The sequence below is a fragment of the Tiliqua scincoides genome, chromosome 4, assembly GCF_035046505.1.
Source record: "Tiliqua scincoides isolate rTilSci1 chromosome 4, rTilSci1.hap2, whole genome shotgun sequence".
Classification (NCBI taxonomy): domain Eukaryota; kingdom Metazoa; phylum Chordata; class Lepidosauria; order Squamata; family Scincidae; genus Tiliqua; species Tiliqua scincoides.
The window spans coordinates 38,038,150-38,182,328 of NC_089824.1; the positions used below are offsets into that span (position 1 = coordinate 38,038,150).

At 41.6% G+C, this 144,179-nt stretch overlaps 1 protein-coding gene across 7 annotated transcripts; it reads left to right on the forward strand.

Moving 5' to 3' along the window:
• The first annotated feature begins 7,352 nt into the window (after positions 1-7,352).
• Positions 7,353-121,006, forward strand: EYA1 (EYA transcriptional coactivator and phosphatase 1). 7 transcript variants are annotated; one of them, XM_066622868.1, is made up of 17 exons: positions 7,357-7,480; positions 9,519-9,581; positions 31,492-31,593; positions 33,024-33,093; positions 33,422-33,564; positions 37,253-37,414; positions 51,581-51,663; positions 52,115-52,301; positions 59,470-59,612; positions 61,688-61,771; positions 72,014-72,103; positions 103,931-103,989; positions 104,203-104,363; positions 104,542-104,656; positions 105,861-105,982; positions 108,458-108,558; positions 120,813-121,006. In XM_066622868.1, exons 1-17 carry the CDS (start codon positions 7,357-7,359, stop codon positions 120,891-120,893), a joined length of 1,890 nt encoding a protein of 629 aa, XP_066478965.1. In that variant the 3' UTR covers positions 120,894-121,006. The 7 variants fall into 7 exon arrangements, with proteins under 7 accessions (XP_066478969.1, XP_066478970.1, XP_066478971.1 ...); XM_066622872.1 differs by lacking the exon at positions 9,519-9,581 and having other exon boundaries at positions 7,353-7,480; positions 31,516-31,593; positions 33,419-33,564; positions 37,277-37,414; positions 59,473-59,612; XM_066622870.1 differs by lacking the exon at positions 9,519-9,581 and having other exon boundaries at positions 31,516-31,593; positions 33,419-33,564; positions 37,292-37,414; positions 59,473-59,612.
• Positions 121,007-144,179: the final 23,173 nt, after the last annotated feature.

Genomic DNA, 144,179 nt, shown 5'->3' on the forward strand with positions numbered 1-144,179 from the left:
ACAGCCGCCCCCCACTCTCACTCTCTCTCTCTCTCTCTCACACACACAGCCCGGGGCTGTAGTAGCAGAGCAGCAGCAACCGCCACTCACTGCTCACTCAGGCAGCAGCAGCAGTCACTGACATTCAGGCAGAGCAATAGTAACTCACTCAGGCAGCAGCAATAGTAGGCACTCACTACTTACTCACTCACTCAGGCGGCAGCAGCAGGCACTCACTACTTACACAGGCGGCAGCAGCAGCAGGCACTCACTCAGTAGTAGGCACTCACTACGCACAGGCAGCAGCAGTAGTAGGCATTCACTCACTACTTATTCAGGCAGCAGCAGCAGCAGCAATAGTCTCTCACTCTTACTACTCTCAGGTAGCAGCTGCAATAGTAGTCACTCACTACTCACTCATCAGCAATAGTAGTCACTCATTCAAGCAGCAGTAGTAGTGATAGTATTCATTCAGGCTTTCCTCTAAACTCGGATTTGCCCTCCAGAGTGAGCTGCTGCTGTTGGAGTGGGACGGGAGTTTCGGGGGGGGGGGGGAGAAGAAAGAAATCAGGGCAGGTTATAGGCTTTTCACCCAGGAATAAAAAACGATGAAGTGAGCATTGCAACGGTGGTTGGTTAAAAGGCAGAGGACGCGTGGAAGGGAGTACCTAACCCTGGACTGTGGAAAGCAAGCAGAGCCGTGCACTCACTGTAAGTACAAACCCGGCTGTTTTTTTTAAAAAAAAAACTGCATGGATTTGACAACAGCTGCCCCATGTTGCAATTGCAAGAGAGAGAGAGAGCGAGCACTTCTTTCCCTCCCTCCCCCTTTTGGCCTAATTGAAGGGGGGGAGCAAAAACAGTCTTTGCAAAATGAGTTTTGTACTTTTCCATGGTTCTGAGTAATCTTGCACAATGGGAAGATCCCCTGCACGTTTCTTTCTTCATTTTTTTTGACCCCTATTAATTCCCTAATATTTACGTCACCACTTTTTTTTTTGCAGTTAATTTTGGCTGTGTTTCACAGCTCCCTACGTAGTCTTCCCACGAATCAGATATTACCTACCTCTGCACACTGTTTATTGTCTTCAACTTGCATTTTGGTGACTTGTGTTTGGTTTTTCTGAAGTGTTCGGGGATCACTGAAAATAAATAGCACAGTGATGAGTGATTAAAAAAAAAAACACCCTACACAACCATTGCATTTTTACAGAGATGGGTAAATACATAGTAATGTGAAAAGAAAAAAAATAAAGACATTTAGAGGAAGGACATATGACAGAAATTTTGACAGCTCTTTCTGAAGCAGAAAATCCTGCTTAAAATGTTTAAATACTTGCAAAAGTCTGCTGAATCTTTAAGGAGAGCTGTATAAAAATGACAAACTACATGACAATATGTGAGGGGTTTTACTGTTATCTCAGTGTTTAGAACTAGGAAATGATACCTTTTAAAAAACTTATTTTACATAATGTTTAGGAATCTTCTCATTCATGAGATCTATGAAATTTGTTTCTTAAGATAACTTTTGTCCTTTATAAAGCTTTCTTTTACCCTCCAAGCCATCAAAACATGTTAAGTTATTCTCAAATTCAAATTTGAGATGCAGTTTAGAAAACCTATGAAGTCAAATTTTGAATATTTTTGCAACCAATAACATTAAAATTTATATTATAATAAAAGTTCAGATGACAGAAATTAGTTCAGATGACTAATTTTAGCTTTTGGTTTTCAGGTGGTCAAGATTTATTTATTTTTGCTTCAAACAAGTTTACTAGAATCTCCATTTTAATTGTCTGGTGACTTTTTTAGTCTGTTTAAAGCAAAATATAAGCTCATGGAAAGTTGGAATTACCTGGGCTTCTGTATTATCCTTTAATGAACCATCTTTAAGAAGCTGGAAACCTTGTACTGTAACAATACAAGCCATTATTTTATTATTTTTGGTGTCTATAGCAGGGGTGTACAAAGGTCCAAATGGAAGACAATACATTTGTGGAATTTTGCTAGATATTTTATCATTCTTGGTTATTAAAAATGCATAACATTATGGCGTGCTAGGTTTTTTTAGCTTCAGAATATCACAGAGTGGCACTTGTCTGTTATTTTATAATTGTCACATCAAAAAATTTAAGAGTTCAAATAGACAAATGATCATATGGAGAAGGAAAGTGTTAATTAAATTGAACTTTTATCAGGGATAGATACAATTTTACAATATTTTAAATACTTTTTATATTGGTGATAGCATTTATTGAAGATTGGCACTTAAATAGTAAGCTGAAGTTAAGAATTGGGATTTTTGCCCTTATTTCAAAATCTGTGAATATCATATAGCAGGATTTTAAGTTAGGCCATAACATTAAAAAATTGTATGATTAGAAAGTTACCATTGTCCTCAAGATTTATGGTTTAAATCACAACTGTGGTTGAAAATGAGGTTTACTAACTCACATATAAGCTGTATTTCTTTGAATAAGCATAATATTTTTACTTTAAAAATTCCCTTTTAGCTGGAAGTAATGTTTTAAATTATATCAATTTCATAAGAATTGCTTCTAGTAAGTGAAAAACAAAATCTGGACAATCCATAACTTAGACAAGTTCCTATATTTTATTTGCTCTGTGCTGCTGCGATTTAGAATCCCTTCCATTTACAGTTTACTTTTCACAGAACATTATTAACTTTTTGGCTTCATACATGAGTTTCTGTCAGATGCTTTTGATTTGTAATTTAGCAAAGTATAATAAACAGTGAAAAAGTCATGAATTTTCTCCTGCATCCTCAGCTCTGTGGTAGGGAAAATGTGATAAAATGTGTACCTTAAGTCTTGTTTGATGATCTCTCAAAGCAAGTTTGCCTTCTGGAAATAATTTCTGGGGTTGAAGAGCATGGTATTAACAGATTTAATGTGGCTATTCAGTGGATTGGTGGAGTACTATGTGAGGTTTAACAAAATGAGAGAGACAAATTGAACATCAACAAAACCTACATCTGTGAAGAATTATAAACTTAATTAGAAAAAAGGGCAAACTGAAAACTATCTCATTAACTAATCAGAATTAGATGTTACTGGTTTAAGATATTTAATGTCATTTTGACATTCTTGGCTTAAGGTGCAAGTAGCTGTGCTATGGTTATTTTTTCTTTTTAACGTTATAAATACTAAGAGTTGTAGTACCTGTGGTACACATTAAAGCTCAGCATCTAATTAGCTTACAGTCACTTCCTAAGTAGCTATTATGTAGTGATTACTTGTAAGGGAAGGAACTACAACACTTGCCCTTTAAAATATTGTTGATCAAATTCCACTCTGCACTATGGTGTCTGCATATTGTTACAGTCCCTCCCCCCAATTTTAAACTCTTGCATTCTTGAGTACATTCTAATTATTGTTGTAATCTTCCCCCTTATGTATTAATGAGCCTCTAGAGGTGTTTGAAAATGGTGTTATTTTACTCAGAAGAAAGCCCACTGTGTTCAGTAAGACTTAGGCCTTAATCCTATATTGCTCACCGGAAACAAACACCACTAGCCATAAAACTATGTATATTTTTGAACACTGCATATACATTATGAGGAAGGTTGTCTTAGAATACAATAGATACTGAAGGATCATCCATATCGGTGTTTTTCTCTATAAACCTAGCAACTAAATGCAGTTCCTTACTACACTGTAATTTTGCATCCTGCCTTAAAAAAAACTGAAGGTATGTGAAGTGTAGCATTTGTAAATTGTAACTAATTTCACCAACATCTGTGTCTAATTGTTGTCTGCATTTGCATTCTTGAGAGTAGATTTATTTTTCCTGTCCCACTATGTGGATTCAGTTGACCAATCTAAGTAAGGATTAGTAGTTTTAAAGTTATTTTGATTAAAGAATCATTTTTAAATACCATAACGCACAACACATGGTTCAAATAATCCTTACTAGGCATAGGACTGTAACTGAAGTATGTCTAATGAAAATGAAGATCTAGGATATGAACTCTCACAGCTTATTGAATATTAAAAAGACATGCAAATATTTGCATCATATCAGATATCATACATGCAAATATGTGATATTTCCACATGGAATTGGTAGATGGAGATGATGGGGTAGTATTTATTTTTAAGACTATTTTTTGGTTATTGATTGATTTGGAATTAATAAATTATATTATTTACATTGTTATAACCTCATAATATGCATAACTACATATAACAAGTAGTGGATTTTAAATGGCCCTCCACATTGTTACCATGAGAGAACTCTTAAGTATGTTGAGTTCCCACCTATAATTTATTCAAGGTGTATAGAAGTAGCAGGAGACAACATATCCTGAAGGCATTCTACTGCAGTGTCTGGGGTTAAGAGCAAAAAGTTTCCATCTTATACTTGGGTCTTTTTTCTTTTCCTTTTAAAAAATATGGCTTCAGTGTTACAAATACACATTTGATACTTCAGTTTGATTTGGCTTGCTATGGTCTATTAAAAAGCACACTATGCAGCACTTTAAATACAGCTAAGGAAAAAAGTTGCAGTTTTTCTATCTGTGTTTCTGCATGCTTTTTGCCTTTGTGTGTAACACTATATGTTGCCTGACTGCTTATAGGAGTAGGGGACTCTTGCTAAAGTAGTAATTCTGTCTGTGATTAAAAATAACAAAACCTACAAACGCATAAGTGAGATTTGCCTGGATGACTTTTATGGTACTTAAAATGCCTCATCTCTCTTGTCTTTGTTCTGTGATCATCTAAGAGATGTCAGTTCAGGTTGGGTGGAATTCTGAATTTAGACATTTAGACAATGTATGTCCTAGTTGGAGAACTTTTGTTTATGCTTTCAAGCTGGCAGCCAGTCTTCACCTGGGCTTTATCACCTGCTGGCAGTTGTTAGTGGCTTTGGAGGGAATCAAAGGGTATTCATTAAATACAAGCCAATAGAACACATATTCTAATAACACAGAACACTGTACAAGCTTGCCAGTTCTTGTTAAAAGAAGTTGTATCTGGAGAGTGTAGAAGTTTATGATCACACAGTTTTTAGTGATAAGAGCAATATTTTGTGCAGAGTTATATTTTGAAATTTTTATGTGAAGCTGAATTTCCATATACATTCTGAAGTTTATACTTTTTTTTTGTTTAATTTGCATTGTGGATGGGTGACTCTGACCTCAGTCAGTTTACTGACTATATAACATACATAGCTTATATCCTACAGCATTGCTTTGCAGTCTTTCAAAATTGACTGGAAGCTGGATGTGTAAACGTAAATGACAGAGAGAGTGTGGGAATAAGATGAAAACCAACATGATGAAGATAAGAGACTGTCAAGAGTTAAGAAGTGGGAGGAGATGTATTTCAGCCAGTGATAACAAAAGCTGAAAGATCTTCAGAGGATGGCTGGGATAATGCAATAGCTTTTTCTCTTCAATATGCTTACACTGTTAATAGCTACCTTTCCCAAGCACTTCTTCCTAAACCACCTTAGCAAGAAGACTGCTTTGCATGTTGATTGGGGGAGGGGTAATCCAGTGTGCAGCTGTCATAGGCAAGTGATGAATCACTATCCCATCATTTGGCTGCCTTCCCTATGACATGGGCAGGAGGGGGATAGACCTGCTGGAGGAAACAACAGTTGAGGCTTCAATTTAAAGACAATATGTCTTTCACTGCAGTGGTACCCCCCTCCTTTTCTTTCGGTTAAAAGACAGCATTACTATCCCTAGCAAGATTTCTTTGTTTGGTTAGATTAAGACTTGACATGAAAATAGAATAACAGAGGCTTCTATTTGTGTCCCTGGTTTGCAGGTGCAAAAATCCCAAACCAGTTCAGATGTTACTGCTTCCTCCATTTGCAGGTAAGTGTAAGTTCAAGCTGACCTTTCTGTAGAAAGAACTGTTTTTTGCTTCATGTGACAGACGTATTGAATGCAATTTGCTTGTTGTCAATTTTGTCTGGAGAATAGTCTTTCACTGCCTCAAAAGTAATTCAAATATAAACTGTACAATGGAAATTTAGTTTGTTGATACACCATTCAGTATTAAAACTATTTGTTCTTATGTATATTTTGAAGTTACTGTACTAAGTTTTATCATGGAACACTAACACTTGGAATCTTATATTTAAACTACTACTCTATGTGGAATTTAAGAAGTGGGTACCATTGGCCAAAATGTTTGTAGCATGAAAACAATACCACTGTGGAAAATTTAATATGTAGACATGTTAGAATATGAACAAAGCAATCCTATCCATGTTTACTTGGTAGTAAATCCCTCTTGAGTTCAGTGGTATTTATAAGTGTGTATATATTTGTAGCCATAGATAAACATCAAGTATAACTTTCTGGATAATATGACTCTTAACAAACAAAGATTAAGAAAACAAAATCTAATGGCATTTTGGAAACTCTGGGCTTAATACAAACTGAAGAATGAATCAAGTATTCTACAACTGTTTATGCAGAAGTCCCATTACTGTATTCTAGAATATGTGATTTGAGTATTGCCTCTTGCCTAATGTATATATTCTATTTAACAGAATGCAAACGGAAGTTGAGTATTATAAAATTATTATCATGATCAGGAAACTCGGTATTTAATTTAAGCACAATTGAAATTGTCCAAGAGAGGCAATATATGCAATAAAATATTGACAATTTTTGAATGATCCTCAATTATTCTTGTTTTATTTTGTTTAAGTGACAGGTCAAGTACTGCAAAGTGCTAAGGCACACTAATATCTGTATGGCTTCACTGTACATTGTCGTTATCCCTTTTCAATTGGGTATGCTTTATGTAATCCACAAAGCAAACAAGAGAGCAGGCATAATAATGTTTTAATGCTGCATTTGTTTCATCGGAAACAGAGGAACAATTAAGTAGTTTGCCAGAGTAAACATATACATCAGGAATATCTCATTCCTGTCAGTAGACTGTAGGTTCAACAATTGCTTCAAGTGTTTTATTTGGTTTGGAGGCCCATTAAATTTCTATTGGGTGGTAAATTATATGCAAGCAAACAGTGTTTTATTTTAATGTCTTCTTATTTTAGTCCTTCATAGATATGTTATAAAAATGTAATATGGAATGTATTGACTAAGTATACACAAATTTTTAGTTTTGTAAGAATTGCATACATAGACATTGATGATGAGTTGGGTACATGGAATGACAAATTAAACCTGCAATCTTAAAGACATTTACTAGAGTACAAACTTCACTGAAGTCAGTGAGACTTCTGAGTGGCTTCAGGTTGCATGTAAGATAAACTATTGTGTGGAACTAATCATGTATATTAAATAGTAAAATTAATTGTATCAATGATATATTGAAGAGCAGGGGTCATATTTGATAGTCAAATTTGCTACTACATCTTTTTAGGTCTATGGAAATGCAGGATCTAGCCAGCCCGCATAGCCGTCTAAGTGGTAGTAGCGAATCACCTAATGGTCCAAAACTTGATAACTCTCACATAAATAATAATTCCATGACACCCAATGGCACAGAAGGTGAGTTCTTGTTTGTATTCATATACGTTTAATACATTGTATTATCTTAGGCCTAGTTCTCACTGAGATGGCAAACTTGTGTCTGGATTGTACCACTTCAGACTGTAGGAAGAGGCTTACATGGTTGAATTTTGTCCGATTCCAAACCAGTTTTCTGCACATAGAAAAACAGCATATCATGATAAAAGCTAGGCTAAACTGCTCTCTTCCTGACACCTAGTTTTCTGTGTGTAAGAATTCTTTTTTTGAAATGGAGGAGCCACCCTCTGTATCCTAAAAACCAGACATAGGTTTACCATGCAATGGGGAATTGGACCGTAGTTTTGTATTCGATATGAGATAATGTTTAAGTAGATCAAATTCTGCCATTCTGAGTTTCTAGTGCATTTTATGTATTAACTTCTAGTGCATTTTTGTGTGTAAGACCAATTGTTATGTTTCACAAGTTGAGCATGGGCAAAATTTACAGTGATAAGGAACTTTGACTATAGTAATGACTTGGCCTCAGAATTGTAGTCTGTTTTATCCCTTTCTTCCAATTGTTAAACGACTAATATACTGTATTTAAAAAAATTGTGAAGTTGGCAAATGAAGTAGTGTGAACCGCTGTGCTGCTGTTTTCAAATGTGCTGTTTGTAGCTTCTAAAAAGCTGGCTCAGGGATAGAAAGTCCAAGAAGTTCAGCTAATTAGTGCAGGACAGATGCAGTATGACAGGAGTTGCAAATATAAAAGACATGCTAACAGTTCTACAGGTATACAGTGAACACGTAAGGTGATCTTGACATATTGATTGACAGGGCAATCCAGCTCATAGTTTACTGAGGAATGTTGAAATGTTCATATAATTGCTGGTAATATGTTTGCTATTCTGAATTGAACAGCCCAATATTTTGCTGGACTCATTTCTGAGTAAACTTGCAATCTTCAATGGGACTTGCTCTTTAGTAAGTGTATTTAGAATTACAACCTTAGTAAATGAAAATATGCAGAATAAATTAACAAAGTTTTCTTTAAATATTTTATAAAGTGCAATTTCAGAATGTCTTTATGGCTAGAAAATGTAGTAAAAAACAAAAGCTCTAAGCCTAAGCATACTTAGTAGAGAGTAGGTTCCATTGAACTAAATGGAGCTTATGTCTAAGTGCATATTCTTGCTTTAGATTTGACTGAAAGAGATATGAAGATTACTTAAAAATTTGTTGTTGGACATGAATTGCACTCTTCAGAACATCTGTGAAACAAACATATTATTTATTCACCAAACGCTTGCAATTTAATCAATGTTTCTTTTCTTAACTCTGATTAAAGACTATTTGGGATTGCATCTGATATATTAGAATACATCTCATTTGTGCTTTTAACTATAATTTCCACTGAATATAATGGAGCACCATTTGTACCCTCAGAGTGCTTTTAATTTCAATTTCTATAAACAAGCAATTGAATCAATATTAATTTATATCTATCCTTTAGGCAAGCTTATTGACCAACAACACAATCTTGTGCATTACTTACTTAAAAGTAAGTCCCGTTTGAGTTATGGGGCTTACTTCTCAGCAAGTGTGTATAGAATTGCAACCTTATTCACTATTTTTTACGCCAAGTGGAGGTAGTTCTCATTATCTGTCAGTATACAAAATTTTGAGATAAGCATAATGATGAGCTTGGTCCTGTAGTTTACTTTTAACCTAAGCATACATAAAGTGCAATCCTATGCCTATGTGCTCTATTGTAAGTACCATTGTATTCAATGCAGCTTACTCCCAGGAAAGTATGAATAGGACTGAAACCTTAATCATCATAATGAAATTCGCAGATCTTGCCCTGATCCTAAACAAGACTTACTTGGAAGTTAAGTTTCATGGATTTAAATTGAACTTATTTCAAAGTAAATGTGCTTGTTCTATAGTCTAAAATACTGTATGTTAATATCATTTTAAAAATAGCAAGTTTCTGGAAGACATGTTTTGTACATATGCTTTTAGGACATCTATGGAAAAGTACTTGCATTTTATTTTCTTTGCAATTTTCCTTTAGGTGACATGACTCTGTTCAGCACTGCAGACTGGTTGTTAAATACTAATACACAGACCCCTGCAGGTTTGTGTAGCCATGGTGAATGTGCAATTGTTAGCATGCATTTTAAAATTTTGCAAAATATCAGAAGGCCCTTGACTGATTGAAAACTGTAAATGTTATGAGTTGCTCTTACTGATAAGCAGTTAAGGAGGCAATTCTGTGTGTTCTTGTTAGGAATAATCTCTGTTGAATACAATAGGACTTACTTCCAAGTAGGGATTCCTAGGAGCTGGTTGGAAACAAGATTGTCAAGAGAAATAACATTAGTACATAATCCAGTTTTAAGTTCCATAGACAGTGGCAGGGAGGAGGGCACACTTGCTTCACACGTGGATGTGCAAAAGCCATTGAACATAGTGGGATCATAGATTTTATGTCATAGTAGGAGCTGCTTTATCTCCCTAAAATGAATTTCATCTTTTGTTCATTAGAGATATTACTTACCTTATCCCATTTTGTTTTATTTTTGTGCACTGTAGGCTTTGCAGATGAGTGGGTAGCAGTAATCAAGGAAAAAGTGTTATAAAGAAGACAATAATAGAATTTATGGAAATGCTGACTTTGGTTTCCATTTGTTTACCTTGAAATTACAGAGCACAAGGAATATGTGATCTCCTTGCTTGTTGCATGTGAAATAAAAAAGCATTACTGAATAGATGGGTGTCAGTGTCAGATAATGGCCAAGGGTAGAATGAACCAAATTTTTACATGTACGTCATCAATTGGTTATAGCATACGTAAATAAGAACAGGACTTTTGAACATGTATGTTTTTTGCATTTGTTTGCAAAATTGCATTTGATTGCATTTTTGCAAAAAGTTGATTCAGAAGCAAAGTTAAATTTTAGTTTATATTATTGTGCAGAACTGTATACTTGACAAAGAAAGGTGCTTTCACTGAAAAAAAAACATCCATGCCAAAATAAAACAGCCCCACTCCAAGTCTTTATGCTTTAATTCTTTTCAATTGTGCCTTTTATTAATGTACTGCAAGAGGATGTGGCTGATAGATATCTATCTGTTAGTAGCTAATATTTTTCACTTCACACTTTGTGGTTAACCTTTTTATGGCAAAGAATTGGGATTTACGTAGTTGAGTGATAGACTGCTTTGGTATAATCCATACTTAGTGTTTCATCCCTGTAGCAGTAGTGCATGATTGAACGAATTTATTAAATACATCTGAACACCTTATGGTAACTAGACTTACTCTGCACCAAAACATGCGTACTCATAAGGATGTCCCTTTCAGTTGGAAATGACTTATTTCCAAATTAAGCGTGCTTGGGATATTAGTTTGCTTGCTTTAATAGATTTTGGAATAAGTTTATTTGAAGTTTATTCATTTTGCCTCACTCTTACGTTATAATAGGTGTTTATCAGCTTTATTGCCTAAAGTCCTTAGGAAACGATTAAAGGATTGTTGTAGTTTATTATTTATCCATTTTATTTTTCTCATACTATCTAACCTGAATCAGGCAGGAAAACACTAGTTACATATGGTAAGGTAAAGGGAAAGTTAATCTTAATTGATGGTTGACAGAAGTTTTAAGTCCTCTCCCAATAAACAAATTGGTATCAGTACTAGGAAATACAACATGCAAACACAGGATGGGATATAATGGTAGGCAAAAGAGGCTTTGACCATTCCATATTATGCATTTTGGCAAAATCGTTTCACTAGAGAACAGAAGTTGGTAGTGAAGAAAAACTTAAATTGGCAGAGTATCTTGTTCAAACTATCAATTCTGAAGTGAATAAATAAATTGAATATTGAATAGAACTTCTAGTGACATTTTAAGTATTTTACAATGCTTAGCTCCGTTTAAACAAAGGGAAACTTTGCAGTTTTAGATTCTTTATAGCAATCCTAGACATGTATTTATTGTGTTCATTGGAGTTTACTCCCAGGATTGCTGTGCACCCACCCTCACTCCTATGGTATATTTGTGTTTCTTCATATTTAGACAACACATATAGTGAAGATGTCAAATGGTTACAGTACTAAGGAAGGCTTGTTGATATTAGAAACTTCCTTTGGGTTAATATAATAGAAAAAATAATTGTAGATAATGTTGTGAGTTGTCTTTTGGAAGATATTGATAAAGTAATTAAGCAGATTTTGTGTGATTTTATTGTGTTCCTTCTGCAATATTATGATGAGATGTCATCATATTGGGAATGGATACCTTTTACATGGAAGGCACAGTGGACCTCCCATGATTGACCCAGGACAATTGATTCCTGAGGCAATAGGTACAGCTAAACAATGAGGTTAGTTTATTAAACAGGAAAACTTCAAAATTCAGCACCAAATCCTGATCTGAAGTTAACAGACCTTTGAAGCCTTTTTGTGGGGAAGGGTGTGGGTAAAAATGGTGTTTTTAGGTGGACTTTACAGAAGCAGTCATTTTTGATAAGAATAATCAATGTTGTATGGTAGCAGTTGCAGAGCATCTTACATTCAGTACTTCAGTTGAGCTCCAAATGTCTCATGTGAATAGCCATCATTTGAATGCAGCTTCTGAGGCCCCTTTCTTACTGTAGTGCTATTGCTGGAAGTTTAGTATAGTTTGAAGTGTTATACAATGTAGTGTTCAGTTGGGAAAGGAAATTGTGGAAGCCCCACTGTGCAAAGGGACTGCTTGGCCTCTTTTCACACATTGGCAGTTTAATATGGATCCAGCTATTGGATGCAGTCCATAGAAAGTTAGAGACGTTGAAATCTTATTACAGTCAATGAGTATTGTATAATTGTGCTCTTAACTTATTTCAGTTGGATTTAAGTGCACCAAAGGGTTAAGCTACACATGCAGCAGAATGAAGTGGGAATGTGGTAGTAAAGTTCAGAGGTGATAGAGAGAACTGTCTCACTTTATACTGCAGATGATCACATATTAAATGCTCTTTTTCATAAAATAACTTAGAGAACTATCAGAGCAAGGAGTAAGCTGGATAAAATATTTATCCTGGATTTGCTAGGTTTTGTTTGCGGATAGTGTTTTACATGCAGTAGCATTTTGAATAGTACATTCCAACAGCAGCTTGCAGTGGTACAATCCTCCCTACCACCTCAGAATATTATTCTTTCATTCTACTGAATTATAAACTAGTTCTAATTTCCTGTGGCTTACTCTATGGTTTTGACAGAATTCAGTTTCAACTGAATATAATTAGAATTCCAATATTTCAAATTATGTTTGGAGTCTCCATTTATAGGAAAATAAGTTTTCTTCTCCCCCTCCCCCAATAAAACTGTTTAGGATTACTAATTCTTGTAAGTGATTCAATATTGATCAGGATGTGAAGTGATGAGTGTTCTCTTTTGAGCCTTTGTAAAATTTGATAAATTGAGATGCTAAGGTAGAAGTCCTGTAAGAATTTAGGGTGTCGTTTATTGCTTAACGCTGCAATCCTGCACACACTTTCCTAGGAGTAAGGCCCAATGAATGCAATGGGGTTTACTTCTGAGAAGACATCATAGAATTGTGTTATAAGAAGTTTGTGTTTGTTCTCTGGGCACAAGCTCCATTATGTCTGTTCTTTACCTGTCATCTTTAGGAAAGATCTACCAGAATCGCTGAGATGGTGATCATGTTAGTGTTACTGATACATACACATTCTGTGTTGATTTGAATTCTGCCCTAAATTTGTTTAAGCATCTATGTAATCCATGCTAAACTTCTGGTTGGTTTTGCTCTTGATCCTTTTTTTGTTTTTGCTCTAAAGTACTTTGATAACTTCTATTCACCAATGTCATTGTAGAATTCTTGACTAGTTTCTCTCTATGTTGTTGCCTTTTTTTTTTTTTTTTTTTGCTCTTCTATCTATACTGTTTTGTTTACTCTTCTGGGGAGGTAAAATTTAGTAATGTCCGTATTTCAAAAGGTTTCATATCTATTATATGTCATTCAAATATGAGATGAGAATGTGTCAAATAATTAGTGCTTGTCTGGCAGGTGTTTAAAATCTTGGTGAAGAGTGTTAAAATCCTTGGTTAAATAATAATAATATCATTTTTGGCCAAATGGAGGAGTTAGGTTTTTTGTTTTGTTCTCCCCCCCCCCCCAATGTTTTATTGCTTATATTGGAACAGTTGCACCTGGAAGCCATTTTGCTTTCAAGTACTGGCACTATATGTGGAAAAACTGTTGAATGAGGAATTATTTGGACCCACAAGGAACCTGATTTGCCTTTTTAGCATGAGCTATTTTATAAGCAAGACATGTTCCAAGATCCACTGTTGGTTTCTAGACTGAAGGTATAGATGTTAGAATCATTTACGTATCTTTGAGAAAGGGACAGAGTCACTTTTGTTTTTGTTAGGAAAATTAGACATTTTGTAATGGAAGGATTTTTTTAACCATAAACATGCTTTTCAGGCATGTATGCATGATAGAATGCATTTTAGTCTTCTTGTTTCTAATTGTCCACTGCAGCATGACCTTTAATAGTTGTAGGCATTATTTGGTCACAAATACCCATAACTAAAACACATGATAATATTTAGCTCTTTGAAACTCAATTCAGTGGCTCAATTTAAGCCATTTGGTTGCAACAGGGACCAAATGTGTTCAGCTGTGGGCTGGGCATGAGTAGGTTAAATCAAAACATAAATTGTCAATATACGGTTGCATCTATTTTATTTATTTATTTAAATGACCTCTCCTAGCCCAGTAGTGAAGCCCAAGGTGACTTATAATATCAGGACGAAACAAATAAAACAACAAAATAAATAAAATAAAAACAAACAAGGCAACGCAGCAGCATAACAACTAATCAAGAACCAGCAACATGTTCAGAGTAGAAAAACAAATCAAGTAAAGGCTAAGCATTTGTGGAACAAAAAAGGCTTTAACTCTCAATTTTATGGCATCTCTACCTTTCCAGAAAATTTTGTAGAGAAGCTCATGCAAAATGAATATGTATCTCCTGATTAACTACAGTGCTGATAGAGTTTGCAGCAGACTAAATAAGATACAGAACTATCTGTATCTAAATAAATAAGATCTAAATAACTTATAATAATAACAGTTATTTAGTTGTATCTAAATAACTAAATAAGATACAGAACTATCTGATTTCTCTGAATTATTTCCTTGTATAAAATTCAAACAATAAGAAAAATACGCCTTTTTTGTATAGAGGAAAATTGCTGTTTGTGTTGCCTGTGTATAATACACTGAAGTTCCTGAAATTCCTGTTTAAAAATTGGTTAGACAAGTTTTTCAAGAATATCAAGGTGGGGGGGGGGGAAATGTGCAAATGATCTGAAATAATAGTGGAGGTAGGAGGATTTAACATGTAGTCCATGTCATACTTGCTGTTGTAACTGTGTACCCCCTTGTACACTATTTATAGGAAACAAAACACTTCTGCTGAAGGGGGCCATAGAAGGGGCTAAAGCAGCGGTTTTCAAACTCTCTTGGAGAGTTTGCACCGCCGTAAGTCATTGTGGGGGTGGGGAGAAGGCAGCAACGCGATCCCCAAGATCGTGCTGCTCAGGAGGGCTGCAGGGCCTGGGATGCACTCACCAATCCCTGCAGCAGCCTGTCGGGGGTGCAGGGAGCCCAGCATGAGCACCCGCAGGGCTCCCCAGCTCATTAGAAGTGAAAGTGGAGCAATTGCGCTCCATGTCCACAAAACCGGAAGTGGAGCGCGATCGCTCCACTTTCACTTTTGACGAGCTGGGGAGCCCTGCGGGCGCTTGCACAGGATGCCCTGCACCCCGATAGGATGCTGCGAGGGTGATCCCAGGATCGCATCACTGCCTCCCCCCTGCCCTTCGCCACTTAAGGGGAAAGAGGCCAGGGCCTTTAGGCTGAAAACCACTGGGCTAAAGTGTTAAAGTCCCCCTATCCCTGCTGTGGATACCACTTTGTGACCCCTCCCCCCATCATGATATTTATTTTAAAAAGAAGGGCCAAACACATGCTTTTTGGCAAATGTAATTTGGCCCTACATGCTGCTGGACTGATTAAATCATTATGGTAGCTTTTGTCGAACTTTTTGAACTTGCATTCCCATTCTGAATTTATCTCCTGACACTCTCTGCCTTGCACAAAATCTGTTCTGCCCGTAACTTTGCAGATACTGGCTTCTGCTGCAAGCAGAGCTCTGTGAATTGGTTACTCAACACTGTCTCACCACCCAATATCCTCTGAAGCAGCCTTTGTATGTGTGCTGTCTTTGAGGGAGGTTAGGAGGTGGGAGTGGCAACCAGATGCAGGGCCTTTTCTGTGACAGCATTGAAGTCTGAATCCCCTCTCTAGTAATCTATGCGCTGTGTCCTCCCTATGTGTCTTCTGCCAGAGTTGGAAAATGTTCCTTTTGGGTGTTTTGTTATATATGGGTGGGTTTTTTAATTGGGAGAATGCTTTTTATCTGCTACTTTTGTGTAGTTCCATGTATATGTCTATCACATGTATATTTTAAATGAGTTTTTATTCTGCTGTTTCTGATTTTATTGGGGAGTTTATACCGCTGCTCTGGCTATTGCTCTTGATTATTGGTTTTATCTGCCTTGGTTTGTAGTTTTTTGTGCTATTAATATTGTGACTTGTTTTACAGTATACTTATTGTTCATGTAGCTTGTGATTTTATTGTAAGCTTCCTTAGGTGCCCCATTACAGGTGGAGAGGCAGGATAGAAATTGACTAAATAAATATTTCTGAATTACTTTTAAATATATGCACAAGAAAATGTCATAAAAACAGAATTCTTTTTGAACTCTTTTTTTACCAAATCACATCATATTTGGATGATGGAGCAGTAAGGTTGAAATAACTAAAAAAATCCAATGTGAGTCAATGATTGTCTTTTGCCAGAAGGCATTCAGTGCACCTGGGTCCTGACTGGAGGGTGAGGGAGACATACCCTGCTTCTGGATACTGTTTTTCTCTTGATTTGCCCCCTGAGAGAAACCCACTGCATCCAGTTTGAGAACCACTACAATATGGGTCAACTTGAACTTTAGTGTACATTTAGTTATTTGATTTTTCTCTGTAAACCGCTTTGTGAACTTTTAGTTGAAAAGCGGTATATAAATAATAATAATAATAATACTGTGCTTTGTATTTAATGGCTGTTTGTTTCAGTTATCTTACTAGGACTTTTAAAGTGTAGTTAGTCAGTACTTGGATAGATCAAATGAATTAGAAATTAAAAAAATAAACTGGGATATTTCACAGTGGTATTAATTGCTGTTAGTGAATAATATTGCTTTGTATCCAGAATTCCTTCTTTCAATGAAAGGCACTTCTTAAGAGGAAGGGATCTTTTAGATATAAACAAATATGTTCCTTGAATGTGTTTTCTTCAATTTTCACCAATTTTTAATGTTCTGAATATGTGTCTATTGTCTGGTTCAGAATGTTTTTAAATATATAATATATGCCAGTGTGGGGAGTGTGCCAGTGTGCCAGTGTGCCCCCTACCCCTGGGGGCTGGGGGCCAAGAATAGGCCCTCAGTTTGGCTGTACTTGTCGTAAGAGGCGACTAAACAGCCACCGGGTAGATGGGACTCGTCAGCCTAGGAAGGCAGCTCATCTAAGAGAAGGAAACTCTGATCCCAAACCTCCACTGCCTTGTGGCTACATCCAGTTCTGGAAAAGGCTTCAGGAGTCAACCTCGAGGCAAAATCAGGAGCCGGAGTCCCTTAGGCAGTTCATGGCTGAACACAGTCACGTTCTGGCAACTCCTGCGACGCCGCTGGAACCAACCGTATTGGCTTCTGCCTTTCCATTGGACCATTTCAGCGACGTGGAGAGGGGGGATTTGCTGCATGGGTAACAGCCTATCCTCCATACCTTCTTTACCCAGGCTTCGCGCACTGGAGAGGACACTCCAACTTCGCCATACGGCGTCGGCACAACACGGGAAGCAGCAGTTTACCGGTTATAAGTCTTTGCTCGATTGGCGTAGAGCATGACGCCAGGGGCTGCTTCCGACGGTGGGAGAGATCATTGCATCTCATTGGGCAGCTACCGCCCGCCTTAAGTTGGGCAGTCCCCAGCCAGTAAGGTGTTGCCTCGCCACGGTCCGTTAACCTCATGGGGTGCGTGGGGTTTAGGGTGAAAACCGACAAGCGGATCGACAACTCTGCACCATGCAACAGAAAACAGAAAACTACTGCCCTAAAGCTGGGCACCTGGAACGTTAGGACAATGACACCTGGCTTCTCTGATGACCTGCAAGAAATAGACGACGCACGCAAAACAGCTGTCATCGACATGGAGCTGAGCAGACTGCAGATGGACATCGTCGCCCTTCAAGAGACTAGGCTGCCAGATTCCGGATCTGTCAAGGAGAGAAATTTCTCATTTTTCTGGCAGGGAAAACCACCAAACGAAACCAGGGAACATGGCGTTGGCTTTGCGGTCAGAAATACCCTGCTGAAATCCATCATCCCACCTACTGTGGGAAGTGAAAGAATTTTGTCCCTGCAGCTCCAGTCATCAGCAGGACCTATCACTCTCATCAGTGCTTATGCACCGACTCTGTCGTCTCCAGCAGAAGCCAAAGACAAATTCTATGATGACCTGGCCACTACTGTCAAGAAAATCCCTGTAAAAGAGCCATTGTTCATCCTCGGCGATTTCAATGCTAGAGTTGGTGCTGATAACAGTTCATGGCCCACTTGCTTAGGTCAGTTTGGCACTGGGAGGATGAACGAAAATGGCCAACGCCTGCTAGAGTTTTGCTGTCATCACGGTCTCTGTGTCAGCAACACATTCTTCAACACAAAGCCCCAACATAGAGTCTCTTGGAGACATCCAAGATCAAAGCACTGGCACCAGCTCGACCTGATCCTCACCAGACGCTCCAGCCTTCCCAGCATCAAGATCACACGCAGTTATCATGGTGCTGCCTGCGACACTGACCACTCCCTGGTGTGCAGCAGAGTGAAACTGCAAACAAAGCGACTGTATCACACGAAAAAGGAAGGAAGACCTCGCATTGATACCAGCAAGACCCGGGATCAGAGAAAAGTGGAGGAATTTGCACAAGCGCTTGAGGAATCTCTTCCAGGCCCGGCCGACGCAAACGCATCCAGCAGATGGGAACATTTCAAGAATACCGTTTACAACACCGCCTTGTCCATATTCGGCAAGAAGACCAACAAGGCGGCAGACTGGTTTGAAGCCCACTCTGAGGAGTTGACACCAGTCATTGAGGAAAAGAGGAGAGCTCAAGCAGCATACAAGGTCTGTCCCAGTGAGCGCAACCTGCAGGTCCTCCGAACTGCTCGCAGCAAAGTCCAACAGACTGCCAGGAGATGTGCTAACGACTACTGGCTCCAGCTCTGTTCCGAGATACAGATAGCAGCTGACACGGGCAACATCAAGGGGATGTATGATGGTATCAAGCAGGCCCTAGGTCCAACACAGAAGAAAATTGCCCCTCTGAAGTCTGCCACAGGCGAGGTCATCCAGGATCGGGCGCAGCAGATGGAACGCTGGGTGCAGCACTACTCTGAGCTATATTCCAGAGAAAATGTAGTCACCGAAGAAGCACTGAACAACATTGAGTGCCTGCCTGTGCTGGAAGAGCTTGACAGTGAACCAACCCTAGAAGAACTTCACGTGGCCCTGGACTCCCTTGCCTTTGGCAAGGCACCTGGAAAAGACAGCATCCCTGCTGAAGTCCTAAAATGCTGCAAAGAGATCATCGTCACTGAGCTGCATGAAATCCTCTGTCTCTGCTGGAGAGAAGGTGGAGTACCTCAAGACATGAGGGATGCAAACATCATCACGCTGTACAAGAACAAAGGTGACAGGGGTGACTGCAACAACTACTGCGGCATCTCTCTCCTTAGCGTTGTAGGAAAGCTGTTTGCCCGAGTTGTACTAAAGAGGCTCCAGGTACTTGCAGAGAGCGTCTATCCAGAATCGCAGTGTGGATTCCGAGCCAACAGGTCCACCACTGATATGGTATTCTCCCTTAGACAACTGCAGGAGAAATGCAGGGAACAACGACAGCCACTCTTTATAGCCTTCATAGATCTCACAAAGGCTTTCGACCTGGTCAGCAGAGACGGCCTCTTCAAGATTCTCCCCAAGATTGGATGTCCACCCAGGCTCCTCAGCATCATCAGATCCTTCCACAAGGACATGAAGGGCACTGTTGTCTTCGATGGCTCCACATCAGACCCTTTTGACATCCGAAGCGGAGTGAAGCAGGGCTGTGTTCTTGCACCAACCTTGTTTGGGATTTTCTTCGCTGTCCTGCTGAAGCAGGCCTTTGGAACTGCAACAGAAGGCATCTATCTCCGGACCAGATCAGACGGAAAGCTCTTCAACCTCTCCAGACTGAGAGCAAAATCCAAAGTCCAGCTGAAATGTCTGCGTGACTTCCTCTTTGCCGACGATGCAGCTGTCACTACCCACTCTGCCAAAGATCTCCAGCAGCTCATGGATCGTTTTAGCAAGGCCTGCCAAGATTTTGGACTGACAATCAGCCTGAAGAAAACACAGGTCATGGTTCAGGATGTGGACTCACCTCCCTGCATTACAATCTCTGAGCATGAACTGGAGGTTGTCCATGACTTTGTGTACCTTGGCTCAACGATCTCCGACACTCATTCTCTCGATGCCGAGCTAAACAGGCGCATCGGTAAAGCAGCTACCACGTTTTCCAGACTCACAAAGAGAGTCTGGTCCAACAAGAAGCTGACGGAACATACCAAGATCCAGGTCTACAGAGCTTGCGTCCTGAGTACACTTCTGTACTGCAGCGAGTCATGGACTCTTCGCCCACAACAGGAGAGGAAACTGAGCGCTTTCCACATGCGCTGCCTCCGACGCATCCTCGGCATCACCTGGCAGGACAAAGTTCCAAACAACACAGTCCTGGAACGTGCTGGAATCCCTAGCATGTATTCACTGCTGAAACAGAGACGCCTGCGTTGGCTTGGTCATGTCGTGAGAATGGATGATGGCCGGATCCCAAAGGATCTCCTCTATGGAGAACTCGTGCAAGGAAAGCGCCCTACAGGTAGACCACAGCTGCGATACAAGGACATCTGCAAGAGGGATCTGAAGGCCTTAGGGATGGACCTCAACAAGTGGGAAACCCTGGCCTCTGAGCGGCCCGCTTGGAGGCAGGCTGTGCAGCATGGCCTTTCCCAGTTTGAAGAGACACTTTGCCAACAGTCTGAGGCTAAGAGGCAAAGAAGGAAGGCCCATAGCCAGGGAGACAGACCAGGGACAGACTGCACTTGCTCCCGGTGTGGAAGGGATTGTCACTCCCAGATTGGCCTTTTCAGCCACACTAGACGCTGTGCCAGAACCACCTTTCAGAGCGCGATACCATAGTCTTTCGAGACTGAAGGTTGCCAATACAATACATATGCCAGTGTGAAACAAAATGTCAAGCCACATAATACATAGCAGAAGGAAAGTGAAATTCTGAAGTATTCATGAACAGGAAAGTATTTCAGATAAAATTTATGAAGCTTTGTGTAATGGAGAAAGTGACAACCTGTTCAATCTCAGTATGTTAAAGAGCCCATTACAGAGTGCAGGCAGGCCCCTGTATCAGTGGATCTGGTACCTGCAGGTTCAGTTGTCCATGGTTCTAGGGCCCGTGTGTGTGTGTGTGTGTGTGTGTGTGTGTGTGTGTGTGTGTGTGTGTGTGTGTGTGTGCACGCGCCCGTGCGCCCGTGCATGCGTGCCCATTAGCCTTCTTTAGAGACTTACTGGTGAAATGTTTCTTGCTTTAACAGGTTGCTATAAGCATTCAGGTTTATAGTGCAACAGGACAGGCTGCCAGCAGCCTGAATGTTTGAAGAGAATAGATCTCTTAATAGGAAGCGGAAGTTAACTGCTTCCTGTTAACCTTTAATCTATTCATGTCAATCATTCAGGCTGCCAGCAGTTTACCCATGTTGCACTATAAACTTGAATGCTTATAGCAATGTGTTAAAGTAAGAAGGACTTCACCAGTAAGCTTTTAATCAGTGCTAATGGGTACATGAGGGGCATTATTAATACAGGCGTATCTGTGGTTTCCACAGTGTACATTAATTTAGAAATGCAGTAAGATGTACTCACCACAAAAATGGATAATGAATGGTCCAAAACGCCTATGGATTTTGTAGAAAATGTGTTTAACAGATAGTGTATTTGTTTTTGCTCCTAATTTCAGAAAAATCTTCAGTGAGTTGAACACATTTAACAATATTTTTATTTTTAGTAAAAAAAAAAAAAAAGCAATTAAAAATCATGTGGCACATACAGACTCACAGCCGAATCCTGAGCTGCCCGCAGCGCCCAGGCTCGGTGGCTCCGTGGAGGGCTGCTGCCAGATCCTGCACCTCCCGTGCTGCCATGGGAGGCACCTCAGGAGAAGGGGATGTTCGCTCCCTTCCCCCGAGTAAGGGAAGCAGTCCCGCAATGGGGCTACTCTCTTTAGCGCTGACCAAAAGGTCGGTGCTGAAGTAAATACGCTCATGTAGGGCGTGCAGCCCTCCACGAGCACCTTGGATCCTGCGGAGCTTAGCTCTGTGGATCCGTCTCCCCTGACGTGCCTCCCGCCTGCCCCCTGGCATGCCTCCCTCCTCCTGGAATGCCTCCCCCACGCCCCTGACCACACCCCCACCTCCCGTTCCGCAGCCCGGCGGTCCAGGAGACCTCCAAGCCATGGAACCCGGGCAACCGCCATGAGCTAGCCCAGCTCCGGCGGGCACTGGACTAGCTCCAGTAGGAGTCCGGTGGTGAGCCCCGCAAACGTGCCTTATGGCACGTTTGCGACTGTGGTCCGCAGCATGGAGCTGTGCCGTGGGCCACAGGATTGGGCTCTCATTCATTTATTGTGGCATATGCTTTGTGCTCAGTGGCCTCATCAGATGCATGCAATCAATAGGAAAATCACTTTTAAGAAAACTAGACTAGACAATAAATATCGCTCTAACAGCCCAATCCTATCTAAATTCCTGTGCAGTGATGCAGCGGTGCTGGTGCAGACTGTGCTGTTTTCCACACGGGAATTCTGGCTGCTGGAGATTTTGTCAGGGTAAGAGAACATTTGTCTCCTTGCCCCAGGGTAAGCCCCAGTTGCAGCAACGGGTCGCTTCCGACCTGTGCCTGCAATATTGCTGGTATCAGTTTGATCCATGCAAGTGGCTCAGGCCTGGGCAGGGGGTTAGGATATGGCTTATGCCATCACCCCCAGTCCCAGGCCTAATCTGCTCACTACCATTGCCTTCCACCTACTCACTTCCTTCCCCCATATCTCTGCTGGATGTATCTGGTCTGGTGGGTGCCCTGATGGCTACCAGTTCCAGACTTTTCACTGGCACACCAGCACACTTTGCACTGTCACAAAGCACTTTATGGTGGTATTGCAACAGAAAGCACCGATAGAACACTTGTTCCGACCACACAGGTCCTGCTTAGGGTTGGGCTGTAAATCCTGCAGTTGGATTTAGTTTAGCAGTGATCTAGTGAACACAAAGATCTGTCTATAGGAACTGTTCATGAGTGTTGGAGTACAATGTATTTGTATATATGTAACAAATGTGATGTTTCTGGGGCATCTTCTGGTTTAAGTTGTTCAACCAGTAGCCAACTTCCATTAGTTCGAGACTACTGTATATAGGAATCATTCAGCAAGAAACACTAATACTTACATTTGTAGGAAGCATACTGAAATGAATGTGGTCTGCAATAAACGGGCAATGGGAGAGTTGTGCAGGCTATGTTTGTAATCCACAAACTTTTTATGCTAGAGAGTTTCTGTTGTGGTTAAGGATAGTACTCCACAATAGTTTGGGTTTGCTATAGCATTAGAAACCTTAACTCATTTATTTTGAATAGCCTAATCACGTCATCTTAATGAATGAAGCATGCAGCCTCCATCAAACATCAACATGTTCTCACCATCTATTTGTATGGAGCAGGAAGTTAGGCCGTGCAGTTGCATCTTTAAAAAAAAAAAAAAAAGTCCTCAAATCTGTTTTTACTGAGAGACAGGGATGGGAACATCTTATCAGTTGTTCCTAACTTCCAGGATGGATTGATTTAAAACAAGGCAATCTAAATTATAATTTAAATCATCAAGAAGGATTTTATCAACTCCATAAGATATATCAAGGTTCAACATTCTTCCTATTAATAAAAGTAATAACAAGGAAGCCGGTGGGCTGAGGTGAGACTATGATGTCTAGTACGTACATTGCAATGGTGAGTTTCACAATGGCAACTTATTGATTCATAGCTTGGTCACTTAAACTCAGCTATGCCAGCTTACATAACATGTTTTTCTTGGTAATACTGATGGCCATGGATTTGGATGACTCTGAAAAGGATTAAGCAGAAGGTAAAGAAGGCTACAATTGTATACATGATTACCTGGGAGTAAGTTCCATTAAAATAAAGTGTAAGATTGCGCTGGTTTAGTCCAATCCTATGCAGGAGGCTGTTGCACAGAGAGATTTACAACAGCTCAAGACACTTCTGCTGTTATGAAATGGCTGCCCTTGGATGACTTTTGCTGAGCTAAGTGTGCTACAGTGGAGAGGGTAGTGCATGGAGGACAAGGCCAGCCTACCCATGGGACCCACTAAATGATTCAGACAACAGACTGCTGGTGGTGACCACCTACATCATCCCACTCACCTCCACTGGTGGTCCCCCTCATGCTCTCTGAATTGGAAAAGGAACGAGCAGAAGAGGAAACATGGAAGAGGATAGAATGGTGAACTAGACTGTCTCTGATACTCTAGTCCACTCTTGTTTCCTCCACACTTCCACTTTGTTTCTATTTTCCTTTTTCCAGTCCAGGAGGAGCAGAGACTGACACATCCAAAAATAAGGACAGACAGCATTTGGCACACTACCACAGGTTCCAGGTGGACTTAGGTTGGATGTGCTGCAAGATCTCTTATGTTACCTTCATTATTGAAAAAGGTTTTAGTGCCAGGGCCAGCCAGGCCTCCCAGGGGAGGAATTTACAAAGTCTGGGGAGTTGCCACTGAAAAGGCCCTAGTCCATGTCCTCCCCTTAATTAAGGAAGGGATCCAAAGTAGGGCTAGTGATGATGAATGGGTGTGAAAGCTGATTAGTTTGGAAAGGTTCAGCATTATGAGAGCAACCTGCAACAAAATGTTGCATATTCCCAGTTGTAATATTGGGATAATGCCCAGTTGACCCAAGCAGGCCAATTCCCTCAACCTGTTTTTATGTCCAGTATTACCTAGGCACTTCCTCAAAGCACAAATTAGTCCCTTCCTCAGGGCATGAATTTGTAACAAATTTGTTACACCCTTAAATCATAATCTTTCTCTATACCGAGAATTTTAAGGGACATGACTGGGCCTTCAGTTTTATCTCTGGCCAATAGCATACCTAGCTTCCTTGTCAGTGAACCAAGTCTTGCAGTCCTTTCGCAGTGATTTTTCAGGAAGCCTTAAGAAGGCATTCAGGTAGCATTCTGTAGTACCCATGTCCCTCCCAAATTTGAGTATCCATTCAGCATCACTGAATTTCTTGGACTGCCCAAGAAACAGAGCATTCCATCAAGAGTTCCTTGTCCTCATTGTTTTGGCTTTCAAAAGGAGATGCCCAGCAAAGTGATGTAGTCAGGATTAACAGGTAATATCTGAACTCAGTGTTATATTTTGCTGTTAGTGTACATAAGAACATAAGAACAGCCCCACTGGATCAGGCCATAGGCCCATCTAGTCCAGCTTCCTGTATCTCACAGCAGCCCACCAAATGCCCCAGGGAGCACACCAGATAACAAGAGACCTCATCCTGGTGCCCTCCCCTACATCTGGCATTCTGACTTAACCCATTCCTAAAATCAGGAAGTTGCGCATACTCATCATGGCTTGTACCCCACAATGGATTTTTCCTACAGAAACTCGTCCAATCCCCCTTTAAAGGCGTCTAGGCTAGACGCCAGCATCACATCCTGTGGCAAGGAGTTCCACAGACCAATCCACAACATTTCAGGGTTGCCACAGCTTTATCCCAGGAAGTGTAGCAATTTGATCCTAAGTGTGGAGGAATACTGTTGCGACCCAATAATCACTGAGAAAAGAAAATATGATTTTGTTCCCCAGGGCAGCATTTGGCACTACACCTAGAAGGTACACTTAGAGGTTGGCAGAGAGTGTAGACTGAACTGTCCAGCCAGTCGACCAGCTGACATCTCCTTGAATATCTTCTTGTGTATCACTTTCCCCTACGCCTCACTGCAGATTAACCACCCAACCTTGTACCCATGGTGTAACACAGAGAATCCTACTGGCCAAATCCTATACTCCCCCCACTGGTGCATGTGTGTTGAAAAAGTGCATACTGTATTCTGTGGGGGGTGGGAGGAGTGGGAGGCTTTGGAAGGGAAAGGGATTTAAATCTCCTTTCCCCTCTGTAAGCCACCTATCCAGCAGTAGGTGTCCTTAGACCTGCAGGTGCCAGTCTAAGGAAAGAGAGAGGGCAGGGAGACTGTGGATAAGTAGGATAGAATCTGACGCACGCCATTGCCATGAAACCCATCCCTTTCTACAGCCTCACAGCCCTGTTCCTTCCCCTACCTGCCCAGTTACACCCCCAGCTCACCCCCTTCCTCACCCCATCTCACCACTCTTGGCCACTTTTGACCTTGCCACCAAACATGAGGCTTCTGTGGTATTTCTGGCAGCGAGGTAGAAGCATACAGCTCCACATGCTTCCATAACCCATTTAACAATCAAATCAATGCCTGGTTTCATCAAGTTCCCTCCTTTGGTTAAGTTGGCTTGACCAGAGCACAACCATTCTCTCCACATAGTGGTCCTTGAATGGCTTGTTCAGGCAAACATCCAGTGGCTGTAGAACTGATGTGAGGCCGCCTGGAATAACTGCTAATGTAGTGGCCATTCTTTTTCCTTCTTTCTTTATTTCCTCTGTTTTATATGCACAGAACTGATCCCACACCAGTAGTGATGGGCGGAACTGACTCCACGCCCACACCCGGTTGCCTACCCCACACATCACGCAGCTACCATTTAGTGTCCTCTTCATCCATCCAGCCTTTAGGGTGGACACGTACAATTACTCCAGCTGGAATTTTTAAGTTCTTTGGCATTGTTTTCCTTTTGAAAATTATCAGTGGACGCAGCTTTGTGCCATCTGCCAGACAAGACAGACAACAGTGAAGTGGGTTTTTTAATGACCGGTCATTTTCACAAGTACAGTCTTCTCACCAACACTTGTAACAGTTCTTTTACCATGCAGATCAAAAGTCATTGGGGTTTTATCCATATTGCCAATGTTAGCTGCATCAAAGGCATTTTTTTGTCTTTGATTTATAATGAATTGGTGGAACGATGTCACCTTGTCATCCAGTTCTTTAGGCAGCTTCTGTGAGATCTTTGTCCGCTGGCGAAGGCACAGTCCACATGGGTTCATGAACCGGGTGCACCAGCCAGCAGATGCTACAAACTGTGCAATGCCTTTGGTCCCTGAATGTTTTTCATCTTTGACGAACTGAAGTGTCCATATCCAAATGCTGGAGCAAGTCACTATGTAGCCATTTTGCCTGCATTCCATGACCCAGTCATTCAGATCCTTCTCCAAGGCAGGAAAAAGTGAAGGTGCAAAACGCATAGCTTTCTTAGATTGTGGCATTGCTTGCAGTTCAGTCTTTCTTTCTCCAGTCTCGAACAGGTTTTTCAGTTATGCCAAAGTGTCTTGCAGTCCCAGAATTATTGCTTTCCTTAGCATGTTTAATAACTTTTAGTTTGAAAGATGCCCTGTAAGAAGCTCTCCTTTCGATACTAGAACTCATTTTTAGGACTGGAGTGGACAAAGTTGAACTGGTCTGGAGATGTCTAGTCACTAGGGACCTGGTTGCTCTGCTGGTCAGAATAGCTCCTAACTGGCCTCCTGTATCCTCTCTGCACAAGCTGCCAGAAAAATTCACAACCAGCACACTACCTTCGTTTCTCCCACGATGATGTCAGGAGTAAATCACTGCAGTGAGGGGAGAGTGAGAGAAATGCTGCTTGTGAGGAAGAGATGCAGCTTGCCCTTTCATACTAAGAACGAACACATGGAAGTGGGGGGGGGCAGATCTCTATACAGACCAGTGCAAAAACAGGGAGAAAGTGTGGGGGAGGGAAGGTCTCTATATAGACATCACAGCAAGACCAGTGCAAAACCCCTTGCACACTCAAAACCAACAAAAGGAAGTGGGCAGATCTCCATATATACCCCAGTGCAAAAACGGGAAAGGTATGGGGGAGGGAAGATCTCTATATAGACATCACAGCAAGACCAGTGCAAAAGCCCATGGAGCCTAATCCTATGCATGTCTACTCAGAATTAAGTCATAAGAACAGCCCCACTGGATCAGGCCATAGGCCCAGCTAGTCCAGCTTCCTGTATCTCACAGCGGCCCACCAAATGCCCCAGGGAGCACACCAGATAACAAGAGACCTCATCCTGGTGCCCTCCCTTGCATCTGGCATTCTGACATAACCCATTTCTAAAATCAGGAGGTTGCGCATACACATCATGGCTTGTACCCCATAATGGATTTTTCCTCCAGAAACTTGTCCAATCCCCTTTTAAAGGCGTCTAGGCTAGACGCCATCACCACATCCTGTGGCAAGGAGTTCCACAGACCGACCACACGCTGAGTAAAGAAATATTTTCTTTTGTCTGTCCTAACCTGCCCAACACTCAATTTTAGTGGATGTCCCCTGGTTCTGGTATTATGTGAGAGTGTAAAGAGCATCTCCCTATCCACTCTGTCCATCCCCTGCATAATTTTGTATGTCTCAATCACGTCCCCCCTCAGGCGTCTCTTTTCTAGGCTGAAGAGGCCCAAACGCCGTAGCCTTTCCTCATAAGGAAGGTGCCCCAGCCCCGTAATCATCTTAGTCGCTGTCTAAGCGACTAAGCGATTATAGTCAATGGGGCTTACTCCCAGGAAGGTGTGGGTATGTACCTCTTTAAAATGCAGATAGACTTTATCTTTACAGTGCAAATAACCAGAACAAAAGCACAAGGGAGGAACATTGAGTGGAAGGAAAAGGGATTGCCATACCCTACCTTCCAAGCTGAGAGCACAAATTGGAGAGATTTCTAATGCAGCCACTGCTGCTACCATGTGTAGCTCCTCACTTTCTCCTTCGGCAAGCCTGTCCACGTGGCGCTCCCAGTCCCGCCCTCCTGTGCTCCTGCAAAGTCTTGCAAAATAAGGCAATGTGATCCTCAGGATCATGTCGCTAAGGGGGGGTGCAGGGACTTGCATTTACTTACCAGTCCCTGCAATAGCCTTCTGGGTGTGCGGGGAGCCCTACGCAACTTTCTGCAGGGCTCCCCAGGTCTTAAAAAGTGAAAGCAGAGTGATTGCGCTCTGCCTCCGCAAAACCAGAAATGGAGTGCGATCACTCCGCTTTCACTTTTCAAGCTTCAGGGACCCCAGCAGAAGGTTGTGCAGGGCTCCCCACGCCCCCAGGAGGCTGCTGCAGGGACTGGTAAGTAAATGCCAGTCCCTGTGCCCCCCCCCTTAGCAATGCGATCCTGGGGATCTCGTCGCTGTCTCCCCCTGTCCCTTAAGTGGAAAGTGGCTGAGGCTCTCTGGCTGGGACATCGCAACGCCCCAGTTTGAAAAGCACTGCCTTAATGACTTCCATTTCAGCTTTTATACTGCATTTTACTGCAAACTATGTTCCCACAGATGGGACAGGTGTCACTTTTAAATATTCTGTAGCAGGGATGAATTTTGTATCAAAATAGGAAATAAAGGGTATAGGTGTATAGTAGGAGAAATGTGGAAGTGTCTCATACAGAAAAAAGTTTTATCTAGGACAGTTGTATAGAACTGGCACTGTAATTTTAAAATGAGATCAGTTCTGCTATAGTAGTATTTCAGTAATCAATTTTAACATTTATTATAGAGATTGTTTGACTGGCTTATGCATTTTGAAGACTGTATGTGATATTCTTCCAAAAACTGGCCTATTCTAGCAAGCCAACTGCACACGAAAGGCTGAGTGACACAACAGCCTGTGTGAGAAGAATGGTAAGAAACTGGTTGGCCAAGAAAAAGGTAATACTTGTCAGGAAAGTATCTGTGTAGCTATGTTTTTAGAAAAAGAAATAGTTGATAATAGAAGGAAAATGTTATAGTCAAGGTTGGACCAAGTTTATGCAGTGTTTTGGTTGAGTTTCAGCTTACTTGGATATTGGGTTTCCAGAAATGCGGTACAAGTAGTTTCAACACAAAGTCACTGCAATTCAAGGCATTTATATCTAGGGCAGATAATGTCTGCTGGAACCACTTTTATGTTTAGAATAGACAGCTTTGGGGAGGGGGGTGTTGTGAGTTTTAAGCAGGTCCTCTGTGTCTGTTTTTTCTATCTTGCATTATGTTGCACTTTTTTTTTACATTATTATATGGCAAATGCAATATGGCAGTGAAGAACATGTTGCATGTATGTTCACTGAAGAATCTAAGAAGGTAATAGCAGCAGTGCATGCCTTGCTGAGTGCCTTTTGTTTTTCTGTTGGCTTTGAAATTAGGCCTTCCTAAAAGTTAGGAAGGTTTCTCTGATCTCTGAAAAACATAATGGGAAAACAGAAACAAATTGTTTTTCTATAATGTCTATCTGCAATATAGTATTTCAAAATATAGTACTTCAATACTAAATATTGACAAACTCTATAATATTTTGCTGACAATGTATTTGAGCTTTATAACTCAATCCTATCCCCTGCCAGCAGTGCTGATGCAGCCATACCATAAAGATGCGTGTTGCATCCAGCAGTGGGGTGTGTGGTTGAGACCTGAGGGCAAATGGGAGGCAAGCATTAAAAGCAAGCATATATTTACCCTTGTGTAAGCCCTGGGGCCACCTGTGTGTCTTTGCTGGCATAAACCACCTCTTTTGGTGGCATATGTTCAAGGAGAGAAAAAGGGCAGGGAGGTTTGAAATGGAGGGGATAAGATCTGGTGTGCACCATTGCTGCCAGATCCATCCCCTTCTTCCTGGCCCTGGTTCCTCTCCCTGGCCAGTTGTACCCCCATTTTCCCATGCCCCCTCCTCCCTGCCCACAGCCTATGGTGAGCTCTGGTGTTGGACCTATGCTGCTGCCGCCTCTTGTGGCAGCACTTGCAGAATGGCTACCAACCATCAACAGCCATTTTGCAACAGTGACACTTCTGCTGTCATAAACCCCTCCATCCAACAGCCTAGTCCTGCATAGGATTGAGCTGTTAATGTCTTAATTATAGGTTTTACTACTGGACCAATAATTAATCAAATCAATAATTAATCTTTTATTTCCCTGTCCCAGCTGCTCCACTCATAAGCCAAATAAAGCCTGATACTGTTAGAGAGAACAGGGATCTACAAAATCTATAGCACTGGAGATAGCCGCAGAATATATAATCCAGAGGATAGAAATAAATGAGACTGGGATATGTATTTGGAGGAACTCAAGACTGACAACCAAATAACTAGACTAGCGCTAATTGCAGTATCATGAGATGCAGTATCATGAGGGCACCAGGACACAGGTTGTGTCTGTTGTCTTGTGTGCTCCCTTGGGCTTTTGGTGAGCCACTGTGAGATACAGGAAGCTGGACTAGATGGGCCCTTGACCTGATCCAGTGGGTCTCTTATTATGTTCTTATGAGATCTCCTTAGTATTACACATGTTGGTCATAACATTTTAAAATAGTACAATTATAGAACTGATTTGATTCATTTGTCTTCTACAGACCAAGCAAAATCTTTTATTTTGTTACTTTTGTCTAAAACGAGTAAAAGCCATTGTATGTGTTCTATCTTTTTTAATGATTGAAAAATGAAATGTCAAAATAGGTGGTCAAAGTACTGAATTGTGTTTTTATTCAGTTATTAAATACTTGTGTATGCGTGTGTGGGTGTTGCATGTGCATGGGTCTTTGTGCAAAAGTATTAGTGTATATAGAACATACTTTATTTATATTTGTAGTTAAAACAGAACCAATGAGCAGCAGTGAAATCGCTACTACAACAACAGACGGTTCTTTAGACAGTTTCTCAGGATCAGGTAAGGAATAAACGGAAATATTTTCACTATGTCTAAGAATGACATTTATAATTAAATTTATAATGCATACATCAGTAAAATTTTTCTTAATATTTTTTCTGTAGAAAGTCTTTACTACATTATATGAGTTTTCATATGTATGTTATCTTGTCAGTTGTTCCCATGTACCACCAGCTGTCACCTATTTTTAAATTTAAGTTCATTTCCACACAATTTGTCTAGGATTATTTGATATACATTTTGCCATTATTAGGTGAAATATAAGTCTTTGCCAAACTCCTTATAGTTCCAGCTCATGAACAAACCCGCACTGCATTTGCTGTATCGAAAGACAGTTTTGTCTCTAGTATCTAACGTGTAAAGACAGATGTAATTTAATGAGAGCTCACTAGTTTGCCTCAGCTGCACTTTGAGTGTTAATTCTTCCTGACTTCTTAATTGAATACCAGTGAATCATCTTTTTAAATGTAGATTTAGTCATTTATTTGCTCATTTGTTGCCTTATTAATTAAAGAAAAAAGGAAATGTTTTTAAAGATAGAAAACTGCTCAGGTTATTGCAGGAAGAGCTTTCTTGGTAACCACAGGAGTACCCATCTATTCATCTTATTTATAGCCAGCTTCTGCTACAAAATTGCATATGCCATTTTTTTCCTGAGCTTGATCTTGAAGAGAACAGATACATTGGATTGAGAACCATAAAGACTTTTCCAGATCAGCGCTGAAAAAGCTTTATCTCTCCGAATATGCTGTACTGAAATATTGATACTCTGTATTTTCTGAAGATTCTGGATGAAATCCTCTAGCAAACAGTCCTTTTTAAGAGAGGCTCCTTTTAATTCCTTAATGCACTGCATATCTTCCTGTGTCACTAAGTCACACAATCTCATTGAAGAAATAAGTAATAGAATACTGAAGAAAGCAAACACTCACTTCCATGCATGTGTTCCATTTCCCACCACCACATTCCTGTATAGCTGCTATGTGTTGCAGCTGTAGCCCTTGAAAAAAAATGGAAGATTAGAGATAATCAGATTATGTTTGAAATATTGCCCTAATGTTAGAAATGCCTTGTGTACTGATATTTTGTAGTTAAGGAGCATCCATAAAATATGTCATGCATTTGATCTAGGAGGTTAGAAATTATGGCAAAAGAGGAACTGGACTTTAGTGGGTATGCCTGTGTTGGAAAAAAGATCTTAAAGTGTGACATACTTTATGGATGCTCCCTCAGGAGCAATTGAAAAAAGTGTAATTTGTAATAAAGATATTGAGAATAGTTGTGCTAGCATGCTTAAAGTATTACTTGGCACTATTTTAATTTAATTAAACTTTGTTAAATTTCTGAAGTTCCTATAGCAATAATAATATTTGGGTTAAATGCATGTGTCTATTTACACTTCCACACATTTTCTTTTCTCCTCCATGCAGCAATTGGAAGCAGTGGCTTCAGCCCAAGACAAACTCACCAGTTTTCCCCGCCACAGATATACCCTTCCAAGTAAGATGTCTACTTCTTAAAAAAACACACACACACAACAAAAAAGTAGAGTAAAAACCCATTTATAATTATGATTGAATCCATCTGTTAAATCATAATTAAAATCAGTTTACCCATTAGAGACAGGCTGAATTTTTTAAAAAATTAAAAATGTGTATTTAAATGTAGAAATCAATTAATTAGTTTTGCGCAGTAATAATAATAATTAAAGCATCACAGTAGCCAAGGAATTTGGATTCTTTTACATAGTTTAACTGAAATGTTTGCATGCTTCAGTCTAATTCAAATGCTTTTCTGGTTGTTTTTTTCATTTTGCTACAAATAGCAGACCATACCCACATATTCTTCCAACACCCTCTTCACAAACTATGGCTGCATATGGGCAGACGCAGTTTACCACAGGGATGCAGCAAGCCACAGCATATTCAACATATCCACAGCCCGGTCAGCCCTATGGAATTCCGTCTTATGGTGAGTAAAATTGCTGGAGAGAAGGTGTCAGATGATTGTGTATTAAACTGTGAAATATCCTTGCTGATGGTTGAAATACTAACAGTAACATAGGATTTATTTTTAATGTCTGTATCTGAACAATGGAATTTCATAATGTGGCACAAACATGTCAGCTGAGTCCTGAACATTCACAAAGCTCTATTACAGGATTTTGAAACAGTATTCCTGTGTGTTTAGTAGTAGTGTCTCTTCTTTACATTTTAATTTATTCAGTTTTTCAATTCATATTGTGTCTTTCACCAATGACTCCAAAACATCTTACAAGTTAGGATAAAACATAATTAAAATGGCATAATAAACCAACAAACAGATAACTTAAAACTGGAAAAATAAAAAAACAATTTAGGAATAACAATTTGAGAGCAGCATCAGAAACCTCATTCATCATAACCTGATGGAAGAATGAGGTTTTGAGACGTTTTCAAAAAGCTAAAATAGAGGGGGCATTCCAAACGTCCCGTGTAGGGGAGTTTCAGAGCCTAGGGGCAACCTTCCTGTTTTTGTACACTAGCAGGTGGGGGCAGTAATAGCACTCTACACCATCTAGACTAGTGATTTTCAATCTTTTTCATCTCATGGCACACTGACAAGGTACTAAAATTGTCAAGGCACACCATCAGTTTTTGGACAATTGACAAGGCACACCTTGCTGTTGGTAGGGGGCTCATATCCCCAATAGTCCTATTAATAAATGGCCCTCCACCAAACTCCCACGGCACACCTGGAGACCATTCGCGGCACACCAGTGTGCCATGGCACAGTGGTTGAAAATGGCTGATCTAGACCATGTCAAACATAAGGCCCATGGGCCTTATGCGGCCCCCAGAAGCAATTTTTCTGGCCCCTGTTATAACTGAGCTCTTCCAGCTTAATAATTGGGCTCTCTCGTATCTTGAAAATATGAACAATATTTGAACATTTTCCTCTTCTGTCATTTGCAGCTAATGAGTTTCTGTATGAGAACGAAGTGCTTATTTCTGGCTATCATTTGCTTAATGGTATCACTTCCTGCTTAACTGTGTCACTTCTGGCCCTCAGCAGGCACATGAATGCTAATTTAGGCCCTCTGTATGAACAAGTTTGACATCCCTGATCTAGACCTTCTAATCATTTTCTAGGCTAGCAAGTATTCTATATGTTCACTTTCGGAGTGTATCTGGCAGGAAGTGACTGAAAACAATATACAGGTATCCTGTGATTGTCTATTAAACTTTTACAAATGATCCTGGATAACACACTTGTCCACAGCATTGGAGGCAAGGAAAGAGAGGAGAAAAAGCAGAGTGATTGCATCTCCATGGTTGAAAATATAGAGATAATTTGGAAGTTACTTTTGTGTTGGCATCCCCTAGTTTTATTTTTTAAGTTCTTAAGTGTGATTTATGGGGCTTCCTGCAACTGATATTAAATGCTACTGATATAGATCACAGTTGGAGAAACTTAGGACCCAATCCTATCCCATTTTCCCATGCCAGTGCAGCTGTGCCAATGGGGCATTCACTGCATCCTGTAGTGGGGAGGCAGTCTCAGAGGCCTCCTCAACATTTGTTCACTTTCCTCAGGGCTGCATTGTGGCTTCACTGGTGTTGGAATAGGATTGGGCCCTTAGTTGACCCCAAATCCCAGAATGAGTTCTGCTAACTGATATGGCTAACGTGCAGGAAACATTGAGATGTTGATTCCATAGCAATTATAATACTTAGACCAGGTGGTAGATAACTGCCAAACCATTTGAGAGAGCATGTCAACAAAAGACAAAACTGTAAGCCTGTGTTGATGAGGATAAAATAATCAATCAAAATCATTTTGATTTTTCAAAAAGTTGCCCTTCTAATTCTCCTAACCCTGAGAGCCCAGATGTTGGTGAGTGTTTGGGGAGTTGAACTTAGACCTGAAAGATGGGAAATATCTTTTTAAATAAATGCCTCTTTGGGTTTATGTCTGTTGTGAAATTTGTATGTATCCTATGAAAACCAAGTGTGCTTTTTCTCCCCTTCAGAACTCAAATGTAGTATTAATGAAGAAATAAACTAACTCAATCCTATGCATTCCTATTCGGAAGTAAACCCTGTTGAGTTCAGTGGAATTTACTCCTATATAAATGTGTATAGTCTTGCTGTCTAAGAAGCCCCATTGAGGGGTCTTACTCTCTGGTAACTGTGTGTAGGATTGTGGCCTAAATTAATAGAGGCTGCAATCCTATGCACATTTACCTGGGAGTAAGTCCCATTGAACTCAGTGAGGCTTACTTCTGAGTAGACATGTACTGGATTGTGCTCAAGGCCTTTTTAGCTGCATGAAACCTTAAGAAAAAGCACTGTATTTCACATGTGCCCTGAGGATCTGAAGGACGAAAATTAGCAGTTACGAGTCTTGTTTTTTTTATTTGTTTAAATGCTCAAATCTGCCAAAAATCTTGTAACCTGTTCAATGGTTTCTCTTAACAAAACAGCCCTATCAAGATTATAATATTTAGTTCACATTACATTACTTGTGAAAGAAAGCAAAAAGTAAACCTGAGCTAAAAACCTCAGACCTGGAGTTTGTATCCCCAGTGCTGGAAGTGAGAGAAGTTTTTAAAGCTACTTGTCTTCTTCTTTTGGTAATGGGAATTTGTTCTTAATAGAAATAGGATGTTACCATAGGCACCTACCTATAAGCCGATCTCATAGATAAGTCAAGGGCAGGTTTTAAACCAAGCGTAATAGAGTTTTCTGTGACCCTCAGATAAGTGAGGGGGTGTTTAAACTTAGGGAAGTGTGAAATTTTTTGAAAACTACTTAACAGAAATTATTCTGAGGCAGCAGCAAAAAGGAAAAAGAAGAAGCCATTTAACTTTCTTTTCTAAGCAGGGAGGGAGATGAGGATGCTTATGGAAGTTGTAAGCTTTATGAGGAGTACTGTGCTGCACTTCCATAGCAGCAACCCTCACACAGACTACAATTCCCATAAGCTCCTTCACTTTTCTTCCTGTTTGGAGAAGAAGCTAAAATGGCTACCTTTTTGTTGCTGCCTCTGAATACCGTAATTACTAGTAAGTAAAATAACTCATTTTTCCCCATCCCCCTGTGTCCTACTTCTCAGTCCAGTTCCAACCCTGCCTCACTAGGCAGCCACTCTTAGAAGTTTTATTTACTGTATTGACCCATATATGTCAACACGGGATTTCAGGGTTAATTTTGAGGCATAATTTTTTTTGACTTATACACAAGTATGTACACTAAATGAAAAGGTATCTAGAGGTATTTTGGGTTTCAGTTTTTAAAAAAATTTGAATAATTTTAATTTTAGTAATTGTACACATGCAATACAATCTGTCTAAGACATATGCCTTATGTCTACTCTGAAGTAAATCCTATTGAACTCAATGGAACTTACTGCCAAGAAAGTGTTCATAGGATTTCAGAGGGTCAAATCCTATCCAATTTTTCCAGCACTGATGCAGTCATGCCAGCTGTACAGATGCACTGCATCCTGTGGTGGGGAGGCAGTCATAGAGGCCTTTTCAGGGCTGCATTGGTACTGGAAAGTTGAATAGAATTGTGCCCAGCTTAGAAATGACTAGCATGACTTTACATACTAAAAGTGCATAAATACTTGTGTGATTTCTTTTATGTCCTCTCAGTATTTAAATATGAACAAATAGCTTTGCTATCACTAACTGATTTAGGTGCATTGTGGGCAGGCATCAAGACAGAAGGTGGATTGTCACAAACGCAGTCACCTGGACAGACTGGCTTTTTGAGCTATGGGGCAAGCTTTAGTACTCCCCAGCCAGGACAGGCACCATACAGTTACCAGATGCAAGGTCTGTATAAATAAATAGAATACTGTATGTTTGGTTTTACATACCATTGCAGTGTGTGCAAAAAGAAAAAAAAATTGTAGATACCCAACAGATGACAATATATTTTCTTTTGAAGAAGGTTGCAATGTGTTTTATGTGATGAATTGAGTCCATTCTAAATGTACTGTAAAATTTTACTGCTGGGCTAGAATTTTGACACTTTTGGCTCAATGGGTTGTATCCATTGAAGTCAATCATGGATGAGTATCACTGAATCAATGAGACAACTTAGGGCCCAATCCTATCCAATTTTCCAATGCCGGTGCAACTGTGCCAATGGGGTGTGCACTGCATGCTGTGGTGGGGACACATTCATAGAGGCCTCCTTAAGGTATGGGAACATTTGTTCCCTTACTGTGGGGCTGCATTGCGTCTGAACCAGTGCTTGAAAATTGGATAGAATTGGGCCCTTAGTCATGACTCACTTAAGTCCCATTAATTTCAGTGGGATTTAGTCATAACTAATATTCTTTGATTACAGTCCTAAACATTAGAAATTTCCATTCAAGTCTTAGCCTTTCAACCAAATATTTTTATGGTCATAGTCAATATCAACATTTATAGTATTGTGACTACGTAATCACAATATTCAAAATAATTTTTATTTTAAAATTTCATTTCTTACATTGTAGTTTCCTATAGAGATAGAAAACAGACTAATGAGAAAAGTTGTATCAAGATTATAAATATAAATTGACATGAATTCATCCCTTAGGTGTGTTTTCTTTATCTGTAAATTTGAGATGACATTCTGTACAAGTTGATGTGTCAGAATGATTTAGGTTAATGTTTGCTATATTCTTAGAAAATGGTATAAGGGTTAGATGTTATCGGTTGAGAGTTTTTTCCCTAAGCAATTCAAATATTCAGTTGATGTTATCTATTATGCATATACATTATATATTTCTATGTGTCAGCATTTAGAGAATCCAGTTCTCTTTAGGAACAGAAAAAAGAGTCAAAACTGAATTCTAAATATGATTGCTGTTTTTAGATTGAGTTAGTAGGAGCTCTGGATATTGAACCCTTGGAAACCCTAGAACAAATGTTGTGAAGCAGAGCAGCCACAGTGGAGCAGACTTCATTGTTACTGAATGCTTTTCAGATGCATTGATTTAACCCTTAACTCAGTTGTTCCCAAACTTTTTCAATTGGCAGCTCCCTCTACCTATTGAGCCATTGACTGCAGCTCCCCATTAGGGCTACTCTCCTATGTACTGTATAGGGCAGTGGGTTTTTTGTGAGGATTCCGTGGCTCCTTCGGCTGGTGTATGGCTCCCTGGGGCCATAGCTCACAATTTGGGAACCACAGCTTATAAGCAAAGAAAAATGTACCTTTTGAACTAATAGTTTACTATAGAATAGCAGAGGTGGCCATCAGACAAAGAACTTGCATTAACATAGCCTAATCCTAACTAAATCCCCATGTGGCAATGCACCAGCATGGGCTAAGCTGCATCCAATGGGGGATTTTCAGCTGCTGGAGGTCTCCTTGGGGTGAGGGGACATTTGTCCCTTGTCTGAGGGTAAGCCCCACCAGCCACAATGGGTCAATGTGAACCTGCGCCAGCAATATTGCTGGCGCAAGTCTGTACAGGTTGAGACTAATTATTCGCGTAGGTTCCATTCCAAGCACTCACGTGGATTTAAAAAACAAAGTTTCTTTGCTCCAGTGATTGAAAAACAGCCTTGCTGACCTTTTGACTCTAAGATAAGAGTCATTAAGAAGACAATCCATCAGCACTTCACTCAGCCCCTCCCTTCACCAATGCAAAATGATCACGTTTGCTGGGGGAAGGGAGGGGTCCACAGGAGAGAGAAGAATTGATGGATTGTTAGCCTACTGCCCCCCCTCTCTCATTAAGGAGGCTGTTGTTAAAGGACTGTTCAGTTTTTTAAACCGATTTTAAAGGGATGCATTTTTCCCCTTCTCCGGGGATCAGCACATTCTTTCTCATTTGCAGGGGCCATTCGTGTTGAGTCAAATCCGTGTATAAAAATTTCGTGTAAAAAATAGGCTGGACCTGTATTGACCTGTGCAGGTGGATTCGGCCCAGGAAGGAGTTTGGAATTGAGTGTTTGCTGAAGCGCTTGAGAGCACAACCCTTTTATGAGGGGCTTGGATGCCCAATGGAGAGACTAGAGAAGTGGAAAAGAGCATTAATTCCAGCAGTGGTAGTGCTGCATAGGATTGAGCTGTAAGGTGGTGAGGGTGTCTGGAAATCAGATCTCACGAGGAACAATTAAAAGAGTTACATAAGAACATAAGAACAGCCCCACTGGATCAGGCCATAGGCCCAGCTAGTCCAGCTTCCTGTATCTCACAGCGGCCCACCAAATGCCCCAGGGAGCACACCAGATAACAAGAGACCTCATCCTGGTGCCCTCCCTTGCATCTGGCATTCTGATACATAGCCCATTTCTAAAATCAGGAGGTTGCGCATACACATCATGGCTTGTACCCCATAATGGATTTTTCCTCCAGAAACTTGTCCAATCCCCTTTTAAAGGCGTCTAGGCTAGACGCCAGCACCACATCCTGTGGCAAGGAGTTCCACAGACCGACCACACGCTGAGTAAAGAAATATTTTCTTTTGTCTGTCCTAACCCGCCCAACACTCAATTTTAGTGGATGTCCCCTGGTTCTGGTGTTATGTGAGAGTGTAAAGAGCATCTCCCTATCCACTCTGTCCATCCCCTGCATAATTTTGTATGTCTCAATCATGTCCCCCCTCAGGCGTCTCTTTTCTAGGCTGAAGAGGCCCAAACGCCGTAGCCTTTCCTTATAAGTAAGGTGCCCCAGCCCCGTAATCATCTTAGTCGCTCTCTTTTGCACCTTTTCCATTTCCACTATGTCTTTTTTGAGATGCGGCGACCAGAACTGGACACAATACTCCAGGTATGGCCTTACCATAGATTTGTACAATGGCATTATAATACTAGCCGTTTTGTTCTCAATACCCTTCCTAATGATCCCAAGCATAGAATTGGTGTTCTTCACTGCCGCCGCACATTGGGTCGACACTTTCATCGACCTGTCCACCACCACCCCAAGATCTCTCTCCTGATCTGTCACAGACAGCTCAGAACCCATCAGCCTATATCTAAAGTTTTGATTTTTTGCCCCAATGTGCATGACTTTACACTTACTGACATTGAAGCGCATCTGCCATTTTGCTGCCCATTCTGCCAGTCTGGAGAGATCCTTCTGGAGCTCCTTACAATCACTTTTGGTCTTCACCACTCGGAAAAGTTTGGTGTCGTCTGCAAACTTAGCCACTTCACTGCTCAACCCTGTCTCCAGGTCATTTATGAAGAGGTTGAAAAGCACCGGTCCCAGGACAGATCCTTGGGGCACACTGCTTTTCACCTCTCTCCATTGTGAAAGTTGCCCATTGACACCCACTCTCTGCTTCCTGGCCTCCAACCAGTTCTCAATCCATGAGAGGACCTGTCCTCTAATTCCCTGACTGTGGAGTTTTTTCAGTAGCCTTTGGTGAGGGACCGTGTCAAACGCCTTCTGAAAGTCCAGATATATAATGTGCACGGGTTCTCCCGCATCCACATGCCTGTTGACCTTTTCAAAGAATTCTATAAGGTTTGTGAGGCAAGACTTACCTTTACAGAAGCCATGCTGACTCTCCCTCAGCAAGGCTTGTTCGTCTATGTGTTTTGAGATCCTATCTTTGATGAGGCATTCCACCATCTTACCCGGTATGGATGTTAGGCTGACCGGCCTATAGTTTCCTGGGTCCCCCTCTTTCCCTTTTTAAAAATAGGCGTGACATTTGCTATCCTCCAATCTTCTGGCACCATGGCCGTTTTGAGGGACAAGTTGCATACCTTAGTCAAGAGGTCTGCAACTTCATTCTTCAATTCCTTAATAACTCTTGGGTGGATGCCATCAGGGCCCGGTGACTTATTGATCTTTAATTTATCAATGAGGTCTGAAACATCTTCTCTTTTAACCTCTATCTGACTTAACTCCTCGGTCAGGAGGGGCCGTTCGGGCAGCGGTATCTGCCCGAGGTCTTCTGCCGTGAAGACAGATGCAAAGAACTCATTTAATTTCTCTGCCATCTCTAAGTCTTCTTTTATCTCCCCTTTCCCTCCCTCACCATCCAGAGGGCCAACCGCTTCTCTGGCGGGTTTCCTGCTTCTAACATATTTGAAGAAGCTTTTATTATTCCCCTTAGTTGCTGGCCATGCGTTCCTCATAGTCATAGTGTGGTATGTTTAGCCTGGAGAACAGAAGACAAAGGGAAGATATGGTAGCCGTTTACAAGGGCCTGAAGAAAGGGAAGACTTACTGTCTTTGGCTACCAAGTGCAGGACTTACAGTGAAGTAGACTTACAGCCTAATCCTGAGCTGCCCAGGCTCAGCAGCACCAAAGAGGGCTGCCGCCGAATCCAGCGCCTCCCATGCTACCACGGTGCTACATTTGTCCCCTTCTCCAGAGGAAGGTAAACAGCCCTGCAATGGGACTACTCACTTTACCACCGATTGGTCAGCGGTAAGGAAAAGGCACTTGTGTAGGGGGCGTAGCCCTACATGAGTGCCCTGGATCCTGCGGAGCAGAGCTCCGTGGATCCTCCTCCCGCCCGCCCCCGGCATGCCTCCCTCTGCTCTCTCTCCACCCCCCGCTGGCCTCCCCCCTTCCTGAAACACCTCCTCCCCGCCTACCGTTCTGCAGCTCGGCAGTCCAAGAGAGCGCTGAGCCATGGGAGCTGTGCGACTGCCCGGCGCTAACCCAGCAGTGGCCGGTGCTGGGCTAGCACGGGCGGAAGCCTGGCAGTGAGCCCCACGAACGTGCCTTATGGCACGTTTGCGACTCTGCTCGGTGGCACGGAGCCGTGTCACTGAGCTCAGGATTGGGCTCACAGGCTATAGAGATGAGGAAGAATTTCCTGACTGTACAAACTAAATGGCACTGGAACAGTTTGCTTCATGCAGTAGTGAACTCTACTTCAGTAGAGGTTTTAAGCAGAGGCATGATCTCCTATCAATATAGGTGTTCTTAAGCATTTTTATTTTTTCACAATTTCATTTTTTCCCCAAATTAAGCAAGGTGCAGAAAACAGTGTTGTGTTTTTATTCCAAGGGCACATTTTTATAAATTATATAATCACTTTAAAAGTGTACTAGGTAGACAATATATTTGGTGTAATATCAGCAGATGCATCCACATTTCATGCACCCTTCTGTTCCAGCCTGTTATTTTTTAAAATTTTTTTACAAATTTCCCATTTTTTTGCATGCTTTAGGGTTTTTTTTAACAATGAGAAGTGCAGAAAGTGGTGTTATGTGCTTTTATTTTGTTATCACTGAAAAAAAAAATCACACCATTGCCTATCGGGGATGCTGTAGCAGCTGCTTGCACTGACCAGGGTGTGGATTAGATGACTTCCATCTCCAACATTCAATGATTTGATGAAGAGCTATTACAATCTGATGGTGAAAAACAAATCCTGAACTCTGGAATTTGTATTGTTTTTCCTTCCCCCCCCCCCATGGTGAGATGCATAATTCTGTTGATAAAAACAAGTCCCTTATTATGTGCCAACACTGTACATGACCCATTGTAGATGTCCCTGTCCAAGGAATGTACAATTTAAAATAGATGTTGGAAAAACAACAGAGAGAGGAAGGCAGGGCAGCAGTAGAGAAAGAAGAATGTGAACTGATTACACATGTGCTTAAAATGTGTTTAAAAAGTTACATGTGCTTAAAAGTTACATGTGGTTAAACTGTGTTTACAGTCGGATTGAGGATCAAGGGTATAAGGGCCATGCAGAATGCTATGTAAACTGAATTTTAATATTGCAAATAGCAAATGTCTTACTATATGCATGCATTAAATCCTGCTGTAATTATAGATTTTCTGTTTTTTCCTATTAAAAACCCTGTGTGTGTGTGTGTGTGTGTGTGTGTGTGTGTGCATGTTTGTTTTTATCTATATTTAAATTTAATAATGAATTGTAGTGCAGAACATGTGTCTTAGGAATCTGTTCATATAACTGTTGTGTACTACTAAGCCCAGTAAAAAGGACTTAATATGCAGAACTTTTTTGTTTGTTCTTTTCAAAACTAATTACCTCATAAATATTGGAAGCCATTACTATACTGTTTGCAGAGAATATCAGAAATGAGTTCTGAGGTGGTGAGTGTGGGGAGGCAAATGCTGTGGAAAAAATTAAACTGCATCTGCTGTGTATGCATGGGTTGGAGTCTTGTGTTCATGGACCAAGCAGCTGTTGGGGTAGCTAAGGTGAATTTGCCGAGAGCTACTTGAAAACAGCAGGCATGACACAATGCGACCAAAGGTTTATAGAGCCTGGCCCATCCATTATAGGTTTGCCTTCAGATAATATTGCTGCCTTTTGATTCATATATTGGACCAGGATGATAAACATAGCCGAGGACAAGACAGTGAACTTCTATAAGAAATATAGTGAGGACTGCTGAATCCTTCATATTGGTAGTGAATAAAACTTCCGTGCATAAAATCCTGGTCATCTGCTGACTATTTCAGCAGGGCTTTTTCCATTTTTAAGTAAAATATAGTTTTACTTTTTATTGTTGAAAAATTTACAATGTTGTCATAGAGTCAAAATTTCAAGAATTTAGATTGGGTTCTGATGATTTTTGTTACTTGGTCACCCATTTTAGGAGCATTGTGCTTTTGTGCCATTAATATATCTTGTAGAAATGTGGCAACCTAAAGGATTGTGAAAGCATGTCTAACCTAGTGTCCCTGAGTAGCTCACACAGCAATTTTTGAAAACCTGTTTCATGTTTGTTACGGTCTGCAAGACCCCACCTGTTCTCTATAGGAATCAACAGCGGCCAAGATTAAAGAGATGTTTTTTATAATATGCTGACTGAAGTACAGTAACAATTTTCATTGACTGTTGTGAATATTGGGTGACTATGCAAGTGTAAAAAGATCATTAATAGTATATTTTAAATATTAGAACCTTTCTGCATTTCTATAAAACAGACAAAAAAAGAAATTCATGTGTAAGGGTTTTTATATACATGATCAAGGCTGTACAGAAATGCTCCTTACAGCACATGCCTATGAATATTTACTCAGGGGTTAGTCCCATTCTTTTTAATGGTATTTATCCATGAGTAAATGTGCATAGAATTACAGGTGTATTTTCCTTGTTGATAACTTTCATTCCATTTCAACTATGTATTACACTTTTTTCATCATTCCAGACTGGATGAGAGATTGAGCTGCAAGTCAGGTCTTTCCTAGTATAGATTTCATGTGTGCTATGAATTCAGTGGCTGTCCTTTTGGCAAGCCATCCACCTCTTTTACAGAGAGCATTCTGCAGAGTTGTGTGTGGGAGCAAAATTGTTAATATATATATAAATCAAGCTGCAGAGGGGACAAAAAAAGAGGCAGACAGATCCACTCAGAAATTTGAGATGATAATCCAGCACCTAGTTAGGACACCTTTTCTTTCTCCTGCTGAGTGGTGCATCAACAAGGATGTGAATCAAGTGACCATTGAAAAATGATTGAAGAGTAAAAGGGGATGAGATATCTGAATGATTTAACCAGTGGGGCTAAGCCAAATGCAGTTTATTAGTGAAAGCTTGGGAAGGTACCTACATATATATGCTCTCCTTGAAGGGCAATGGCATGGTCCAATCCTTGTGCAATTGGATGGGTTATGGAGGTTTGCCAAAGGTGCTTTAATGTTACAAAATGGGAACTTTGTCCCACACAAGCATAGGGAAACCGTAGGTTCAGAGTGAAGCAAGAATTTAAAATAGGATTCTTGGGTGTGGGCAATTATGATGCAAAGAGGGGGAGGAGTTCTGGTTGACTCTTGTCCTCATTGTTCCCATTGCTTCATAGAATTTTAGGCTCCTCATTCTACCCTTTGGCTAAACCTGTGTATCGAATCTTTGGATAAAAGGTGACAAGGGATATAGATTGGAGAGGCATGTTTAAAGTCTGGAGCATTGTAGGAGAGTTAATTACTTCAGCCACTAGACAAAGACCAGGATGTGACAATACCAGGTCAAAGATTGACTTTTGGCCCAATCTTATCCCCTGTGGCCACAGAGGCCCAGTAGACAAAGGGGGATAGAACCACCTGCCAACTCAGGTGGGTTGGCTGGGGGAGGCAAACAGAGTGGGGGGCATAATGGGATGGAATGGGGGAGGGCTGGGGCATGATGGCGTAGGCAACTTATACCAGATATTACCCCCGTGGAATAAGCTCATATATCCCTTTTGTCTCATTGAACTTGCTAAAGTGCTGGTGCAAGTCTAAGGAGACCATTTGGTGGGTGGGAGGCTTATGGGGGGATAAGGGAAAATATCCGCCCTTTGCCCTTCTAAATCTCCTGATCTCTCCCCCCCCCCAATAGCATATAGCACAACCTGCTTTGGCATCGCTGCATAGGGGAAAGAATAATACTGGGTTGATAGTTACCTATGGGGGAAGTGCCCTCTGTTTGTCCAAGCATATTTATTTAAATTTGATGACAGGATGGTTCAGTGTTCATGCCGTGTCCATTATGTGTAGATAGGGTATCAACTACAGTCCCTTTTAGAAAGTTGTATGCTCTACTTTGCTTTTCATGGGGTGGAGTGGGAAGGAAGAAATAGAAAAAATTACTGTTAACCATGCCTGAGCTTTGTGGTCTTCTGGCATTAATCCTAGTCAAAAGACCCATGTCTAATGCCCCTTAGGAAATAGGGAGTTTTGTAACTACTTTCTAACTGCAATATAGGAATAATAATATTTACCATAATGGTTGCTGTAATGACTCCCTCAAGAAAATACATGTGAAGTTCTTTGCGTACAGAAAAAGTACTATACTGATGTGAAGCTTTTTTTTTTTTATTAACAGCCCAAACCTAACTAAAAACCCTCACCAATGCATCCTGCTGTTGCGTGATAGTGGAGGGAACTTTTGTGACCCTGGGACAAGCCTTGTCTGACCAAATTCGTCTCAGATTGGTGCCAGGCATTTTACTGGTGCAGGTCTGAGGAGAGGAAAGGAGAAAGGGAACAGGTTAGGATCTGTCACAAATTGCTGCCTCTGGACACCAACCCTTCCTCCCTCTCCCCACCCCGCGCTGCCCTCCTGCTCATTGCCCATGTCCTGAGATGGCTTACCTACCTTAGCACAGGTAATCCTCTGCAGCATTTGTCATCTCTTCTGCTGCCTGCAACTTCTCTGTTTTCAGTCTAATTAGCATGAAATGTTTAGGCATTCTGCTACCCCTCTGAAGAATCAGACTTGCTCTAAATCTCAGTTAGGAAAAGGAATTCCCAATTTTAGGAATTAAACTGACACAGCTAACCAATTTCCCTATTCTCTACCCTATAACTTCCACATGACCTATTCTACCTGGATTACTGTGCTAGGTGAAAATGAAAACAACAAATGAAAAGAATAGCAATGAATATGACATTCAGAACTCAAGTCATGACTCTGCCATTCATTCCTTTACTAGTAATGAATGAAATGCATGAGCCCCATTCATTTCCATTCTTCGTTTAGTATGCAACTAATCTGTTTTATCTGTCTTTTCATATCAAAATCTCAAAGTTGCTGGCTGTGTAGATTGTTCCAAAGAAGATGTCTTGTGGGAGCCATAGTAAGTGTCCACAGTGCCTGAATGTATCATTAATATCAATACAAGAGGCAACTTTACTATAGTTACTGCCGCAAGTATTAGATAGAAGACTAGTTGGTGGAGATACACATATATACAGTTGAAGATAATTGGCTGGGAAATACTTTGTCTAACAAAGACAGAAGTTTTGTAGGTTTCTCTAGAATTCATAACTTTTATACTATCCTGAAACATTTCTAATCTTGTTAACTGGGCAAAGAGGCACCTTTCAAAGTGGTACACTCTTATATTTAGCAGAAGGAAAGCAACTGTTCTTCTTCAGCCCAGCATGGCGTCTTTTCCAGTGGTTGTTGCTAGTGTCTTGTGTGCGTGTTTGCTTGTTTTTAAAGATTGTAGCTTTTTGGGGATAGGGAATAATTTATTTTACTATGTAAATCGCTTTGTGAACTACTTCTGTTGAAAAGTGGTATATTAATATTCTTAATAGTAGTCTACTGTATATTTCAGTTTTTTTAAATGAAAAATTTGTTTAAGATCAGCATTATTGTAATTAACTTGTCTGCATGGTTTATCTTATAAAATCATGTTGGGCAATCGATTTGCTCAGTAGGTGCCAGAATCTGAGCCAAAAGAACAAGGAGCCTTACAGCCCTATCCAGAATTGGGCTGATGGGAGGAGAGATTTACAAAATATCTTTACTTACTTCTGTGTAAGTAAGCCTTTTGGCTACCTATGAGTCTCCTTCGACCCATATTAGCTATGTAGCTCGTATAAGCCTGAGAAGAGAAAAGGGGCAGGGTGGGCTGAAAAATGGGGGATAGGCTATGGTATGCATGTTTGCCACTGAGATCCACCCACTGCAGCTTGCTCCCTACTCCTGCCTTCCTGCCAATCTATCAACACCAGTGGGATTTTTGGTGCTGCTGGTGCCCATGCTGTACATCTAGTAATTATGAGAGTCGCCCAGAAGCATGTGATGGTGTCCAGACTGAGCTGCCAGACCGCATGTTACTGCAGTGTAAGGCCCACGTAGTATTGGGCCAGTTATCATATACATAACTGTTTCTACAAGTTGTTTGAGTTTTAAAAATTGGGTACTTCTGGGGTATTAATACATTATCAATAAGTTAGAATTTAATAAAGCCTTTACAAGCATGTAGAAATTTTTCTATCTCAACCATATCCAAGTTTAGGCTTATAATGGGGAAGTGGCTGTTGTCTTCCTGTTCTTTTATGGTAGTGGTTTTTTGCATTTTTAAGAAATTTCAAAGATTATTGTTTCAGTTATGGAGCCAGTGGCATAGCTAATGATCATGTAGCCCGGTGCCAAGCTCAAAATGATGCCCTGGACGTCACAACCAGAAGTGATGTCACACCCATGCTCTTTGAAAAATGGAAATTTTTCAAACCCACCTCCTCCCCCCAGCAGCTCACCACCCACTTACTCTGTCAGTGGCACAGCTAAGGCATCTACCTGCTACCTGGGTTAGCAGGTTTGTTTCAAAGAAGATTTGTAGCCTCTCCCAAGACAAAATCAAATTTAATTGAGTAAGTAAATAAAAAGTGTGTCTCTTATTGGTTTGAGATACTGTGCTGAAGAGGGACGGTTTTTCTTCCCTTGCTAAATATAGGAGAAGCACCACTTGAAAAAGTGCCTTTTTATCCTGTTAGCAGGGGTAACTGTATTATGATACATGGAAATGAGCACTGATTCATACTAACACCTTATTGGTTCCATGCTGTATCATAATATCATGCTATTGCAACATGTCAGTAACATAATAACATGTCATTGCTTCTCAGAACAATCATAAGTTGGTTTTGAGTGAAAGAAATCCACTTTTTGTTCCATAAGGTGGATGTGTTTTCATTTTCTAGTTAATTGGCCATAACTTTTGATAGAATAAAGATATTCCAATGTAGTTTATTTCATTGCATTCTGCATTAAATTACCCTTTTGATGATATATAACATGATGGTATTATTCATACATACCAAGATATACACATTTTTGGTCACTAGTGTCAAGCTCAGCTTGTTGCCCCCCTAAAGCTTGATGCCCGGTGCAACTTCTACCCCCTGCACCCCTTAGCTATGCCACTGTATAGAGTCACAGGGAGACAATCTGTGAGGCAACAGGGAACAGAATCCAGCTAGTCTAAACTGGAAACTTAGGACCATTTATCCTTTCATTATCTCTCTTTTGAATACCTTCTAGTATTGTCATGCATCTCATGAACTGGACTGTAGTCCATGAAAACATGCTGAAATCTGTTAGTCTTTAAGGTGCTACAAGACTTTTTTTTTTTTGCCTCCAGTCTAGTTTACTGTATGATAGTAATGATAAATTAGCAAGGCAAATGACATTTTTTTATTTTTTCAGTGGATCAGTAACTCCTGGCAATCATAGCTTTTTGTATTTCTTACCTCCCCTCCCCATTTTCACTCTAAGTGTCCATATGTTCAGATTTGCTTTTGGGCCTAATAGGAGGTTGCTGCCCTTTTTGAAGTAGAGCTTTGTAGATAAAGGCATTAAAACAAGAGTGACCATCTGTCATAGAGAGCGAAGGTTGAGAGAGTAATTCAGTGTCCAGACACATGTAGGCTATGGACTTTCTATTTGAAATGTCATGTAATAATGCTCTTGGTGGCAGGGGCAACAGCAGCTTTTCAAGGAAAGGGAAAATTGCTGCCTAAGGCTGCAAATGCAGGAACAGAAAAAACTATAATTGTCTGTGAATCATGGTGGCTTTGGAAGAATCTTATTTTATGTTTCTATTAAATGAAGTAAAAAAATATATATACATGTGCAAATATATGCAAGGTTTCATACCCAGAACTGCAAAATGTATCTAGGTGTTCTTGATTGAAGTTCAGAATTCTGTTTCTTCCCAGGATCAAGCCTATTTGGCAGGTTTCTAAAAAGAACCTTAAGATTGAGTTTGATAATCATTATTCTTAGTCTGGTCCACTAAAATCAGGGGAACATTTTACACAAATGTTCTGTATCTTATCTTGCATTGTAAGTACATTCAGATTTGAGAGTTGTTTCATAGTGAGCTACACAGTCAGAAAAACCCCAAACCTTTTCACATGGTCGTACACATGTTCCTTTAATATGTTCCATTAATTAAGGAAGCAAAATTATGGCAGCAAGCCCAGTTCCTACTATGTTATGTTTGCATTGCATCAAGGGAGGGCTCCAGGATGCAGGTCTCTTGTTGCCTTCTGTGCTCCCTAGGGAATTTGGTGGGCCGCTGTGAGATACAGGAAGCTGGACTAGATGGGCCTATGTCCTGATCCAGCAGGGCTGTTCTTATGTTCATTTCTGCAGTGTGCCTCTGTATGTAGCAAAAATATGTAGCCTAGGACACAGAGCTAAGAATCATACTTTTTGCATAGTCCCTAACAAGTCTCCATGTATAGTTTGTATGCACAGAGACACATCTCCCCTGCACGACCATCTGCTTAAGAAGTGAAAGTAGAGCGATTGTGCTCCACTTCTGGTTTTGCTGTTTCACTTTCTGGTTTCCATTTTCACTTCTTAAGCTTCAGGGAACCCTGCAGATGGTCACGCAGGGGAGGCTGCAGGAGGCTCTGTTAAGTCCAACCAGGCCCCTGCAGGCCCCCGAGAGACAAGATCTTGGGGATTGCGTCCCTGCCTCCTCTCTGCCCCCGTCCCTTATTGGTGCAGAGGCTAGGGCCCTCAGGCTGGGGCGTCATGATGCCCCAGTCTGAAAAGCCCTGTCTTACACTGTAAAACTTAAGACAGTAAGTGAGGGTGGGACTGCTTAAATGGAACAGCATATCCTATACCACCTTTCAGAGCGCGATACCATAGTCTTTCGAGACTGAAGGTTGCCAACTACTATATCCTATAAGTACTAAAGTTCTTGGATTCAGCATATTTAGTTAGAACTGGAAAAGACTCCTGTCTGAAACTTTAGAGAGGACTTAGCTAGACAGACCAGATGTTTAATTCAGGATAAGACCGCTTTCTTTGAATGTTCTCTAATAAAAAGCTTTATCTGAATATAGAAAACTAATATACTTGCCGTTTTAAGTGTGGGAAATTTTTCCCCACATGATTTTTGGGAATATTTTTACATGAGAAAGTATTGTAGCATATGAATCCCCCCTGCCTGTAATACAGTCCCAGGCTGAACTCCTCTGTGTGACTCTAATGAGTGTGCATTTTTGCTCCTGTGGGTACCTCAAATAATAGGAGAAAGCCAAGCATTTTGAATTCCCATTCTACTCTTAATGCATTCTGTTTGAAAAACTTTTTTTAACCTTCACATAATGTAATGCAGAGACCTAAAACAATGATTTATCGCTTCATTCGTAGTGTAATCTGTTACAGTACTGATGAAAACCAAAATGCATTAATTATTGCATTGATGTATGGAAAATATTAAAAATCTATCAAGTCACTGTGATACATTGTGACATTCTTTTTAAAGACATTGTATCTGCTATTTGTACAAACTTTCTCTTGATTTGTTTCTTTTAGGGAGCAGTTTCACAACATCATCTGGAATATATGCTGGAAATAATTCACTTACAAATTCTACTGGATTTAATAGTTCACAGCAGGTAAATATATAGCACAGTAAATAGATAAAAATATTAAATGGCAGGATGTCCAAACTCTGTTCTGGGAGAAAAAAAATTGCAAAATGTATCATTCATCCTGAATAAAACCTTGCAAAACTTGGGAATTATTTTAAAGTTCATCTTAGCTATCCACTTTCTATTACATGTACTTTTTAAAAATCTGCCAGTATAATGTTGCAAAATTCTGTATTCTGTATAATTTTTAATTCTGCAGTAGTTTAAAATTTAGTTTCCTGTTTATGCAAAATAAATACCAGAAGCATGTAAAATTTGAATCTACCACTTAAAATTGTTATGACTTTCTGCTGTGTGGTATCCAAGGCACAGAAAGTTGAGGCATATGTTTGCACTTATACTTTGGAATACATACTAAAAAGTCACAGCATATTGATGGGAAAGACTAATGTAGCTTTTCCTCTCTGTTTTGTAGGAATATCCATCTTACCCCAGCTTTGGCCAGGGTCAATATGCACAGTATTATAACAGTTCTCCATATCCTTCACATTATATGACAAGCAGCAGCACCAGTCCAACGACCCCTTCCTCCAATGCGACATACCAGCTTCAAGAACCACCATCTGGCATCACAAGTCAAGCAGTTACAGATCCTACAGCAGGTAATTGCACAAATTTTATTATCCCTATAAGCCAAATTTTTTTACTTGAAAGATATTTTAAAAGAATCCTGTGTTTATGGTAGTACTCGCACAGTATTGAAAAAGTGAGTTAGGTTACAAATAGAGGTTTTCCTATAATTTTCACCTTAAGTAATCTATAAATGACAGTACCAAAAAAAGGAAACAGAAATTACAAAAGACTCAATAGTTTCTGCAGCTTTTTGCATATTTTCAACTTTTTGCATATTGTAATTAGCTGCTTCTTACTAGATTGAATTGAAAATCTCTATAGTTAGATTGTCCTTCTGTTTATATATCAAATGTATTGTACGGATATTAATTAAAATTAAATGGTTGCAGAAATGTTTTCGATTTAATAATTAGCGGCTTCTACTTTTCATTAAAGGAATGCTCTGTCTGGTATTAGGCAGACAGTTTCTTAACCAAAAAGATGTTTCTGAAAATCTTGTCCATACACTTGTAGGGAAAAAAAGTATATAACGGAGTCTGTCCAGTCTACCACAAACACAGTGCACATACACATGAAGGGGTACCTATAGGTTCTCATGTTCCTTGTCTGTGCAGATAGAGGAAGCAGACTGGAATGGAATATGGGAGGCATACATGACCTTCCCCATAATAGCCCAGAGTAGTAGTAGTCCGTGTAAACGTGCCTTAACTTAAAAGGGAAAACAGAAGCTGTTGATATCCGCAGTTAATGGACCTGAGCTGGTCCCAGTATAGCTACCATAGTGCCCTCCAAATGCGGCGCAGTCTCTTTTACAAGAACATAAGAACAGGCCCTCTGGGTCAGGCCCATCATCTTCCTGTATCTCACAGTGGCCCACCAAATGCCTCAGGGAGCACATAAGACAACAAGAGACCTGCATCCTAGTGCCATCCCTTGCATCTGGCATTCTGAGGTAATCCACTTCTAAAATCAGGAGGTTGCACATTAAGAATCATGGCTTGTAATCTGTGATGACCACTCTGGTGCTGTTGTGTTCCCCTTGGCCAGTCCTTCAAAGTGGACTGAGGCATGTTCAGCTACTCATAAGTAAAATGAGTAATGAACATGCACATGCTGCTCAGTTGTGGAGTAAGCTGTGATCACATCGCAGAGGAATAATGTTGCCAATCTTTCTGTTCTTATGCTGTTCAAATTCCTTTGAAAACTGTATGACACACAGGAGTAAAACAGTAATATGTTAGCACTTTCTAGCACTGCATCTCCTTACTTAGTAGTCATCTATTTCATTGCTGTCTGATACACACTTCAGAAAGAACCTCTGCTAGAACAAATTGTGGTCTTACTCAGTTGCTACTAAGTGGTTGGCTAGGGAGGTGATGTTGTGGGCTAGCAGGTAGGGAGATAGGCTCTATTTGTGGTTTTATGATCCAGTGGGGGGGGGGGTGTCAATGCTAAGCCAGCATATAGGCTGAATGACCCACTACCCAGCTCAGTTTGAATTCTGTGTCGCACCCACCTTTTGGCAAGCAGTACGTGATTGCCAGCCACTTTGGGGCTGAATAGGAATTTTTTTTCTCCCTAACCCACATTGGTCTTGGGGTTATCAAGTTGGAGTTTTTGTTACCCTATTCTTTAGTGTTGGTCTAAGAGCAACATAAATAGCAGCAAGTACCCTTTAATTAGGTCTTTCCTCTCCTTATACTCCCTTTGATAACAACTGGCAGGGATAGTGCAGGTAATCGCACCAAACAGAAAATTTGTTGAGCATCCTGAGGTATCAAGTGAAGGGCAGATGGTGTTCTTCAGACCACTTGTCAGGAGTTGCTGCCTGAAGAGGTGGGACATGGCACCCCTTGGGCCATGCTTGATTCATCCACACAGAACTGAATGGAGTGGGGGATTACTCGGGCTTGGCTTTCCTCATTATGTTATTTGGGTGTGAGGCAAGGAACAGCTTCTGGTTTTGAGTTGGGGTTAATTCACTAAGAGAGGGTAGAGGACAAATTGGTTGTTGATTCTGTCATCCTCTACCCAGGATACCTGCACTGTAAGTTATGTTAGGTAGGATGTATGTATTTGTTACAGACGATCCAGTTAAATAGTGAATAAAATTATGACCTATTTTTATGCCAATGCTTTGTCCACAAAATGTCCTCTACTGTGTTTGCAAAAGGGGCAGCCCTGCAGAGGATTGACTGCTGCTGTGTCACAAAAATTGGAGGAAGTATTTCCCTCTGTGTGTTGAATGACTGTCTGATTATCTGAAAAAAGGGACAGCCCAAACCTTTGCCAGCCTCTATTGGCGGAACGAGCACATGCACTGTTGCAAATGTGCCGTAAGGCATGTTGCATCAGCGCAGAGGCCCATCCTGCAGGCAAAAAGTCCTGTGACAGTTTCCCACCACCTGTTAAGAGACCAGCACTCTCCTGAGCTGGTAGGCTTTCTGCAAGATGGCAAGGGGAGGGCAAATCAGGCCTGGAAGAGGACAGGAACTGTGGAGGAGGTTTCTGCCATATCCTGTCCCCCTCCTTAACCTGAAAGCCTGACATGGAACTGTTTGGACCTCCATCAGCAATTTCAATGATCCCAGTAGCTGAATTGACTCAGCCCAGAGTAACTGGGTCTTTGCCGGCATAAGGGGACGAAGGTTGCCTTGCCTCAAAGAAATTTCCAGCAGCCTCTGTACCACAGCATGAGAATTTGGTTAGGATTGAACTCTAAAGCTGCAATCTTATACACAATTACTTAGGAGTAAGTCTCAGGTAATCTTGTATAAGATTGAAGCTTTAGAGCCCAATCCTACCCAAATTCCCGCACTGAGATGTAGATTGTACTATGAGGGATTTAGTTCTTTAAAGCTGCAATCTTATATCCAGTTACCTGGGAGTAAGTTGCAGTGACACATACTCCTAAATAGGTTGGCATAGGATTGTGCGATTAGGAATACAGTATTAACAGTGGGATTAATGAGTAACAAAGGGCACTATGTTCTCTTCCATTGTGTATGCTTCAGCCTAGCTTCCCTGTCTTTCATTGGCAGGCCTGATTTCTATGTGTTCAAGTTTGTTCATCTGCTTAAGGTGATAATGCAGACATAAGTCAAAACTCACCCATCTATTGAAAGGAGTTGTGTTAGATCTTTACCTGCAGTTTGTTTGTTTTTGCTTATCTCATGTCCTGAAAGGAAACTAATCCATGAGTGTTTTGGTTAGCAGTGGCAATGGGTGAAGCTGAGTGTTTGGTGTTCAGCATCCGGGTGGCTGTGTTACTTATTGCTTTCACTGCTGTATGGTAGACGCTTACCTGGGTTTTTGGAATTTGTGAGCCGCAGGGTCTACCCTTGTCTGTATACCTAAACTGTGTCTTGTCTGTAGAAAATATATCCATGTAGATTAGACATAGAACAGTGGTTCTCACACATTTAGCACCAAGACCTACTTTTTAGAATGAGAATCTGTCAGGACCCAATGGAAGTGATGTCATGACCGGAAGTGACATCATCAAGCAGCTAAATTTTTAACAATCCTAGGCTGCAATCCTACCCACTATTACCCAGGAGTAAGTCCCATTGCCTATCATTGTTAAAAGAATATACATAGCAATTTGTTTAAAGTACAGGTCTTTAAAGTACAGGTCATGGTATGCAGTCACATACCATGGTAGCATCAAGTCTATTAAAAATAAAATATTGAAATGAATGAAGAGCCACTTGAAATTGGCTCGCAACCCACCTAGTGGGTCCTGACCCACAGTTTGAGAAACACTAATATAGAAGCTACAGCTATGAATAAAGCCGGCTTTATTGAATAACGGAGGATTCTCCATATTGCAGAGAAAGGCCGTGGATGTTTGAGTGCTCTATACCCCCTAGGAAATCATGCAAGAGAGATGGAGTGTGGCCATGGCTTCTGCCTTGAAGCATGACTGTTGTTTTCTTGCTTACCTGTGGAGTGTCTTGTCCTTATAGACTTAGTTGTAGCAGTGGAGTTGAGATTCTTGGTGGGTGTTTTTACTTGGAGTCTTAAAGCATAACTTTGACCTCCACCAGTATAAGGAGGTGACCTTTTTCACCTGAAACTAAATGATACATCTGTGCCCTTGTGTGTGTTTCTTTTAAAATTCCAATACTGTTTAAACCCTCTTGAGTATTGTAGGAAAACTGGATAAAATAAATTGAATCTCAAGGTTCTGATAAACATGTTAAATGCAATAATGTTATGCAAAACTAAAGTAAGTATAGGAAGGACTTTGAACAGTTATTGTACTTGGGAGATGTTATTGGGAGGGTTATTATGGCAGCACATAATTAACCTGTGATTATCTATTCTCTCTGAAAGTTCACTGTCTTCAGGTAATAAACTATTATACTGCTTTGAATGCTAAGCAGAACCTGTTTGACCAAAATACTTGCCATTCTGCTGTTGGAAAATCTTGACCTGTCAGAAATACTTACCTGGAATTTTCTAGGTCTCTCTCCCCAAAAATGGTAAAGTGAGATGATACTTTAACTAGATGGTTAGGCTACCAGTAATAGCTGATGCATAATGACTACCAAGCATTTATAGTCATTGATGACAGAGGCCACGATATACATCTGCATGGTTTTCTTTTCGTTCTCTGTTTACCATAATTCAAACTCGTTTTGTTTAGTAGATAATAAAAGCTCATTGCATGATTGTAAAGATAGTTTTCCCCCCCCATACTGAGCTTTTTTTGTACAGAATTCAAATTATTTCCATATACAGTATTTAGTTGACTGGTTTGAGGTCTAGAAGAGTATTTTAAAAACTCCTGGTATGGCTCAGAACAGTATAAGATGAAAGCATTTAATTACAACAAAACAATAAAATTCAACAGAAACTGATAAATAAAAGTCAACAGAAACAAAAAGTAGCAGATTAATCAGATGGCAGTTAATACCAATTAGGTGGTATGCTGGAAGGTGTGGGCGAAAGAAAATGTTTTTGCCTAGTGCTACAAGTCATCAGGCCTCTTGGCAGGCAAGGTTTCCAGGGAAAGAGTGGTGCCACAACTGAAAAGATCCTCTCCATGGTCACCAAACACCTCACTTCAAAAAGCAGAGGAACCTGAAGGACAGCTTCTGACAAAATCTTAACCCTTGATTGGGCTGAAATGGGTTTTTCACACTATGTTCAGTAAAACACAAGAAGCTGTGGATGAAGGTTAAGTTTGGAGTAGTGCATTTTGGACGTGGTGGTGGGGCGAATGTACCTTAAAGTACTGTGTTTCTAAGGGATTTTACTTCATATTTCCTATACGTATGGTTACCAGAAAGGGTTAGTATTTCCAAGATTTCTTGGGGGCAGGCACAACTGAAGATGAACTAGGTCCCTTCTTATGCTTTTTTTCTTCAGCTCTGCCGCTGAGATTGCTGAAAAATCTCGCCCTGGTCACAGCAATCCATTCTTTAAATTGTTATTGTTATTATATTTAATTGAGTCTACTGAAGTTAGAAATCATCCTATCTATATATAAAGGAAGCAACTGGAAGACCTTTCCCCGAGTTGCAGAAAAACCAGACTGAATTCCCAGGATGGATCAGCAAATGGTGAACCCTTTTTTAGACCCATGATTTGAATCCCATTTTTTCCAATATGGTTCAGGGTAACATACAGGCTAGTTATCCCATTTTATTCTTACAGTAATCCTGTGAGGTAGTTCAGTCTGAAAGAGTGACTGATCCAAGGTCATCCAAGCAGTGAGCTTTCATGAGAAAGTGAGAATTCAAATCCAAGACCCCAAATAAACCACTCTTTCCACTACAGCACAGTGACTTGGAAGGATCATGCTCCTTGAATTTTTGAAAATATATATATAAATATGTGTGGGGGCATTTATTTAGTTGTGTTTTTTTTTAAAGAAATATCCTTTCAAATTTTTTAAGAAAAGGGGAATTTTGCTGCAGTGCTTCCTAAACCTTTTAGCACTGAGACCCACTAGAACAGTGTTTCTCAAACTGTGGATTGGGACCCACTAGGAAATTGCGAGCCAATTTCAGGTGGGTCCCCGTTCATTTCAATATTTTATTTTTAATATATTAGACTTGATGCTTCTATGGGATGTGACTGCATTTGGGAAAATGTTAAACATCTGTACTTTTAACAGGCTACTATATATATACTTTTAACAATGATAGTAAATGGGACTTATTCCTGGGTAAGTGTGGGTAGAATTGTAGTTTAGGATTGCTAAAGATTTTCCTGCTTGATGATGTCACTTCTAGTCATGACATCACTTCCGTTGGGTCCTGATAGATTCTCATTCTAAAAAGTGGGTCCCGGTGCTAAGAGTTTGAGAACCACTACACTACAAGAAGAAACAGATCTAGAAAGGAATAATATTTTATTAATTAACAATAATTAATAGTAATTAAGATCCTGTGATCCCAAGACTGCTAGAGACCTTGGCGCGCGTGTGTGTGACCATTTGCCAGACCAGTGATTTTCAACTGTCTCGCAGCACTCACAAGGATCTAAAATTATCTAGGCACACCACAAGTTTTTTGACAATTGACCAGGCACACCATGCCTGACTAATAAATGACCCTCCCCCAGACTCCTGAGGCCACACCTGCAATCCATTCACGGCATACCAGTATGCCACTGTACAGTGGTTGAAAATGGCTTTGCTAGACTCTCCCTAGAGATGTAGTTCAGGGACTGTTCCCCCAAACCTTTTCAGTCATTCCAGGGTACACAGAAGGCTAAACTAGAGAGCAAGATAGTTTAGGATTTCCAAGTCAGACAAAAGGCTAAAACTGGGTTCACTTGTGATCTACTGCATGCCAATTGGAAAATGTGACATTTTTAATTTGGGGATATGAAAATTACTTCATACCACTTGTCCAACCAACAATTTTCTTCTGCAAACTGTGCAAGGGTACTTGCAAAGTTTTTTTCTTTAAATGTTTCAAAAATATTTTTGCAACGCACCAAAAATTGGCTCACAACCTACAATTTGGGAAACATTGTTTTATTGTGTTTATATCTTAATTGTATATCAGAAGATTTCTGACTTGTATATTCATTAGTCTATCAGCATTAACACTTGCATATTATAGTGTGCGAGAACCCTCTGAGATTTTATGTGGCCAAAAGTCAGTTAGTCATACTTCAAGTAATAGCATTGAAATAACTACAACTAAACTAAAGTATAAGCAAATTTCATTTCTGCAGCAGAGTACAGCACAATCCACAGCCCAGCAACACCCATTAAAGATTCAGATGCAGACAGGTTGCGTCGCAGCTCAGATGGCAAATCACGTGGCCGAGGCAGAAGGAATAATAATCCTTCACCACCACCTGACTCTGACCTAGAGGTATTGTACATGCAATAGCTATTTTCTTTATTTATTGTCTCATATGCACCAGAAGGCTTTGAGAGGCTTGCCTAACAGACTGAGAGTTGCAGAAAAGTGTATTTTAATGCATGAAACTCCATAAAATGAAAGTAAAGTTATACATTCCGGCAAGGACGTGCCCAAGAACTTCTGGCTCTTAAGGTTGCATGCTAGTACAATCTTCACTTTCATGGTTGAGCTCCAACCGCTGCTGCTCCTCCCACTCCCTGGATTAGAAAAGGAAAAGTGGAATGCACTGGCATTCCTGGGGGACGGGTGCAAAACGCTAAGTGTTGCCTGCTACACCAACTCTGGTGTAAAGTAGCCCCTTCCCTTAAGAGCTGGTCACGGCTGCAGAAGTGAAGCTTTCACAGCAATGGCTTTCATAGCCATGACTTGAAGGCAAGGGGAGGGGCCACTTTACATCAGAGTTTGCACGCCTGCATTTTGCCCTCCTCCTTGAAACACCAGTGGTGGAATGGAGCAGAAGACAAAGCAAGGAAGAGAGTAGACCATCAGTAGACTATCTGAGACACTGTAGTCCACCACTCTCCTTCACATGCCCTATTCTTTTTAATAACTAATAATAATAACTAGTATTTTATATACTGCCTTTCTGGCCATTGGATTTCTCCTTTGGCTTTATTCAAGGCAGTTTACACAGGCAAGCTTTTTTCTAAATCCCTGAAGGGTTTTTTACAATAACAAATAAGTTCTGTCTTTCAAGAATGATCTACAATCCAGGTAGATTCTCATAGACTGGTGAAACATTCTGGCCACATGCTGCCTCCCACGCTGACAGAAGGACCTAGAGCTGACTTCTTTTGGCTTTCACCCAAAAGGGCTTGGCTTGTAAGCTCTCCAGGTCTCACTGCTCACAGAAACTTCTGGTGGTCTGGTGACCTTCAGATGTCAAATCTTCAGGCTTTATGGCAGCTCTACCTCCTGCCCAATTCCCTTTTTCCATTCCCTTTTTCCTTTTTCAGTCTAGGAAGTTAGATAAGGAGGAGTGAGGCAGGTGAAGGTGGACACAACATACCAATCTGTTTTCTGAGGCAGCCTCCCTAGTTGGCCTCGTGGACAGGCTGGCCCTGATCCCGTCTAAAACCCATTACACTCCTACACTTTTGTCATCTTCACAAGGGAGCGCTTTTCCCTTCAGAATTATCTTTCCCTATTTTGTGTTTTCCCTCTGAAGAGCCATAGCTTTCCCCATCTTTTGTCTCAGACCCACGACAGTTGTACATCTTCCTGCCAGGAGGAAATCTCCCTAAATCTATTGCTTGACCAAGCCTATCCACATAAAAACTCTTGTTCCATAACAGTGGCTGACCTCTCACAGACACAAATAAGACGTATTTACTGCATTTATCGCTGAATATTTGTTATCAATCTATTTGTGACCTCAAAGGGGAGTGTGTGGATTCGAAGAGCAGGAAAAAGGCAGAGAGAGGTCAGAAATCTTAGGAGCTGTTCATTCTGACATTTCGCCAAAAATGTTTGTGTCTCAAACCTATCAGAATGAGGGTAACATATAGACACTTCCCTTACACCTCCAGGAAATATTCTGGCAATTGCGTAGACACCAACTCTTTGCCCACAAGGAAAGGATAAAGTCTAAGGGATAAGAAACACGGCTTCTTGCCCTCTAGTCAATCTGAAGAACCACTGGATGAGGGCTCCATAGGCTGTCACTTGTAATTATAATTTATATAAGTATTCATAGGTTGTATCGCAAGAATGTTAGTCATCACTAAGTATCATTGAAATGAATGGGACTCAAGTTAGTCATGAGTAACATATCATTTATTTCAGTGATGCGTAGTCATAGCTAGCTTTCTTTGGATACAACCCCATGTTGTATTGAAGTCTTAATTCACTCACTTTCGAGAGGGTATATATTTTTTTAATATTGAGAAAAACATAGCTTTAACATATAGTCTAGCTTTCAGAATAATTTCCTTACTTATGAATCTATTGAACACATCTATTTTTTTTCCGTTTTACTTATCAACTCCACAGAGGGACCCATTGATTTGGTTATCTTTTTACAGAGAGTATTCATTTGGGATTTGGATGAGACAATCATCATTTTCCATTCCTTGCTTACAGGATCGTATGCTAACAGATATGGTAGAGTAAGTACAAAACACTATCTCTTATTTACATATAATGTAAATACATACATATAATATATGTATTATGTATTAAATGTATGATGATGTGGGGAAGAAATCTATACAATTAGAAAATGTTAAACTCTGATTTTGTATTGAAAGTAAAAAGTGAAGTATGACAGTTTTCAAGTGCTAGTGGCATAAGCAAAACATGGTTGTCGAATTGATGTTCAGTTAATCAGTTTTAATTACAGTATTTGACCATTTTTATAAACTGGAAGTGATGCACAACTTCATTTTTTATATATAAAGAATATAAATAAGATATATAAAGAATAAACTTTCTTTTTCATTTGCCTTTTTAAACTGTTTGCATGACATGTGAAGGTCCAGAGCACGTGACTCTTGACTCTCCTCATGACAGCATTAGTTTCACAGTGATACTGGCATAGGCCAGTTCCATCAGATCTATGTAGTTTCTTCCTACATGGTCCAGCCATTCTCACATTACCGGAGTGATATGAAAGGAGCAATACTGTAGCAATTTCCACAGTGTTGGGCCCAATTGTTGCTTTTCCCCAACATTCTAAATCTTCTTCCCTAAATGGTATGCACATCATAACTAACCATTTCCCTGCTGGATTTAGGATTTAGAAAGCATTTCCCACCTCCAAATGACTAGTGTTAAAAGAAAAATGATAATGCTAGTCCTATTGCCACACTGAGTCAAAGCATTAAAGACCATATAACCTGCTGAAATAGAGTTTGCTATGGCAGAACTCCAAAAGGAAGTGCTTGCAATATATGACTGGAAGAAAAGTTGTTCAGTTGCAAAAACGATGCTATGGAATTGTCTCCAGCAAAGGGACAAGATACTGTCCCTTTAGTCAAGAACATAATGTAAAAGGATTTGAATGAATAATATCTGCAATCAGTTGATGTGTCAAAATCCTCCTACTATTAAACAAATAGGCTACATGTATATTGGTAACATGGTGCAGAGTTACAATGTGATAAAGTACTACATGCCATCCTTAACAAATTTCTCATAGGAATTTCTCTCTTTCTCTCCTCTCTCTCTCTCTCTCTCCCCCCCCCCCCCGGGTTCTTAGAATGAACTGTTTTTTTGTTTTGTTTTAATAAATGCTAGAAAATGCTTAAGATAGCAGTAAGACTTTTCAGTGTTTTGTAGAGTTGACTTGGTTTTCATACTTTGAAAGTGTACTTTATTCTTGCGTATTGTATTGTGGACATGAGTTCATTAGACTATAGGCAACTTCAGTGTTTTAAATGGTGATTAGGAAATTGGTAGCTTCTCTGAATTCTAGAGTCTGAAAGCTTCAAGCATGCCCAATAGAATGCAACTGACAGTAGTAAGAAACAGAGCAATTCTGCTATTGTCAGGAACATGCACTGCATAGTATGTGCAAATACAGGTAGAGCCTATTTGTGTTAGTTCCGTTCCGTGACTCGTCGTGATTAACAAAAAATGCGTTGTGCTGAGTTCATAGAGTTAGAGTCCACAGAGCAAATAGGCTGCAGCCTGACACTTCAACTTGGAAGGAAACTAAGGCAGCTGTTCTCAATTCCCTCCCCTCCCCTCCATACTCAGCCCTCCTGTTGCCAGCTGTCCTGCTTCTTTCACAGTTGGAATGGTGAGCTTGCTTGGGAAGCCTCTGTGTCCCAGGCGGCCTCCCAACAGTGCTGCAGGTTCTTCTCCTCTTCCTCTTTGCTGCTGCCGCTCCTGCAACCCTCCCAACCACCATCATGGAAACTCCTCTGCCCCGAAGCATTCTGGGACTTGTAGTCTGGCTCTCTGCTCACCGTCACCTGTCTCTCCAAGGCTTCCCAAGAGCCTGCATCATCTGGGGGGGAATTTGGCAAACACTCCCTGGGTTTTTTTTAAAGCAATCTTCTCTCCTCCCCCTCCTGAGCCCTCCCCATTGCCAGCTTCCGGCTTCTTTCACAGGTGGGATGCTGATCTTTTAAGAGTCCAGCCCTATGCATTTCTACTCAGAAGTAAGTCCCATTCCAGTCAATGGGGAGGAAAGTGTGGAGAGGATTGGGCTCCCAGGAAAGTGTGGAGAGGATTGGGCTGTAAGTCACATGCTTTGCTTGGTGGGAAGGCTTTTCTGATAGCCTGCACCATCTCAGGGCGTGGGGGGGGGGGAATTTGGCAAACACTCCCTGGGTTCTTTCTTCTCTTTTAAAGCAGTCCCCTCTTGCTATGGCACCTGCCCCTGTGTGTGTGTGTGAGTGAGAGAGAGAGAGAGAGAGAGAGAGAGAGCTCCACCTCCACCTCCACCTCACTGCACGTGTTCTGGCTACAGAGGTTCTTGCCCCCCCTTCCCCTCTTCAGCCCTGCTGGCTCAGGAGCTCCAGGAATGTTATTGTTCCTTTGCAAGGGGAACCTCTTCCAGGGCTCCAGGACTATTCCCTGCCTGGGCGAGCCTTTTTGCAGTGTTTTGGGTTGCCTGGAAACGGATCTAGACTCCGTTATAAATATAAATAAAGCACATCAATTCGGCGCCCAATCCTATCCAACTTTTCAGCATTGATGCAGTTGTGTCAATGGGGCATGTGCTGCATTCTGTGGTGGTGGTGGGGCAATCATGGAGGCCTCTTCAAGTTAAACGAATGTTTTTTTCCCTTAACTCGGGGTTGCATTGCAACTGCATCAGTGCTGGAAATTGGATAGGATTGGGTACACAGTAAGTTACTGCTGAAGAGTGGGGCAGTAGGTATGGTATGAATCAAAGTTTTCATCCTCCCATCTGGCAGGTACCTTGCAATCCACTCCTATACAGGCTTATTCAGAAGTAAGTTACTCTGTGATGATTGGGGTTTACTACCAGGGAATTATGCATAGGATTACACTGTAGGCTTTCTTAAGGCCAGTTGCATCACAGATATGGTTTTTGTACCATGTACCACCATTGGTTGCAGTGAAGGAATCTTGCTGAATGTTTAGATTTTTATCTACTCAAAAATAGTGCTAGGCCACTCACACTGACAAAAGTGACACAACATCAATGAATAAAGACCATGGATAAAAATCTGTTATATTCCCTGTTCATTCTGCATGTACACTGCTTGAACTACAGAGTGCGCCTGGTCCATTTGGCCCATTGGTATATAGCTCCCCTGCCCCCACAGTGACTTCTTTTAGAGCAGTGGTTCCTTGTGGGTCATGACCCACCAGCCTAGAAAGCACTTGTCCCTGGCCGTTTAAGGGATGGGGCGGGGGAAGGCAGCAATGCAATACCCAGGATCGCACCACTGACGGGGATGGGGGATTTCTACTTACCTCCACCTGTGCCGGCCTCTGCAGGGCTCTCCAAACGTTAGAAAAGTTAAAAAAAAAAAAAAAACTATTGGAAACCACTTTCGGTTTCACAATGGAAGCTGCTTGACTTGGGGAGCCCTATATAGGCTCCCCACACCCCTCAGAGGCCGGCACAGACAGAGGTAAGTGGAAACCCCCCTCTCTTCCCTGCAGTGGCACGATCCTGGGGATCACATCACTGTCTTCTCCCCATCCCTGCATAGACTTAGTGTTTCTCAGATTTCCCAAGTTTGGGAACCATTGTTTTAGAGGGCTAAAACCGTTTTTAAGAGTGCTAAGTTTTAGTTTTAGCTAAAATTAGAGGAAATCAGTGATTGAATCCTGTGAATTTCATAAGCCCCCCTACCACATTTTCCCCTGTTTGAGCATCATAGATATAACTATCATGTTAGTGGTGTCATGGACACTAGTCTGTAGATGCTGATATGATTCTTCTTCTTCTTCTTCTTCTTCTTCTTCTTCTTCTTCATATTATTATTATTATTATTATTATTATTATTATTATTATTTTAACAGTATTTATATACCGCTTTTCAACAAAAAGTTCACAAAGTGGTTTACAGAGAAAAATCAAATAACTAAATGGCTCCCTGTCCCAAAAGGGCTCACAATCTAAAAAGATGCAAAAGAATAATCATAATCATATTCTCACACTACGTATTTGCATTGGATGTGTGCAAGGGAGGAAATTGCACTTCCCTAGTCACATAATATTTGTGTTTAGTAATGAGGGGAAATGATTTCTTTGTAATGTAAGTACATTACGTTGTACTTGACTAAAGATGTCTGTGTCTCATAACCATAGTCTTGATATTGCTCTAAAAGCAATAGTCTAAAAGGGAAAGTCTGAAAAGGCCATTAATTTTTTTTTAAATATTATAGTTGGAGATGGCTTGTACACACTTGTAACTATCATTTATTTCATTACTACTAGCTAATGTTAGCAAACTAGCACACACCTCAAAGTGATCGGTTCCAACTATTTCTTGATGTATTCTTTGAAACTAGAAAAGATCATTGCTGATAGATTGCAGTTTTTATAACAGGAAACAGGCAGGGAAATGCAGTAACAGTGACACTCAAAACTTTGCAATCCTGACTTGAAAAGTTATTATCCCTTGGAAAAAAAAGATCTACCTGATTTAACTCTAAGAGATCTCTGTGTATGCCTTAATATGTTCTGTAAAGAAGGAGAGGAAAACAAAAACCTTCTTTCACATAAGTATTCAATTGTGGCTTTTCAGCTTAACTGGAAAATAAGCCAAGACATGCACGGTGAGTGAACTTTCCTGTTTTTCAACTACTTCTTCCCCTCAGAATAAAGGGAGTGACTGGTGAGCATTTTAAAATGACATGCTGATAGTTTTTGTACCCTGACATTCATGTTCAGAATTGGAATATATGATCTACCATGATGGTATTTCCATTTTATATTAAGCTTTATTAACATTCATCTGTGATTTGCACCTCTCTTTGACTATACCTTACCAGATGTTTGCATTGAACCAGAAATTCTAGTACATATACAACTAGCTATTCTCATGTTTTCACTTCTCAGTGATTATTTGGAAATTAATGGTTGTGACTAGCAACAGAAGCTCTGCATTTGATCACCGCAGACACTCACCCATAAGTCGACCCCGCAGATAAGTCGAGGGCAGGTTTTGAGCCAACAATCATGGAATTTTCTATGACCCTCGGATAAATCAGGGGTTAAACTTAGGGGGGTGTCTGACTATAGTTTTGTCTGATTTTACCCCAGGCCAGATCCTGAAAAATAACCTACCACTAACTGTTACCTAAGAACTGTAGCCTCTAATTTATTAAAAACATAGTAAAAGATCGTAAGATACATTTTTATTCTTTTTAAATTCTGGTCTTCACCACCTTTTTGTAAAGGTATATATTTTTATATATTTTATAAATATATAAAAAGAGAAAATACTGATAAATACGTGAAGTACTGGTTTTCATGTAGAGGAGATTAGGGCTTATATTATTCATATTAATTACAAACAGTTGGCTAATATGAGGGATACAATTTATGGAAATAGGCTGCCAAGGGGTATGCAAGTGAAACGGTTGGGAACCACCGCAAGAGAACCATTAATCAAATCCTTCTTTAAGGTGCCAGAGGCTCTACATATAACATATAATACATAACAGGGAGTGTGCAATTCAATTTACAGCAGAGGCAAGCAACAAGGAATGCCTGTGAGCAGGTGCAGCTGCGCATAGTTGCAACCCTATTTACTCAGAAGTAGACCCATTGCTTTCCATGGGTGTTATTCTTAAGTAATGGTGCACTGAATTGTAGCCTGGGACTTTGTTTCAAATGGAAATGAGAATTACATCCTTGTGTTTTGAAAAACAGACCTCTGTAAAATGCAGCAGAGTCTTCTAAGGAGAATGAGACTTGCTCTGACTTTTTCTCAGGAGGAGAATAAAAGATTAAAATGTTTTCTGAAAGTAATGAACATAAAAAGATGATTTTAAAAGAATGTGGGTTATAAAACTGGCAGCCCAGTCCTATCAAGGGCTTACACTGTTAGATTTCATGATCCATCAGAACAATGGTGTGAAAGTCTCTCTGTTATTCTAAGGGGTGTGGCTACCAGGACAAACGGCCAGAGGCCATGAGTGGGGAGCAGTGGTCAGTCCTCACTGGACCTCTGGACATGACCAGAGGTGTTCCAAGGCACCGAGAGGCCACATGGCACAGCAAAACTGCCGTTTGCCTATCGTGGCATAGCGAAACTGCTGTATTTTGAGGGCCCTTCTCTTCGCTCAGGGTTGTCCCATAACACATCGCTGTGATAGGTAAAGCTATTTTTGAGTATTTACTTTCTAGAGCTTTTAAAAGTGTGTCCCTGGTATCCATGAATATGGAGGGTACGCCTGTTCCAGGGTTCCCTTGCAATTTAAATACTAAAAATATATAAAGATAATATTAAACACAAACATTTGTATTGTATTTAGTAACCACAATACTGAACACATGCTTAATTTACGAGATAAGTAAGATATAAGCTATGAATTTCTGTAGAGCAGTTCTCAAATTTTTAGCACCAAGTCCCATTTTTTAGAATGACAATCTGTCCGACCCACCAGAAGTGATGTCATGACCAGAAGTGACATCATCAAGCAGGAAGTGCTTCCCTGAGAATGCAGCAAGTAATGGAATTGCCTATGGCAAGCACTGAAATTGTGCCATTTTCCCTACATAGGCAGACTATAAATAAATAAAAGCTGGAAAGCACTGACATAAGGGGTTAGGATTACGCCCTAAATTGAATAATTATAAATACAGGTATGCCCCAGTTAATGATGGAGATACGTTCTTTGATCCCTGTTATGCGATTAGGTCATTAAGTGAACATTCAGTTCAATCTATTGCATTTGTTGTGTAAACAGACACTCCCTGCCAGATACTAGCTGACTGCACAAGCTACTGGAGATAGATTGCCTCTTCTTTGCATTAAGAGCCTCTCTGCTGCAGGCTATAGAAGACGCAATTGCTTTATTAAGAACATCTTTATTGTGCTTTGACCACCATCTTATATGCGGTCCATCATTAAGCAAACGGTTAAGTGGCACACACTTGTTCTTAAAGTAAAACAAACAAATAAATAAATAAGGGGAGGTGAGATGGGTAAGTGAACCCTGTTTTGCCAAGTAAATTCTCTCTGTAAGTTGCAAAAATCTCAACCCCCTCCCCCCAAAAAACACCGTAATATTTTCAGCCCTACCCAATGCCCAGTTTTAAGTTCTTATATTTAAGCCAGCTCAGTATGATTTGGGACAAAATCAATTTTAAATCCAACACACTGTTTGTTTGGGCTGGATTGAGATTCAGAGCTTCCCTCTAGAAAGCATAAAAACCCCAGAATGAGGAGGAGAGGAAATGAGGCTCCATTCTCTTGGGGGATGGGGAGAGGAATCTGGAAAAGACAACAACCCTTACCAATAAAGCAGTGGTACCCAAACCTTTTAGCATCAGGGCCCATCTAGTTCTACAAGACTAAAAAAAACAAAGACTTATCAGCTCAAACCTCTTTTTACTGTACTATTGAGGGAGGGACTGCATTCTGAAGCACCTGTTGAGCTCTATGTTCATTAGATTGGAAGCATTCTTGGTAGCCTTGCATTTCCTTTTGCCTGACCTTTCACACAAGCCAAGGCATGTTTGCTTACTTGTGAGTAAACCCGACCATGTATCTTAGTTTTGCTTACCATAGGGCTCATTATTATTAACAGTATTTATATACCGCTTTTCAACAAAAAGTTCACAAAGCAGTTTACAGAGAAAAATCAAATAACTAATGGCTCCCAGTCCCAATAGGGCTCACAATCTAAAAAGATGCAAAAGAACATCAGCAGGTAGCCACTAGAAAAGACACTGCTGGGGTGAGGAGGGCCAGTTACTCTTCCCCTGCTAAAAAAGAGGAGCACCCACTTGAAAAAGTGCCTCTTACTCAATTAGCAGAGGTTACATTTGTGAGTTTAGAGCAGGGGTGTCCAAACTTTTTGGCAGGAGGGCCACATCATCTCTCTGACACTGTCAGGGACCAGGGGAAAAAAAGAATTTACAACTCATATTTACATAGACGAATATATTAGAGATGGAACATATGAATGAATGGAAGTCTTGCAATAGCTCAAGGCCTATGAAAGGCCTTTCACAAAGCAAGACTGACCTTTCCTTCGCTGCCAGTGCTGCATCACAGACATGAAACAGCAAGCAGTGGAGGGAGCTTTCGTCCCACAGATCATAAGAGAGGTTGAACAGTCGCGCTCATGCTGAGAGAAGTTGTGTCGGGCCAGCATGGGCTCTAGCAAGTCCCTGGAGGGCTAGAGGCTCACTGGAGACTGGGGGTTCCCCACGGGCCTAATTGGGAGTTACCAAGGGCTGCAAATGGCCCTCGGGCTGGGGTTTGGGCACTCCTGGCTTAGAGGGAGGAACTTCCTTCTCGGGTGTTTTTCGGGGGCTGCATTCATCTGATCGGGACCATTCTGTTGGTATTGGATTCCTCTTGATCTGCCCTTTGCAGTGGATCAAGGCATGGTCATCTGTTTGTGAGTAGATGTGTGATGTGCCTCAGTTTCACTTTCCATAGGGCTCAGTGCATTTTGCTTGTCTGCTATCAGTTTGTCAGTTGCAGCTTCGTGACCCACAATTTGAGAAATTCTGCTGTAGAGCAATCAAAGATACTGTATATTAAGAACAACCTATAGCTTTCTTCTCTGTATGCACAACATACAGACTGGGAAGCTCCGCATTAAGGGAAGAGACAGAATTCAGATATATGCTTTGTACGTGAAGGGTTGCAGGTTCAATTTCTGGCATTTTCCAGACCTGATCTTGGATAGCAGGGCTGGAAATTTCCTCTTCTGAGGACGTTGGAGAGCTGCTACCAGTTAGAATAGGAAGTACTGGGTTAAATTAAGAATGATCTGTAAGGAAGTTACTTTTTTCTATCAACAACACTGAATACAAGGTGGTTTTAGGATGATAGCTTCCATTCTTTTATCTGTCCTAACTCTCCCAACAGGACTCTTAGGGTTTGTTATTTTTATTACATCTCTCTGTTTTTATTGCTTGATGATCTGTAATTTTGTTGTATTTTATATTATTTTGGTGTTGTAAACTGCCTTTGGTCACCTTCCAGAGATTTCTTTATAACTTATAAATGTTTTACTGTTTAAAAAATTGCTTGCTTGATAACTTACTCTGCTAGATGAGCTAAAACAAACCTTTTCAGTAGTAGTTCTCTTATATTTAACAGGGGGAGAGCAACAGTCTCGATTCAGGCTATGGGAGATCTGCAATTGCCTCATTGAGAGCATCTTTATTGTGCTTTGACCACCGTCGTATATGCAGTCCATTATTAAGTGAACAGTTGTTAAACAGTGCACGCCTGTATATAGATATTTTTAATAATAGAAAGCCTTATTTTTATTACTAATAGTTCATTGGTTATTTGGAAGCACATATATCATTGGCTATTTCCATCTGTGTAGTACTTTAACTTTTAAGAAAAGAGATAAAATCGGTAAATTGCGTATTCAAATGCTTGAGGCCAATCCTGAGCTCAGCGCACTTGCTCATCGCCAGTATGCGCTGTTGCAAAAGTCCCGTAATGTGTGTTTGCAGGCTCTAGCACCAGTGCTCCGCCAGTGTAGCCCAGCACTGGGTTAGTACCAGGTGAGCGCTGATGCTCCACCACTTGCGCGGACCGCCAAGCAGCAGAGACGTAGGTGGAAGTGGGGAGGAGGTTTCCACTGTTTCCAGAGCCTCTGTATCGGGCTCACCGCCTGACATGGAGGCTCTTCTTTCTATGCTGACTTTTGGGTCGCTGTAGAATCAAGTAGCCCCATTGCGCGGCTCCTCACTTTGCCCAGGGGAAGGGTTCGAAAGTCCCCTTCTCCTGAGGAGCTGCTGGCGACTGCCTGGAGTGTGCTGGATGTGGCAGCAGCCATTTTCAGCGTCGCTGCAGCCCCGTGCGCCAGGCGCTCGGGATTGAGCTGCCCGTTATATAATATGGGATGATAGCAAATGACTTCCTTTTCCCCATCTTCTAACAGCAACCACTCCACACAGCTCCTGAAATCAACCCCTAAGCCCAGAGCAGGATGAGGATGAGCAGGATTTTTGGCCTTCGGGAGGCATTCCCAGCCCTCAGAAGGTCCTCTGGAGGTGATGGAAACGGGAGGGTACAGGTTGGACACACATGTGGGTCCAGAACCTGCGAATAATCAGATTTGTGGGTTCCAAATCTGTGAGTAACACAGGCTACCTGTATATGACCCTATGGTTTTCTGGAGGGAGATTTTTATTTTATTTTTGTAGTGTAAAATTGTAGCTTTCTATCTATGTTTTACTGAGCACAATCTTTTTCCTTTCTCATTTTTTTAAGGATCCGCCTACTTCGGTTTCACTTGGACTGAGAATGGAAGAGATGATTTTCAACTTGGCAGACACGCATCTATTCTTCAATGATTTAGAAGTAAGTCATTATTGTTTTATCAGGGCATAGAATTTGTTTATTTGTTTATATTGGGTAAAATAACTTGAATGAAAGTTGATGTTATAATTTGAAAATGGTCATATTTTTTTATATGTATGTACTCTCTCTCTCTCTCTCTCTCTGTGGAAATAGGTGGTCACACAAATTTCAATTGCTGTTTGTTACTCCCAAATGTAATGCTTGTAACTGCACAAGTTGTTGTAGGGTGGTATTTGTTGTAGTTATCATTTAGAATTTTTCAGATATTATAATTATGATCAAATTATACTACTTGTAAACATTAATCCATTTCTGCCCAGCCCACAGGTGTACGCATTTGATCCCTGTTGCATATATGCAGCGTTGGACAGAAATGGCTTAAAATGCAAAAATTTATACAGGCCATGGAATATTAAGCTTTTCCTTTGTGTCATTAATGATCATTAAATGTGTACAGTTTTCTCCATTACATTCCACAGTGAGGAAGCATTATCTTTGAATCCAAGAGAAATTATTAATGATTTATAAACTGACAGTCTCAGTGCCATTTATTACAGGGTTTTGTGCCCTCTTCAATAACACATACAGCTTGTTATGTGTTAGTCAGGGGTGCTCAATAAGTTGATCGCGATCTACCAGTCGATCATGAGGCAAAATGAGTCGATCGCAGGCTTCTCTCCCGTCCACGCATCCCTGGGAGTGAGCCCCGCCCTGGGAGTGACGCATCCCTGGGAGTGAGCTCCTGTCCACGCATCCCTGGGAGTGAGCCCCGTTGACTCTGTTGGGGCTGACTCGTGAGTAGTCCTGGAGAGGAGCCGCTGGCAGTCTTCTCTCCCGTCTACGCATCCCTGGGAGTGAGCCCCTGGACTCTACTGGGGCTGACTCGTGAGTAGACCTGGAGAGGAGCCGCTGGCAGGCTTCTCTCCTGTCCACGCATCCCTGGGAGTGAGCCCCGTTGTCTCTCCTGGGGATGCTTACCTTTCCCTTGTTTTTGCACTGGTGTGTATGGAGATCTGCCCCCCCCCCCCCCCGTATTGGAATCAAGGAAGATCTGGTGAGGAGGTAGTTGTGGTGTCAGCAGTGGCCCCTTTAAGGGTAAGGCCTGGGCATCCAGCAGAGTGTGCTGCACAGCTGCAGCCACTTGAAGGCAATAGGGCCCTCAGGGATATAAGAGCACCTGAGGCAGGAAGGGCTCCACTTATTTATGTGAGTCAGCCTTTTCCTACATGAAGATCATTAAGTCCAAGTACGGTTCCACCATGACTGATGAACATTTGGAAGTGTGCTTGAGGCTGGCTGTCAGCAGCTACTGTCCGGACTATGCATCCTTGGCTGATTCACTTCAGTGCAAGTCATCAAAGTAAACTCAAGTAATTACAAAAAATGTTTATAGTTAATTATGTTGTGTTGTGCAATATTGGCTCATGCGGTTATGCAAGGTACACCAACATACATTGTACACATAAATGTTATTTGTTATGATGGCGCGAACATTGTAAAAAAAATTCTGGTAGATCTCCGGGCCTTGCTGGGTTTCAAAGTAGCTCTCGAGCCAAAAAAGTGTGAGCACCCCTGTGTTAAGTTTTCTTTGTTAGTCATATGATGTGGCGTGCTGTAAAAACCTGTTGCAAATTCATAAATTTACAGTTAGTTGTTTATCTTTGTTTTTGTTAGCTTCCAAAAGAACTACTTGCTTGAGCAATGAAGTGTTAGCATGGAACCAACTGAGTACAGCAGCAGAACCTTTTGTGTTCAGGGTTTGGAGTTCAGAATGGCTTTCCATGCTGCTGCAGTTTTCCATCAGTTCCTGGCTTTCACTTGTTACGCTGCTCACACGAGTAGGCCTCTTGTGTAAGCTGAAAAAGGAAAAATAAACAGTCAGTTATAACATGTGTATCGGACTTTTGTGGAACGTAGCAAGGATTTTGTCAGTGCTTGCAGTCTTTGGTGCTTTTGTTTGTTCATATTTTGAAAGTCTGTGGCTTAATTAGAGCAACTGCAAGTAAAGTGCCTGCCTGTTTCATCTTATGAAAGGGAAAAAATTTGTTGATATGTTCATAAGAAAAAATATAAAAACAATCAAGTTTTGCTCCCATCATACTAAAGACAGCTGTTTATTTAAAATCCAACCATTAAACAAGCTTGCGGCAGGACTGCCAACAGGCATTAATCATCACATTGTTGTTTTGTTAGAATTTATAAATGTATGTTATTCCAGACAGGCAAAAGAATCCAAAAGATTCAAATACAACTTTTGCTGATCAAAGTTAATTGGCAGCAATTGGCCTTTAAATATTTCCTGATGTTTCCTTTTCTCAAAAATCAAGCAAAATACACCTTATTTAATAGATGAGCCAATATCATTTGAAAAATGCTTGTGTGTGACGAACCTTAAATGTGGTTTCTCAAACATCTGTCCTATATTTTGATTTATTTTCCTCTGTGAAGAAACTACTCACAGATGAATTGGAAACTTAAGAATGTAATAAAATTATTTAAATAGGCTTTATTTTTTCTTCCATTCCTTAGTGAAGTATTTATTTTTTCACATATAAAATACAAGATTTCATATATTTGTGTTTTCAATAAAGCAGCTTAATATTGAAAACATTTATTATTGTGGTACAAATAGTGCCATTACTGAGTGACATGAATTGAGTTGTTGAGGCATGGAAGAAAATAAAATGTGATCTTATTGTCTCTGGTTGCATTTGACGTTACCGAAAAAATAAAAAGTAGCATCTTATCTTGATCCTGTGTTCAACAGTTGTGTTTTCATTTACTTTAGACAACCACAAATATTTGTCCATATATAGGGTTTTGTAACTGCTTTCATCTACAATTGATGTTCAGGAAATTGACAATAAGTTTAGTGGTTTTGATAAAATCATTGCCATTGTTCAGGTAATTGTGTAACTTGTTGCTTGCCCTAAGTAGGACTTCCAAGTTGTATTTCTTGAGCTGTAACTCCCCAAACCATACAAACAGCTCTTGAAACTTTAGTAAAGTTTTGATATGGCCCTGTAGTCTTGTGTACTAAAAGTGCCTAAAGTAGTTCTGGATTATAGTGTTTCCTTAAATGGAGATGTAATTTATTGAGCACTTTTAATCAGTGATTCAGTACACAGTACATCAATACAAATATTAATGAGGACTTCTGTCAAACTGGTTTTGCTGTTTTTGTTTACGTGTATCTCTGATAAAGTTTGTATTTATGATAAACAAGTTACATGGCAAAAAGAGAAAGAAAGAAATGTCTGTATCCCATTCACTAGGTTAGGATGTGGCAGTCAGCGTTTGGGGAGGAATCGTAGCTCACAGCCCAATCCTGAGCTGGCTGGGGCACACGGCTGCAATGGTGCCGAAAATGGCCGCCACTGCATCCTGTGCACTTTGGGCAGATGCTGGCGGCTCCTCAGGAGAAGGGAACTTTTGTCCCCTTCCCCCGGGTAAAGAGAATAGCCCCATTGTGTAACCCCAACCCAAACAGTTGGCGGTGAATCAAGAGCCTCCTTGTAAGGCGGTGAGCCCAACACAGAGACTCTGATCCAGTGGAGCATTACTCCACCAGTCCCGCCTCCCTCCCTCCCCGCTTCCTCCCCCGGCACGCCTACCCCGTCCTTTCCCCGGAATGCCTTCTCCCTGCCTCCCCCCAAACCCCCACTTACCTCTTTGCTGCTCAGCAGTCCGTGTGACCGCTTAGCAGCAGAGATCAAGTGCCCGCCCAGCAGTAGCCCAGCGCCAGCCAGCACTGAGCTACCACCAGTGCTCACCTGGCGGTAGGGCCCACACACCGGTGGTGAGCCAGCACGCCAAGCCAAGGATTGGGCTCTCAATCACTGGCATCTCCAGTTAGGGCTGGGAAAGACCCTTATCTGAAACCCTAGATAACTGCTCTCAATCAGTGTAAACAGTACTGATCAAGATCAATCAGTGGTCTGTCTCAATGTAAGACAGCATCATTTATGGCATTTGTAGATCATACAATGCCAAAGGCAAGTGGGTTAAAAGGAAGCAAATTTGATAGATCTCTTCTTACTGTTTGGTATAACTTAGGGCAGGATGACATGTAATAAGACATGGAACTGCTCTTGGAAATGCCAGTTCTGTGTTGAATTCTTCCCCTCTATAATATGTCATAAAATATATACAGTATTTGGATATCTTTATGCTGCATACTTCCTTGCCTTGTTCCACTTCATTGGCTGCTTTGGGGGTGGGGGATGGGAGTAAGAATAATACGCAACATGATTAGAGCCTCACATTTTAGTACATGATATAAAGGGCAAGAGAATGTGACATGGGTGTTGCTGGTTTTAGCAATATAAAATCCTGCCCCTACAAAATGATTTCATTAGTGCTGTCACATAATCAGTATTTTAGTACTGATGGTTTACTAGAGTAAGAATTTTGAAATAGTCATTTGCTTTTGTTTTTCTTAATAACTTTGTTGAAGACACTCAATAATGATTTAACTGAGAAGAGCCTTCTCTGGACTATATCTGAAGCAGAAAGAAATGTATTTGTTCATTTTGGAAAAAAAGAAAAGCAAAATATTTTAATTTGTACTGCAGTGCTATCTACTCAATAGCCTGCAATAAAAAATGCATTATTTTTTGGAAAAGGGACACAAATAGTTGCTTCTAATATCTCTATAAATAGCTAAATATGCTAAGTGACAGTTTCAGAAAAGTGTTTGATTCTAATGAAAAGTGTGTGCAGATACTTTAAATTTTAATTTTTTCTCCATCTCACAATATTACCTGTTTCCTGCTTCTTGCTTCGTTATGATAGACAGCCTTGTTTATTAGACTGTTTTGGCACATCTGGTCTCAGGCAGAACCTGGAAGTGTAGTGGCATAAAAAATGTAAATCAATGGCAGGGAAAATATTTAAACCTTTCAAACCGCTTATGCAGGTTTGTTTCAATGAAGCTTCAAGACAGTTTTGATTTAACTGGCACGGAATGAACTTTCTTTAGTATAGCATGACTGAGTGTCCTCCCCACTGTGGGGATAGACCAGTAGTAAAATCAGAGCAGTTTCTTTCTTCATAGATCATTGTGGACACTGAGCAACAATGAATAAACACTGTGGCTGTGTGGTGTTTTGAACATCTGCATATTAGACCTCCTCAAAGCTCTGAATTATGTATGGGCTGGCAACACAATATATCTGACCTTTTGGTTCACCAACTGCATTGTGTAAGAGCATATCTGTCCATATATATCCACGTTGACTTCAGCTGAGGGAGACTCATCACCTCTTTCAGCATTTCTAGTCAGTATAGCATGACCTGAAATGTTTTTCATCTAGCAGTGTTTTCATCATTTCCCTTAACAGTTGTCTCCTCTGCCCTGCCCCCTCACCTGCCATGTTGCAAACTCTACTTTTTACCTGAATGTGCTTCATATGCAGTTTGCAGGCAAGCAAGTGTGGGCTCAATATGATAAAATAATTAAATCCAATAGCCACATGCACTTAAGCCACAGACAGTTTGAAGAAGCTAATATAGACAGATATTTTCTTATGTTTTTGTTTATTCTTTAAGAATGTTTAAGTCTTCAGAATAATTATCTAAATTTTTGGTAGTGATATACATTTATTCAGTCTTATCAAAATGACTATATTAATTATTTTGTTGTCTTACAATATATATGACAAGAAAGTCACAAAAATCAAATAATATTTCTGAAAACCAAGTATTGCATTTTGATCTATGATAGAATGTAACGATGTATACAATCTCTTGGCAGCTACATGGCTTTCTCTAGTGCAGTTGCTGAGGAGTACAGATTTCTCTGCCTAAATTCAAACACCTTTTCAATCTATGGTTTTCTTTTTGACTGAACAAATGCCTGTCAGTGCAATTCAGTGCATGTCTATTCAGAAGTAAGTTCCATTGAGTACTGGTGGCACTCGCATCCATAGACATCCTCTTCTTTACTCTCCCTTACTGTGGTTCTGTGCCAGTAAACTGGCATAGAACTGAGGAAACCAAATGGGGAAGCAGAGGCTTTCCCCAGGGAAACAAAAGTTTCTTTATCCTGAGAAGACCTTTGTGACCCCCTCTCCCCATCCGTAAGATGCAGTGTGCACTCCGCTGACACAGCTGTATCAGTGGGAGGCTCAATAGGATTGGGCTGTTAATCCAATATGAGCGTATAGCAAATTGCTGCCTTTATTTCTTAATACAGTGTTTCTCAAACTGGGTCAGGACCCATTAGGTGGGTCATGAGCCAATTTCAGGTGGGTCCCCATTCATTTCAATATTTTATCTTTAATATATTAGACTTGATGCTACCATGGTATGTGACTGCATTTGGGGAAATGTTACACACCTGTACTTTTAATAGGCTCTTATGTATGTATATGCTTTAACAATGGTAGTAAATGGGACTAACTCCTGGGTAAGTGTGGGCAGGATTGGATTGTTAAAAATTTTCCTGCTTGATGATGTCACCTCCAGTCATGACATAACTTCCAGTGGGTCCTGACAGATTCTCATTCTAAAAAGTGGGTCCTGGTGCTAAAAGTTTGAGAACTACTGTCTGAAAGCATCTTAGGCTGTCTGAAAGCCTTAGGGCCCAATTTTTCCTGATGCCTCTTGCAACAGCACTGACTGTCACAGAAGGCTAATGGGAAGGCCTGGAAAAGCCCATGTCAGCACCCATTGCCCCAATTGCCAGAGCAGGAAAGCTGATGGGAGAGGAGAGAGGGGATGGTGGAAGGGCGGAATGGAGGTGTTCGTTGGGGGGGATAGGATTGGGACACTAGTATCTTTCTACATTTTTTCTTCATCCAAATTATGACCTCTTTTCATTCCCTCATTTACAATTTCACAATGCAAGTACGTTAGCTTAAAGTAGCAAGCAAAGTATAATCCTATTGGACAGAAGTGGAGTAAAAAACCCTGCAGTTTAGGGTTGAATAACTGGCACTGAACTTTGTTTGCCATCCTTTTGCTCATTCACCCCGTTTGGAAATATTTTTGGAACTTTTCACAGTGTCCTTGGCTTTTCTCCACCTGAGCATGAAAAGCTCCAAAATTCAATTATTTGGTGTTGAGAATTATGAAAGCATGTAGTGCAGGGCTTTGCTTTGCAGGCACACTGATTCATCCTCAGTAGAACTTGTTCTTGTCTGTGTTCTACCTTTACCATGCTATGCACTAATTTACCCAGAAGGATTATGAGCCTGTAAATTCCTGACTCTCTCAGATCCCTTCTTAAAAATAGGTGTTACATTGGCTATATTCCAGTTCTTCTGGTAAGGAGGCCAATTTTAATATTAAGTTTCATATTTTTGTTAGAGATTGACAATTTCACATTTGCCATTCATTTGGGTGTATGCCATCCAAGCCTGAGACTTGCTGGTTGTTAATTTGACTATTAGCCCCAGAAGCCTTCTTTTACTAGTTTTGCCTTAGTTCTTCAGGTGCCTGTCTCATTGTTAGGCATGGGTATCTACGCAACACCTTTCTAACACAAACTATGCATTTATCTTCTCTTTAGTCTCGGTATCCTCCTTCTAAAATCATTTCCCACCTTTGTTGTCTAGCAGTCTGATCCTTTGTCTGGCTAGTTTCCTACTTCTGGTGTATTTAAAGAAATGTTAATTGTTTGTTCCATTGTGTTTAGCAATACATCCCACAATTCCTTTTTTGCTTACAGTTTGTGTGCTGCAGTTGTTTTGCTGCAGTTTGTGTGCTTCTTCATTTTTTCTCATTTAGACCCTGCTTGGTAGTTAACCATGCTATTATCTTCTTGAACTTGTTTGTAGTTTTCCTAATCTGAGGAATACATTATATTTTATATACTATTATTGTGGTTTTAAATAGCCTCCAAGTGTCCTGAAGACATTTGGATATACTGACTTCTCCTTTCAACTTACTTTTAAATAATTTCCACCATTTTTGACAAGTGACCTGTTTTGAAACAAAAGAAACATAAAAACAGGCCCACTAGACCAGGTCCTAGGCCCATCTAGTCCAGCTTCCTGTATCTCACAGCGGCCCACCAAATGCCCCAGGGAGCACACCAGATAACAAGAGACCTGCATCCTGGTGCCCTCCCTTGCATCTGGCATTCTGACATAGCCCATTTCTAAAATCAGGAGGTTGCACATACACATCATGGCTTGTAACCCATAATGGATTTTTCCTCCAGAAACTTGTTCAGTCCTCTTTTAAAGGCATCCAGGCCAGATGCCATCACCATATCCTGCGGCAAGGAGTTCCACAGACTGACCACACACTGAGTAAAGAAATATTTTCTTTTGTCTGTTCTAGCCCTCCCAACACTCAATATTTGTGGATGTCCCCTGGTTCTGGTGTTATGTAAGAGTATAAAGAGCATCCCTCTATCCACTTTATCCTTTTCATGCATAATTTTGTATGTTTCAATCATGTCCCCCCTCAGGCATCTCTTTTCTAGACTGAAGAGGCCGAAACGCCTCTTTTGGGTGACCAGATGTTGTGGCGACCAGAACTGGACACAATACTCCAGGTGTGGCCTTACCATTGATTTGTACAATGGCATTATAATATTAGCCATTTTGTTCTCAATACCTTTTCTAATGATCCCAAGCATAGAATTGACCTTCTTTACTGCCGTCGCATTTTGGGTCAACACTTTCATCGACTTGTCTGTGTGTTTTCAGATTCTATCTTTGATGAGGCATTCCACCATCTTACCCGGTTTAGATGTTAGGCTGACCAGCCTGTAGTTTCCCAGGTCCCCCCTCTTTCCCTTTTTAAAGATTGGTATGACATTTGCTATCCTCCAATACTCTGGCACTATGGCTGTTTTGAGGGACAAGTTGCATATTTTAGTCAAGAGATCAGCAACTTCATTCTTTAATTCCTTAATAACTCTTGGGTGGATGCCATCAGGGCCCAGTGGCTTATTGATCTTTAATTTATCAATGAGGTCTGAAACATCTTCTCTTTCAACCTCTATCTAACTTAATTCCTTGGTCAGGAGGGGCCATTAGGGCAGCAGTATTTGCCCAAGGTCTTCTGCCATGAAGACAGATGCAAAGAACTCATTTAATTTCTCTGCCATCTCTAAGTCTCCTTTTATCTCCCCTTTCCCTCCCTCACCATCCAGAGGGCCAACTGCTTCTCTGGTGGGTTTCCTGCTTCTAACATATTTGAAGAAGCTTTTATTATTCCCCTTAATGTTGCTGGCCATGCGTTCCTCATAGTCTCACTTGGCCTCCTGTATCACCTTCTTACATTTCTTTTGCCCCAGTTTATGTTCCTTTTTATTCTCCTCTTTAGGGCAAGACTTCCATTTATGGAAGGAAGCTTCCTTGCCCTTTACAGCCTCTCTAACGTGGCTGATTAGCCATGCAGGCACCTTCCTGGAGTTAGTGGAATTTGAAATTAAATATTGAAATTAAATATGACCATGTTGCGCTCTCTGAGCAACTTTCCATTTACATGTAAACTAAAATAATGAGTTATATAATTCAGTATTCCAGAATGAGATTTGGGACCTCAAGAGGCTTTCTCTGTTTCAGGGGTGCATACAATAAGAACTCTATCGGTTTCATTTTTTTCAGTGATTAAACAAAATGCTCAGGGAGAACAGGGAGAGAATGACAGGAAAAAGAACTAATCCCATCTGTCTGTCTGTCTGTCTGTCTGTCTGTCTGTCTGTCTCTCTCTCTCTCTCTCTCTCTCTCTCTCTCTCTGTGTGTGTGTGTGTGTGTGTGTGTGTGGCTAACTTTTATTTTAACTTGAAAGTAAATTTTAATGCCTTATAAGGCATTGGGGCAAACTCCTATCCTGTGCTAGAACAGGTAAGCCAAGAGGCTTGCACTGTATCCAGCGCAGGATAGGGGCCATAAGCAGCTCAGAGGCACGTGGAAACATTTCTCCTTACCTCTGGGTTAGGGTCTTCGGCTCCTATGGTCTCCTCGGATTTGCACCACCTCTTGAGGTGGCACAAGTTTGAGGAGAGTGGAACGAATTGAAGCCGCTCCATTCTCCCTGGGAACAGGGTTTGAGCTTTGGCATAATTGCCAGATCCCAGCCCTGCTTCGTGCCCTTCCGTCCCCAGGGTCGCCCACCACCTGCCTGCCCACCACCCAGGAATGCCTCCCCTCGCCCCCCCACCTATCTTTCTTCCTTGTGTCGGTGCAGCCAGGTCGATGCAGCCTGCACAGAGGAAGCCAGCGTGGAGGCTTGCCTTTGCTGGCTGGCGCTTCTCCAAGCATCGTCCTGGCTTACTCCTGAGGAGGCGCAAACATGCCTTACGGCACATTTGCAACCCTCCTGGGCCAGCACAAGGGACTTGCACCAGCCTAAGTCAAGGGCTGGATTGTGCCCTAGGAGGCCCAGGAAAGCCCATATCCACAATTTCATGTAACAGAGCCTCTTCGGATATGAGGGCTCACTTGTATATTTCTAAAAATGAACAGGGAAGAATCAGCAATTCTGTTGGGAAACTGTTTTCTGCCTTTTTCATTTTTAATTGAGTGGCGTTCAAACAAATGAGCCTTAACCTAATGAGCATTTGATCTGGCCTCTTGATTGTATTTGAATGGATTTTTCAACACATATGTAAATTCCTCTCTATCTAATTTTATCTTATAGGAAAGCAATAAACAAAATAAATGCCCTTTCAAAACAAAAGAATTTCACTTAATTTCAAAAACTTCCTTTTTTATATGCTTCACGTTACTATGTTATCATGAAAACTTGTTACTGTCCTTCCTATGGTATAATAAACGATGGGCTACCCTACCCATGGTATAGTGGTGTTGAAATACATGCTGATGTGACTTTAAATAATTCTTAAATAATTCTCTGTAATGAAATATAATTTATATAATATAAGTAATAAATTCTCTATACATTAGTCTAAAATTTAATGTAAGTTTTGTTCAGAAAAGGAAATTGTATAGATGTAGCAGATTTTGGTCATCATTATTGTTGGAGAGCTTACTCCAGGTAAATGAAAGTCAGACCAGATAAGACAGAGTTATTGCTAACTCATTACTCTTCTGATGGAGTTTTATTCTTTTGTCATGATCCATAGGTACTCAGATTCCACATGCTGATGTACACACCAGTGAATTTTCTCCATTTATTTGAATGGGGAGTTGTTCTTGGTGGATGAACTCTATTTGTACATCAAAACTCCCATATTTGGAAGAGATTGCCTGATTAGGATATTTGTTCTTCCTGCCCTATGAATGTGCATGATTTTTTCTTATTGTCTGGATTTTAGATTGCAGTGAATGAAAAACATCTGCTAAAATATTATATGCATGGCCTATAGAAACAAAACCTTGAATCCAGTATTATTGCAGAATTAAATTGTTTGCCTGTCTTTCAGATCATTACAAAATAATTACACTGTGAGGCATGTCATTTTCAATTCTTACTGCCAATAAAATCCTGTATTTATTCTAAGACCAGTATTATGACTTCTGAGAGTGGATTTTTTGTAACAACTGATAGGTTGATTTCTAAAGCAAAAGCATTAAAGTAAGCAAGGGATAATTTCCAAGTTCATCATTTTTCCTAGTCTGCCAGCAATTGTGAAATAAAAAGTCTGACTGTATTGAAATTTGGTTCTTCACAACAAGATTGTACTTGATGTCCATATGAAAAATGAAAAAGATTTTGTACTAGTCTGTCTCAGCAGGACTAGCAGATGTGAATGAAAGGTAATAGACACTGCAGAGAACACTGGCCACTGTGATAAGAAATCGGTGTTTGTAAGCAATGGGCAAGTCCAAGGATAAGAACAAATTTAAAATTCTGAAAAATCAGGATTGCTTCTAGAATTTGAAGTAGTTTTCAAACCATTTGTATTTCAAGGCAGTAAACCTTTTGAGATCTAGAACTCATTTTTAACCTCAACTTACAAAGTAGGACCCATTTTTTATTTTGTTTTTATCATACACATTTGTCTTCTCTTCTGTGGCCCAGTTCAATCTTGGTTTCATATCCTGGCTTGTTCCTAAAGTATGCTTATAACAAAACAGGATTTTCTAGATTTTTTAATGTTATGGTACATCCCAGATTGTTCAGAATCATTGGAAAACTTTGTGCACAAAGGGGCAGTGGGAACATGCAAAAGCAAGACCCAGAATATCACAGGGAACCAGGATTAAGTCATGGTGCCACATGACATCTGAACTGGACTGGTGCGTGCATTTTCTCTTTTCTTGGTCTCACCAAATTGGATCCAATATTGCTATTCCACTTATGAATGAATGGGCACTAGAATAGTGCACAAGGAAAGTCAAAATAAATCCAATTGTACTCTTCCTGTGCAAAAACCTGTGAATCTTCTTGCAAAAGCGGAATAATGCATACTGCTATGGCACTGTGAACTCTTGTGCAAACTCTTGCACAGCGGTCTCCAAACTGGAGACTGTTACACAACAAAAACTCCTTCCATGTCCCAAGCAGCTCTTAGTGTTCTGCTGCTGAGTTCTTCAGCCATGTGGGCATAAGGACACTCTGGGCAGTTGCATCTATGACCTGGACATCCTGATGCAAAGCCTGCTGGGGACATCAGGCCATAGATGTGACTGCCCAGTGTCCCTATGTCCACATGGCTGAAGAACAGAGCAGCAGAATGGTAAGAGCTCACAGAGGGGAGGGATTTGGGCAAATGCTGGATCTGGTCTGCAGGCCAGGGTTTGGCGAGCCCAGCTGTTGCATAAGATTTTGCAGAACAGTGCCAGCAAACGTTTTCCTTTTGCTCACAGTTCCTTTGATCTATTCATTCTTCCCTTTAAAACAAAAACAAAAAAACACTGAAATAGGAAAATGGTGATAACGTTACTGCTGCAACCAACCTTGAGTCTGACTTGCTTGAGAGTCACAACTGATCAACTGAAGACCAATGTTCTAAGACAGAGTTTCCCAAATTGTGTGTCATGACCCATTTGATGGGTCATGACCTGATTGTGGATGAGTTGCAAAGTGACAAACTGATAGCAGACAAGCAAAATGCATTGAACCCTATAGAAAATGAAGCTGAGTGATACCATATGTTTACTCATGATTAAATGGACATGCCTTGGTCCATTCCGAAGGGCAGGCCAAGAGGAATCCAATGCTACCAGAATGGTCCCAGTCTGATCAACACAGCCCCCAAAAAACACCAGAGAAGGAAGTTCCCTCCAAACTGATGAATGTATTGAGTCTTATGGAAAGCAAAACTAAGTGACACGGTAATATAACAAATACGTATTCATTTTGTAAGTAAGCAAACGTGCCTTGGATCATGTGGAAGGTCAGGTGAAGGGTTGTGCAAGGCTACCAGAATGGCCCCAATCTTATGCACGTGCAGCTCAAGTGCTCCAGAAGGCAGCCCCCTCCCCACCATAGTACAGTAAAAAGAGGCTTGAGCTGTTAAGACTTTTTTTTTTGCCTTGTAAAGCTAATGGTGTGTAATTTTAAAGAGTAAGTTCCTGCACTTAATAAGTTTGGAACCACTGCTTGATTGGTAATCGTTGTCTTTTAAAGATTGCTCCCACTGCCCCTCCCCCCCACAATGGAGTCTCATTTCTATTCCTCCTCATTCTGGGGTTTTTATGCTGTTTAGAGGGAAGCTTTGAATCTCAATCCAGCCCAAACAAAATGTGTGTTAGATTTAAAATTGATTTTGTCCCTAATCACACTGAACCGGCTTAAATATAAAAACATAAAATTGAACTGGGCATTGGATAGGGCTAAAAACAATATGGTGTTTTTGGAAGGGGGTTGAGATTTTTGCAGGCAGGCTACAGAGAAAATTCACTTGGTGGTCCAGGGCTCACTTCCCCATCTCATCTCCCCTTATTTATTTGTTTTACTTTAAGTATTTATAACTATTCATTTTAATTTATTTATAGCCTGCCTATGTAGGGAAAATGGCACAATTTCAGTGCTTGCCATGGGCAATTTCAGTACTTGCTGCATTTTCAGGAAAGCACTTCCTGCTTGATGATGTCACTTCCGGCCATGATATCACTTCCAGGTTAATGACATCACTTCTGGTGGGTCCTGGACAGATTGATTGATTACGGTCACAGACCAGCCCATCTGGCTGGTCTGGACAGATTGTCATTCTAAAAAGTGGGTCCCAGTACTAAAAGTTTGAGAACCACTGTAAGGTACTTCTCATGCCTCTTTGGATGGAGAAGTGCTGACTTGAAAGTTACGTTCTTCTAAAAGTCTGTATTATCATGTTCGTACTGTGATGTCTGTGCTTAGGAAACTAGCATATTGAAGTTCATAGAAATTATTTGAGCAGTGTGATCTTACTGGAGAAGGGACCCACTTCCTTGACACAATTTTCCATTGTAGGCCTTGTTGTCATCTCTTGTGAAACTCTACCTGAATATAAATATAGTGTATGGGGGGAGAGGGTAGTAGATTTATTATTGTAGAGGTGTTGTGAGCAATCAGGGAGGAACAGCTCTCTTGTGGGTAGGTGGAAAATGAAAGGGTACTCTAGATCTCTCAGCCGGAGTTCAGCAAGATTTGTGACATGACACTAGCAGAATAGCAATAGAAGAGGCAGAGGCAGGTAAGTAACAGTAATTCCTTTCCTTCTGTGTCCCCAGTAGGCTAACAGTGGTAAGACCTTTCAGTCATGTAAATAACTCTGCTGGGAAAAGCTACCATAATAAACAGCTTTCACACAACTGCTCGAAAAACTCAGTGGGTGTTCAAGGAGCTGCCACCAGCCTTGCTTGCTATTTGACTCTGGCAAGTATTCAAAAGAGCAGAGACTAGTGGCTGATCAGCAGCAGCTTTGCTTTTGATACCCTACTATTCCTGCTGAGTGGTGTAATCAGGGTCAACATCTGCTTATTGAAGCACCCTCATCAGCGGAGTAGACAAGGAAGTAAAAGCTAGGCAAGGGAGTAGATTTTATTAAAAACTTCATGCTGATCAGCAGAATAAAAAAATGTAGATGCTAGTGTAGAAGTTACATAAAATAATAGTTAAAACAATATCAATATCACAAAGGTCACAATACTTTTAAGTTTATTAGAACTCCTCCTTAAGAGAGAGAGAGAGAGAGAGAGGGTTAAAAAGATGTTGCTGGACATGATTGAAACCCTGTCTGCAGTTTGTAAGAATTAAGATCAGGCCAGATCTGATTGGTGGGGGGCGCTGTGGGACCAGTTGGCATGGGCATATGATTTTGAGGGGGCCTACTCCAATAGAGTTAAGGGGCATCTTTCAGCACTAAACATTAAAATTTGAAAGAGTAATACAGATAATTAATTAATGTATTAATTAATTAATTAATACAGATAAAAAAATAAATGCAGATAACAGAAACCAACTCTGTGCTCAATTTACGTGACAATTCATGGAAAAAGAGGGGGTACAGAAAAATTTTGATGTTTGTTGAAAATTTGGGTGTTTCTGCCTTTGATGTTTATGAATTGCAATCGGAAGGTCCTTAGTGTGTGGAGAGCATAAGAACAACCCCACTGAATCAGGCCATAGGCCCATCTAGTCCAGCTTCCTGTATCTCGCAGCGGCCCACCAAATGCCCCAAGGAGCACACCAGATAACAAGAGACCTGCATCCTGGTGCTCTCCCTTGCATCTGGCATTCTGACATAATCCATTTCTAAAATCAGGAGGTTGCACATACACATCATGGCTTGTACCCCGTAATGGATTTTTCCTCCAGAAACTTGTCCATTCCCTTTTTAAAGGCGTCCAGGCCAGTTGCCATCACCACATCCTGTGGCAAGGAGTTCTACAGACCAACCAAGTGCTGAGTAAAGAAATATTTTCTTTTGTCTGTTCTAACTCTCCCAACACTCAATTTTAGTGGATATCCCCTGGTTCTGGTGTTATGTGAGAGTGTAAAGAGCATCTCCCTATCCACTCTGTCCATCCCCTGCATAATTTTGTATGTCTCAATCATGTCCCCCCTCTTTTCTAGGCTGAAGAGGCCCAAACGCCATAGCCTTTCCTCATAAGGAAGGTGCCCCAGCCCCGTAATCATCTTAGTTGCTCTCTTTTGCACCTTTTCCATTTCCACTATGTCTTTTTTGAGATGCGGTGACCAGAACTGGACACAATACTCCAGGTGTGGCCTTACCATAGATTTGTACAACGGCATTATAATATTAGCCGTTTTATTCTCAATACCTTTCCTAATGATCCCAAGCATAGAATTGGCCTTCTTCACCGCCGCCGCACATTGGGTCGACACTTTCATTGACCTGTCCACCACCACCCCAAGATCTCTCTCCTGATCTGTCACAGACAGTTCAGAACCCATCAGCCTATATCTAAAGTTTTGATTTTTTGCCCCAATGTGCATGATTTTACACTTACTGACATTGAAGCGCATCTGTATTAAGATGAGTTTAATCTTGTTAATGGCTTGTTGAAATATTTAGTAGGCAAACTGACAACAATACTCTAATTCAGTGGACAAACTGAGTATTCAGTGGAATACTCCAATTCATTCAGAAACTGGTGGGTTGCAACCCACCAACCTAACATAAGAAGAACCCTGCTGGATCAGGCCAAGGGCCCATCTAGTCCAGCTTCCTGTATCTCATGGTGGCCCACCAAATGCCCGAGGGAGCACACAAGACAACAGACACAACCTGCATCCTGGTGCCCTCCCCTGCATCTGGCAATCAGAGGCAGCTTGCTTCTAAAACCAAGAGCTTACACATACCTACTATGACTTGTAACCCGTAATGAACTTCTCCTCCAGAAATTTGTCCAATCCCCTCTTAAAGGTATCCAGGCAAGATGCCATCACTACATCCTGTGGCAAGGAGTTCCACAGACTAATTACAAGCTGGGTAAAGAAATATTTTCTTCTGTCTGTCCTAACTCCCAACACTCAGCTTTAGTGGATGTCCCCTGGTTCTGGTGTTATGTGAGAGGGAAAAGAGCGTCTCTCTATCCACTCTGTCCATCCCCTGCATGATTTTATATGTCTCAATCATGTCCCCCCTCAGGCTCCTCTTTTCTAGACTTAAGAGGCCCAAATGTTGTAACCTTTCCTCATAGGGAAGGTGCCCCAGCCCAGTAATCATTTTGGTTGCTCTCTTATTATTATTATTATTAACAGTATTTATATACCGCTTTCAACTAAAGTTCACAAAGCAGTTTACAGAGAAAAAAATCAAATAAGTAATGGCTCCCTGACCCAAAAGGGCTCACAATCTAAAAAGATGCAAAAGAACACCAGCAGACAGCCACTAGAAAAGAAGCTGCTGGGGTGAGGTGGGCTAGTTACTCTCCCTCTGCTAAGCAGAAGAGCACCCACTTGAAAGAGTGCCTCTTACCCAGTTAGCAGGGGTTAACCTGCTTTCCAAAAAATGGAAAACTTTTGCACCTTTTCCATCTCCACTATATCCTTTTTGAGATGCGGCGATCAGAGCTGGACACAATACTCCAGGTGTGGCCACACAATACTCCAGGGAACCTGAGAAGCACTAGCCAATGCCCCTTAAAAAGGCAGGGAGGTGAGGAAGGCAGCAATGCGATCCCCAGGACCATGTTGCTGTCACTGATGGGAGGGGGGTTTTCTACTTAATTGCAGCCAGTGCTGCAGTCCTGGGGGCATCCAGGGTGTGGGGAGCCCTCTGCAGTGCTCCTCATACCTGTAAAACAAGAGGAAAAAAGGGCAGTTTCAGTTTTCTCAACAAAAACCCTGAAACTTTTTCTAATGTTATTTATGAATTTGTACTTTACCTTTAGCACTGTCTCAGTAGCTGAATTTGCACTAAGTCTGCTGGAAACTGATCACAAGGTTTAAGAGGGAGATATTTTAAGCATTTTTGGGCTGGCATTTTGGCAAAATAATTTACTTCTGAGTTGATCTTTGTATTTTTAACATTGTGTTTGAGTGGAGTTCTATTTATTTTATTCTGTTCTGTTACTTGCACGTAAATCATACACCACATGTACATATATATATATATATATATATATATATATATATATATATATATATATATATATATCATATATACGTATATAGCATTGATTACAAAAGTACTTGAAAAGTACAGTTTGAAATGGGGCCTACATTTCCCATCTGGCCCAGGCTTATATCACTCTTTGTGACGCTACTTAAGATGGAATGGAAGAGGTGTGTTGCAGATTGAGGGCCCAATCCTATCCAATTTTCCAGTGCCAGTGCAGCCGCAATGCAACCCTGAGGAAAGGGAACAAATATTCCCTTACCTGGAGTAACTGTTTCCCCTCTGTGGCTTCCCCCCCACCACAGGATGCAGTTCATGCCTTGTTAGCACTGCTGCACCAGTGCTGTGGATAGGATTTGGCCCTTAATTAGACTGTGTTTGGTGCAAAAAAAAAAATATCTCAGATTGCAGCATGGAATGTTGGGACAAATGAGCAATGACTTCTCTCACTTTAAAAATATAAAGCAAGCCGTTATTCAGTTCTGTCTGTGGCACTAGAGTGATCATCCTAGCCTAATGCAAGATCCATTTGGAATACAACAAAAAACCTTAGATACCAAATGAATATTTTGCAGTGTGAAGTCACTGAAGCAAAATGAGTTCAACGGCTTAAATTTAAGGCTTTATTTTCTGTAAATGTTGAGTGTTCACGCTAGATTGACTTCAGTGGAATTTTCTCAGGTACACGGTGGCTCTATTTAGAAATAATGCATTTGTGTAAAAAAAAAAAGTTTAACCTCATAAAAATAAACTTTTTGAGAGTTCTTTGGGAAATGCTTGTAGGCATTATTGGTGCCCTAGAACAGCCATTTTCAACCACTGTGCCCTGGCACACTGGTGTGCCGTGAGTGGTCCACAGGTGTGCCACAGGAATTTGGGCGAAAGTCATTTATTAATAGGGCCAATGGGAGATGTGAGCCCCCACTGGCAGCATGGTGTGCCTTGTCAATTGTCAAAAACCTGATGGTGTGCCTTGACCATTTTAGTGCCTTGTCAGTGTGTCATGACATGAAAAAGGTTGAAAATCACTGCCCTAGAATTTTAAAATTGTATATTGTGGTTATTAAGCTCTAGTCCCAGAACAGTATTGTCCTTGGATTATTTTTACCTCCATATGTTAACATGAACATCTAAATGCACATCAGCATATTTTTTCCAAAAGGAGTATATCTGAAATCAGTGCTAAATTTTCTTTAAATGTTGACCTGTGTAGTAAGTCACACACAGGATTGTTTTTATGACAGAGTACACTCCATTGCTTAGCTAATGTGCCATAAGAAGCTGCAGATAGACAAGTGGAAGCTCTGGCAGGCTTAGGAAAGCTGCTTGAGGCCAACAATGCCATTGTGCAAACCTCACTGCAAATTAGAAAGGTACACGCAATAATGTAATGTCCTTGTACATGGATAGCATCAGGAAGGCAGAAGCCTGCCACATGGCATGCTTGTGCCATGTGCAGCTGACCAGGAAGGTAATGCAAGTATACTGTGTCTGGCTTATATTTGTTTCAGGAGAAAGGTACATCTGATCAGTCCTGACTTGACATAATTACTTTCCAGAGTTATAACTGGTGTAATAGATTAATGACCTGCAGTTGCCAATGCAAGGATCTGCAAATAGAGAACAGCTCTGTTCTGCACTTGGCTGCTCCATAACTCTGCTAGGTACCATGCCTGTAAATGAGTGTTAGGATCCAAACCCATCCAACTTTCCGGTGCCAGTGCTATCCCGAGGTAAGGGACCAAATGTTCCATAACCACCCACCACCAACACAGGATGCAGCCCATGCTCTGTTGGCATAGCTACACCAGCGCTGGAAAGTTGGATAGGATTGGGTGCTTAATTAGCCCTCTTAAGAATTGCATATATTCAGAGGTTGTGCCTTCCAGATAATACCATCGTTTTAGTTAAATGAATATAAGAACAGCCCTGCTGGATCAGACCATAGGCTCATCTAGTCCAACTTCCAGTATTTCACAGTGGCCCACCAAATGTCCCAGGGAGCACACAAGACAACTGCATCCTGGTGCCCTCCCTTGCATCTGGCATTCTGACGTAACCCATTTCTAAAATCAGGAGGTTGCACATACACATCATGGCTTGTGACCCGTGATGAACTTTTCCTCCAGAAATTTGTCCAATCTCCTTTTAAAGGCATTTAGGCCAGATGCCAGTACCACATCCTGTGGCAAGGAGTTAACAATATAAAACTATTGTTAGCTATGCTCTGCTTTCCCTTTTAGTTCAATTGATGCTTTCTTGTCAGCTATCATGTTAATGGTATCAACAACTTTCTCAAAATATAATTTCCCTTTATTGGGCAACTTTGCTGTAGTGTATAATATTAATGCAGACTTCAAAGAGAGAATTTCATCCTATAAGGGACTGTGTGAGAGGTATAAAATTGTATTTTTCCTTGCATGATTTCACAAAAATAATACTAATGAAAAGAAACCACCAACTGTGTTTTGACATCTAAGTTGATGATGATGGTGGTGGTGATTATAAAAGTCTAACTTAAGACCTGTTTTTGATGGGACACTCTCTGCAGAACAAGTACCATCTCTGCTTGAACTCAAGAAGCTCAGGGTGTACTGACCAACAGAATGTTTCATTTGTAAAGGCATTTCATTGACATAGTATTTCTTTTTATACATGTAGTTTCCTTATTGTAGTGAAGCTAAAATACTAAAAATAATCTATGTATTAAAATAATTCAAATGCGCATACAGTAGAACCTCCAAAGTTGACCACCTCTCTATACTGACCACCTCCTTAAGTTGACCTAATTTTCACAGTATGGACAGACACTGCATATATACTATGGGAGACCAACCTCTCTATATTGACCACCTCCATATATTGTATGTTGACCACTTAGACCATTGCACAGAGTATTAATTTACCCTCCATAAGTTGCCCACTGAACGCGATATTGTGGGTCTGTGTTTTGTCTGGTTTGTCCCATCTTAGAAAAGCAAGAAGCCACGCGACAATCCCTCCCCTACGCTTGCTAGCGCGTGTGTGAAATGGTTTTTATAGGTGGGCACACTGCACATAGCCGACAGACCTGTGCCAGCTGCCAATTGTACCTGGACATGTACCAAGTTGTGAGGGATATGAGGTTGCTTGTGCATAGTGAAGCCACTGTCCTTTCACTTTGGTTCCCATCACCAGTGCATTACTTTACACTTATATTGAAACACAACTGCTATTTTGCTGCCTATTCTCCCAGTTTGGAGAGATCCTTCTGGAGCACTTCACAATCCCTTCTGGTCTTCACCACTCAGAAAAGTTTAGTGTCATTCACAAACTTGTCCACCTCCCTGCTTATCCCTGTTTCCAGGTCATTTATGAAGATGTTGAAAAGCACCAGTCCCAGGACAGATCCTTGAGGCACTCCACTTTCCACCTCTCTCCACTTTTTTTGTCAATTGCCCATTGACACCCACTCTCTGTTTCCTGGTCCTCAACCAGTTCTCAATCCATGAGAGGACCTGTCCTCTTATTCCCTGACTGTGGAGTTTTCTCAACAGCTTTTAGTGAGGGACCGTATCAAACACCTTCTGGCATTTAGTGAATCTGAGGAGACCCAGTGGAGGCCAGGCAGCCTAAGCAAAAAAGTGTTGTTGTTTTTTTAGCTTTTGGGGCTATGTAACATGCTGCATGCTATGGGCTGGCAAGGGATAGTATTGGTCTGCCTGTCTGCTATGAAACCAAGTTTTTTTTTTCAACTTACAATTTTTTTTAAGCTTATGAATTTTCAGGGGATTTTTAAACACTGATTGTGGGCTGTTTATTCTCTGTCTCTTGATATAGATGATATAAATAGTAAGCATCACAAGAGGATCAATTATTGATATTTGCAATAAAACTTTTAATAAATCCAATCTAATAACTTGGCCTTGCATTTGTTGTCCTGGGAGCTAAACATGATAATATTTAAATGCCCTTTTTTCCCCGTATGTTGACCAATTTCCTCCAGTCCCTTGGGTGTTCAACTTAAAGAGGTTCTACTGTACTATGATACTATAACTCACACACCTATAGCATATGGTATATATAGACAGAAGCAGTTACTTGACCCAATTAATTAGTTAGTTAATGAATTAGACCAAGTACTCAAAATATTCCCCATTAGAGTCTGTACACTGCTAACATAATTGACTAAGGGTCCAATCCTATCCTTTCCCCTCCCCGCCAATGCAGCTATGCCAAAACAGTTTGCATTGCATCCTGCAAGGCGCAGCTGTCGCAGAGGTTTTTTCTGGCAGCTGTCGCAGAGTCTTATCACCTCCAGGCCTACTTGAATCTGCGCCAGTAGAATCACTGGCACAAGTCCACGTAGGCCCAAGTTGGGCAATTGGGTCCAGGAAAGGAGCTTGGATTCGGCAGACACCACTATCACTGAACCCACCTCCTTCCCAGACCCAATCCTCCCCATCTATATTTCATTCCTTCCATCCCCCGCCTGCCCTCCCCTTCCATCTTAACTGAATCTGCAGGCCTTTGCTGGTCCGCCAGAACAAGGGGAGATCTAACTCCCTGCTGGAACATGTTTTATGACTGCCATAAGTCAGTTAATGCTGGTGAGGCAACTCAGTAGGATTGGCTGTAAGGGATCTGCAGGCAACCTCCAACATCTGTGTTGGAAAGTTCTGCACATCTCTTTTGTTGGTTCTGTTAGGTGTTTGAGTGTTGCAGTTTTTCTACAGTATAAATTACAGCTCATTAAAATGTGTGTGCATTTGTGTGTGTGTGTGTGAGAGAGAGAGAGAGTGAGAGAGAGAGCATTAAACCAATCTCCTTCTGTGAATAGATCATATGGGTGTTCAGTTTGCTGAGGGATATCGTACCCTTTCATAAATGCATTAAAAAAAACAACCCTATGACATTTTATGTAATTTACTGATTTTTTTGTCTTAAACTTTACTTAACAAGTGTTGTTGTAGTAATTTCTTTTCTATGAATGTAAATTGTGTAAGCCTGTTCCATCCATTTGAAATGGAAGTATTTTGAAACTCTTCAAGGTTGGTTTTAATTCCTTGACTGTTAATCCACGAATTGTCAAATGGAATGAAATGGATTTCAAGAGCTCTCTTTGTTCTGTATGCCTTATGCCTGTCCCACAGGTAATCTGTACCTTTTTTCTACCCTTTGCACAGAAGAATTATTGTGGGAAAGTGGAGAAAATGTTCAGGTCACAAAGTGCAGGCAAGACAGGGATGACAGGTTCTGCCAATTGAGTGCCAGTATTGAGAACCTGCGAACCATAGTTTATCCTTTTTCACATGGATTTATGTTGTATGTTAACAGGAATTTTGTGATGATGGGTTAGGCAGTTCACAGAAGCACTTTTCATTGTCACCAAGAAATGGTTGATGTAGGTTTATGACACAAAGGCAGTACAATTAAAACGGAGAGTAATTTTCTGTACAAATGCTTTGAACTGATTTTTTCCGCATTAAAGTGCTGATTTCTGCAAATGGATGTTCTGTGCATGTTAAAGAGTGCTGGATATTTAGCTACATAACATGTCAGCTAAGGGTGGAATATTCTCTTAACTGGTTTTTCTAGGGTGAAACAAAGTTTGACAGTTGGTAATTCATAGGTGTGTGTGTGTGTGTGTGTGAGAGAGAGAGAGAGAGAGAGAGAGAGAGATACCCATTGATCCCACTATGACTCAGGAATTATTTCATTTCTTATCCCTCATTTTCCTTATTACATGTTTCCAACAACCAGTAGATAAAACAGCTATGACACCTTAAGAGGCCAAGTTTTTCATGGAGTCATGGGCCTATGAAGGTTCACGTCAGAATGATTCAGTTACCCTCTAAGTGCCCTGGAAATTAATCTGTAGTATTGCTAGAAAACATGAGAACAACTGACACACCCCTTTGTACACAATAGCTGATTTGGTAGGTTCCATGATCAATTGGGATAGAATTATTGTAGATTTAGTTTGTGCCAACTTCAGCACAAAGTGCAAACTCTATTTGACACAGCCTCCAGAATTTCATGCTGAGCGGTGGCATGCAAAATAGAGACCTGGTTAAAAAAAAGATGATTGTATATGAAGATGCATTCTGAGAGACTATACATTGTTTCTGGAACCAGTGGCATCACTATGGAGTGCTGGGGTGCTGGTCACAGCGGGTGACGTGCACGGGGGGTAATGCTACTACTGGCCAAAATTTTTAAAATCTTGGTATTTTCAAAAACTACAATCATGTTATATATCATTTGATGTGTAATGCAATGAAACAAACCACACTGAAATATCTCTATTCTATCAAAAGTTATAGCCAAAAAACCAGCGGGGACAGGGTGAGGGTGTATCATCACTCCCAATGCCTGGGGTATTCCCATGCCCACTACATGGGAGGAGGTCCATCATAGGGGTGACATGCTGGCCTCCTACACACCACTGTCTGGAACAAACATGCTGTATTGAACTTTCTAAATAAAACTCACATTCTGGATTTGCAGTAATATTTTTGTAATTAAGATCTTATCCATATATCTAGGTTTGCAGCTTCACCGTCTTGTTCTCACATGTACTTGGACCAATTTTCTTTACTGTTCGTTCAGTAGGGGGAAACGAAGCAGTGGGGATAATTGCATAATGACAGATATGAGGGAACAGAGAATCCACTGATCATTTCCTATGAGTTGGCCAACATCCAGCAAGTCTCAAAGGACACCCTGATGTAAAGGCTAAAGGAAAAGAGCTATTTCTGAAGGAGGTTTTTTTCCCCCCTCAGCTCATTTTACTTTGTAAAGCAAATCACTGAAACAATTAGTTGACAGCATGGTGTTAGTTTTCTCACGGTAAATTACGAAGATTAAGCAAACATGGAAGTGCATTTTAGCTATAATCAGCAGGTTTGGAGCTGTAACCTGTAGTTCTTTAGCATTCTCAGAGGATATGTTTATAATGTTATTCATATTGTCCCTTTTCATTATGTGAAGACTTGTCCAAAGCTTTTATATGCACTATTTGTTCAAACTTCAGAGTAATTTGGCTCTACTTTTTAATTTTTGAATTAAAATTGAAATGTCACCAATTACATCATTGCAACTGACATGTGAAGCTTTTGGGAAAGTGAATAAAGCTGTTGTTACAGCTTTGCTCCTTGGATTTTCTGAGAATATTTGAAATTAAAAGTATTCTGTGTTCTCATAACACATGTACACCTTGAAGAATGACAAAACAATTTGCAGAAAACATCTGGCTTTGTGTTTTGTCCAGATAAGAATCTTATATATACTGTTTAGTTTTTACTATGTCTGAAAGCAAATATTTGTCTAGGTTTTGATACTTATTTTACTGGCCAGTTCTGTCCCCCCACCTTTGGCACTGATGCAGCTGTGCTGGCAGAGATTATGCCACCTCCAGTGGTAGCAGGAGCAATCAGACAGCCAGTAGGAGCTAAAAATGTTTTATTCTCTCTCTCTCTCACTCTCTCTCTCTCTCTCACACACACACACCAGTAAACTGCCCGATTGCCAATGGCCTCCTCAGACCAACTCCAGCCATTTTGCTGATTTACATCTGAGAAGAGAAAAAGGGACAGGTCAGTCTGGGAAAGAAGTGATAAGATCTGGTGCACACCAGTGCCACTGAGATCCTCCCATCCCTGGATCCATCTCAAAACTCCCAATGCCCTCCTCCCCCACTTATGACACAACTCTAGCACCAGCACTGATGGGGGGCCTCTAGGGCCACTGCTACATACACTGCATTGCTACCTGCTTGTGTCAGTGGCCTGGACACACGCAGTGATGGCCCAGCTTTCACATCACTATAAAGGGCCTTGCACTGCCGGATCACTAGTTCTATAAAATGTTTCTGCATATAATGTGGATTTTTCAGATATATACAGTATGTGTACAAATTAGAGACAGTCATTGAGTTTCTTAGGGAACTTTCACATTGTTCTTTGGGATTTAAATCATTGCATTCGAATGACATTAGAACTCAAAGCAGAAAAAATGCCTGATATATTTTATTTATTTTATTAAAATGCGATCTGTCACAATTGTGAATAACATGATGCACATATATTATTTACCCCTATCTAGGCATCATAAGTAGAATATTTAATATGTGCATTGTGACAGCACAGTTATCCAGAGCAGTTCTTTATTATCCTTAATTTTTAAAAGAATGTTTTAGAATTTTCTAATAACCTTTCAAAGTTGTCAGTAATCAGAAGTTTTCAAAAAGTGTATTGATGAAGAGATGAGCTTGGTTTGCTGTCATTCACTCCACTTAAGTTCATTTGAATCAAATCTCAGATGCCTCAGTTCAGCAAATAATAGTTTTCAAAAGTTTTAAGTCTTGTAAACCTGTTGACACTTAATTAGACCCAACCAAGACCTTAAAATGCCCCTGCTTAGGAACAAAAATCCCCAAAAGGCAAAAACAAACACAGGATGTTTGAATAATAGGCACAATTGATTCATTAACAATTAGGGGATAATTGGATTCTGTCACTTGAATGTGCTGTTTAATTATTTATTCTTTGCATCTCTCCCAGGATTTAAGATTCTTTCCTTTTCCAAAGCCCAGGATTTTCCAATATTCATCCTGTCCTTTGCAGTGTCTATTAAAAACTTTAAAAGAGAATCAGTTAATTTTTGTTTTTGTTTACCTTTTCTGAGTTCATTCCACCTTATCCTTTTCTTAATTGTGTGAGCTGGTCATGGTGCCTCTTAATTTTATTTCTCTTAGGCTGCAATCCTAACCACACTTTCCTGAGAGTAAGCCCCACTGAACAAAATAGGACTTACTTCTGAGTAGACCTGGTTAGGATTGTGCCCTTATATCAACCATTTTCAACCACTGTGCCACAGCACGCTGGTGTGCCACGAGTGGTCCACAGGTGTGCCACAGGTGTTTGGGGGAAGATCATTTATTAATAGGCCCAGTGGGAGATGTGAGCCCCCACTGCCAGCATGGTGTGCCTTGTCAATTTTCAAAAACCTGGTGGTGTGCCTTGACCGTTTTAGTGCCTTGTCAGTGTGCTACGAGATGAGAAAGATTGAAATTCACTGCCTTATATTCTCATCATGGTCTTTCTGCACTGTGTGTGTGTGTGTGTCAAATTTGTTTTCTTACTACCCCATTTCTTACTACCCCATCTCTTCCATGGAAATGTCTTACACTAAATACTGCCCTTCTTGAATCCATCCAAGTTGCCTTTTCTCAGTCAGCATAACATGTAGTGTCAAAGAAAAATAATTCACTCTTGGAAGGCAGGAAATATTAGGGTGCTTTTTTGTTATCTAATAAAATGTTGTTCTTAGCCACACTTCAGAGAATGTATGCATCACTTTGCAATGTGGTGGCTCAGAGTTCGTGGAGTTTGAGATCTCATTCCAAGTCCAGACCTAATGCTATGGGTGGCTATAAGCCAACCAGCCATTGCTATCTCTCAATATCCACACTCCATGTATGAAAAGGATTAATCGTGAACTTTGCATTGGATTATGACCATATATTTTGGTTGTGGCCCTAAGGTTGCTTTCTGCCCATGGAGGCCTGTCTAACTCCCTTACCATTAGTTTTTCAGTACCTGGAAAATTCTTTTTTCTTTTGCCAGCCTTTTTAGTTCGTTATCCCCTGCTGAGTTTTTCTCTTTCCCTTGTTACTCTTTGACTGCAATCCTAACCACACTTTCCTGAGAGTAAGCCCCATTGAACAAAATGGGACTTCCTTCTGAGTAGACCTGGTTAGGATTGTGCCCTATGACATTTAGGCTACAGTCCTATACATCAGTGGTTCCCAAACTGTGCACCACGGTGCCTGAGGATGCTGTGGTGAACTCATAGGGGTGCCACAGGATATTCCAGTGGCCCTTCTTCCCTACTCTCCCAGGCACTGCCATTTTGGATTGTGAGATTTCACCAGGAAGGGTGCGTATATGCAATTCACATGAGATTTCATGTGATCCGAGATGGTGGTGCCTGGGAAAGCCAGGAAGAAGAGGCTACCACAAAACAAGAGTGCCATGACCCTGGTTAGTTTGGGGATCATTGCTATATGCTTTTACCTGGGAGTAATACCTACTAGTAGATTGGGACTTAGTTCTCAGTAAAGCATGCCTAGGATTGTACAGTAAACTGACAATTATTGGTCACTTGTTTTGTTGTATTTTCAAACAATTTGCTGGGTTAACTCATATTTGGCTGTCAACCAGTAATGATTCTATTAGTGAATTGTTATTGCTATTGTCAGTATGCATGTAAACAGTTTTCCTGTTGCTGAATTTTCTTAGTTATTTTATATAGTTTTAGGCTGTTTCAGTAAAATTTTATATGAATAATAATAAGAATAATAAAACAAGTGTTGATCATAAACAAAAATACTTTCTTCCCATTCAAGGTTATGGCTTCTTTGTAAGTATACTAAGAAGCATCTTGTTTTTGTTTTCAGCAGGTGGCTGGTGATTATGATGTGAATGACCACTCTGTTTTTTTCACTCTGTTTTTTTTAAACTTCTTCCTTTTGTCTTCCATCCATTTTCCTTAGTTTTCCAAAAGTTAAATAATAACAGATTAATTCCTTGGCAGTTTTACTGGTGTTTTTGTTTTGAAATTCTTCTGTGGAAAATGACTACTCTCACACATGGGTGTAAAACTGTTGAGTAACAGAGAGACACTGAGGTTGTGTGCACAAGTTAAGATAAATAGCTCTATATCTGTTAAGGTAGTTGTTCTCAAACTTTTTAGTACGGGACCGACTCTTGAGAATGGCAATCTGTCCGCGACCTATCAGGTGACTTCAACCTGAAAGTGATGTCATGGCTGGAAGTGACATCATCAAACAGGAAGTGCCCTCATTGTGATTCCAGAGATGGATGTCTTCAAGCAGAAAGTGATATCTCTCTTTAATACAGTCAACGCCATGTATATTAAACTGTATTAAAGGGAAAATATCTCATGGCATTTTATTAGTCTTTATTGGGTTATTTCTCAGCCTTTTTCAAATAGCAAAGTGTAAGAAAAAAAGCCTATTTACAACCTTAACACAAGAAAATGATACCCTGGATTTCAGGGTTGCCAGAGCACATACTATGCACAGGTCAGCTTGGAAGAATATCAGCATCTCAGCTTGTCAGAGCCACAGTAAACCACAATTTCGTGAACTTGAAACCCAGAAAAATGAAAGCATTTGCAACCGATTTATTAGAGTTACACTAGCAAGCAAGGACTTCCTACTGCACCAATTCCAAATCAGGCTTACATAACTGTGTTGTGTGCACACACCAGCAAGGCTGCAAGAGAGCCCAAGGACAGATTTCTGCCTTGCATTTCAGAGACCACTCCTTGCACACGATCAACAGATGCACCTTCCTTCCCACCTCTAGCTTTAAACAATTTCAAGTGGTTTCTAGATAGAAATAAGGCTTTCCTCCTCCACTATTCAAAGGAAAGGAGGTGTGTAATGGTGTAAGAGAGATGGGAGTGGCTAGGAAATGAGAAGGGTTATGCAAGGGAACTTGGGGTTGTAAAACTGGGGATTTGGCAGTAGTGGTAAGGGAGAGAAAAAGAACTTGGGAGAAAGAAGTGGAAGAAATTTTCCTCAAAATACTCTCTGAGAACAGTATAACATCTTCATTGTCCCAAGAGACATTCTGGTTTTGGTTTTGGTTTTTAAAAGGGCAGCTGTCAGGACAACCACCATCATTGCCATCACCACAATTTTTTTTTTGGCATACTCTTTTCACATACTCTTGCAGTTCACCAAAATGCTTAATTCACTCACCCCAATTTTCCCTCCCCACTTCACATACTCATGCAGATCACCAATTTGCTTCATTCACTCCCCCAATTTCACATACTCCTGCAGATCACTAGAATGCTCAACCCATCCACCCCAATTCTCCCAGCCCACTTCATGTACTCCTGCACCAACTTGCACAATTCACTCCTGCATTTCACATACTCTGTAGATCACCAACTTGCTTAATTCATTCCCCCATTTCATATACTTCTGCACTTTCTCACCCCTGCAGTTTTTCAGTACTGAAGCTTCTCTAGGATCTGACTGGAAACTTTCAAAATGGTGGTGCCCAGGTTTGCCAGCTTCCAAGATGGTGCCAACCAGCTCACTTGCCCTCTTCCAAGATGGCAGCCACCACCCTATCATGACCCACTAGAGATCAGGTTGAGACCCACAGTTTGAGAAACAGTGTGTTAAGATGTTTGGAATTGACTGATTATGTCCACATTAAGATGGCAGGCCTATAACCCTGACCTGGGTGTAAGTTCCATTGCATTTAGTGGAACTTAGTTTTGAGTAGTCATGCCTAGGATTATTGTGAGAAATCAATATTTGGGTTCTCTTTATGTTTATTTCTGATATCAAATTTAGCTAGATATAACATCCATTTTTAATTTTTTAAAAGAAAGAATCCTGGTAGTTCTGAAAACAACCTACACATGAAAAAGGTTTGCTATTCAAGTAGTCTTCTTTCAGAAATCATTTCTGTACTATGTAATCCCAGCTTTGTACCACTGCTGATATATACTCTGCGCTTTGAGCAAACTTGCACTGCACAATAATATTTTATTATTTCTCCCACCCACCCCCCACCAGCCACCATGCTGTGTTGAACTACACTGCGCTATGATCTCAAAAAGCAATCTGTGTTTAAAAGACTTAAACTCACAGCCATCATGTGAGGCCACATAGACTTTTTCCTTTTTTCTTATCTGAGGTTGTTGACCTCAGGAGAGGAGAAGAAGGTTATGAGGTCAAAGTCTTTTCCTCCTTGGAGCTCGATGCTTGCTGGGAGAGGGTTGGCTGGAAAATAGATGTTTTAGAACAGGGGTTAAGGGTCATGATTTTAATTCTGCTAGGGAACAGCTGTTTTGAGTTTCTTTCCACTTCTATCTCCCTTCCCTCCCTCACATGTCCATGGAGAGAGAGAGAGAGAAGTTTGTTCAGAAGGAACCAGTAACACAAAAATATGTGGCTTTAGTGTTTTTAAAATGCATTGTTTCTGATATTTCTTTTCACATTAAGAAGAAAACAGATTATTCAAATAAATGAGATATGTGGTGCCTTTAGAGCTTGAATTCAAGTTAAAGCTGCCATTCTGGAAAGTGTTTTATTTGCTAACCAAATGTCAACTTCTAATAGTAACTAATGTATAGAGCTCAGTGCTGAAGCAAACAGCGTGCACTCATGCTTCGGTTTTCAGGCAGATAAACCTACTTATATATGCATGAGACTTAAATTATGTGCAGTCATTTCAAGTATAAGAAAAAGTATTTCCCAGGCTTTAAATGTGCTTCTGTACACTGGGCATGCTTTTGATGCTTTAAGAAGAGGTGGGGGAGAGAGAGGGGCTCACAGCTCTCAAGTGAATGGAAAACAAGTAACAGATTTTTTTTTCTTTTAGTCTGCACTTCTCTGAAAAATTGGCCTCAGGCTGTGTTGGTGTGTGGCTCAGCAGCAATCAGAGGTCATAATTTCATTGGTGGTTAGCATCAGGTTTAATTTTTCTAATATGTTACACTGACCAAAATGTCTGGTTTTAGTTATGCATATCCACTGCCTGAAACAGCTTTGAGGAGCTTGAAGTCTGAAGGTACCTGAAAGAGTATAAGAACAGATAAAAAATACATGTGATAATTGTTTTTCACTGCCTGCCTTTTAAATATGCCAATATGTTTTTCCCAGTTTCATTTAGCAATAGCATCTAACAACAATGCTCTTACAATACTCTTACTTTTTATTCTTTTATATTTTATATGAATATATTTTCTATTATTTATCTTTCAAAAACACAAACACACATCCCCATATGACATAAATGTTTGCTGAATTACAGTTGCCAAATAAAAGTAAACCTAGTGGTCAACTTCTTTCATTGTAGGAGTGTGACCAAGTTCACATTGACGATGTTTCATCAGATGACAATGGCCAAGACTTAAGGTAAGTCTAATTTGATTCAGACAATAAAGTTGTTGCTTGAAAAATGAGATGTTGCATTTTTTAAATTGAGTTTTAGGAAAGTTCTTCAACTTTCGGTGTGATTCAGGAAAATTGCCATTATACTGTATTACTAAGTTGTATTTCGTCTGTATAGCCTGTTGATTATATATACATATATATATATATATTTTTAATTCCTTTTATCTAAATCAGCACCTATAACTTCGGAACAGATGGCTTCCCTGCAGCAGCTACCAGTGCTAATTTATGTTTAGCAACGGGTGTGCGTGGAGGAGTGGACTGGATGCGAAAACTGGCCTTCCGTTACAGACGAGTAAAAGAAATCTACAACACCTACAAAAATAATGTTGGAGGCAAGTGCCTGTTGTACTACTTTCTCTGTAATAACTGTCTCATTGCTTTCTAAACCTTTACAACAAACTGTTTACTCAGCTACGTATGACTGCACACTCTGCAGAACTATAAGATGCAGTAAGTGATCTTAGCTGAAATGCCATCGCTACAATATGTGCTTTTTTGTAATCCCAACAGGTCTTTTGGGTCCCGCAAAGAGAGAAGCTTGGTTGCAGCTCAGAGCAGAAATTGAAGCCCTTACAGATTCCTGGTTAACACTTGCACTGAAAGCACTCACGCTAATTCATTCTAGGTAAGTGGATTCAAGCTAGAGTAGCAATGCAGAAATGCAGTTAGGGCATTGCTACAAATAACACTGTAGAGCAGTGATTTTCAACCTTTTTTGTCTCATTGCACACTGACAAGGTACTAAAATTGTCAAAGCACACCATCCGTTTTTTGACATTTGATAAGGCACACCATTCTGTTGGTGGGAGGCTCACGTCCTTAGTGGGCCACTGTGAGATACAAGAAGCTGGACTAAGTGGGCCTATGGCCTGATCCAGCAGGGCTGTTCTTATCACCCTCCCCTAAACTCCCATGGCACACCTGCAGACCATTCACGTCGCAACTGTACCATGGCACAGTGGTTGAAAATGGCTGTAGAGGGACAACATGTCGGTCTTTGCTACATCTTTTCCCCTCAAAAATAGTGCTTGTAACAAATGCATCATGCTGCTAGAAGCCACTATTTTAAAGCAAATTATATTCTCTTGAAATATGGCAGTTAAATCTGAAAATTTGGCAGATTTCTATTCTTGTATAGTCAGGGTCAGTGACATCCACAACTCAATTCAGCATGATTCATCCAAAAAAACATTTTGGGGCAACTTGAGTTGAATCACCAGAAGTCAAGTGTCCATCCCTGCTACTTCTCTAGTTTTCTACTTCCCTTCACCTTCCTCAGTGCTATCTCAACCACAGCATACTTTTGTTGTTGGTCAGGAAAACGATGTTTAGTTCTTTGAACATAGGTCAACAAAAGGGACTGTGAAGGGGTCAGCATGAGAGAAGTAGTAATGATAAAGGAGGCAGATGCAGCTTCTAATTTGCTGTTCATCTGAGAGCGATTACCATTCAGACCAATAAAGCAGGTGACAAAATTGCTCCTTTACTTTGGTATACTTGTAATTTCACAGAGCACCTCTTCTTTTTTCTTTTTCTTCCCTAATTCTGCCCTATGCAGCAGTTTTGATATACCATATCTGGTGGTGGTGCTCTTCCTAATACAGTAGCCAAGATCCTCAGGTTGGCTTACTATTCCAACACAATGTCAATAGCAACTCACCTTTGGGCTCTCATGCAAATTCCATTTTCCCCATTCAATTATTATTTTCTATCCCAAATTCACTCTCTTTCTTTGATCTTCCAGTTCTTGGTTCTAAAATAGGGATAATAGGCATGCAAAATGACAGTATTGGTCTGATTTAGTTAAGGATGCTTTTATTTTCTTCTAGGACAAATTGCGTGAATATTCTAGTGACGACTACTCAGCTTATTCCAGCTCTTGCAAAAGTTTTGTTATATGGCTTAGGTGTGGTATTTCCAATAGAAAATATTTACAGTGCAACTAAAATAGGTAAGTTGCATTTACAGTGCCATTATACAACAGGACTGACTGACTGGTCCACTAAAACTGACTGGTGTGAGAGTTAGAATAGATAAAAAGAAACATTCTTTACTCAGTGTGTAATTAATCTGTGGAACTCCTTGCCCCAGGATGTGGTAATGGCATGTGGCCTTGATGCCTTTAAAAGTGGGTTGGACAGATTTATGGAGGAAACATACATCACAGGTTGCAAGTTACTATGACCTCTGGGTTTTAGAGGTAGCCTATCTCTGAATGCTAGATGCAACAAAATGGCAGCAGAACCAGTGGCAACCTGGTGGGCCAGGTGTGAGATACAGGAAGTTGGACTTCATGGGCGCTTGGCCTGATCCAGCAAGCTCTTCTTCTGTTTCTTATGACTTGCAGTTCTGGCCAGCCAAAGGACATGAGATTGAGCCAATGATCTTCCTCAAGTTTCAGCTCCAGCTGAGGGCAGTAAAGGATTGGATGCAGCAAGGAAGGAGCAACAATTAGGACAGGGTAGGGTGAGAGGGATTTATTCTGTATGTAGAAGAGACAAGGTGGCAAATGGAGAGGACTGGTTTGCAGGACCCTAGATGTACAGTACATTGTGCCTTGGCAGCGCAAGCAGCCATTGAGACTATGAGAACTGGCTTGAAAACTACATCTGCAGCCCCAAGGGAAAAGCAACCATCTGAGGACAAAACCAGTGAGGACAGGTGGCGTAGACAGGTCCCTTTTGATGGTTGAAGTTTTATACACACTGCAAATGTAGTGGACCACTTGTTATGAATAAAGGTTTTTTGCAATTCAAAATTGTAGTCCTGTCTGAAGTGCAAATGAATCCTTACAAGGTTGGAATGACCCCATTCCAGGGTTCCAACCATCAAAAGCATATCTCGAAGGATATGTCCACACCAAGCATCTCTTCCAGTTTAATTTTCTTTCAGTTTGCCCCTTATCTTCTTGATACTAATCTTTGCAAGTTTCACATATGTGCATACTTTTCTCAGGACTGAGCTCCATTCTTTTATTTTCATTATATAATGCTAAATTTGTGTAATTAACTTATGCACTTCCTCACACATCAGTAACTGATGAAGTGTGCAGAAAAGCACAGTAATGGAGAGGTACCTTAAAATATCTCCATAAGAAATTGGAAGAGCGGAAAATAGCAACATCAGAACCTATCCACCTTCTTTCTCAAATGAAATTAGTAGAACAAATTAGGGACACGGTGTATTTATGGTAAGTTAATGCATTTGCTTAAGATTAGCTTAGATTTTTTAAATATAAAAGGTTCAAAAGAGAAACAGTACTGTGGGTAGAGGATAGAGGGTAGAAGATAGATATTGTTCAAGCTAACTGTGGCGAGGGGGGAGGTTAGGACTATGCAAATGTCTCAAAGCCCAATCCTGAACTCTGGGGCGCGCGGCTGCCACGGCACCGAAAACAGCTGCTGCCGCCTTCCTGCATACCCAAGGCAGCCGTTGGCAGCATCTCAGGAGAAAGGGGATTTTCATCCCCTTCCCCCAGGTAAAGGGAGTAGCTCCGCAATGGCGCTACTCGATTCACTGCTGACCAAAAGGTCAGCGATGATGTAAAAGCCTCCATGTCAGGTGCCTCTCCCTCCCCACTCTCTTCCTGGTACACCTCCCCCGCCCTCTCCCCACCTCCCCCTCCCCACATCCTCCCACACCCTCGCTTTCCTCTCCACTGCTCAGCAGTCCGTGCAACCGCCGAGCAGCGGAGGCTAGGCACCTGCCCGGCGCTCGGCCAGCCCTGGGCTAGCACAGACACTCGCCCAGCATTAGTGCTCGCAACATGCCTTTTGGCACATTTGCGACAGTGCACGCTGGCAGTAAACCGGTGTGCAGAGCTCAGGATTGGGCTCTCAGAAACCTATAAAACACAGTGTGTACTGTGTTGAATTGTTGAACTATTTCCAGTGACAGATCATGTGAAAGCGAGCTAGTGAATACATAGTCTCTTGATATTATACTTTCACAATGTAAATGGTCGTATCAGGGGTGTCAAACATAAGGTCCGGGGGTTGGATGCAGCCTGCGGAAGCTTTTTTATTTGGCCCTCAGGCTTTCAGCTGCTGAGCAGTGCTGAGGTGTTACTGCTAAAATGGCAGCCTCTATGAAAACTGGGCTTTCCCATATCTTGAAATATGATAAAGATTTGTGTGTTTTCTCTTCTGCCATTTGTAGTTAATGAATTCCTAAGTGAGAAAAAGTGCTTATTTTTGGTTACGAGTTGCTTAATGTCATCACTTCCTGCCTAACGACATCACTTCCGGCCCTCAGCAGGCATCATGAATGCCATTCAGCCCTTGGTATGAAATGAGTTTGACACCTCTGGGTTGTATTGTAGCCATGTTGGTTTGTTTTTTAATTAAAATGAAATGTACATTGTTTTCTTTTTAATCTAGTTTGTTTACTTCAGTTGCAGTTTCTAGTAGCTTATGCTTTTTTCCAGGAAAAGAAAGCTGTTTTGAGCGTATAATTCAAAGATTTGGAAGAAAAGTAGTATATGTTGTTATAGGAGATGGTGTGGAAGAAGAACAAGGAGCAAAGAAGGTAATGACTATTTTCATGGTGGCAACTCTTCAGTAATCACCCTCCCCTGGGACAACACTGCAGTATGAGTATTCAAAAGGCACTGGTGGACAGTGGCCGCACATTGTCAAAACGGCCGTGAATATAAACAAAACTGAGAATTGTTTCCATTTTAGCAAAACATGCAAAAATGATTGGCTGTCAAATGGGGTTCTGAATATGAACCTCATTGGTACCCATTTGTTGCACATCAGATTTGTTTTAGAACAAATGGAAACTGAGTTGAATGAGTCTCATGCGGTTTAGTTTCCATTTGTACTAAGAATGAATGCATCCCCCTAAAGCAGTGATTTTCAATCTTTTTCATCTCATGGCACACTGACAAGGCATTAAAATGGTCAAGGCACACCACCAGGTTTTTGACAATTGACAAGGCACACCATGCTGCCAGTGGAGGCTCACATCTCCCATTGGCCCTATTAATAAATGACCTTCCCCCATATTCCTGTGGCACACCTGTGGACCACTTGCGGCACACCAATGTGCCACAGCACAGTGGTTGAAAATGGCTGCCCTAAAGGTACTTAGGTTTTCTGAAATGCCAGAGGAGGCACTAATGCCCTGTCCATCCATTACTAGTGAATTTTCCTTTATATTAGGTTATCAAAATCAAACCTTAAGAACATAAGAACAGCCCCACTGGATCAGGCCATAGGCCCATCTAGTCCAGCTTCCTGAATCTCACAGCGGCTCACCAAATGCCCCAGGGAGCACACCAGATAACAAGAGACCTCATCCTGGTGCCCTCCCTTGCATCTGGCATTCTGATGTAGCCCATTTCTAAAATCAAGAGGTTGCACATACACATCATGGCTTGTAACCCGTAATGGATTTTTCCTCCAGAAACTTGTCCAGTTCACTTTTAAAGGCATCCAGGCCAGATGCCATCACCACATGCTGTGGCAAAGAGTTCCACAGACCAACCACACGCTGAGTAAAGAAATATTTTCTTTTGTCTGCCCTAACCCTCCCAACACTCAATTTTAGTGGATGTCCCCTGGTTCTGGTGTTATGTGAGAGTGTAAAGAGCATCTCTCTATCCACTTTATCCTTCCCTTGCATAATTTTGTATGTCTCAATCTTTTCTTTTAACCTCTATCGGACTTAATTCCTTGGTCAGGAGGGGCCGTTTGGGCAGCGGTATCTGCCTGAGGTCTTCTGCCGTGAAGACAGATGCAAAGAACTCATTCAATTTCTCTGCCATCTCTAAGTCTCCTTTTATTTCCCCTTTCCCTCCCTCACCATCCAGAGGGCCAACTGCCTCTCTGGCAGGTTTCCTGCTTCTAACATATTTGTAGAAGCTTTTATTATTCCCCTTAATGTTGCTGGCCATGCGTTCCTCATAGTCTCGCTTGGCCTCCAGTATCACCTTCTTACATTTCTTTTGCCGCAGTTTATGTTCCTTTTGATTCTCCTCATTAGGGCAAGACTTCCATTTACGGAAGGAAGCCTCTCTAACTTGGCTCATTAGCCAAGCGGGCACCCTCCTGGATTTAGTGGAGCCCTTCTTCCTTTGCGGTATACACTTCTGCTGGGCCTCTATTACTGTTGTTTTAAGCAGCCTCCATGCACTCTGGAGAGATTGGACACTTTTTACCTTCCCTTTCAACCTCCTTCTAACCAGCCTCCTCATTTGAGGGACGTCCGCTCGTTGGAAGTCAAGGATTGCAGCATGATCACTGTTCCCCAATGGCTCAGTAGCATTTACATCTCTAACCAGGTCCTGAGTACCGCACAATATTAAATCCAGAGTTACCTGTCCTCTGTTGGGCTCCATGACTAGCTGCTCTAAGGCACAGTCATTTAACATGTCAAGAAATCTGGTCTCCTTTTCGTGACCAGAACACAAATTGACCCAGTGGATACAAGGATAATTGAAGTCCCCCATGATTACAACACTTCTTGTCACCTCTCTGATCTGTTTCCTCATTTCAAGATCCCCTTCCAGTTTCTGGTCTGGAGTGGGATAGTACCCCCCTAGTATTACATCGCTCCTCACGCCTGGTAATTTAACCCACAGAGGTTCTATGGTGGAGTCGGACCCACCTTCAGTCTCAGCTTTGCTGGATTCTATTCCTTCCTTAACGTAAATGGCCACCCCACCTCCAGCACGCCCTTCCCTGTCCCTCCTGTAGAGTTTATAGCCTGGGATTGCGGTATCCCACTGATAAAACCTTCTTCATTTATCACAACACCAAATTACTTTGGAAAGAAGGAGAACCACTGTATTGCAATGATACCTCCCCCTTCCCTATCTAAGCTTATTGTGAATTGTGTTCTTTGTATGAGAATGGGTCATAGTAATGAAACGTATTTAATGTATTGTTTACTCCCAAATTGTCTTTCCACATAAATTGCACCCCACCGCGTCTTAAAAAACAGGTGATTATATGGTAGCTGAGTGGTGTGGTTCAGTAACTTTCTCCAGTAAAGAAAATAAAATCAGAGCGCAATCCTGAGATTGCAGTGGACAGGAGTATGTCCTTTGTGCCAACCTGGGAAGGTCACAAATGTGCCATAAAGCACTTTTGCGCCTCCTCTGAAATCAGCCAGGCTGCCATACAGAGGTACAGCGGCACACAGAGGTCCAGAGGTGATATCACTGGCACAAGTCTGCATTGATCTGTGGAGGCAGATGAGGGCCAGGAAGGACTTTGAGATTTGGCATGAGCTAGTGCTGCCAATTCTGCCCACCTCCTGGGTTCGGTATGTCCAACGCTGCCCCATCTCATCCCTGTTTCACCCTGCCCCCTACCCTTGTGCTGGACATACCCTGCTCCTATGGGCCTCTGTCACTCTGCTGACAACAGTGAGAAGGCTCCAGCCTTCCTACTGGCATGCTTGGGCCTTGCACTGCTACCAGGTACTTTACAGCATTTGTGTGGCAGCACGTGCTGGTGGAACCATATTCCACCACCAATAGGACTGGACAATTAATCTAAATAAGCAGTCTGTGAAAGTGCCCTTCACTACACGGCTAAGTAAGCGTTTACATTTGTGAAATGAACAAACAGTACAGAACCTCTTCTAGAAGTACTGCGTGCATGTGTGCTTCGTTGCCGGAAGGAATTTCTAGGACACAAGGAAACAGCCAGATTTTCTTCTGGCAAAACAACAGTGAATTCAGTGGAATTATATCAACAAGGAATTTGGTAACTATATGTGTTCATGTCTAAGAAAAACATCTCCCTCTGCCTACAACCCTTCAGATTCCTACCTCACCTCAAAAATACTACTTTTTAAGCTCTCCGTGACTATATTTACATGCGTTTAACATAAAGGTTTCAATTGTGGCTTTGCCTCAAGGCCAGAATAATAAAGGACAGCCTGTGGTTGTGTCGCTCCCATAGCAGCCAGCAGAGAGATTTTCCTTCAATTTTCCCTGTTCTTTTGGGGAGAGAACAAACTGTGCTGGCTGTTTGCCCACCATAGCAAATGCACTTTCCCTGCTTTGTTGGCCCACACTGGCACAGTGTTACAGGGAGAATGAGCTGGAGCCAGTGCAATACTCTTTGTAATACATCTACAGCACACCTCTGGTGTTATATAACTACAAAATTGCATACTTTCTAAAATAGATTGTGCTTGCAATCTGAATAGTCAGAGCTTGAACTAAAATAAGAAAGCGGGGTGAGCTACATTTCATACTGTGCAAACTAATTTTATGCAGTCGCAGTTGTTATTTGGCTCAGATGGTCAAGTCAGCTTCCCAACCTAAGAACCAGCTGTCAGTCAAAGAACCTTGCAGTCATCTCCAAGTACCAGCTGCTTCTCAACTGGATCTGTCTAGTTTTGTTTTTCACCTTCCTCAACCCTCATTTAATGCCTGATGTCAGCTCAGATATGATGGTCAAAATACTGAGTAGCGCCTTAGATATTCAGGAAACGGGGAGTAAGGAAACAGGAATGAAAAGGGGGTGGAGTTATAACATCCAGTTATTCCCAAGCAAGCACAATCACTATGTAAGACTGACAGGTGGTCTTACACAATTAATATACATGTTTTCAAGGGCTTAAAGTATCACACCAGCCAACTAATTTTTCCAGTCTGAGTTTCTTCTTGACCCAACTGAGTTTAACAGCCACCAGCATTCATTTCCAAATCCATTTCTGATTGCAGTGTCTTATCTGGGCAACTCAGTTGAGATAGTGTCAACGAACAGTGTACTATTTAGACTCATACAGAAACTCACAGTGCAATCCTATACATATTTACTCAGAAGTAAAGTCCCACTGTGTGCAGTGGCCCTTCCTTTCAGGAAAGAGTGAGATTAGGAGATTATATAATCTTTCAGGAGTTTATATAATCTCCATTGTATCTATGGTCATGATATTCATTGCTGTTTAGATTGGCAGCAGTCTAGGGGAAGAAAACATATTGACTAATCTTCCATTTTTAATAAAGTTTGATGGTATCTACCTGTGCTAAATCATATGGTATCTATCTGTTCTATAAATCCCTTGTGATATATGAGTCCTTTTGTCAAATGGTTGGTTGGCTGGCAACCTTCAGTCTCGAAAGACTATGGTATAAGCCTACAGCACCCGGTATTCCCAGGCGGTCTCCCATTCAAGTACTAACCAGGCCTGACCCTGTCAAATGCAGGGATTCAAATACAAATCATCCTTCTAAAATCCCCAGCTACTTAATGTTCAGAAAGATTGAGTCTGTTACTAGAAGCCTGACCCTCAAAATTCATATTACTTGAGAAAATGATGTTGCTGCACATACTGTTACAAAACAGTGGCAAACTTGTATATTTGTGTATAACTAACAAAAAAAGTTTGTATTCAAATTATTTGTCCTAATTGGCAACTCAATTGCCAGATTTCAGAAGAGGAGAACATATCATAGCATGTTTGCCACCACTTCAGAAAACTGGACCTTTGTATCAGAAAGCTGAACTGTGTGCCATATTATTTATAACTGAATTTGTCAGTAAGGAAAAATGCATATCCTTTAAAAGGAGGTATTTCACAATTGACTTTTTTAAGGCATCCCTTTTCATTGATTAAAAGAAATATGATTCATGCAGGATGCAACACCCTCTTACATTTCACCCATATTGGATAAGTCGTGGCAATGTCACCTTTCCTTAAGCTGTAATTTCCTGCAGACTTACTTTATAAGACAATTAAAATATTTAGATCAGGCAGTAATTTGAAATGGGGAAAATCTATCTGGACTTGGTTCACAGAACACTTGATGCAACTGAGATTGCAAGGAGTCCAGCTATGATTCATAGAGTTCACCATCTTTATATCTGCTTCCCAAGTGAGAAAGAAAGATAGAGTCATGCTGGAGAATTCCTAAATCAAAATGCTACTAAAGTTACATCGTGGAATGTACCAGTAAATGTTTACTAGAATACTGGTAATTGGCCTAGCCCATCTCAAATTGTGGTCTTTAGATTCTTACTTTACAAACAGATTTTAAAACATTTGGAATTTGAGGTTATTTCTGTGAGTTTGCAGGTATGCATCATTCATAATTGCTATATAGTCCTAAGGACAAGGGATATGGAGTGAAATGGATTAGGTGCTGTTCTATGCAGAACAATAGGAGGGAAAGGAATCAGTGTATAAACCATTCGTAGAGGTGGGACAAAATTGTGATAATGAAATAAACACACATAACACCACTTTTTGCACTTCTCATTTTTGTAAAAAATGGTTGTGTCTGGGATGTCCTCCATTGAGGGCTTGTGATCTGCAGTGAGTCAAATCCACAAATGATGAGGACTGACCTGTACTGATAACTCCTCTCTCCCAAATCTCTAAGCACTTCACTCAGCAATTTCATGTAGATGTTAACATTCACCATAGGTCATTGGGTCAGTGCAGAAGTTCCATAAGCATAGGTTTAAACCTTAAATAGGTTTAAGGTATCGTCCCAATTAGTGCTACTAAACAGGAATCTTGGGTCAAGCAGTACTTCAAATATGTTCTAAAGGTACCTCATGCTTATATTCTGCATTCTGATAAAAATTATTTGTACTGTACCAACATTATTCATGTCTCTGCCCCACTTCCTGTCCAATTGAGTAGTCGGTTCATGGAGGTGCTAGACCGAGAGGTTCAACCTAGAACTGTGCACACAACTATTACTGGATATCAACTTCCTGCCCCTATTCAAAGATACAGATAGTAGTTTCTGATAGCAGGGTAGTGTATGTGAAGATATAAAGCCCAAATGGGTCTGCTTGGTTCTGCACCACCTCAAGAGAGGTGCAAATCGGAGCATTCCAGGACTGTCCAGGGCTGCCCGGGAATGGGGTTAGGATCCAGCATAACCGCCAGATTCTGGCCCCTCCCCCCACTCCCTGCCCGCCCCAGGAATGCCCACCGCCCACCCTCCCCCACCCCAAAACCCCTCCCTCTGGGGCCCATGTCAGCACTGGGAGGCCAGTACGCATTCACATACATTATTATTTCTCACATTATTATATCTCCCTTCCTGTAAGGAGCTTGGGGTTGTGTTCATGGTTCCTCCCCTTCTTTTTGTTCTCACAACCCAGTGAAGTTGGTGAGGCTGAGTGATAGCAATAATCATGACATGAAAAGAATAATAATAATGGCCAGAAAATAAATGCAGTGAATATTTCCCCACAAGCAGTAGATGAACGTCAGTGCCCTCCCTTGCTATTGTTCTCCTGCACATAATACTCAGTGACATACTGCATCTGGAGGTTAAGAACATAAGAAGAGCCCTGCTGGATCAGGCCAAAGACCCATCTAGTCCAACTTCCATTGTCTCACAGTGGCCCACCAAATGCTTCAGGGAACACACTAGACAACAGACACAACCTGCATGCTGGTGCCCTCCCCTGCATCTGGTAATCGGAGGTAGCCTACCTCTATCTTGCACATACCTACCATGACTTGTAACCCGTGATGAACTTTTCCTCCAGAAATTTGTCCAATACCCTCTTAAAAGTTCATTGTAGCATGATGGTTAATAACCACTGATAGATTATAGTTCACCATGAAAGTTTAGAATCTACTTTAAAAGTCATCTAAGCCAGTGACCAACAAAACCCAACCTTCTCACCAGTGGCATCTCTACAGTTGGTGTCACGCACTCTGTTAACTCATGCTGTCACTCCCATTAACTTTATCTATTTTACTGTAGAACACCAACCAATCAGTAACCAACAAAAATAGTGGCCAGCTTGATAACACTTACACAACTGAATAGAAGTTCGAGTATTAGCTCTGATACCTGGAAAAGAGAGCTGACTCATAATAACATCTTATTGATTCCATGCTGTGTCATAATAACATCTCATTGACTCTTTGAACAATCAGTCCATTAGTCTGTTTTGAGTTAAGGAAATCTACTTTTTGTTACAAAAGACAAGTTGTATTTTTGTTTTCTGTTTTTTTGTGCCTGTGCAGCTCTTGGAAATTGTTGGCTGACCTCATTTTTGCATCTCAGTTAATATAAAAGGTAAATAAGAAATTTTCAAACTTTATAATTATTTACCAGGTATAAACTGAGAGTCCATTGTATTAAAACATAAGTTCAGTGTTCATGGTGAATAAATATACAGGATGGACATGGGTTTCCACCTGAGATCTGTTCCCAGACCCCCCCCCCCCAATCGGATACCAAATCCACAGGTACTGAGATCCACAGGTGGATCCACATGGACATCCAGACATGATTGAAAGTACCTTCCATTTGCACCCAGAGGTGTTCTGAGGTACAAGGAATTCACATGCAGCCTCCCTGCACCTCAGAAGGACTCTGAGACGTATTTCCGCTTTTTCAGCAAACTGGAAGTGCTTCTCAGACTCTTTCTGAGGCATGGGAAGGCCACGTGCAAACTTCCCACACCTTAGAAGATCTCCAGACACAACCAGAAGGCACTTACTGTCGTATCTGGAGATCCTCTGTGGGTCCTCCAGACATGAGTTTTGAACTCACAGTGGGTCAAATCTGCGGGTTCCAAACCTGCAGATAAAGAGGACCCTCTGTGTTTGAAAATTGAAATGCTTCTTAAATATTGTGGCTCTCAAACACCTGAAGTTTATAGTATGTGGCTCTTACATTAAGCAAGTTTGGCCACCCCTGTAATTAGAGGCTGGATATGTAAGACCTGGAAGAACTTGGAGAGGAAACCAGAACACTTCGTTAGTGTTAATAATATAAACCTGTTAACATGTTGTAGCGTTTGGAGAGCCCAGTGAAAGGGTGTTAAATAACGCACTATTTATCTGGAGGTGGGCTCCATACAATATTATGTGTTTCTAATATATTTAATGCAGTATATGAATATGAACATCATGTAAGAACTATTCTTAAAGTGGATTCTGGATGAATCCATGCCATCCATCCACAACAATCCACAAGTAGAGAATTCACAAGGCTACTGTATATCTATGAGCTGGTCAAACCCCTAAAAAGCAGCCATCAGCACTATTGCACCAGCATTTACTTCAAGCCCTTACAAGGATGTGAACAATACTGAGGGAGAGGGGGAGGCAGAGCCAAAAGCCATGAGACAAACCCCAGCTTCTTACTGGCTTGGAATAGCTGTTAATTTAGTACAATTTTTTTGTCTTCTTAACATCACATTGATTGCTCTCTCATATTGTTCTAGGACTTCTGCTTATACTATAGCAGCTGAAAATAAAGACAACTGTAGATTAATTTGCAAATACATACTCTAACAAGCTGTGCACAACTAAAGTGATAAAATTTAAACCACATTGCATTTTCCTTGTACATTTTTGAAATATTTTCCCATGAGTGTCTTGAATATGAAAGGTGATGGTTATCTTTTTTCCTCCCTTATTTATATAAAATATATTTTACTTACATTGAAAACCTGCTTTACAGCTTAAGGATAGTGAGTTTTCACAATCACATTTTCACCCTTCATGGATGATGTAATCTGTGTTTTTTCCTGTTATTCATGTCTTTGGTTTATTCAAACATGCCTATGTTCCTGGTTCAGATTTTCTCTTTATTTAGCTAGTAGAATGAAACTTAAACATTCATCTTTAAAATATTCCGCATGGGAAAATTGTTATAAGGTCAGTGTGAACAATGACCAGTATAATATGAACCATTGAGAAAGAATTACCTTGACTTGATTTGAACAGCACAGTGATATGTTTTGATTTTTTGCTTTAATAAGCTGTTTAATTCACTTGCCAACAAGTTTTCTAAAAGAACATGTTTTGACAGCGACCAATATATTATTGACTTTATTGTCACTAAATTTTATGTCACTTCGGGCTTCATTGCTGGGTGTTTTGTCCAAGATGGATTCTTAACCTGTTTGCTTTCTAAGAAAAAGAAGCTGCTGTGAACGGGCTGTAAGCACTAACAGTCCAGTTAACAATAAGAACTGTGAAACTGCACATTTGTGAACTTTTTAATAGTTCGTTGTAACTGAATCATGAGGATGCTCTTAATGATTCAGACAAATATGACAAATATGAATTAGCTGTTCTTAATTATTTTGAATGATTCAGATTAAAGCACAAACAGGGAGACATTTTTGGGAAGTCATAATTTTTTAACCAACATGCATAAAATTTAATTTGCACAATTGGGCTTTTCCCTTCACATCTCCTGATTTATTTTCTTCTAAAGGTTGGGAGATATTCCAAAATAGAATTAAAAACATGGTGGAAAGATCTGCAAGTGGAAAGGAAAATGAGCAATCCCTCCATCTCATGAACAGAACTACTTGTGCTTGTACAGGTGGCCTTCTATCCATGCAGTGATTTCACAGGCCTCAGAATGCAATACAAGGGCACGAAAACATCAATTCTGGTTTACTGGGGGAAAACAGAATTCCCTTTTTTTTTTTTTGCTTGAAACAGGCATTCTGAGTATCAGCCTGCCTGACCCTCAGAACACCCTCTAGACACAACCAGAGTGCTCTGATCATGTTCAGAAGATCCACGTGCCTCCCCCCCACCCATGGGTTCAGAACCAACACAGGCCCACCTATATATACATTTGTGCTTTTTGAATATTGCTATTATTTTTGATGTGTTGCTTTACATGCAGGCACAAATTATTAGAATCAATACAGGTCCAGCCTATTTATACACGGATTTCTTATGCACGGATTTGACTCAACACAAATGGCTACTGCAAATGAGAAGGAATGTGCTGATCCCTGGAGAAGGGGAAAAATGCACCCCTTTAAAATCAGTTTTTAAAAACTGAACAGTCCTTTAACAATAGCCTCCTTAATGAGAGAGAGAGAGAGGGCAGCTGGCCTACAATCCATCAATCCTCCTCTCTCCAGGCAACCCCTCCCTTCCCCCTGAACAGTGAAAGAAAGATACTTTGCATTGGTGAAGGAAGGGGTTGAGTGAAGCCTTTCTAAGCACTTTGAGAGAGACTGATTGTTGGATTGTCGTCTTAATGACTCTATCTTAACATTGCAAAGGTCAGCAAGGCTGTTTTTAAATCACAGGAGCAAAGAAATTTGTCTTTTAAATTGATTTGCTATAGTGCGTTTTTTGCCATCCAAGTGAGTACTTGAAATGGAACCCAGCGAACAATGAGGCTCAACCTGTATATCTAAATGTAGTGTTGACATGCAAACTTCAAAAGAAGACTAGAGCAGGAATCAGTTGAATAAGATTTGACACAATTGCCACAAAATTTCATCAGGACAAAGTATTTTTTAAATCATATTACACATTTACTTAGCATTGCTAGTACATTTTCAGAAATTACTGCTGTTGAGAATTGACATGTTTATATTGTGTACTTGGATTTGCACATGGTATCCTATCCCCTGCCATGGTATAGCATGCAGTTGTGCAGTGGTGGACCTCCCACAGTGGTGAATTTGATGGGGTAAATGCCCCAGGCTCAAGTCTTTAGGACCCCATGGAAGCCTCTCTGAGGCTCCTGATGATGTCAGAAACAGTGTTTCCAGAAAAGCAGAAGCACAGTTTAAAGCCTCAGTGAAGTCTTCAGAAGCTTCCCCGAGGTAGCCTGCGGTCACACAAGGCTCTGTGAGCCTCAGATGAGTGCAGGGGGTGGATTTGTGTGTGGGTGCGGGCCCCCCTGTGGGGGGCATCATTGCAGACCTTTGCGGGGCACAGGGCTGGGGATGTCTGCCACTGCCGTTATGCCAACAGACCACCACTACCTGCTATGGTGGTGGTGAGAGATAGGTAAACATCTTTTTCTTACCCCTCACGAGGCTTTCTGGCCACTTATGTGTTTCCTTAAAGCCATGCAAGCTATGTAGCTTGTGAGTATCAGAGGAGAGGAATGGACAGGGCGGGCTGGAAAATGGATAGAATCCTGTATGTGCATTTGCCATTGAGATACGCCCTCTCCAGCTGGCTCCTCTGCCCTCCTTGCTCCTCATCAAAGTCTGCCACCACCACCAATTTCCCTCGGCTGGCCCAGAGTCCAAACAAGTTTGGCAGTGGCTTCCCAAAGTATCACTATTTCCTCTGAGGATTGAACCTGAGAATTTTTACATATGAAGCTGGGACTTTCTACATGCAAAACCAATGCTTAGGCTATAGGCCCCCCCCCTCCTATTCTATTGTACAGTCGTGTGTCACTTAGCAACAGGGATGCAGGGGCACCCCTGTCGCCAAGTGAGGCTTGACATTATGCAAAGCCTCCAAGGCTTGGAGCTGCACTCACCTTGACTTTGGAGGTTTTCTTGGGCTTCACAGGGGCAGCATACAGATGTGTGTGAGACTCAGAAAAGCCTCCAGAGTCAAGGGGAGTACAGCTTCCCTCAGCTTCAGAGATGGGGGGGTGAACAGAGACCAGCGGCAACCTTCACAGATGTGGGCTGCGCTGGTCAGAACGTCACTAAGCGACATTCACCTGTACGTCTTCGTGAGGCTTATAGTGTTATCACCTGCTATCCAAGAGAGATAGGTGAGAGATAGGTAAACATCTTAGGGGTAAGAGGAGGGTAATATTTAACTGTCTGTGTGGTAGTGTTTTTGTCTATCCTGTACCAATAGCTGCAAAATTCTAAAGAGTCATTTGACACATTGTTTTAAGATGTGTTATTTCTGTAAACTTTCAAATTTTACTTCTGTACTTAATGTTGTCTTTAAAAAAAAAATGAGTGGATACATTTTTGTGTTCTCTCATTATTATTGGCTTGCCTTTCCAATATGTAAAGGCTCAAAGCTGTTCTGTGCTCATAAAATATCAACATGTGACTTTTATCCTTACATTGCGCTTGTATTGTTTGCAGCATGCCATGCCGTTTTGGAGGATCACAAGTCACTCTGACCTTATGGCCCTTCATCATGCCTTGGAACTGGAGTACTTATAGTAGCACTTTGTAACCCCGGAACTTTCCTCATGCACATGGACAGCATGCCTGTGTCTTGTGTCAGCACTGGGCTACAGAACTTCGTGACTTCATCATGTTGACGTACAGCTGCAACTGGTCTTAACCTTTGCCCTTCCAGTAAATGGAGGAGCATGTCTTTTTCTTCAGAAGCAGCTGTTGATTCTAGTGCTGTGAATCCAATGAAAACAAGCCATGATGAGAATGTTTCACAAATGTGTCTTTACCACATTTGCTACATTGAAAGGTTCATACCTGTGAAGAGACTGGGAAGTGCTTTGTGGTTTCTAGGATCTTCAGTGTGGTGCACACACCTTCTTATATACAGCAAACTTGATTGCACAACAAAGACTAAGCTTTTAAAAAAGAATCCCTTGGATACATTTCTTGAAAAGGTTTACTTTTTTTCTTTTTTTTAGTTGCTCAGACCCAGGGTACTCTGTCAATCTTTACTTATTTATGAACAGACTCTGTTTTTACATCATCACCTAAATGTGGATATGTATGATAAATGAAAGGGTATAACGAGTCTCTGTCTTCTGATAACATGATTTTAATTCTAGCACATTGCAAAGTAGTTTAAAGTATGTCTAATTTAAGCAAATAGGTACATCACTGAGACAATCGTGTACAGGAATAATTTTTTTGTGTGTAAATTTGTAATGGATGGATGTTTTACATATTGTTTTGGCAAATACTATTAAAAGGTAGTAATGGCTTTTGGGTGAAATATGAGGCATTGTATGCACAAGCTATTGTGCTGTGCCTTATGAAAGTATTGTGTATAAATATGTAGATAATGCAATTTTTTTTAGATCAATTTGTCAAGACCAAAAGCATGGATGTCAAGTGTCAACAAGGAATTGCTTTTCACTTCTTTCTGTTCTTTTTCTGTACATTTTTTTCCCTTGGTAAATCTATTATATCAAAGCACTAGTTGCAGGCAGTTCTTGATTAACATGGTCTTAAAATGGACATTTTCAAAATAGCATGATTTGCAAATTAATACCAGAAGTCTAATTTACTCTGTTAGTTTTTGAAATAACATGGCCAATTAGCTGCTAATTAGTTGCTAATGAGCAACTCCATTAGATACTGGCAGCTTTCTTTTGGGGGGAGACTTCTCTAAAGCCAGAAGATAAAAAAGAGACAAAGAAAATGCATTAACAGAGCTGCCGCTTACTACTATCTCAGGAACCAATCCTGTTCCTTCCCAGCACCGGTGCTGAGCTCTGTTTATAGCACAGGGAAAGCAAGGAGTGCTGCTGCTGTGTGCAGCACCAGGAGGCCGATGCCAAGGGAGCACCCATTGTAAGGTGCACTGCTGGGCAGCGATGTGGGGTTTCTGGGAGGGAGGGGAGGCGTTCTGGGGTGGGAGGAAGGGCGGGGGAGACTGGTGGAGCCCTGCTTCACCATATTCTATGCTCCATGTAGGTCTGAAAAACCCGACACGGAGCTCCAACAGTGCACCAGCACAACAGCCAGCACAGACTGGAGGAGATCCATTGCGGCCCCTGTGCCCTTAAACTGGAGGAGATCCATTGCGGCCCCAGAAGTCCCCTTCCCCTAAGGATGCCTCCAGAAGCCTCAGTGATACATTGATCGCCATTTTGGCGCCATTGCACCTGGCGCCTCCACCACTGTTAAAATTGGGCTGCCCGTTTTCTTACCAGCATCTTTGTTTTCCTCATTGCTTTCTCAGCCGTTGATATCAGTTGCCACTCCCAGCAGCCTCCCTCCTCAACTCTCCCCCCTACGTCATCTTGGGCAAGCAGAAGTCAACTGTTAGCATGACTGTTACTTTTCCCCCTAACTGCAAATTATCTCACCCATTGACTTTGGCAGCCTCGCTATCCCACTCCCAGCAGCCTCCCACTGTAATTATCAGTCATCAATGTGAGTGGTCAGTGACATTTCCCCGGATCCATACCAATTACATTGGTTCCTATGGGAAAAAATATATTTATGTTTTCAATATACATGTTTATTTCCAAGAACATAAACCCCATGTATATCAAGAGCTGCTTGTACACTTTCCCTTCTTTCACCCTGCTCATCATGAGATGGCTTCTTATTTACATTTGGTACTTGAGTATAAATGTCCAAGCACAAAATACCTTGAGCCAGTTGAGAATGGTTTGCATGTTTAAATTGCCACTTTTATTGGTGAAGTACATGCAGTCTTTCACAACTTCAGCATACTTTGCCAAGAAAAGCAAATATTTAAATATACATGTGTATTCTTAACTGATGTGAAACATATGTATTTTGTGCCTAGATTTGTATACGTGAATGTAAATGGTATGGTTAGAAGTGGCCCTTAGAAAGCACACTTGGAAACAAAGAGTAGTGCTCTGCTCTTTCATTTCATTTTCTTTACTGATAGATCTGAAGCACCGGGGAAGTGAATAATCTATTCATTTTTCCCCCAAATGTAGTAAATTGAAGAACAAAAAAACCTATTTTATGTAATGTAGCTTGCCTTTTAGGATAATAAAACGAAGTGTTCATGCAATCCAAACATAAAGCAACCCCTTTCTCTTAGAGTGGATTATTTGGTTGGGGTGCACTTATTGGATAAGAATTAACTGAAACTGTGCCTGCTATTTTGACCCCCCAACTCTGCTTAAAACAATAATTTTTGGTGGTTGTGTCAGCATTCAAGCTTTGATTTCTTGCTAAAATCACAAACTCCTTGAAATATCACACATATGTGTGCTGAGAATGGGTAGAACATAATAATGGGAGGTATAATCCTGCAATGAGTAGATTCTGAAGCAAACCAGAATTAGCCCTGAGGTAACACCGGAAGGACAGAACATGATGGGAAATGTAGTTTTGCTTTAACTGCTGAAGCAGATCACTGATCCCAGACCTCTCCTACCTATACTGTGAGTATACAGTGAGTGCTGAAAGTATTGTGAGGAAAGAGGTCACACAGTGTCATAAAGACCTTCAACTTTGGGAAAATGTATGAGCAGTTTTGATTTAAATTTTTTTCCTGTCTAAAATCCCTTTCTAACATGAAATTAGAATGGCATATATCTGGTGCATCTGTGCATCGTTAAACTTACAACAGTAACTAGAATTTTCTATTGGTCCATTGCCGGCAATGGACAAAGTAAAATAGTTATTGCCAATTTTGTTTGGACTGCAATAGTGTTTATAACTCACTTACCGTATTTTTCGCTCCATAAGACGCACTTCCCCCCCAAGAAAAAAGTGGGGGGAGAAGTGTGTGCGTCTTATGGAGCGAATACTGCAAAGCTGCAGGCGTTCTCAGAGCAGCAGAGCCTCCTTGGCAGGTGCTTCTGCCCCTGACCAGGGTCCTGCCTGTGCTCAATGGTAATGCAAATACAATGGTAATGCAAATGCAAATTGTAATGTAAATGCAGGCGCTCAGTGGTAATGCAAATGTAATGCTTAGTGACAATGCACTTGCAGAAAAATACTACAGTACCTCATTCTACCAGTGCAAGGATGATAAAGCAGAAAAGGCTAGCATATAAAATTCCTTTTAAACTAGAGGTAGTAAAATATGCTAAGGAGCATGGAAACAGAGCAGCGGAGAGACATATTTTATTACACTATTTGGTTCAGAATATTTTTTTTCCTGTTTTCCTCCTCTAAAAACTAGGTGCGTCTTATGGTCGGGTGCGTCTTATAGAGCGAAAAATACGGTAATTGCATTTGAACTATTTTCTGTCTTATGTAAAACATGGATACCATAAAGAAGCCAATAACTTTTCCTTCAAATTGTTGTTGATGTATCAATGGGTGTGCGTCAGTCCAAGCCTAACTAAATCCTTTGCGATGATGCTGGTGCAGGCTATGCTGCATCCTACAGAGAAGTTTTTGTTTCTGGAGGTCTCCTTGGGGTGACACATGTTCCCTTGCCCCAGGGTAAGCCTCAGTAGCTGCTATGGGTGAACTTAGACCTGTGCTAGTGATATTGCTTGTGCAAGTCCAAGTTGATCTGTTCAGGCAGCTTGGGTCCAAGAGGGTTAGGTGTGCTCCACCACAGCTGAACCCACCTCCCCTCCAGGGGCCAATCTGCCCACCTTCCACCCCATCACTGCCCCATCCCTGCCCTCCCCCACTCTGTTCAGTCCCCTACCCTCCCACCCTATTATGCTCTCTGCACCACACTTACCTGCTCAGGTGGGGCTCCATCGCTCTGCCAGCATGCATGGCAAGGCTGCAGCCTTTCGGTCAGTATGCAGGGGAAGGCTCTGGCTTTCCCACCCGCATACCAGCCCCCTGCACTGCCTCAGAGCACAGGCCTTGGTTAGAACTGGGATGTGTATTTCTTAATCATTGTTAACATGCATGCTCATACCCTTCTCCAGAGCAAAGTCTGACTTTGCCTTAACCATGGTTATGGCACAAATATGAATGTGCTTAGAGCTTTCTAGGTTCTCCACTTAACCAAAATACTTAATTATAGTTAAGATGAGAGGGAGAACTCAAAGAGTGAGGTAGGGTAAAGGGGGTACACATGCAATCTGATAGTCTGCTGCTAATGGTATACGTATGATTAAGAGATGCCCTTTGCTATGTCTGCATCAGATCTGTGTGTCTAAATTCTTGGCTTCAGCCTTGATACTTCCTTTTCACTGTTACCTTTGTTAAAAATAAATCTCTCATTTGTTCTGGTTCTTTCTTCACCTTGATTTTTGTTTTTGTGAAATACATCAGCTTCTCAGCCAGCTACTAGCAAAGTAACAAGAGTAGCTGTGAGGCAACACCCTCTTTTACAGGAGGAGGCATATTGCTGCTACAGTTTATAATTATTTTGTGGATTTTTCAGACTGAATATAAAAATGTCCCCTGTCTTCAATAATTTTATGTATCAAGAGCAAGCCAGTTCAGGGACTACTTATAGTCTGTACAATTAAGCACATAACATAAATCTTTTAATGGCAGGGGCTGTGACTAAATTCTTTTTTGCTTCAAGCAAAAAAAGTGATGAACTTTTTTTTTTTCTTGGTTTCAATTTTTGGGGAGTCAATATGCTGACTAAAAAAGTTCATCTGGACCTTATTGTACAAAAAGTATGTTGTGTCCACAATTGTGTACAGAAATATTTCCTCCATTAATTTTGTGTTTAAGTTAATAAAATTGATATGTGACATATTAAAAACTTTCCCCCTGGATGTATCTGATTCTACTAACTCCTGAATACATAATATATCGCATATCTGTCAAATAGTGTGGTATAGTGGCTAGAGCAATGGTTCTCAGACTTTTTAGCAGCAGGACCCACTTTTTAGAATGAAAAAGAATGAAATGTTGGGACCCACCAGAAGTGACGCCTGACATCACTTCCAGATTAATGATCAGCAGTGACGTCATCAAGCAGGAAAATTTTTGACAACCCAGGCTGCAATTCTATCTAAACTTGCCCAGGAGTAAGCCCCATTGTCTATCATTGTTAAAAGCAGGTAAACAGTAGCCTATTAAAATTACAGATCTGTAACAATTCCCCAAATGCAGTCACACACCATGGTAGCATCAAATCTAATATATTAAAAATAAAATATTGAAATGAATGGGACCCACCTGAAATTGGCTCGTAACCCACCTAGTGGATCCCGACCCACAGTCTGAGAAACATTGAGGTTTCCTGGGCTAGAGGTTTGGGTTTGCACATAGGACGCTCAGGGTCAAATACCTACTCATTTATGAAGTTCACTGAGTGGCCATAAACAAGCCATCAGTGTAACTTACCTAGGAGGGTTGTAAGGCTAAAATGCAGCTTTGAAGTCCATGAAGAAAGTACAGGCTACAAATGTAACAAATAAATGATACATTTTATTATTTAATAAAATTGAACGTTGTGCAGTTGCATGTCTCACCATTGTGGAATTCCAGCTTGGAGAATCGGCAAGGTCAAGCTTTGGCATTTTCTGGAAACAATGTAAAAACATTTTCCTTGATAGCAAAATCAAGCCACTATGGAATTTATTAGTGATGTTATGGTACAGTCCTAGTCAAACCAAGAATGCACTGTTTGCTGGAATTTACATTTGTGTGACTACCTGATATCCCATGCCTTCCCAGCAGCTATGTCAAATGTGCAGTAATATCAGTAGGAAAAATCAGCCAACATAGCAACAGCGATGGCCATTCCTACAGAGCCCCCAGGAATGCAGCTACCCACCAATCACAACAATGTTCTCAACACTGCAGACACATTAGGCATGCTTGGCAGGCAGGCAGTCACCAATCAACAAGCAGCAACAGCAGGAACACCATGATGGCATCACTTAATCAGCACCATACCTCTCTCACACAAAAGGCACAAGCAAACGGCTAGGAAGAGTCAACATTGCTTTCTCTACTGCACTTAACATAAATAGTGATTAGAGAACAGCACCCAGTGCCTGCAGTTACCAGCACCAGGGCTCTCTCAGACAGTCTTGACTCCTGACACAGCAGAACTATCTGCAGCCTGCAAACAACTGCCCTTTGCAAGGGAAAATACAGAAAGAAGGACTGTGACAGTTATTGCAACAGTCAGCTAGTAATGCCCTGTTCTAGGTTCCTGAGAATCATTTCCCTGGGCCAGGAGAAAAGGAGCAAAGTTGGCTATGAATTCTTCAGGCCCCAGTATAGCATCTTTTACCAGCATAGGAAGGCAAAAGTGGTAAAGCTGGTGTAGCACAGTGGCTTCAAGACTGAGTTGCAAGTCAGAAGCTGCAAATCAGGCTCTCCTCAAGAATGATGTGCAAAGCATCATTTTGCCTGCCAGGAATGCTGGGACGTGTAGAACAATCTAGTCCTTAACAGGTATAAATACTCCACTGCGGCCTGAAATGCCAGGCATCTCTGCCTTGTCTCCTTGTCATAAGAACATAAGAACAGCCCCACTGGATTAGGCCATAGGCCCATCTATTCCAGCTTCCTGTATCTCACAGCGGCCCACCAAATGCCCCAGGGAGCACACCAGATAACAAGAGACCTCATCCTGGTGCCCTCCCTTGCATCTGGCATTCTGACATAGCCCATTTCTAAAATCAGGAGTTTGCACATACCCATTATGGCTTATAACCTGTAATGGATTTTTCCTCCAGAAACTTGTCCAATCCCCCTTTAAAGGTGTCCAGGCTAGATGCCATCACCACATCCTGTGGCAAGGAGTTCCACAGACCAACCACACGCTGAGTAAAGAAATATTTTCTTTTGTCTGTTCTAACTCTCCCAACACTCAATTTTAGTGGATGTCCCCTGGTTCTGGTGTTATGTGAGAGTGTAAAGAGCATCTCTCTATCCACTCTGTCCATCCCCTGCATAATTTTGTATGTCTCAATCATGTCCCCCCTCAGGCGCCTCTTTGAAGAGGCTCAACACCATAGCCTTTCCTCATAAGGAAGGTGCCCCAGCCCTGTAATCATCTTAGTCACTCTCTTTTGCACCTTTTCCATTTCCACTATGTCTTTTTTGAGATGCGGCAACCTGAACTGGACACAATACTCCAGGTGTGGCCTTACCATCTATTTGTACAACAATGGCATTATAATATTAGCTGTTTTCTTCTCAGTAACTTTTCTATTGATCCCAAGTATAGAATTGGCCTTCTTCACTGGCACCACACATTGGGTCAACACTTCCACTGACCTGTCCATCACCACTCCAAGATCTCTCTCCTGATCTGTCACAGACAGCTCAGAACCCATCAGCCTATATCTAAAGTTTTGATTTTTTGCCCCAATGTGCATGACTTTACACTTATTGACATTGAAGCGCATCTGCCATTTTGCTGCCCATTCTGCCAGTCTGGAGAGATCCTTCTGGAGCTCCTCACAATCACTTCTGGTCTTTACCACTCGGAAAAGTTTGGTGTCGTCTGCAAACTTAGCCACTTCACTGCTCAACCCTGTCTCCAGGTCATTTATGAAGAGGTTGAAAAGCACCGGTCCCAGGACAGATCCTTGGGGCACACTGCTTTTCACCTCTCTCCATTGTGAAAATTGCCCATTGACACCCACTCTCTGCTTCCTGGCCTCCAATCAGTTCTCAATCCATGCGAGGACCTGTCCTCTAATTCCCTTACTGTGGAGTTTTCTTAGTAGCCTTTGGTGAGGGACTGTGTCAAACGCCTTCTGAAAGTCCATATATATAATGTCTATGGGTTCTCCTGCATCCACATGCCTGTTGACCTTTTCAAAAAATTCTATAAGGTTCATGAGGCAAGACTTACCCTTACAGAAGCCATGCTGACTCTCCCTCAGCAAGGCCTGTTCGTCTATGTGTTTTGAGATTCTATCTTTGATGAGGCATTCCACCATCTTACCCGGTATAGATGTTAGGTTGACTGGCCTATAGTTTCCTGGGTCCGCCCTCTTTCCCTTTTTAAAGATTGGCATGACATTTGCTATCCTCCAATCCTCTGGCACTGTGGCCGTTTTGAGGGACAAGTTGCATATTTTAGTCAAGAGATCAGCAACTCATTCTTCAATTCCTTAATAACGCTTGGGTGGATGCCATCAGGGCCTGGATCTTAAATTTATCAATGAGGTCTGAAACATCTCTTTTAACCTCTATCGGACTTAATTCCTTGGTCAGGAGGGGCCGTTTGGACAGCGGCATCTGCCCGAGGCCTTCTGCCATGAAGACAGATACAAAGAACTCATTTAATTTCTCTGCCATCTCTAAGTCTCCTTTTATCTCCCCTTTCCCTCCCTCACCATCCAGAGAGCCAACTACTTCTCTGGCGGGTTTCCTGCTTCTAACATATTTGAAGAAGCTTTTATTATTCCCCTTAATGTTGCTGGCCATGCGTTCCTCATAGTCTCTCTTGGCCTCCTGTATCACCTTCTTACATTTCTTTTGCCACAGTTTATGTTCCTTTTTATTCTCCGCATTAGGGCAAGACTTCCATTTACAGAAGGAAGCTTCTTTGCCCTTTACAGCCTCTCTAACTTGGCTCATTAGCCATGCGGGCACCCTCCTGGATTTAGTGGAGCCCTTCTTTCTTTGTGGTATACACCTCTGCTGGGCCTCTATTACTGTTGTTTTAAGCAGCCTCCATGCACTCTGGAGAGATTGGACTCTTTTTATCTTCCCTTTCAACCTTCTTCTAACCAGCCTCCTCATCTGAGGGTAGTTCACCCGTTGGAATTCAAGGGTTTTTGTGAGAGATTTGCCTGGTATTCTTCCCCCGACGTGCATGTCGAAACGGATTGCAGCATGATCACTGTTTCCCAATGGCTCCGTAACATTGATATCTCTAACCAGGTCCTGAGTGCTGCACAATATTAAATCCAGAGTCACCTGTCCTCTGGTGGGCTCCGTGACTAGCTGATCTAAGCCACAGTCATTTAGCACGTCAAGAAATCCGGTTTCCTTATCGTGACCAGAACACAAATTGACCCAGTCAATATGAGGATAATTGAAGTTCCCTATGATTACAACCCTGTCCCTCCTTGTCACCTCCCTGATCTGTTTCCTCATTTCAAGGTCCACGTCCGATTTCTGGTCTGGAGGATGATAGTACGCCCCCACTATTACATCACTTCTCAGGCCTGGTAATTTAACCCACAGAGATTCTACGGTGGAGTCGGACCCACCTTCAATCTCTACTTTGCTGGATTCTATCCCTTCCTTAACATAAAGGGTCACCCCACCTCCAACATGCCCCTGCCTGTCCCTCCTGTAGAGTTTATAGCCCGGGATTGCGGTATCCCACTGATTCTCCGCATTCCACCAGGTTTCCGTTATGCCCTCTATGTCAATGTTTTCCCTTGTCACCAAACATTCCAGTTCTCCCATCTTTGCTTGGAGACTTCAGGCATTTGCATAAAAGCTTTTGTACATGGAATGCCCCAGGATGGGCTGCTTATTTGCTCCTTTGTCTCTGCATCCTCTCATTGTGCCAAACCATCTATCACATCCCATCACGCTACCATTCCCTATTTCTTCTCCTACTTTGCCTTTGTCTTGTTGTTCTCTAACCTCCTAATCCTCATCCCATAAGGATGAGGAGTCCCGAACCAGATGCCCCTTGGCTCCTGTTGGCCTTCCCCCAGGGATCAGTTTAAAAGCTGCTCTGCCACCTTTTTAATGTTATGCGCCAGCAGTCTGGTTCCATTCTGGTTCAAGTGAAGCCCGTCTCTCTTGTACAGGCCCTGCTTGTCCCAAAACGTTCCCCAGTGCCTAACAAATCTAAACCCCTCCTCCCTACACCACCGTCTCATCCACGCATTGAGACCCCTGATCTCTGCCTACCTAGTTGGCCCTGCACGTGGAACAGGTAGCACTTCAGAGAATGCTACCTTTGAGGTCCTGACTTTCAGCTTCCTAGCTAATAGCCTAAATTTGGCCTCCAGGACCTCCCGGCTACACTTGCCCACGTCGTTGGTGCCGACATACACCACAACCGCTAACTCCTCCCCAGCACTGTCTACCAGCCTGTCTAGATGAGAAGTGATGTCCGCAACCTTCGCACCAGGCAGGCAAGTCGCCATGCGGTCCTCACATCCATCACAAACCCCCCCTCTATGTTTCTAATAATCAAATCCCCCACTACAAGAAGCCCCTGACCCCCCTCCCACTGAGAAGTATCCTGAGTGCGTTCGGATACGGGCCCATCCCCTGGAGAAGGGCCCCCCCAGGGGATTGTTTCCCTTCTCTCCAGGATGATGTCCTCCCTCCAGCCCTGAGACTTCCCACCCGGGCAACTGAGGAGCTGCACACCTGAGGTTGGGACAAAGTCTGATCATCCCTGGAAGTCTCCCCACGGTCCTTCTCTGCCTGCCTCTGCTTCTCCAGGTCGGCCACCAAGGCTTCAAGGGAGCGGACACGTTCCCTGAGACCCTGGAGCTCCTTGCCCCGAGGACACACCCATGACATGCCCCAGAGGCCTATAGTCATACATGTTACACTCGATGCAGAACACTGGATAGCCCCTGCCCTGCTGCTGGCTGTCTGACTGCATAGCTTTTGTTGTTGTTTTTATTTAGGGGTACTTAAAAAACCCTACACTCGTTTGCTTCTCTTCTCAAGGGAAGAGAGGGCCGGTGTCTGGGGCCCTGGCTTCCTTGCCCTGCTGCTGAACTCGCCCAGATGCTAAATTCGCAGTGCCTTACCTGGCACTTTGTTCCCAGAGGCCGAGCGCGCTTCTGCAGAATGCTTCTGCTTCAGTCTTCCTTTTTTCCTGGGGGGAGGGTCTTAAAAATTGAAAGGTGAGGCAACAGGTTGAATCACCATTTCTGTAGCTGGCAGCAATCTAGGCTGTGTCATAAAAACGTAACTTGAAGAAACCTGCCAATCAAGCCAAAGACCCATCTAGTCCAACTTCCTGTATCTCACAGTGACCCACCAGATTCTCAGGGAGCACACAAGACAACAAGATAACTGCATCCTCTTGCTACTTCCTTGATCTGGCATTCAAACATAGCCTCCTTTTGGAAACAGGAGGTATACCCATCATGGCTTGTAACCTGTAATGGAAGTTTCTTCTATAAAATAATTCAGTCCCCTTTTAGTGGCATCTAGGCCAGGTGCTAACACCATATCCTGTGGCAAGTAGTTCCACAGATTCCATATTGATCCTGTTCATGATCATTTGAACAGGGGTATTCACTTAGGCAAGTACCCATATTCAGTTGCTCACAGCATCCCTTATGCAGATAACCTCACAGAACAGCATTAAGCTATAGTTGGCAACAGCTGCAGTTGCTGGCAGTATTGACCTGCAGTAAACAGCTACCATCATGCTTTGAGTCAGCTTTCAGTACCAGATGTTGCAAGACAGCTTTGGCAAGTTCAGTCCCATCCTAAACACTGACCAGTACAGTGCTTCATAGGAGCATCTGTTTTAGCCTACAAATGAGTCAAGATATCCACATGAAACTTTCACAATGAGGCTTTTTTAAAGGTCTAGTTAACATGATGTTAGGCCATCCTTTCAAATAAAACTCCTGTTTCTTTAAAGGTATCACTAATCAGTTTGTCATCTGGATTTGCAAAATCATGTGCTCCAGAGGATTACCACCAGGAAGCTGCAAGCTTACAAATTCCATGTCCTTGTACTCTTTAGAAAGAATACCACAAGCATGCAATGGAAAGCCACTGTCTAAGAATTAAGGTTGTGTATCATATTGAGTCATCTCTTTTTGCCAGCATGTTTTGAACATTACTCATTTGGTTAAAAAAACCTAACCAGAGACAATTTTAGAGCTTAGAATGTTGCCAGATACTCACACAAGTTTTAACGCTTAGACTCTGAACCGAGACAGATGAAAGAGTAATTAAACTTCTTTGGAAAGTATCCAGGGTTAAAGCGTTTTCTGTACATTTCAGGTACTCTATTCATCTGCATCCTAGAATGGAACAAAACGTACTAGTTAAAGTATTGCATTCCTAATATATCAAATATTCATGTTGAAAACACTGGCCATTTGATTAGGATGTTGAACTCAAGAAGAGGTTAAAATGGGAGACTAATTAAGTAAAGCTAAAATGTGAGCAAAGAAGATTTTGTAGTGTAAACTATCTCTTGTTTAAGCAGGAACTTGAGCTGTTGTATGGAACCATGAGCAAAATAAAATGTGGTTCTTCAGTAATATGGCTCATGCATGGAGAAATCCGGCATGAGAGCAACTAAGATGATTACGGGGCTGGGGCACCTTCCTTATGAAGAAAGGCTACGGTGTTTGGGCCTCTTCAGCCTAGAAAAGAGACGCCTGAGGGCGGACATGATGGAGACATACAAAATTATGCAGGGGATGGACAGAGTGGATAGGGAGATGCTCTTTACACTCCAGAACTAGGGGACATCCACTCAAATTGAGTGTTGGGAGAGTTAGAACAGACAAAAGAAAATATTTCTTTACTCAGTGTGTGGTTGGTCTGTGGAACTCTTTGTCACAGGATGTGGTGATGGCGACTGGCTTGGACGCCTTTAAAAGGGGAATGGACAAATTTCTGGAGGAAAAATCCATTACGGGGTAAAAGCCATGATGTGTATGCGCAACCTCCTGATTTTAGAAATGGGTTATGTCAGAAGGCCAGGTGCAAGGGAGGGCACCAGGATGAGGTCTCTTGTTATCTGGTGTGCTCCCTGGGGCATTTGATGGGCTGCTGTGAGATACAGGAAGCTGGACTAGATGGGCCTATGGCCTGATCCAGTGGGGCTGTTCTTATGTTTTGGAGTTGACTATCAAGTAAGGCTGCAATCCCACTAACTATAATGAAACTTACTTCTGAGTAGACATGCTTAGGATTGGGCTATGAGTGTGCCTCATATGGCAGTCTTACGGCTTAACACTATCCAGAATTGGGCTGGTTCACAACAGGGCATAATACAGCTGAACTCAGTTCTACTTTCATAAAATGGCTTCCAGCGGCATGCATAGTGCGCTGCCAGCTGACATTTAAGGAGCACTGCCACAAACAGTGCACACTGCTAATTAAAGACCCAATCCTATTGGGCCCAGCACCAGCGTTTCACTTGCACTACTGATGCTGGGTGTCGTAAAAGTGCCTTATGGCACTGGCTGGAGACACACTGCACTGAGCCTCAGCACCAGGAAGACACCAGACTGGAACGGCCAGCACTAAGTGCACCCACTAGCTGGCAGCGAGGCTTTTTGGTGTGGGGGAGGGTGGAATTGGGTGGAGGGAGGGAGGACCAAGAGGAGGCTCAGGCCCAAGTGGGGGGCAGGGACATTGGCAGAGTCTTCCACCAAATCTTATGCCTCATTCTGCATCTGAAAGCCCAACAGAAGCCTGTGCTTGCTAAATAGTGTGTTTAGTATGTGTTAATATGTTTTTATTTGTTTTTAAATTGTTTTTAATATGTTGTAAGCCGTCTTGAGTCCCTTCGGGGAGAAAGGCGGGGTAGAAATAAAGTTGTTGTTGTTGTTGTTGTTGTTATTATTAGGAGATCCATTTCCTCCAGCGGAGCTTGACACAGGGTAAGGAACATGGGGTAAGGGAACAAAGGGTCCCTTACCCACAGGACACACCAGCAGCTGCTCTGAGCCCACAGGATAAAGTGGCAGCTGTTTCGGCACTGCTGTACCTTGCAGCAGCGCTGGGGTATAGGATTGGGCTGCCCAAGAGCTATATCAATTAATGCAGTGTTCTTCAACTTGTGCATTGTGATCCCAATGGAATCGCGAAGCACCGTTTGGTGGTCACAGCAACCCTTCAAAGTTTGTGCAAGAGAGGGCTTGGATCCAACTGAGTAATGGCACTGCCTTATCAAAACTGAGTTCTTGATATAATTCTGCACAACCTCCTCTCACTGTCTTGCCCCACAGCTCCTAAGGCCAGCCCTGCTCAGGTTGCTATCCGGGGGTCATCCGGGGGTTTGGAGTGGGGTGCCATCAATATGCCGATGACACCCAGCTCTATCTCTCCTTTCCTCCAGACTCCAGGGTGGCGGTTGAGGGCCTAGAGCGCTATCTTGAGGCAGTGAGGATCTGGATGGGGGCTAACAAGCTGAAATTAAATCCGGATAAGACAGAGGCTCTCCTGGTTCGGAAATGCTCGATGCAGGTGCTGGACTATCGACTTGCGCTGAATGGGGTTGCACTCCCCCTGAAGGAGCCGGTCCACAGATTGGGGGTCCTCCTGGACTCGCAGCTGCTCCTGGATTCCCAGGTGGCGGCTGTGGCTAGGGGGGCCTTCGCTCAGCTTCGGCTGGTGCGCCAGCTGCGGCCGTACTTGGATTGTGCAGACCTGGCCATGGTGATCCATGCCACGGTGACATCGAGGTTAGATTATTGTAACGCTCTCTATGTGGGGCTGCCCTTGAAGATGGTTCGGAAACTGCAACTAGTGCAGAATGCGGCGGCCCATGTAGTTACTGGAGGTAGGCGGTTTGACTCTGTCAGTCTGCTCCTCCAGTGGCTGCATTGGCTGCCCATTCATTTCTGGGCCCAATTCAAGGTGCTGGTTTTGACCTTTAAAGCCCTATACTGCTCTGGGCCAGGGTATCTTAGAGATCGCCTACTCCGATATAATCTGGCTCGTCCGCGTAGGTCATTAGAGAAGGCCTTTTTACAAGTGCTGCTGCCTAGGGAGGTACGTGAGGCAGGGGCAAGAAATAGGGCCTTCTCAGTAGTGGCACCAATGCTATGGAACTCCCTTCCCCTTGACTTAAGAATGGCTCCCTCTCTTGAGACTTTTCGGCCAGGCCTGAAGACCTTTCTGTTTAAACAAGCCTTCTCTCAGCCTTTTTAACATCTTTGCAACACCTTTTAATATTTTTTAAATACTTGGTTACAGGCCTGATTCTTTTATGATTTGCTGCTCTATGCTCTTTTTACCTGACTACTTTTTATCTGACTACTGTTTTTATGATATGTGTTATATGGTTTTATCTGTTTTTAAATTATGTTTTTAATCTGTTTTAACCTGTTGTAAGCCACCTTGAGTCCCTTCAGGGAGAAAGCCAGGGTAAAAATAAAGTTGTTGTTGTTGTTATTCTTGATATAATTCTGCACAACCTCCTCTCACTGTCTTGCCCCACAGTTCCTAAGACCAGCCCTGCTCAGGCTGCTATCTCACAGGATTGTCGTGAAGACACAAGAGGCTTTGTTTTTTGGGGTCATGGCATGAAAAAGGCATGAAAAAGGTTGACTGAATGGATCTGTCTGAAAACTTGAAGTCTATAAATTAAGCTTGAACTCATAAGTTGTTTTTTTTAAAAAAACAAAAAACAAAACCCAATTGCTCCCATCTCTATTCTGAAAACATACCTTCTTCACTTAACTCATTACGTATTTAGCATCATATCAACAACATTGTTTGAATCATAGACCTATGCTCCAGTCCTTTGGAAGGATTGCCTTGCTCTGTCTTTATCATTCAGGTCTCCATCTGAAAACATCATTAATTTAAATAAACAATAGACACTGAAATAAAATTCCATTCATGCTTAGCTCTCCAACATGGTTTTGTAAAACCTTTCTTCTTTAGCCAGTCTTGTGTTACATACTAGATGGTCTTTGCTTTGACCACCTCGTAAAGAAGACTCATAAATAGTTTTCATGTGTTATTTAAACTAGCGGTATTCCCTAAAGGCACAGGACTTTTTTTAAAAAAGGAAAAAAAAAGAAAAAGAAAAACTTGCTATAATTCTAAAATATTTCTAAACCAGTAGCAGACGTAAAAGTTTTGCTTTAATGCTGAAAAAAGATGTGCTCTGATACAACCTGATCACAATTTTTGTTTCTTTATAAAAAAGATCTTTTTCAAAAAATTCCACCTGATTTACTTGTTTCCTTTTGAGACACCACTGATGGTTTTCAAAGCCCAAAATGCATTCTTACTACAAACAGATGCATGCACAATTGCAACAGTTCCAACAAAACATTCATTTGATCACTAAGGGCACGATCTTAGTCCCTGGCCCAGGAGGGTCATTGTATTGGCAACCTTCAGTCTCGAAAGACTATGGTATCGCGCTCTGAAAGGTGGTTCCAGCCTGTAGAGGCTGAATTCAGCCTCTGAACCGATGGAGGGATGGAGCCTTGCATCATCCGAGCTCGGCTGACACAAGGCTCTGGAGTGGGCGAGGAGGAGGTGGGAGGGAGGCGTTCTGGGGTGGGGGAGGGTGGATGGAAAGCGGTCCCAGGGGCAGGCAGGTGGGGAGCAGGGGATGGGACCTGGCAGTTACGCAGGATCCCAACCCTGCTCCCCAAACAGCGCGGAGTGGCTTTAAGTCACTCCGCTCTCCTCGGACTTGTGCCACCTCAGGAGGTGGCAATTGTCTGAGGAGCCCCATAGGGGCTGTGATGGCTTACCCGGGGTAAGAAGAAGAGTTTCCCCTTACCTTTGGCTAAGCCACTTTGCAGCCCTATCTCGTACTGGATACAGCAAAAGCCTCCTGGTTTGCCTGTTCCAGCACAGGATCAGATTGCACCGTACGCTGAAGACTGTGAAACCATCTTGAGATGTAATCAAGATGCATCAACTATGTAGGAAATGCCATTAAGTCCTGTTTATTATTGGTGGATACTGCATACAGGTAGTATGAGTGCTGCAAGTTCCACCACCTATCATTTGTCTGTGTGTTTGAATGTCTCACATATATGTGTGTTTGAATGTCTCACGGTTTTTAAAAGGACCCCTAAATAAAACAACAACAACAACAACAACAACAACAAAAAAGCTATGCAGTCAGACAGCCAGCAGCAGGGCAGGGGCTATCCAGTGTTCTGCATCGAGTGCCACATGTATGATTATATGCCTCTGGGGCATAAGTCATGGGTGTGTCCTCGGTGCAAGGAGCTCCAGGGTCTCAGGGAACGCGTCCACTCCCTTGAAGCCTTGGTGGCCGACCTGGAGAAGCGCAGGCAGCCAGAGGAGGACCATGGGGAGACTTCCGGGGACGATCAGGCTTCGTCCCAACCTCAGGCGTGCAGCTCCTCGGCTGCCCGGGTGGGAAGTCTCAGGACTGGAGGACGTCATCCTGGAGAGGAGGGAAACAATCCCCTAGGGGGGATCCCTTCTCCAGGGGATGGGCCCGTATCCAAGCGCACTCGGGATACTCCTCAGCGGGAGGGGGGTCGGGGGCTTCTTGTAGTGGGGGATTCGATTATTAGAAACATAGAGAGGGGGGTTTGCGACGGATGTGAGGACCGCATGGTGACTTGCCTGCCTGGTGTGAAGGTTGCGGACATCACTTCTCATCTAGACAGGTTAGTAGACAGTGCTGGGGGAGAGGTAGTGGCTGTGGTGCATGTCGGCACCAACGACGTGGGCAAGTGTAGCTGGGAGGTCCTGGAGACCAAATTTAGGCTTTTAGGCAGGAAGCTGAAAGCCAGGACCTCAAAGGTAGCGTTCTCTGAAGTGCTACCTGTTCCACGCGCAGGGCCAGCTAGGCAGGTGGAGATCAGGGGTCTCAATGCGTGGATGAGACAGTGGTGTAGGGAGGAGGGGTTTAGATTTGTTAGGCACTGGGGAACGATTTGGGACAAGCGGGGCCTGTACAAGAGGGATGGGCTCCATTTGAACCAGAATGGAACAAGACTGCTGGCGCATAACTTTAAAAAGGTGGCAGAGCAGCTTTTAAACTGATCCCTGGGGGAAGGCCGACAGGAGCCGAGGGGCATCCGGTTCGGGACTCCTCAACCCTATGGGATGAGGATGGGGAGGTTAGAGAACAACAAGACAAAGGCAGGGTAGGAGAAGAAATTGGGAAAGGTAGGGTGATGGAATGTGATAGACGGTTTGGCACAATGAGAGGATGTGGGGACAAAGGAGCAAATAAGCAGCCCATCCTGGGGCATTCCATGTATAAATGCTTTTATGCGAATGCCCGAAGTCTACGAGCAAAGGTGGGAGAACTGGAATGTTTGGTGACAAGGGAAAATATTGACATAGTGGGCATAACGGAAACCTGGTGGAATGCGGAGAATCAGTGGGATACCGCAATACCGGGCTATAAACTCTACAGGAGGGACAGGCAGGGGCATGTTGGAGGTGGGGTGGCCCTTTATGTTAAGGAAGGGATAGAATCCAGCAAAGTAGAGATTGAAGGTGGGTCCGACTCCACCGTAGAATCTCTGTGGGTTAAATTACCAGACTTGTGCAGCGATGTAATACTGGGGGCGTGCTATCGTCCTCCAGACCAGAAATCTGATGGGGACCTTGAAATGAGGAAACAGTTCAGGGAGGTGACAAGGAGGGACAGGGTTATAATCATGGGGGACTTCAATTATCCTCATATTGACTGGGTCAATTTGTGTTCTGGTCACGATAAGGAAACCGGATTTCTTGACATGCTAAATGACTGTGGCTTAGAGCAGCTAGTCACGGAGCCCACCAGAGGACAGGTGACTCTGGATTTAATATTGTGCAGCACTCAGGACCTGGTTAGAGATGTAAACGTTACTGAGCCATTGGGGAACAGTGATCATGCTGCGATCTGTTTTGACGTGCACGTTGGGGGAAGAATACCAGGCAAATCTCTCACAAAAACCCTTGACTTCCGACGGGCGGACTTCCCTCAAATGAGGAGGCTGGTTAGAAGGAGGTTGAAAGGGAGGGTAAAAAGAGTCCAATCTCTCCAGAGTGCATGGAGGCTGCTTAAAGCAACAGTAATAGAGGCCCAGCAGAGGTGTATACCGCAAAGAAAGAAGGGTTCCACTAAATCCAGGAGGGTGCCCGCATGGCTAACCAGCCAAGTTAGAGAGGCTGTGAAGGGCAAGGAAGCTTCCTTCCGTAAATGGAAGTCTTGCCCTAATGAGGAGAATAAAAAGGAACATAAACTGTGGCAAAAGAAATGTAAGAAGGTGATATGGGAGGCCAAGAGAGACTATGAGGAACGCATGGCCGGCAACATTAAGGGGAATAATAAAAGCTTCTTCAAATATGTTAGAAGCAGGAAACCCGCCAGAGAAGCGGTTGGCCCTTTGGATGGTGAGGGAGGGAAAGGGGAGATAAAAGGAGACTTAGAGATGGCAGAGAAATTAAATGAGTTCTTTGCATCTGTCTTCACGGCAGAAGACCTCGGGCAGATACCGCTGCCCGAACGGCCCCTCCTGACCGAGGAGTTAAATCAGATAGAGGTTAAAAGAGAAGATGTTTCAGACCTCATTGATAAATTAAAGATCAATAAGTCACCGGGCCCTGATGGCATCCACCCAAGGGTTATTAAGGAATTGAAGAATGAAGTTGCATATCTCTTGACTAAGGTATGCAACTTGTCCTTCAAAATGGCCATGGTGCCAGAAGATTGGAGGATAGCAAATGTCACGCCTATTTTTAAAAAGGGAAAGAGGGGGGACCCGGGAAACTATAGGCCGGTCAGCCTAACATCCATACCGGGTAAGATGGTGGAATGCCTCGTCAAAGATAGGATCTCAAAACACATAGACGAACAGGCCTTGCTGAGGGAGAGTCAGCATGGCTTCTGTAAGGGTAAGTCTTGCCTCACGAACCTTATAGAATTCTTTGAAAAGGTCAACAGGCATGTGGATGCGGGAGAACCCGTGCACATTATATATCTGGACTTTCAGAAGGCGTTTGACACGGTCCCTCACCAAAGGCTACTGAAAAAACTCCACAGTCAGGGAATTAGAGGACAGGTCCTCTCGTGGATTGAGAACTGGTTGGAGGCCAGGAAGCAGAGAGTGGGTGTCAATGGGCAATTTTCACAATGGAGAGAGGTGAAAAGCGGTGTGCCCCAAGGATCTGTCCTGGGACCGGTGCTTTTCAACCTCTTCATAAATGACCTGGAGACAGGGTTGAGCAGTGAAGTGGCTAAGTTTGCAGACGACACCAAACTTTTCCGAGTGGTAAAGACCAGAAGTGATTGTGAGGAGCTCCAGAAGGATCTCTCCAGACTGGCAGAATGGGCAGCAAAATGGCAGATGCGCTTCAATGTCAGTAAGTGTAAAGTCATGCACATTGGGGCAAAAAATCAAAACTTTAGATATAGGCTGATGGGTTCTGAGCTGTCTGTGACAGATCAGGAGAGAGATCTTGGGGTGGTGGTGGACAGGTCGATGAAAGTGTCGACCCAATGTGCGGTGGCAGTGAAGAAGGCCAATTCTATGCTTGGGATCATTAGGAAGGGTATTGAGAACAAAACGGCTAGTATTATAATGCCGTTGTACAAATCTATGGTAAGGCCACACCTGGAGTATTGTGTCCAGTTCAGGTTGCCGCATCTCATAAAAGACATAGTGGAAATGGAAAAGGTGCAAAAGAGAGCGACTAAGATGATTACAGGGCTGGGGCACCTTCCTTATGAGGAAAGGCTACGGCGTTTGGGCCTCTTCAGCCTAGAAAAGAGGCGCTTGAGGGGGGACATGATTGAGACATACAAAATTATGCAGGGAATGGACAGAGTGGATAGGGAGATGCTCTTTACACTCTCACATAATACCAGAACCAGGGGACATCCACTAAAATTGAGTGTTGGGCAGGTTAGGACAGACAAAAGAAAATACTTCTTTACTCAGCGCGTGGTCGGTCTGTGGAACTCCTTGCCACAGGATGTGGTGCTGGCGTCCAGCCTAGACACCTTTAAAAGGGGATTGGACAAGTTTCTGGAGGAAAAATCCATTATGGGGTACAAGCCATGATGTGTATGCGCAACCTCCTGATTTTAGGAATGGGTTAAGTCAGAATGCCAGATGTAGGGGAGGGCACCAGGATGAGGTCTCTTGTTATCTGGTGTGCTCCCTAGAGCATTTGGTGGGCCGCTGTGAGATACAGGAAGCTGGACTAGATGGGCCTATGGCCTGATCCAGTGGGGCTGTTCTTATGTTCTTATGTTCTTATATAAGTTGTATACTTATAGCTCTTTCATACAGAGGACTGCAGCTAACTTTTTGCATAAATTCATGATATTGGAATTGAAACTTTAGTGGTTCACAGTTCGCAACTGTAATCCTATACATAGTAACCTAGGAGTAAGTCCCATTGAACTCAAGACTTAGGTCTGAGCAGTCATGCATAGGATTGCATGGTAAGACTGAAATCCTATCCACTCTTACCTGGGAATGGAATTCACTTCTGAGTAAGCATGCATAGAATTGGGCTGTAAATTCCTTAGGGTGCAATCCAGCCCTTGATTTGGGCCAGCGCAAGTCCCTTGCGCTGGCCCAAGAGAGTTGCAAATGTGCTGTAAGGCACATTTGCGCACATAGAGATGTGCCGGCCTGCAGACGCTGGAACAAGCCTCCCCACCAACGGAGATTCTGAGGTAGGTGGGAAGGGGGTGGGGAAGAGGCGGGAGGGAGGCGTTCCTGGGCAAGTGGAGGGTGGGTGGTGGGTGGCCCTGGGAGTGGGCAAGTGAGGAGCAGGAGGCGGAGCTGGGATCCAGTAGTTATACTGGATCCAAAGCCCTGGGAGATCGGAGTGGCTTCAAGCCTCAAGCAACCTCAAGAGGTGGCACAAGTCCGAGGAGACCCATAGGGGAGAAAGCACCTTTCCCAGAGGTAAGGGTGAGAGTGTCCCCTTGCCTCTGGCTGACTGAGCTGCTTTTTGCCCCTATGCTGCGCTGGATAAAGTGCAAGCCTCCTGGCTTCCCTGTTCCAGTGCAGGGTAGGATTGCACCCTTAGACAAAGTACCCTAACATACATTCTCATTCCACGAAACCCACCCCAAAAGAGGTTAGTCCCTTAACAATTCCTAGAGGAAACAAAATAGTTTCCCAACATGTTCAGTTGTAACAGAAGTAAAGAAGCTTCTGAACTGTAATTGTTAGCTGCCTGACAAAAACGCTTTAGAGAAAAGACATTGGTGTATTTCTTGGAGTGCTACCCACATGTGCTGGATAACGTGCATGAACTTGGAGAGAGGAGGAAAGGTTTACAAATGTGATGTAACTAGGCAGGAAGTGAAGAAAGTGAGTGCCTAAGTGGAAACACATTAGTGCTCTTCTGAAGCCCTTTCCCCTGCCAGCAGCCATAATACACAGTGTTGTGAGGCATGGTGCCAGATATTCTAGGGTCTTACTTAGGTTATATAGCAGGGGTGGCCAAACTTGCTTAATGTAAGAGCCACAAATAAACTTCAGATGTTTGAAAGCTGCAATAATTAAGAAGCATTCAATTCTTAAATATATTTACTCACCGTGAGCATTTAACTTATGTTTTAAGCCAGCAGATTCTCAGTTTATACCTGGTAAATAATACTAAAGCTTGAAAATATTTTACCTTTTATATTGTTTGTGATGCAAAAAAGGAACTCAGCCAACATATTTCCACCAGTCGCATATTATATGTCAAAGAGCTACCTGTGGCTTGTGAACCATAGTTTGGTCACCCAGTTATATAGGAAGCTGTCTTACAGAGTCAGACAATCTACCTCATCTCCACTGACTGATAGTAACTCTCCAGGCAGCAGTCTTTCCCAACCCTACCAAGAGATGCTGGGGTTTGAACCTGGAATTCGACTCTCACTTCTAGGTAAGGGAGTCTTTTTTTATTCAATAGTGTTTATCCTCAGCTGTGTTCACACCTTCAACATAGAAGAATTGACTGCATAGGAGGCAAACAGGAGAACAGTTATGGACCCTAGTCACGAGGTATATACACTCCATGTGCAATATATGGAACTCAAATGTGACAATGTGAAGTGAGGAATTCTAACAAAAATGCTTAACATCCTTTAAATAAACCAGAGGACTGGATTGGGGGGGGGGGGGGAATCCAAGAAATTACAGGCTGGTGAGCTTAATACCTATTCTTGGTAAATTAGTGGAAAGCATAATTAAATATAAAATTATTAAGCATAGACAAGAATACACTTTGCTGTAGGACAATCAGCATGGTTTCTGCAAAGGTAAAACCTGT

Coding starts and splice junctions, on each gene's coding strand:
- EYA1 (XM_066622868.1), top strand. CDS start 7,357: ATGGAAATGCAGGATCTAGCCAGCCCGCATAGCCGTCTAAGTGGTAGT. Junction 104,364..104,541: donor CTACAAAAATAATGTTGGAG/GCAAGTGCCTGT, acceptor TAATCCCAACAG/GTCTTTTGGGTCCCGCAAAG. Junction 108,559..120,812: donor AAGAACAAGGAGCAAAGAAG/GTAATGACTATT, acceptor TATTGTTTGCAG/CATGCCATGCCGTTTTGGAG.